Source organism: Sebastes fasciatus, chromosome 1, assembly GCF_043250625.1.
Source record: "Sebastes fasciatus isolate fSebFas1 chromosome 1, fSebFas1.pri, whole genome shotgun sequence".
Lineage (NCBI taxonomy): Eukaryota > Metazoa > Chordata > Actinopteri > Perciformes > Sebastidae > Sebastes > Sebastes fasciatus.
Genome location: NC_133795.1, coordinates 36001921 through 36115818, shown reverse-complemented (window position 1 = coordinate 36115818; position 113898 = coordinate 36001921). Strand labels below are relative to the sequence as shown.

General features: G+C 42.2%; 10 protein-coding genes and 1 long non-coding RNA gene across 21 annotated transcripts; 3 read left to right on the top strand and 8 right to left on the bottom strand.

Moving 5' to 3' along the window:
• Positions 1-2032: 2032 nt before the first annotated feature.
• LOC141777588 (regulator of G-protein signaling 9-binding protein) lies at positions 2033-4899 on the top strand. Its single transcript, XM_074651987.1, has 4 exons — positions 2033-2234; positions 2324-2527; positions 4027-4169; positions 4498-4899. The coding sequence occupies exons 1-4, from the start codon at positions 2033-2035 to the stop codon at positions 4678-4680; spliced, it is 732 nt and encodes a 243-aa protein (XP_074508088.1). The 3' UTR covers positions 4681-4899.
• Positions 4900-6352: 1453 nt separating this feature from the next.
• LOC141774292 (ubiquitin-conjugating enzyme E2 C-like) lies at positions 6353-11151 on the bottom strand. Its single transcript, XM_074646838.1, has 7 exons — positions 11008-11151; positions 10463-10592; positions 9984-10011; positions 9465-9551; positions 9042-9246; positions 7861-7920; positions 6353-6505 (listed from the first exon to the last, which is right to left on the bottom strand). The coding sequence occupies exons 2-7, from the start codon at positions 10567-10569 to the stop codon at positions 6468-6470; spliced, it is 525 nt and encodes a 174-aa protein (XP_074502939.1). The 5' UTR covers positions 10570-10592; positions 11008-11151; the 3' UTR covers positions 6353-6467.
• Positions 11152-12769: 1618 nt separating this feature from the next.
• Positions 12770-15538, top strand: polr2j (RNA polymerase II subunit J). The gene is made up of 3 exons (XM_074646852.1): positions 12770-13020; positions 14661-14769; positions 15370-15538. The coding sequence occupies exons 1-3, from the start codon at positions 12878-12880 to the stop codon at positions 15469-15471; spliced, it is 354 nt and encodes a 117-aa protein (XP_074502953.1). The 5' UTR covers positions 12770-12877; the 3' UTR covers positions 15472-15538.
• A 2-nt stretch (positions 15539-15540) lies between these two features.
• LOC141774279 (deoxynucleotidyltransferase terminal-interacting protein 1-like) lies at positions 15541-22753 on the bottom strand. Of its 2 annotated transcripts, none has more exons than XM_074646818.1 (13): positions 22419-22753; positions 21675-21745; positions 20937-21033; positions 20305-20403; positions 20005-20064; positions 19874-19930; positions 19150-19211; positions 19018-19060; positions 17515-17573; positions 17293-17353; positions 16098-16169; positions 15880-15935; positions 15541-15773 (listed from the first exon to the last, which is right to left on the bottom strand). In XM_074646818.1, the coding sequence occupies exons 1-13, from the start codon at positions 22491-22493 to the stop codon at positions 15662-15664; spliced, it is 924 nt and encodes a 307-aa protein (XP_074502919.1). In that variant the 5' UTR covers positions 22494-22753; the 3' UTR covers positions 15541-15661. The 2 variants fall into 2 exon arrangements, with proteins under 2 accessions (XP_074502919.1, XP_074502927.1); XM_074646826.1 differs by having other exon boundaries at positions 20937-21530; positions 21578-21745; positions 22419-22747.
• A 914-nt stretch (positions 22754-23667) lies between these two features.
• On the bottom strand, positions 23668-42708 carry pcif1 (phosphorylated CTD interacting factor 1). Of its 3 annotated transcripts, none has more exons than XM_074646790.1 (17): positions 42568-42708; positions 38358-38519; positions 38061-38185; positions 37527-37652; positions 37262-37395; positions 36995-37149; positions 35877-36024; positions 35656-35739; positions 35021-35120; positions 32740-32899; positions 31748-31917; positions 30323-30409; positions 30032-30216; positions 28973-29066; positions 28525-28700; positions 26765-28354; positions 23668-26508 (listed from the first exon to the last, which is right to left on the bottom strand). In XM_074646790.1, exons 2-16 carry the CDS (start codon positions 38485-38487, stop codon positions 27964-27966), a joined length of 2265 nt encoding a protein of 754 aa, XP_074502891.1. In that variant the 5' UTR covers positions 38488-38519; positions 42568-42708; the 3' UTR covers positions 23668-26508; positions 26765-27963. The 3 variants fall into 3 exon arrangements, with proteins under 3 accessions (XP_074502891.1, XP_074502899.1, XP_074502907.1); XM_074646798.1 differs by having other exon boundaries at positions 38358-38515; positions 42568-42703; XM_074646806.1 differs by lacking the exon at positions 42568-42708 and adding an exon at positions 38681-38797 and having other exon boundaries at positions 38358-38515.
• A 2379-nt stretch (positions 42709-45087) lies between these two features.
• On the bottom strand, positions 45088-58056 carry LOC141774241 (haloacid dehalogenase-like hydrolase domain-containing 5). Its single transcript, XM_074646751.1, has 10 exons — positions 57366-58056; positions 54392-55739; positions 51498-51689; positions 50605-50717; positions 50289-50382; positions 50176-50209; positions 49524-49698; positions 48907-49083; positions 46979-47156; positions 45088-46727 (listed from the first exon to the last, which is right to left on the bottom strand). Exons 2-10 carry the CDS (start codon positions 54488-54490, stop codon positions 46530-46532), a joined length of 1260 nt encoding a protein of 419 aa, XP_074502852.1. The 5' UTR covers positions 54491-55739; positions 57366-58056; the 3' UTR covers positions 45088-46529.
• A 123-nt stretch (positions 58057-58179) lies between these two features.
• isy1 (ISY1 splicing factor homolog) lies at positions 58180-67322 on the bottom strand. Its single transcript, XM_074646764.1, has 11 exons — positions 67179-67322; positions 66260-66282; positions 64446-64497; positions 64248-64313; positions 63813-63855; positions 62873-62985; positions 60251-60368; positions 60032-60154; positions 59690-59811; positions 59306-59395; positions 58180-58378 (listed from the first exon to the last, which is right to left on the bottom strand). The coding sequence occupies exons 1-11, from the start codon at positions 67179-67181 to the stop codon at positions 58271-58273; spliced, it is 861 nt and encodes a 286-aa protein (XP_074502865.1). The 5' UTR covers positions 67182-67322; the 3' UTR covers positions 58180-58270.
• Positions 67323-70868: 3546 nt separating this feature from the next.
• cnbpb (CCHC-type zinc finger, nucleic acid binding protein b) lies at positions 70869-79784 on the bottom strand. Of its 2 annotated transcripts, none has more exons than XM_074646733.1 (5): positions 79638-79784; positions 76440-76556; positions 75759-75824; positions 74502-74700; positions 70869-71795 (listed from the first exon to the last, which is right to left on the bottom strand). In XM_074646733.1, exons 2-5 carry the CDS (start codon positions 76540-76542, stop codon positions 71678-71680), a joined length of 486 nt encoding a protein of 161 aa, XP_074502834.1. In that variant the 5' UTR covers positions 76543-76556; positions 79638-79784; the 3' UTR covers positions 70869-71677. The 2 variants fall into 2 exon arrangements, with proteins under 2 accessions (XP_074502834.1, XP_074502843.1); XM_074646742.1 differs by having other exon boundaries at positions 70869-71283.
• A 5479-nt stretch (positions 79785-85263) lies between these two features.
• LOC141774214 (pyruvate dehydrogenase [acetyl-transferring]-phosphatase 1, mitochondrial-like) lies at positions 85264-94347 on the top strand. 5 transcript variants are annotated; one of them, XR_012595268.1, is made up of 7 exons: positions 85264-85453; positions 86707-86982; positions 87511-87951; positions 88107-88207; positions 88613-89181; positions 90276-90608; positions 93388-94347. XR_012595268.1 is itself a non-coding variant. In XM_074646690.1 (7 exons), exons 3-7 carry the CDS (start codon positions 86817-86819, stop codon positions 90548-90550), a joined length of 1395 nt encoding a protein of 464 aa, XP_074502791.1. In that variant the 5' UTR covers positions 85323-85453; positions 86707-86737; positions 86774-86816; the 3' UTR covers positions 90551-90610. The 5 variants fall into 5 exon arrangements, 4 of the variants coding, with proteins under 4 accessions (XP_074502761.1, XP_074502791.1, XP_074502773.1 ...); XM_074646690.1 differs by lacking the exon at positions 93388-94347 and having other exon boundaries at positions 85323-85453; positions 86707-86737; positions 86774-86825; positions 90276-90610; XM_074646672.1 differs by lacking the exon at positions 93388-94347 and having other exon boundaries at positions 85323-85453; positions 86707-86737; positions 86774-86982; positions 90276-90610.
• LOC141777582 (uncharacterized) lies at positions 91488-92291 on the bottom strand. The gene is made up of 3 exons (XR_012595928.1): positions 92183-92291; positions 91909-92009; positions 91488-91761 (listed from the first exon to the last, which is right to left on the bottom strand). It is a non-coding gene; the product is annotated as an uncharacterized LOC141777582 (long non-coding RNA).
• A 1530-nt stretch (positions 94348-95877) lies between the features above and the next one.
• On the bottom strand, positions 95878-110436 carry LOC141774222 (RNA-binding protein 39-like). Of its 3 annotated transcripts, none has more exons than XM_074646717.1 (16): positions 110297-110428; positions 108063-108125; positions 105278-105342; positions 104832-105128; positions 103833-104009; positions 102114-102176; positions 101906-102023; positions 100148-100300; positions 99735-99881; positions 99554-99619; positions 99044-99242; positions 98857-98943; positions 98189-98294; positions 96715-96820; positions 96410-96488; positions 95878-96325 (listed from the first exon to the last, which is right to left on the bottom strand). In XM_074646717.1, the coding sequence occupies exons 7-16, from the start codon at positions 101966-101968 to the stop codon at positions 96222-96224; spliced, it is 1110 nt and encodes a 369-aa protein (XP_074502818.1). In that variant the 5' UTR covers positions 101969-102023; positions 102114-102176; positions 103833-104009; positions 104832-105128; positions 105278-105342; positions 108063-108125; positions 110297-110428; the 3' UTR covers positions 95878-96221. The 3 variants fall into 3 exon arrangements, with proteins under 3 accessions (XP_074502818.1, XP_074502809.1, XP_074502803.1); XM_074646708.1 differs by having other exon boundaries at positions 104832-104881; XM_074646702.1 differs by lacking the exon at positions 105278-105342 and having other exon boundaries at positions 104832-104881; positions 110297-110436.
• Positions 110437-113898: the final 3462 nt, after the last annotated feature.

The window sequence follows — 113898 nt, the reverse complement described above, 5'->3', positions numbered from 1 at the left end:
ATCCTAGGCCTTTGGCCTTGTCGGAGGTAAAAATATATATTTTCCTTGTATTAACCGTTGCAGGCACTGCCTGGTAGTAACGTTACTACGGGTAAAATATGTGTGGCACGTTCAGTTTGCCTCTTTAATGTCAGCGCAGGTATGTATGTGTGTGTGTGCCACTTGGTACTTGGTTTAAGGTTCCGAATGGCGGGCCAGGCCCGTTGGCACCGCAAGCGCACACCGACGTCATGTCCATGTGCAAGCGCCGCGCCCCTAGTAGTTTCAGCAGGTCTGTTCCAGCAGCACCTGTGAAACTGAGTCTGAAACTAAAGAATAAATTATTTTCAGTCCAACAACGATCGAGAACAAACCTCTTCATTGTGATGACGGTAACGGGATAGAAAAGACTGGCACAACATCGCCTGACTACCTGGCCAGGTCCTTCTGTCTATAAATAACCCCGTCATGACGCAGTCTACCTGGACAGGTAAAATAAAAGAGTCTCTTGGGAGGACCTCAGCTGGCTGCAATTAAAAACACTGAGGATCCCCTGAGAGGAGAAGAAGAGTGTTTATAGAAACCTGACACACACGCACTCCTCCACTACAGGAGAAGAAGGTTGATGGAGTCGTGATCAGCAGCAGGTAGGACAACACACGATCTAAAGCTTTAAACTTCTACAAACCTGAACTCTCGGATGTCTCGATTACGACCTTGTCTCTGATTTTCATTATTATAACTATATAAATTCTATAATTTATTAATATTTATATCACAGATCAAATTCATTGCTGTCAGCTTCCTTTAAAATGTAATATTAAACCTACCACGTTTTAATAAGTCACTGATTATAAAGAGTTATGACACGGCTGTGTTGAATACTCAATTCTCATTGGTCAATCATGTGAATCTGCGGTCTGTAATTTCTGTATAACATACCGTTGCTATGGGCACAGTTCAGATGTCGGACTCTGGCAGACCGTTTTTGTGTCAATTGTGTTAATTGTGATTTCTTCAGTAAGTAGCCGTGTAATAAGCGGGATAATGTACAGCTAGCGGGTCATTGTTGTGAAAGAAACCCTTTCACTGTCGGGGATTCTTTCACAACAATGGCCGACTCACTGTACATTATCCCTCACTTAATACGTTGTTACTAATGTTTTATTAATGGATAATAAATTAGTAATGAGCCTTTTAATTAGAGCAATTTTTGGGTTGCCAGATTGTAGAAATCGTCCTCCAGCAGAACACTTTAATTTATTAATGAAGGCCTTCTTAAACCTGCAGTAGGCAGGATGTTTTTGGCATCATTGGGCAAAAATTCCATAATAACCTTTCAGCATATTGTAATTCAAGTGTTCTGAGAGATAATTAGACTTCTGCTCCTCCTCATGGCTCTGTTTTCAGGCTTTAAAAAATCTAGCACGTGACGGGAGATTTTGGCCAATCACAGGTCATTTCAGAGAGAGAGAGCGTTCCTATTGGCTGTGCTCCGGCTGATGGACGGTGCTTGGTATTTCCTCAACTGATCTCAACATGGCTGCCGGGTCACAAACTTTCTCATTTTACAGCTAAACAGTACACTATAAGAGAAATAGGCATTACTGTAACAGAATCTTGATTCATATTTGATCAACGCTGCCTAGTTTGACCGTTTGATCAGAGTTCGCGTGTGATTGACAGCTTTCAGATTACTTGTCTCATGCACTACTGTCAGGATATAGTGACCATTTTATAAAAAATACTTTTTTTTATTATATTTGCTCCAGTTCTGCCCACTGCAGCTTTAAGATGTAAATTTCTATTTGGTAAATTTTAAAAAGAGCAGCTTCACACCCAGGTGAGCTTGAAGCTCTGAAACACAGGCAGATGTTTCACAGATGTTTTGTGGACACAACTACTGGATTTTCTTTGGAAAAAAGTATAATATCATCAACAACACCAATCTTGGCTTGATTTCAGTAATAATAACCCTTAAACGATGACAACAGATCCATACACTTGTCCCTAGCTCACCTGCCCTCCTCCCCGGCAGGTGGGTGATAACATAATGAGCCGGTGGCGTCGTTCAGTGGACGAGCTGGCGGCGCGGCGGCGGCAGCAGAGTGAGTGTGAGCGTGCTCAGGAGGCTCTCAGTCGGGTCACTTCCTGTTTCCAGCAGCTGGCGGCGTCACTCGGCAGCTCGGCAGACTGCAGCTTCCTGCGAGAAGAGATGGATGACACGAGAGCACTAGCACACCAAATCTCCAGCGGTACGAAGACCTGTCCACCCAAACACCTGTTCATTCACCTGTGTCTGTCTGTATTTCACCTGTCTGTTTGTCTCTCTGTCTGTCTGCAGGTCTGTCCCGGCGGCTGGTGCGTCTGCTGTCAGATTGTGACTCCGCCCCCTCAGGTGTGGAGGAAAGACAGGCGTCAGAGCGTCTGTGGGTTCTCTTCCTGTCGGCGTTAGACAACTTCCTGTTTGACCTCCGTAAGGCCTGCTATCTGATTGGACGGTTCCCTCTGAGCCAGCGCTACGACAGACGCTCGCTAGTCAACACAGGTCAGTGAAGGCATCAACTTCCTGTGTGTGAAAGCTTTGTGATTGGTTGAGCCAGGTGTCTACCTTATTTCCTCACCTTCCTTCCTTCCTTCCTTCCTTCCTTTCCTTACTTCCCGCTGAATTGCTGCCAGGCTGTCTGAACCCTGGAAATACCTTAATGATCTGGAACTACTTAAAGATCCTGTGAACCTTTCAAGGACATCTGTGTGCTCCTCATGGATTCCTGGAGCTTCCTCAGAAATCCCTATATCCTTCACAAAGACCCTCTATAAGACCTCAATACCTTATCAAGAACTCTCACAGCCTCTTCAAGGTTCTCTGTCACTTCCTCTCTGACATCTACAGCCTCTTCCTTGAACATTTTCACTGATTCTTGGTATCTCTCCTTGGGGATTCATATTTCTGATGGTCCCAAAGAACTTTTGCAAAAAATCCTGGATATCCTTCCTTAAGTAGTTGAATCTCTTCAAGGACCAATAGACGTTCAAGAATAAACTGATGACTACTGGTATTTGTTCAGGAGGGACAACTGAAACATCCTTAAGAATACATCTCCTTTAATGATCCTTTAAACCTCCTTGAGGACCAATAAACATTAATCAAGGACTCACAGAACCCTCTCTGGGATACCATTTCTTCAAGCTACCGCAGAACCTCCTCAAAAGGTCTCTGGTACATTTTCAAGGAATCCTCATACCTTAGAAGGAAAGAAATACATTTAGGATTCTTGCAATCTCCTCGTGGACCACTGGAACCTCTTCAATGGCACCAAAGCCTTCTCAAAATTCCCCTGAAAGCTCCTTGAGAATAACTGGAACTCCCTCAAGGAGTGCTACATTCAAGGACCCCTACAACCTCCATGAGGAGCACTAGAACTTATTCATTCTCTTATTCTCTTATAACTTATTACATTCTCCAGAAATCCTAAAAAAGATTGAACCTCCCCTAAGATCTTTGCTACTACATCAAGAATCCTTGGAAGACCTCTAAAGCCTTCTCATGGAATCATGAGAAAAATCATGGAACCACCATATGAATACCTCTAATATTGTCAATGAGTGCAGTAAATCCTTCAAGAACAACCCCTACATCCTTATTGAGGACCACTTGAACCTCTGCAAGGAGCCCTCAAACCTCCTCAAGAAAAACTGGAACATCCTCAAGGACACCAATGATACCTTTCCCTCAATGAGTCTCAAAGAGCCTCCTTAGTGATACCTAGAACCTCCTCTGGTATACAGTATCTGCAATAAATCCTCAAACATTTGAAGGTTTTGCCTCCTCTAGGATTGTAACATCCTCAAAGACCACTACAACCTCCTTTAGAACCACTGGAACTTCTTTAAGGAGCCGTAAAAACTCCTCCAGGATCCATGAAACAAGAATACTGTATCAGTAGAGTCCAATCTCATTGTCTTAATATCTACTGACAATCTAATATGTTTTACTAACGTCAAACCTGTCACCGGTCTGTCTGTCTGTCTCTTCTGTCTCTCCAGGGTGTATTGATGGTGTGGTGGGCGTGGCAGCTCGAGTGGCTTCAGTCCAGGCACCATGGATCACCTTGGAGGAGGAGCTGAGCCCTGATCTGATCAATCACATCGCAGGACTTGAGGCCATGCTGAGTGAGATGCAGCTGAGGGTGAGACAGGACCAGAGAGAGGGAACACTTCCTGTTTAGAACAGATGGACAAGGTTTCACCTGCAGACCAGACACCGGTCTGGAGGTAGAACCGAGTCTTGTACCTGGGAAATGTCTTGTACCTGGGGGAGTACCTTATACCTAGGGGAGTGTCTTGTACCTGGAGGAGTGTTTGTTTGTACCTGGGGAATGTCTTGTACCTGGAGGGGTACCTTATACCTAGGGGAGTGTCTTGTACCTGGAGGAGTGTTTGTTTGTACCTGGAGGAGTGTTTGTACCTGGGGGAGTCTCTTGCTATGTTTTGTTTAAACTTTACGGTGTTCTGCAGGTTCCTGTCGCGTTCTGGTCGGTAGAGGCGACCCAGCCAGCATGGGCCGAAGCATGTGGTGAACTGTATGAACCAGACGACACCTTGGAGGACCTGATGGAGGTTGAGGTTGTCTCCAACAACAGCAACAACATGGCTGCATGTTGCCAGCCACCGTGCTGTGGACTGGGCTGTGTCGGGTAGAGGGGGGAGGAAGCAGAGTCAAGACTGCAGATCACTGACATCACCTGGATGAAACCCACCTGACAACAGGTTTCTCATACTGTATGTTCATTATTCATTATTTTACTACGACGACTGTGAGTGGAAAAACATTTAGAAATTTCGTTGAAATATTTTGAGTTAAAAGTTAACAAGTATGAGAATAAAGTCATAATTCTATAAGAAAAAGTCATATTGTCGAATGAAGTTGTAATTTTATGATAAAGTAGTTAATAATATGAGATATGAGATGAGTCATATTTCTATGAGAACAATTGTACTATTTAAAGATGAAGTAGGTGTACCTGAAAAGGTCATACCTTATGTCCTCAAATAAAACACGGTAGTCAATTAAACGCCAGGCCTCCGATAATGACCAGGGGTGTGTTCGACAAAAACTATTAAAGGCCGGCTGCAAAATTAAAGCTGTGTAAAAAATAAGTGCGGATAAACTCCTGGTCACCGTCTGGGACAAACTGGATATGGATATCAGAACGTTTTTCAGAGTTTGTGGACTGTCTGTGAACACTGACGGGAATAAAGTAGACCTCATCTTCTACTTCGAGGGGCAACCATGCGCCACCGAACGGGAGGCGCACGCTCGGTTCTGACAGCAGAGCCGGGAGAATCGCCACGAAGCAGCTCAGGAGGAGGAAGATGAAAAGAAGCTGTTTAACAATCAATGAACTTGTAGTTCTTGATAATGTGAAGATGGTGATTTTGATGAGGATTAACCATCCGTGATTGCACTGCATCATCTTTCATTTATCAAGGTAAACTGCGATGTTAACATTTAAGCAATATCCTATTTTTTTTTAGTTCGGATTTTGCTTGTAGCTGAATCTGTTATTAACGGGGCCAACAGGATCGAGGCTTCGTACTAAAACATGACCAATCATACTTATCAAACAGACGGAATTATAAATAAAGGCCTACCTCTAATATAAGCCTGCTGCAGACAAAAGCCTGTTATCTTCTGCAGTAGCAGTAAATAAAAGCACCGATTTTTATTTGAGGAAATACAGTAATTTAATTAATTAGCATTTTTATGAGAAACAGTCTTAATATTAATAAATGCCTACACTTACAACTTAATTCTTACATTACTTCTTTCTCAAGTTACAATTTTATCCTATATATAATATATATATAAATATAATATATATATATATAAATATAATATACATATATAGGATACATATATATATTTCACTCCCCACCCCCAACAATCTGAATACTGACTGTCAAAATAAAAGCACCTGTTATTTATGTGAATAGTGTGCACATTTAGGACATATATCTCAATTAAGTAGTTTAACTTTGTCAGTTTGGTGCTTTATACACCTGGCTATGGCTCTGTAACAGCAGGGATGCCAGCTGGTGAAGCAGTGCATCATGGGAAGGGAAGAGCTACACTAAGACAGCAGTTGATCGTGTGTAAGGCTTGATCGCAGTCTAGCAGTAAATTAAAAATACAAATTATTTTAATTAGACTACATGATGGAGACAAGATTGTTGCCAATCTCAACTAAGGTCCACAGGAACAGCAGTACGTTGTAATGGAACTTTTGACTGTATCACATGGTCTTCATCTGCAGACGGACATCTGAAGGTATACCAACAGCTTCTGTCCAATAAAGAGCCAGTCAGTGTCTGTGTTTTGAATTAAGAACTTTATTCATACAGCAATGTGAACAAACATAAAAATATTGTACAAATACAGAAGACAAGACAGAAGAAGAAGAAGAAGAATAAAATGTGAAGCTGCCTCATTTCTGGAAGGTCGAATGTAGATGAGCTTTAAAGGCTGAAAGAGACAAAATATCTGTTAGAACTGCAACTCCCATCAACCCCTGCTGCCCATCTGATCTGACCTCAGATCTGTTGTACAGTGAACAGTTGCTGCGTTCATGATCCAATTTTTATTTTCACACACACTTGTATGGGCGTTCTGTGACCATATTAAAATGAGAATGGAAAAGCTGTTTGACATTTAATTTCCCAAGATGTAACCCGCTGTACAGTTGCCAATATTCAAATGTTGATTCAACTCTAAAAATTAAAATGCAATCTAAACAATGTAACCTGATTTTCCTTTTATGCAAGCTATATTTAGGTCAAAATTTAAATCTGTCAGTCCTCTCATCAAGGCGGGTCTTCAGTTAGGATGTCACTCCTTCTCTGTAGGCAGGACACCATAGGCTACCTACTAGTCCTGATGTTTTCCCCAGGTCGTCAGGTGAATGAGGAAGTGATATTAATATTAAAGTGATATAAGCATCTGATCGGACTCCAGATCAGCAGATAATCAATATTAAAAGGATGCTTGATCGGTACATCCCTACAAAAAAACTTTACATAGATGAATATACATTATTCTTTATTCAAACAATGGTGCTGTTATTAAAAAAATAAAGCCTTTATCCTTTTCACAATGTTTGCACCTATTAATGTATTAAATATTACACTGAATTCTAAGAAGAATTATCTACACGTTGGCACACATTATGCAGAATAAATAACTGATCACATTCTGAATTCTCTTTAACATAATGTGAAGCATTTAGACGTGATGTCAGTGAACGTTGGTGAACCATGGATATAGAAACAGAACTGGATACAGCGTTGGAGGCGGGACCCCGCTCAAGTCTCTCAGTGGAGCATGAAGCCAAAATGGCTTGACTGCCGAGTGTGAAATAATTGTTCCTTTAACCCTGCCTCCCAGCTTGCTCAGTTTATTATGCCGAGGGAAATCATTGGATTAAGCTTTTATATCCTATAAATTGTAAAAATGCACTTTTTAGCTCGTTTGAGATGATCCAGACCAACGCAGACCTCCGCTAGCTAAGTGTATTGCATGATGGTTAGTAATTTTTTCCGACATGCCCGGGAGGCTCAACTGTGTGAGATGTGAAAATCTCACAGGCCTAAGTCTCGAGTACGAGGCGCCGTAGCTTATCTCCACGAGCTGCAGATATGAAATACTTGATAGGAACCGACTTGCCAGTATATAGATCTTTTATAAGGCAGTGAACGCAGCAGCATCTACACGGGATGTCGGCGAACGCAGCATTTAAACGGGATGTCAACGAACGCAGCAGCATTTGCACATGGTGTCAGTGAATGCAGCATTTAGATGTGATGTCAGCAGCAGCATCTCACCTTCCTGGTCGTCCCAGAGTTCAGCAGCAGCCGTGTTCAGAGGACTCTCGTTGTTCGGTTCTAAAACAAACATTAACATGTTGTTTACTCAAACAAACATCATCAACATTCCCAAAAAAAATAATCATATTTTCATTGAGAAATATAATCTGCACAGTGTGATGAGGTAATGATCGGACAGAGCTTTATTTAAAATGTTATAATCTGAGATCCTGATGGACAGTTTGGTCCAACCATCAAGCAGATTACAAGCGAGTTAAACCTCACAGAGGACTAGTTAGTTACACCTGAGGTTAGTTACTGGTTGGTCACAACTTATTTACATATTAGTTATGAGTTTATTTGCATTTAACGAGCAGAAACCGTTTTACAGGTGCAGAACACAATATGTTGTTTTATTTATAAATATTAATAATTTATAAAAGATTAAAACTGGTTGTTTAAAAAGGGTGCAAAGTGTAATGCCTAGCCACCTGCTCCAAACAACGCTGGACTAAATCCAAATGACCGACACCTTAATCTCGTCCTCCCTGCGGCCAGGAGACCACCCCGCCGGGAGGAGAGCGGTCGGCACTCAGCGGCTTCAGGAGACGGACGCCCAGTCATCGGCTGCAGTAACTCAAATTCAGTCAGCACAAACCTCAGCACCTGAAGTCACAGCGAGCTGGTGGAGCGCTGGGTCTAACCGGTCTAACGGTAGTAACAGAGAGTTTGCTGATCCGGTGAGGAGTCACCCAGGAGCAGACCCCCAGTGCTGAGGTTTGCACTGGCTGAACTGTTAACTGGGGGTACGTCTTCTGGAGCTGCCGCACGCTCTACTCCCAGTGAAGCAGCCTCCTGGTGGCGGGGAGCTTGGCTCTGAATTAACTTCTTAACTCCGTGTCCCACAACTGTCTAGAATTCTACTTTCAATTGTCCCAGATTCAACAACCAATGTCCCAAATTTAAGTTCTTTTTTTCATTGTACATAATAAATATAAATAGGTGGGTGCGTCTCTAGCATTTCATTTACTGAATAAAACTGTGAATTGAATAAAATGTTAATTATAAAAAGAGAAAACAGCTTTTTATCAGGGGGCAATATCTTTGTTGGATGGCCACAGTTGGATTATCACTTATTACAGTTTTACCACTGCTGGTGAGCCAGGAGCTAAACTGGTTAAACTGGGTCAACTGGTTACCTCCTAGTAGGCTCTGGATTGACAACAGGATGGAGCGGACGTCGTAGAGCGCCGACCATTTGTCCTTCAGGATGTCAAGACAGATGAAACCTTGGTCGTCCACGTTGGGGTGAAAACAGCTAGTGACAAACTTCACACGAGGAGCCTGATACGGGTAGCCAGCCGGAAACTCCAGAGACAGCCTGTACCTGAGATCTTCGTACACCTGAGAGACAGACAGTAGAGATACAGACAGGTCAGAGACAACCTGTACCTAAGACCTTCATACACCTGAGAGACAGACAGGTTGGAGAAGACAGGTAAACAGAAGCTTGCAGGGGATTGTTTCCCCTGAGGTCGTCTGATCAGACAGTGTTTATGGTGCAGTTCTGATGTCACCATTAATTATTAACCAATCACTGCTCTCTGTCTGTCTGTACGTACCGTCCCCTGCGCTCCGTCGATGGTCCCGATCCATTTGAAGAGATTATCCGATTCTGGAAACGCTGAGATCCCCTTATCACCCGAAGTCTGCATCATCAACACACACAGAGAGAGGTCACGTGATGTCAACAACGCATCATCAACACAGAGAGAGAGACAGGTCACTTGCTCATTGGACATAATTCTTAACACTCAAATACTGACATATACTGAAATACACACATTGTATGACTATGTGGGCACTACGATGGCTCAACCGTTGCCATGTTGAGAACCGTGCTGAGGCAATAGAAATGCTCCCAATCTCACATTTAGCACCTTTAAATTGTGCTCCAGATGAGCTTGAACAACCCGGGACAATTATGTATGCCATCTACTTTATGTTATATTGTTTTGTGTGCGTGTCGTTATGCTTGCTGCAACACAAATTGCCCACTTGGGACAAATAATAAATTGACGCAGAGAGAAGACACATAATGTCACACCCATATAAAGTATATAAATGAGATATAAACTCACCATCAGAGTCATGAGTTCCTGCTGCAGCCTGCAGACACACAGAAACAATTGTATTGTTATGGGAGTGCACCAACCCTCACCTTTATATCTCACTGTACTTGAGGCTTTATTGACTTTGTCTCAACACAAACAAACTAGTTTTACAGGTTTATATATAAACACAAGTTAACAAACCTGTAAAACTACTTTTTGTTCATGTTGAGACAAATCCCATGCATGACAGGCATTAGTATTATATTACAGTGAGTTAATTACCAATAAATAAAATAAATAAATCAGTGAATTTCAGGCTTCAGAGCTGCTTGAACAAGATAAACATCATGTGTCAATGTTGTCAAACTGAAGGAATACAGTGAGATTCAGGCTTCATAGAGTCACAATATTATTACTTTCCACCAGAGACCTCAGGTCCATCATCAGACCCTGAGCCCTGGATCAGAAGACCCTGAACCCTGAGACCCGTTTACATGCTGTCTCACCGTTTGGACACCGAGCCTCTGGTCGCGCTGCCGCCGCTCTCACTGCCCTTCAGGGCGGCTGTGGAGGAGGCTGCTGCCGCTGCCGGGTCCATGTTCTGGGAGGCCATGAGTACTGATGGTGCTGTTACTGCTGGAGACAGACAGACGGTCGGTCAGAGACAGAGACAGATGGAGGACAAACTGGGAGACAGACACCGACACACAGCTCTCATACAGCGGATAAACTCTCCCTTAAACTACCATTAGCTACATGTTATGTACCGGATATAACATCACTGAACAACATGTACTGGTTAAACTATAAACTACACAGTCTGGTGTTAACGGGGATAACCAGCCGGTGATCCGGTAACCGGCGGTAGTTAACAGCGGTATGTTTAGCTCTGGTTGTGTGTTAGCTTCATGCTAACAGTAGGTAGCTCAGCCTGCTAACGGGACTAGCTCCTCCGTTAGCCGGTTTCTTCTCTAAAGCACAGAGAAACAGACAGTAGAGGTAAACAGGTAACGGTACACACAGAACAAACACCTCCAGGTGAGGACTGTACCTGTGGGACTATGACCCTGTAGTTGGTGTTGGTGTGTTGGAGTGTGTTGTTGGTCCGAGCTGCTGCTGATTCAAATTGAGCTCGCTCCCGCCCCCCCGGTTTAAACCGGCTCTTCCTCACACTCACAGCCAATCAGCGGCCGAGCTTCAAAAACAAACCACCTCCTCTTGACCAATGAGAAGAGCGCGGACGGAGGGAGCAGCGATGTGATTGGTCAGGAGGAACATCCGGAACTACGTTTAATGATGACGTCAGAGTTGAGAGCTGAGAGACACGTTATTTTCAAAACTAAGACCAGTAATCTTCAAAATGTTTACCATGATATTTAATAAGCAAGTGAAGAAAAGGACAGGATTCTTGGCCTCTGAATAGTCGCTTATGCAACATTTCCCAATCCCTTCATCACTTTCTTAAAGGGACTATTTGTAACTTTCCGAAATGCATGTTAACAGCGACACCTGTGGTCGTGAAGTCAACGAAAGTCAGCGTTGGGCTCGCGCTTGCTCGCTCTAAATAGACATGAACGAGCATCGCTCAAAACAGTGAGGCGACACACGTCAGCTAAAACCACAACATCACTCTAAACTAGCTCTGTAACAGGACCCCATTATGGAGGTAAGCCAAAGATGACTGACTGGCAAAAGCATTGGGATGAAGGAAACAAAGGGAGTCATCCATATGAAATAAAGCAAAAAGTGGGAGGACTGATAACAATACGAAAAAACTCTAGAGAACAAACAATCATATCAAGACTGAGGTTATAGGGCAGACAGGGTTAAATAAAACAATGCAGTTAATGAGGAAACATCCATCAGGTCTATGTCAATGTGGCTTATGAGAAAAAACGGTAGAACACATTATTTACCACCGCCAGAGGTATGAAACAAATAGAGAAAAGCTAAAGAAGGAATTAAAGAATTGTGCGGTGGGAGTGTTGAATCTTATGAATTTATTTAGTATTGAGGAAGGAAAATATAAAGCCTTGTTCGAATTTTGAAAAGAAACTGGATTAATGAAGATAATTAATTTTTTCTTCCTTTTTTGGGTCTTTTCTTTTCTACTAGTTCAGGGGTCGGCAACCTGCGGCTCCGGAGCCACATGTGGCTCTTTAGCTCCTCTCCACTGGCTCCCTGGGGATTTATAAAAATGGAAAGGAATAACTGTTTTTTTGTGTACATTTTCATTTTTATGTATCATTGTTATAGGTCCATGGTACAACGGAGTATTAGGGCCACATTCAGGAAAAAAAAAAAATCTGAGATTTCGAGAATAAAATCATTTTACGAAATTAAAGTCAGAGGTTTACGAGAAAAGAAAGTCGTAATATTATGAGAATAATGTCATAAGTTTATGAGAATAAAGTAATAATATTATAAAGTAGTAATTTTACGTGCTATTTTCTTTTTTTCTCATAAAGTTATGACTTTATTCTGTAATATTCCAACTTTTTTTCTCATTATAATATGATGACTTTATTCTGTAAATCTCTGATTTGTTTTCCCTCAATGTGGCTCTAATACTCCGTAGTACATTTGGCCCTCACTGCATTAGACTTATATACTATATACCTAGACTATAAACTGTGTTACCTTCATCACAATGATCAAATGTTTTGCCGCTCCAGACAGAATTTTTGTTGTTCTTTTTGCCTAAAATGTCTCTTTTGATAGTAAAGGTTGCTGACCCCTAAACTAGCTCAAGGGAGGATATAACTCCAGCACAGTAGGAGGCGGTAATGCGCCTTTAACGGCAGATACCACCCGCCATTAAACACAACGAAGAAGAAGAAGAAGAAGCCGGAAGTCTTGTTGTTTTGAACCAGCAGCGTGTTTCCGGTTGCTCTCGGTGCTCTCTCTCTCTCAGACAGAAGATGAACGCTCCTCCCGCCTTCGAGTCGTTCCTGCTGTTTGAAGGAGAGAAGAAGATCAGCATCAGCAAAGACACCAAAGTGCCCAACGCCTGTTTGTTCACGCTGAACAAGGAGGACCACACGCTGGGCAACATCATCCGAGCGTAAGAGGCTAGCTCTCTGAGCTAACACCATGCTAACACCATGCTAACAGGCTATCAGGCTACACACCGGAGGCTAACAGCTCTCATCAACATCAGCAGAGGCTCACTAAACTAACGCCCTGCAGAAGCTGTGCGAGTCAACCAGACGGACATTATACTAAACAACCAGTTAAAGGGAGAGTTGTGATTGTTCCAGTGGGGCTGTGTGAGGTACTTCCACCATAGTCAGTGTGTCACACGAAAAGAAAAGCAAGACTTGTTTCTGTAGTAAAATCCTGATAAGAGCTTCAGCTTTTTTACAACATGCTGAATGTGCTCCTTAAAAGACAAGTGGTCGTCAATTATGAATCCTAGATATTTAAAAGTAGATACCAACTCAATTGGTTGACCATTTCTCGTTACAATGTTCTCCCATAGTGCTGATCTTGCTATTTTTGAAGTGGTAAAGAACATACATTTTGTTTTGTCTGCATTAAGAACAAGTTGCAGATGACAAAGCTGCTCTTGTACCATATCAAAAGCATGTTGTAGGTATTCAAAGGCCTTAGCAGGAGTGGGTGCAGAACAGTAGATGACAGTGTCATCAGCGTAGAAATGAAAGGCTGAGTTTGGAATATTCTGTCCAAGGTTATTTATGTATATAGTCAATAATAACGGGCCCAGAACTGAACCTTGAGGGACCCCCTTTTTTTACTTGCAATACCTCCGAGGCAGAACCGTCAATCTGAACAGCCGGGGTTCTGCCTGTGAGATAATTTGCAAACCAACCAACTGCTTGTTTAGAAAAACCGATAGCTGAAAGACATCCAATTTAAGTAATGTGATCAACGGTATCAAAGGCCTTAGAAAAGTCAATAAACAAAGACAGACAGCACTGCCTGTTGTTAAATAAATAATTGTGATCTTGATATTGATCAAAACAATTGTGATTATCATTTTGGGCATGATCGTGGGGAAGTCTAATATTTATCATGAACATACTGTATCTATAGACCTGTAATAACTATCTAATAGGAGTAGAATATCAGCATATACCATCACTGAACATTTAGAGTATTTGTGTATTTTACCTCTCTTTATAAAGTAATCGTTATCAGTGGTCAGTTTATTAGGTACACCCAGCCAGAGAGGTGTCTCTGTTATTTAGTCTACCCTTGTTGATATAAATGTGATGGACAGAATAACAGAAACTCTTCAGTGATCGTACAGCTGAACGAACACAAATATTATAACCTTCATGATGTCATCACAGGACGACTGGGTCAGATTGGGGTTCCTAATAAACAGTGCTGAAAGGCTCACAGAATGCTAACAAGATAGCAGGGTTTCTGTCAAACAGTGCTAGCAGGCTACAGGCTCAGTGCAACAGCTCTTATTGTGAAAAGATCAGTCTGAGACATTCAAGGACTATTGGTCATAGATCAGTTAGTTACACCGTTATTACCATAATTACTCCAAACTATATAATCAATACGATTATATCACATAGTTGTGTTTAAAATAGTGTTCAGCGACACCATGGTGTTCACCATAAGAGCTGCTTTTTTAAACCTTCTTTATGTGGTAAAAACTTCAGATCCTGACCAGATGTGTGTGTGTGTGTTTCTTTGTGTGTGTGTGTATTTCTTTGTGTGTGTCAGTCAGCTGCTGAAGGATCCTCAAGTTCTGTTTGCTGGTTATAAAGTTCCTCATCCTCTGGAACACAAGATCGTCATCAGAGTGCAGACCACACCCGACTACAGTCCACAGGTAACGCACACACCCGACTACAGTCCACAGGTAACGCACACACCCAACTACATTCCACAGGTAACGCACACACCCGACTACATTCCACAGGTAACGCACGCGCCCGACTACATTCCACAAGTAACGCACACACCCGATTACAGTCCACAGGTAATACACACATCCGACTACGGTCCACAGGTAGCGTAGGCGCCCGACTACGGTCCACAGGTAGCGTAGGCGCCCGACTACGGTCCACAGGTAACGTAGGCGCCCGACTACGGTCCACAGGTAACACACACATCCGACTACGGTCCACTCTAAACAATGCTTGTGATTCCACCGGAGGCGCTGCAGCGAGTGTCAGAAGCGTCTCTGCTCTGCTCAAAATATACACACAACCCGCCTATTCTATTTTTGAAGGAGCCCTGGCGTGTTGCACAGAGCAGATCGAGCCGGGTAATGTAGAGGCCAGATCAAAGTAAGCGCTCCACCGATTTTGCGCGTCATCAGCTAATATCTCTACTTGTAAATTGTCCTCAACGTGCCATTCTTATAACACATACTCACCTGAGATGAGTCAGATGGGTCCAGCATCTCATCATGCTTTTATTTTGACAGGAAGCGTTTACGAATGCCATCACTGATCTCATCAGCGAGCTCTCTCTGCTGGAGGAACGCTTCAGAGTCGCCATCAAGGACAAACAGGAAGGGATCGAGTAACGCCCTGATGACATCACTTTCTGTTTGATTATTGATTTATTTTTGTAAATAAAATGCGATGACACAACCTGCAGGGTTTGTTTTTATTTCATTTTTTTAGAAAAAAACTGCAGCAACAATAACAAAATGTGATCAGTGGGTGGGTCAGAGGTCATGTGATTAGTCCAGTGTGTGTGTGTGTGTGTGGGGGTCAGAGGTCAGCAGCGTCTCTCTGAGCCTCCATAGCTCTCTGCATTTTCTCCACCATCCACAAAGGAACTGAGAACGGCTTCAACTCGTCCATCTTGACGTCCGGAGAGTCCCTGCACACACAAACATACACACAGAGCTGTTACCACGGTAACCACAGACAGAGTCACATCTGTTGAGCTGGTAACCATGGAGACAGAGGAGTGACGTCAGACTCACTTGTACTCGTCACTGCGAGACAGATCCTGGATGTCCTCCTCGATCAGCAGGTAGGCCTGAACACACACACACACACACACACACACACACACACACACACACACACACAGAGAGAGAGTCAGGTGTAGCAGTGGTGCATTCATGTGCAGTATGACAGTAGGATAGTCTGAGCAGCCTTCAGTGGCTAAATGTTTCTATTAAATGATTTGTCCCCTCACCATCTTCCCTCCTGTTGCTCTCATGTGGTGTCTCTCTGCCAGCCACTGCTTATCCTTCGTATCTGCTGCATACTGACGCACACACACACACAAACACACGTTATTTAAAAGTATAGCACACACACCAGATGTCACACATATTAAGTGTTGATGTGTCTCCAGTCAGACTTTGTTTGACTTCCTTTCAACTGTCTAATTAAAGACCCAAAATATTAAAAACTATAAACAGCAGTTTTGACACGTGAACGCTGAAACGTGACAGTGAAGTATCCCGACGACTGAGGACTTTACTGTCAACTGGAAACATTTCAGAAGGGTCTGTTTTTCAGCACTCAGACAGAAACAGATGTTTGTGACTGTACTTGAACATGATGGCCATCTGTTGTCTCTCACAGAACAGCTGATGTCATTAAAGCGGCAGTAGGCAGAATATGTTTGGCATCATTGGGCAAAATTTCCATAATAACCTTTCAGTATATTGTAATTCAAGTGTTCTGAGAGAAAACTAGACTTCTGCAGCTCATCATGGCTCTGTTTTCAGGCTTTAAAACATCCAGCCCGTGACGAGAGACTTTGACCAATCACAGGTCATTTCAGAGAGAGAGCGTTACTATTGGCTGTTCATTCAGCGGAGCCGGCTGTCAATCACTTGCAAACTCCGATCAAACAGTCTAATTCGGCAGCGCTGATCAAATATGAATCAATATTCTGTTACTGTAATGCCTATTTCTCTCCTCAAATGTTGTCAGAATCATCTTGTTAGTGTACTGTTTAGCTGTAAAATGAGAAAGTTTGCTCCGGCTGGGGGGCGGTGCTTGGTATTACCTCACCTGATCTCAACATGGCTGCCGGGTCACAAACTTTCTCATGTTTACAATGTTTACTGAGGTAATAAATCAAGTGACAAGTAGGCTCATTTTCTCATAGACTTCTATACTTTTTGCAACCAGAGGAGTCGCCCCCTGCTGGCAATTAGAAAGAATGCAAGTTTAAGGAGCTTCAGCATTGGCTTCACTTTTCAGACCCTGGAGGTTGTCGCCTGCTAACAACATGTTTTACTGTGAATACAAATATAATGCCTCATCACATGAATAAAGACATTTGTACACATTCACAGTGAGTTTCAGAGCGTCAATAAACTACAGACATCAGAGAGCTACGGTGAGACACACACACACACTGTTTGTTTGTTTACCTTAAACAGATCAGCGTGTTTGATGTAGATGCGTCCTCTGGTCCCGCCCATCCCCAGCGCCCTGCAGGGACATCACAACAACACATGATGACTCACTTCCTTTTCAGCGTTTTTTCATGAACACAGAGACTGTGTGACCTGACTGGCATGTTGACGTCATGATGTGTACACAACGATTACATGTTGACATGATGTTTACATGTTTACTTGATGTTGACTCACTTGTTAGCTCTGGAGCCGAGAACAAACGTGCTGCTTTCGTTCAGTCTGGCCGGATCCCACTGAAACACACACACACTATTCAGTAGGTCATTACGTCAACGATTACAGAAATACATTGATTTGCATAACGTGCTTCGGGGCGTCTCAAGAGTGGCTGCGCCTGGTCAAAGCATGCATTCCCCCAGAGAACAAACTGCAGCTGAAAACCTCGCCAACAATCCTCTAAAGTGTGGACGTATTGGACAGAGACCCAACACTGTGGTGCTCAGCAAACTGGAAATGGCTTATCGCAGCAGCTCAACTGCTATGCACGAACACCTCTGAAAGCGAAAGCATCCCAGAGCGTCAGCAAGACAGCATCGTAGTCCTGCTTACTTACCTGACCAACGCATGATATAGATTATAAACACGTCGGACGGGTTTCTGTTAACAGTAGTCACTTAACATTGATTTCCTAAATGTTTCTTCTTTGCCCTCACGTTAAAAGTAATTTCTGCACCACTGCTGTTATAGTAACATAATGTTAGTAAACTGAAACTAAATAAAAAAGATATCCTTTAAGAAAAACTAAACTGTAAACTATATGACCTGGGTAAAAATCTAATAAAAATAAAAATGAACAAATTAATTTCACTTTTAGTTTTTTAGCTGTAATAATGTAAAAATGCCATAAATAGCCCAGGCTTTTATTTGCTTCAGTTACTTAACTCAACCGGCCTATATTTGGGACACGCGTCTATATGGGACAGACAAAATAAACAAACGGCCCTACAGGCTAAAGGAATATAAATAACGGACACATATTCAGACTTGATGACCACTTCAAAGGTAAGGAGTCGCCACTTTATATTCCTCTCTCTTGTTTACTGCTGTACCGAATAGTTTGATGTTTAGAAGTTTAATAACGTTGTCCCGGATTAAATAATCAAAACGGCCAAAATGTCCGTTGGGAAATATGCCAAATAAATAAATGATTGAATTAATAGCATATTAAATAGCCTAATATTGTAAGATATGTTGCCAAGACAACTTAAATATTAACTAATATAATACATAAGTTTAAATGTCTCCGCTCCGCTGTGATTCTAATCCAATACACTTTTTGTCAAATTCAGTGAATATCTCCTCACGGTGCGCCAGCAAGCCAGTCTACTTACCCAGCCAGCTGACGGTGTAAATACGGGACGAACAAAGTGGCTCGGACCCAGCCTCTACAATGATGATATGAATATGATTACGTCTATGTTTCTTCAATACATTTTGACTTTTGGACTTCTGACTGAGACGAGGAGCACCGCGCCGCGCTCGCTGTGACTGTGTGCGTGCTTGAGAGAGAGACAGAGAGAAGAGGAGATGGACTGAGTGCAGTGTTTCGGTAAAGTATTAATACAAATGTGAATATCAAACGTTATGAATGAAGTTTGGAACAGGGTGACTCTATATCGATGTAGATACACCTGAGTGAATGTCAGTTTGTGTGAACTGCTCCTTCAACTGACTCACCTTTGGTCCTTCTCTCTTGATGGGTTCAGCCTTGGGCTTCACTCTGAGGACAGAACAGTCACAGGTTGGTCAGGTGTTGGAATCTACCTGAATACTGATAATGATGTCACTTGTTTGCTGTCAGATACTCACTGAGTGGAGAAGGTGTGAGGTCGATCGGAGGAGTTCGCCGCCGCACCTGGACGAGTCCTTCTCTGTAGACACACAATGATCGCAGTTAATGATGCAGCTAATCACCTGTCACAACGCTTTCCCAGTCTCAGCGACCACCCAAAGCACTTCACAACACGAGCCAACATTCCTCCATTCACACACACTCGTGCATCCAGCAAACACTGGAGGCAGAGGCTGCCGTACAAGGTGCCACCTGCTCATCAGGAGCGACACTCACTCACACTCGGGAACAGTTTGGGGTTCAGTATCTTGCCCACAGGCAGAGGCCAGGGATCAAACCACTGACCACTGACCGCTCCATCTCCTGTCACACCTGTTTTTCACCTGTCACACCTTTTACACACCTGTCTGTCACCTGTTATACACCTGGTATACATGTTACACACCTGTTATACACCTGTCACACATGTTACACACTTGTATGTCACCTGTCACACATGTTACACACCTGTCTGTCACCTGTTATACACCTGTCACACATGTTACACACTTGTATGTCACCTGTCACACCTGTCTGTGTGATGATTAAACTCTGACATTAAGTAACTTTAATAATATGAAAGGAGAAACGCTGTAAACACAGGTTTTACTGGGCTGTCACCAAAGTTTTACAAAGTGATTTCACCTGAACCTCATCACCTGACTGCTGAGCAAACACCTGAGAGGTAAGAGGTGACCGTACCTTCTTGGGGACGGGGCTTCCTCTCTGGGTGTAGTCTTCATCAGCAGGTCTGGACCTCTAAAAAGGACAAAGAACCAGATCAGAACTGGACCAGGTACATGTTCTTGATGCTCTCATTGGTCAGTTCCTACCTTGATGGCAGCCTCTGACCCCGCCCTCTTCGCCTCCACCTCTGGAAACAGCTGCTTCGCCTGGTGATGACATCAGAGGAAACCATGGTAACCACACAGAGAAACACACAGATGAGGTCAAAGTTCATGAGGTCAGAACCCTATAGGATCTGCAGCCAATCATATGACACCTGGTGTGATGTCACAGTGACAGCTGATTTCAGCCAATCGCTGGCTTTCTGTTTATGAGCGTTCATGTTGGTGATGAGACAGATACACAGGTAAGTACAGGTGGTCACATGACCAGCAGGGTGATCTCACATTTTCCAGGATGTTCCTGCAGGCCTCTCTGATCAGCAGATCGGTCTGAACGTCGTCTCCAACGTTCACCTTCACGTTCTCCGCCGCTTTCTCAAAGTACTGGAACAAAAACAGCAACATGAGAACATCATTGACACATCTGCACACACATGTTCCAACTGGTTCCAACCGGTTCCCACCTGCTCCCAACTTCTCACACCTAGTTACAAACCAGAGTTGGGCAAATGGATGAATACATCAGCTATTGGCGATTGGCTGAGGACATCGCCTGTTGTTTTTTTGGTCAATTTTTTTCATTTGATTTGCTAATTTAATGATCTGCCTCTGAAGAACGAGAGCTGCTCAGCTGCTCTGCAGGCAGAGAGGGAGACAGCGGGGGAAACAGCGCTTAGAGCCGGCATATTTTCACATCTAATCTCTGTGAAATAAAGGTTTATTTTACATCGTTGGAAAGACTAACCAAGACGGTTTTGGTGAGATTTATTTTGCTTCTGTCAAGTTTGAATAAAGTGTGTTTTCCGATGCTCTGCCGCTAGAACACCTGCACAAATATATCAGCAATCTCCGGTTGTTTGGCTGACAGTTGCCGGTTAAAAAATTTATATTTGAACCAATGAAGAGAGACCTCTGACCTTATTGTACTTCTTGAACACAGCCATGATGTCATCGTTGAAGCTGGGCTGAAGCACAGCCCTCAACAGGTCCATGGACACCTGAGGATCAGTGTAGCTACACACACACACACACACACACACACACACACACACACACATAATCTATTTGAGTGGGCCACCCAGGTATATTAAAGGTCGCCCAAGTTGGCGACCCATTTTAGCAATTTTTATTTTCATTCTTTAATCTGTCCGAGAGAACAACGCCATCCGCGATCAATTAACTAGTGGACAATCTCCCGTCGCTCTACCCCTCCCGTGCCTGTTGGTTCTGCTACTGCAAGCAGGGTCTACTGACAATCACACATGCTCTGCAGAGAGACACGGAGAGAGACGTTCTCTGGTATTACGTTAGAAGACACGGTAGAGGCGGCGAGCAAGCAGAGCTCTCCGTGTAATTCTTCCCAGTCAAAATGAACATTTCAGATGTCCACAACGTCTTTCTCCCTATGAAAAATTACATCACTTTTTCAACTGATGTGTATTGGACTTTAAATTTCAGATATCCAGAATGAACATTCTGAATATCTGCAACAGAATTATTGCTATACTCTACTGCGTTTCTTTACTGAACTCTACTGCATTTCTTTACTGAACTCTACTGCGTTTCTTTACTGAACTCTACTGCATTTCTTTACTGAACTCTACTGCATTTCAGGACCAGTACTACCCAGTATAAACCATAACACCACTACTGACCTGACTGTCATGTGTGAGCGTCGTCCTCTTCTGTGAATCTGTCTGTGTTTGATCATCAAGTTCCATGGCTTCTATACACACACACACACACACACACACACACACACACATCAATTAATTAATTAAGGACATATTAATTTTACATCAGAGGAGAGAAACATTTTATAATAACATTACTGAAGAAAAACATTTAAAACTGTAAAACTGTTAATGTTACTCTAACATGATGTCTACAAAGAGTTTCAGTTTATTTTCTTCAATAACAAAATAAAACTAATATAATATAATATAACATGATATATGATGTAATGTAACATAATATGATGCGTTAATGTAATATAATATAATATATGATATGATGTAATATAATATATGATATAATATGATATGATGTAATATGATATATTATATGATATAATATAATATGATATATGTAATATAAATTTATATTATATAATACAATATAATATAACATGATATGATGTAATGTAATATAATATAATATAATATGATATGATATAATAAAATATTATATAATATTATATGATATAATATAATATATGATATCATATAATATAATATAACATAACATTATATAATATAATATGATATAATATAATATGATATATCATATTATATAATATAATATGATGTAATATAATATAATATAATATAATATAATGAGTTCTGGTTCAGACAGCTCTCTAATCTAACATGCTAGCCCCGGTTAGAGGTGGTCCGTACCGGGCTCTGCTCCGGCTGCTCGTGTCCGTCCTGCTGCAGCCAGTCCCGGCCTCCCTCACTGCGGTGGGCTCCCATGGTACAAACGGTCCGGTCCGGTTCAGACGAGCTAACTGTGCTAGGCTAGGCTAACCGCAGGTAAAGCTGTGTTTAATCTATATTCACTAATATATCACAAAGTCCAGTTACCGGTTCGTTACCGAGAGTCACCGTGCTGACGGTTAACGTGAAGTTACCGAGAGGCTGAGAGTTGTTTACTGATAAACTGATCAACTGATGATCGATACTCAACAGAACAGATCTTTGTTTCACTCCGTCTCTTCCGCTTGTGTGAAGCTAGCATGCTAACATGCTAACAACAACACCAACCACCTTCCGGTCAGCACTTCACAATAAAAGCACCATCTCCACAAATCCAGAAGAAACGGTTTATTTAGTATTTATTTATTACGTTATTATTACTATTGTTGTTATTATTATTTTAAGGAGCGTGGCTAACATTAAATACTTCGAGCTCATGATATGTGGAGATATGAATCTCAATTACAACAATAAGTTTGCTTGAAATGATGATTTTAGTCTTTTACATGGTCATTTCTAAAAGAAAATGAGATCAAATTCAATTATGTGATGAAGTTCTGCTAATTATGATATGCATAACCAATAAATACAAACCCTTTATCTAATAACTACGTTATATTTATCTTATTAGATATATAACTATTAGATATGGAGAAAAGAGGTACAGATCAGTACTGTTTTCTACTGTCCTGATTTTTCAGTTATCAGATAATGTATAGAATATTTTTTATTCCATAAATACCTTTATTCTGCAGTTATTGCAGATCTAAAAAATTAAGGGAAAATAAAGTCCTCTTGAAATAGTGAGATTGGAAGTCGTTATTACAAAATGTTTTCTCAAATTGTGAGATATTTTGCCATTTTAATAGCGTTCTGGTATTCTTGCAGTGATACAGGAGAAAAACCTTAGATATACTTCCATAGACACATCAGATAATGACATCTGGTCACAAAATCTGATTTGATCTGACTTGCATAGTTTAGATTTATTTAATGAATATTTTAATTATTCCTCTTGTGTGTTAATTATCTGACCGGGTTAATTGTAAAGTGTATTTATTTTTTAACTTTTCATGGTTGGACACTTCCTGTGTCCTGTGTTGTATGGACAGTACAACATGTGTAAATATCCCATCATCAGAGCGTGAGAAAGACGAGTTGGACTGGTGAGTAACTGGGTTGGATATATTTTTACTGGGAGAGTGAAGCTGCATTTTGTCTGCAGGCAGGATGAAGGACAGACTGTATTTACATTCTCCAGCTGTGAGAACCACAAACATGGCCGGGTCTTCACCGCCCGGCCGCATCGCCACGTGACATCACAATGATGGTTATTTCATATTTAACCCAGACTCGAGAGGTTTCACTGAATCGGAGGGAAACCAAACAACTCGCAGGTTTGAATCAAGACAAAACTACTGGAGGCGTCATGTTGTAATTAGGACTTCTGTTTTATAACTTTATAATTATGAGACACTATCTCTTAATTAAAGCTTAAAGATCTTGAAATAAAAAAAATCTTGCAGTTAAGCATAATTGAGATCTCTCGTTATTATATTATCACATAGTAACTGCAAGATATTCTCGTAAGTATAATTATTTATCTTTTATTTACAAGATCTTTATTTAGTAACCATGAGATAGCCCGACGGATGTCATAAATACAAGAAAACTTTCATGAAATATTTTCTCAAAATAAAGAAATAAAGTTCAATTAATTATGATAAAAAAAATAATTACTTAGTTACATGGCCTTTGTCTAATAATTACGAGATCTTTGTTGTAATTTATGTTCCAAGTATTGGACATGGATCTCAAGTACAAGAGAAGATGTAATTGCAAAACAACTATCCAAAAATATACAACAGTTCTCTTGTGATTAAAGTTTTATCGTAATTATCAGTTTATCTCATAATTACAAGAACATAATTCCGTATTTATTCTATTCGAATCATAAAAAAAAAAAGTTTTCTTGAAATTATGAAATGCAGACGTTGTAATGACCAGAAAACTAATCAAATGTTCCTGTAATTACAAGAGACCTTCTTAATCACAATTTGTTTGTTTTTTTATCTCATAATCACAAGAACTTTTTATAAGATACAGATCCCAGAATTAGGAAAAATAACTCTTAATTACAATAAAACATCTCCAATTTGTTTTCTTTGGTGACTGTAATGTAGTTTCACAGGAATACCAAAGTGTTACTCGCTTTCTAGAAATATTAAAGGGACATTCCAACATTAGCGTAGCTTAGCACAAAGACTGGAAGCAGGGGGGGGGGGGGACTGCTAGCTTAGCAGGAAAAATAATCTTCCAACAACTCAAGATTTGCAGTAAACACAATATCCCTAAATGTTGGACTGCTCCTTTAAACAAAACGTTTACACTTTTTTAGTGTGATTTCCCGTGACGCGGCGACAAAGATATGGCGACGCCACGCGGCCCGAAGACTCGGCCTGAAAAACACATTCAGGATTACGACATCATTTAGAGTCCAAAAGGTTTCATGCACAACAAAAAAACCAAAATAACCCAAAAACAAACAGTTACTGAAAAGAGAACAGCTGAGAATTATAAAAATAATGTGGAGGAGTATTCTGCTGGTTAGACTTCAGCATTACCGATGCATACACACTTCTACTTTTACATACAAGATATAGATTTTCTTAATAACACTTTGGTTTAGTTTAAAACAAACTATCATAAGCTGTATAATACAGAAAACAGATCTCCATCTCTTTTTAAAAAAATGTTAAATTAAATTAAATAAAAAAAGAACAATTAAATTTGTTTTTTCAATCAATTTAACAGCAGATGAGGAAAATAACATCAACAGACTTCATATCAGTTTAACTGTACAGTATCTACACAGCTGGGGCAGAAACTGTTGCCACACGAAGACAGACGCCCGATAGGACGACTCATCAGCCAATCAGAACAGACAGTCGGCTGCTGGTGTTGAGCATGAATGTATAAGAACTGGATACGGCGCCGCCGCTCAGCCTCGCTTCCGATTTTGCTCAGTGGCCACTCGTGGTATTGCAGCGAAAAATCCCCCTGCAGCCCAAAAAGCATTTTCCCCATAGGCCACCATTGTAAATGAGACAGTTAACAGGACATCTTGAACTGCAAAGGTCAATTATGACTATTATGATTTTATGATCCATGAAGATTTTATATTTGTAAAACTTTCCTCGATATAAAAATCTGTGACGTCATCACAATGTAAAGTCTAGCGGGAACAGCGAGAGAAACTACTACTGCATTCAGCGGGCCGCATGCCCCGGAAGTAAACCTGCAAGCTAGAAACTTTTTTGCCGTATGTACCAGGTGAGCATTTCTAATTGGACTGAATAGGCGCCACCTTGGAGTCCGGTATCCAGTTCTTATTATACATCCATGGTGTCGAGTTACCAAGTGTGAGGAGTCGCTGGTTCCTTGAGTATTCTTCGTTATTTAACAATTCCTTTTTAAGATCTGTTTGTAAACACTAAATCAAACCAGGGCCCCGTTTCAGAAAGCAGGTTTAACAAACTCTGAGTTCACTAATCCTGAGGTTCCAGAGTCAGTTCAATCAAATCGGAGTAGGTTGAACCTGAACATAAAAAGCCATCATCAATGGAGCTCTGATACTACGATTCACCATGGCAACAGGTAAAAATGAGGCGGAGATGTTAATACAGGTATATGCTGACTGTGCACAGTAATCTTTAAAGAAAGTAAGCGCGGGGAGAAGTGTCAATAACACAATTTTTATTCAGTGTTGTCCATTAATTTGTTTACCAGAATGACATTTCCTTAATGGATGATGAAGTGTTAAATAAATAAATCTGATTGTGTATTCGGCTGTAGCCTACATTACATGTGTCCGGTTCTGTAAGAGGGAGGCGACAGAGAGAAACTCAGGGTTTGTTGGGGAAAACTTGCCAGAGAGCAGGTTAGGTTCACAGAGTCAGTTACCATGGTAACTGACCCAGAGTTCTTCCTGGAACTGAAATTCAGAGTTTACCTCATCTCAGGGTTAACCAATTCAGAGTTTACCTCATCTCAGGGTTAACCAATTCAGAGTTTACCTCATCTCAGGGTTAACCAATTCAGACTTTACCTCATCTCAGGGTTAACCAATTCAGAGTTTACCTCATCTCAGGGTTAACCAATTCAGAGTTTATCTCATCTCAGGGTTAACCAATTCAGAGTTTACCTCATCTCAGGGTTAACCAATTCAGAGTTTATCTCATCTCAGGGTTAACCAATTCAGAGTTTACCTCATCTCAGGGTTAACCAATTCAGAGGTTTCACTCAACACGCTTTCCGAAACAGGGCTCTGACAAAAAGTTCATGCTCTACAATATTAGAGTATTAAACTGAAACAAATTCATTTGGACTAAATAGTCAGTTTTTAGAAAAAACGTCTTATTACAAGAAAAATGCTGAGAAAAAAAATACATAATATTTCATACTTTTTAAAAAAAAAGTTTACATGACAAGAAAAATATTTTTGAGAAAAAGTTATGCTACAAGAACAAAAGTCGTATAAGGAGAAAAAGGTTGCTTTATGTGGTAAACGGGGTTCTGTCGATGAGAACGGAACAGGAACCCTGAATTAACTTCTCACACTTCACAACTCTATTTAACACGGAGGACCGTCTCCAACAGCTCCACCTGGTGCCAAACGCACCTGGTCCAACCTGTCACATCTCTGATCAAACTTCCTGTTCAATAAAGACACCACAGGAAGTCTGATGGGACCTCTGAGGAGTCGTCTATCATTGCTGACCAGTCTGAGACCCAGTCTGAGCCCCAGTTCTGACTCCGCCTCCTTACACAAGCAAATATGACCTCACTGCGAACGCTCCACCACCTCCTGCCCACTGAGTTTCCCACAATGCACTGCGGGCTGAGAAGGTTCTTCCTGTGAAGGACGCGCACCTATTGGCCAGGTTGTCCCGAGGAGACGGGGCCTGAAGATTCTGTCCGACTCAATAAAGAAAGACGAGTCCAATAGAAACGATAGCTGCCTTGTCAACCAATCACCAAGCCCTGTCGGTGTGGGGACCAATCAGAAGTCCTCCAGTGACATCAAAGATGACATCACAGGTGAGTGAAAAGGTTTTTTATTGCTGGAGCTCAACTACATCTTCTTATTGACTGCTTGTTGCTGAGCAACGGGAGCAGCCACACCTGGACGTGAATCAGTTGCAGGTGAAAAAAAAAGCTCCAAACGCTGTGATGTCAGAGCTCCGACCAATCAGAAGAGCTGATGTGAGGGGAGACGGTGAAAGCCAACAGAAAGGAATAACTCTGGTCCCGCCCCCTGCTGGCGGCGGCAGAACGGTATTGTGGGTATGTGGACAGATGCTACAGGTGCTGGTGAGGGACAATCTGAACAGACGAGACGACGATCAAAAACAGATAAACTTTACACAGGCGAAGGGGCGTGGTCACACTACAATCCCCGCCCCTTTTACACGGCGGCCGTCTTGTCATGAGGACTGCTGCTGCTACTACTGCTACTACTACTACTACTACTGTTGTTGTTGTTGTTGGTGGTGTTGTTGTTGTTGGTGTTGTTGTTATCGTCATGGCCACCAGGTGACGTCACGGCACTCTGCGTCCTTTCAGCGGCCTTGGGGGCAGAGTCTTTGTCTCCAGGGGCAATAGGGGCAATAGGAGCAATAGGAGCAATAGGGGCGGGGCCAGGAGAGGACAGGGAGGCAGGTCGGGCGGGGGATGGGCGGTATGCTGCACTTAGCTCGGCCAGACGTTCTGGAGTCGGCCCCCACTTCGCAAAACCAGCGTCGTTCTGAAGGAAGATTACTGCAGTACCGTGTACCGCCCGGTAGTACATCTCATCTCTGAAAATACACAGAGTTTAATGTAGTAAATCTACTCCCTGCAGGGACCAACATAGGTACTACTGCGTAGGAAAATATAGTGCAGTATCATTGCAGTGCTGTACTCTGGAGTTGAGTTTAGTTATCAGTACAGTACAGTGTATCAGTGTAGTACAGTGCAGTGTTAGTACCTCTTGCAGAGGTGCTGACTCCCGGAGCGATACTCGTGTTCGTAGGCCGAGACGCTCAGCTGGTGACGGAGGAATCGACTTCCCTCCATGCGGGTCAGAGCCGGAGTCACAGGGTCACGCCACTCAGGGACGAAGACGATGAAAGACAGAGGCTCAGAGGACTTTTCCAACAGCGCCTGATGGACAGAGACAGACTGCAATATGTTGACCTGTATCTACAAGACCCAGTACAGCCCAGTTCAGAACCGTACAGCCTGGTTTAAGACCCAGTACCAAACCAGTACGGACCAGTATGACGCAAGCTGATCCAGACTAGGGTAGCCTGGTTCATACTGGTACTGATAAAAGCAGCAACACACTGGCTCAGATCAGTATAAGCAGGTACAGACTGGTTCAAACCAGTGCGGACCAGTATGGTACAATCTAATATACAATCTAATGGACGGACCTCAAAGTGTGTCACCATGGCCTCCATCAGCTCTTCACAGAACGGAGGGTTGGCTTCAAACGAGCCGCTGACTGGACAGAAAGACAGGAACGGCCTGAAAACACACACATATAATGGGTTAATAATACTGTAATAAGACTGTAAAACTACTGTAATACTGTTACGGAGAAGGAGGTTGTGCTTCAACAATGGGATTTACAGTGGAGTGTTAAAACCAAAGTCCTATAGAGTGCTGCAGGAATGAGTCCTAAAACCCGGAAATGAGTTAGCATTTTATTACTTCCGGTTCCCTCGTCTGGAAGTCAATGGTTTTAAAGTTAGATGCCTGAGATAAGGTCTGTGGTTAACACAAGCTGAATAGATTTTAATGCTTGGTTCTACGATATAAAATACGTCAGTAAATATTCCATTAGTGAATTCTGAAGCTTATATATGACGGTTGCTAACAAGTGGCTAAATGAGACTACTAAACGTCATCACGCCGACTCGTCTGCCTTTACAGCCTCGTTGTTAATTCTCGCGCTCATGCAACCATGGTGTAGTTTGTTTATAGCCTAACGTATGCTTTTTACTTCTGGCATTTGCATTCACGCTTCAAAAATCATAAAAGTGGTGTTCATTTGGTGGTGTTATCTTGCTGAACGAAAAGTGTAAGTGTCATGAACTTGCTTTTGCCACAGAGCTTGTTTTCTGCAATAATCCAAAACCCAATGGAAAAATCCAATTGGCCTTTTTTCAAGGGAACCAGGGCGATGCTAACTCCCTGGTTGGCCTACAAATATTGTGAACCAAATAAACAAATGAAATGTGAGTATTTAGTCCTCCCTGACTTAAAAGTCTGGGATGTGCTAACTTTTCAAATTTTTTTTTTTAGAATATACTGCTGTAATACTATTAAATACCAACATATACCACCAACATATGATTCTGATGCATACGACAGTAACAGACTTTTTTTTAATAGTCTGTACTAGCTGTCTGTGTGTATCCCAGCTGTTGAACCTCACGGGTAAAAACAGACAGACAGACAGTGTGTAGCGGTGTTAACACCTGTCTCACCCTCTGGATCCGAAGAAGCCGTCGGTGTCGGGGAAGGCAGAGCCGAACTGTTTGAAGTAGCAGTTGAGCGGCGAGGCGAAACACTCGAAGGAAACTCCAAACTGTCGGATCAACGCCTCGAATACAGACACCGGCAGCGCCCCCTGCAGACCCGTCCCCTCGTTAGCGCCGCTGCCAAACATCACCTGGACACACACACACCTCGTTAACTCACCAATCAATGAGTCGTTACCAAGCACAGATGAGGTGAGATCAGGTGAACCCTGATTGGTTAACAGAGAGTCAGCTGACCTGGTATCTCTTGAGGAGGCACCAGACTCTGGACAGGAACCTCTCAAAGCGAGGATCGTCTATACAGCTGTACCTGTACAACAACTCCTGGACAACACAGACAGGCAGAGAGTCAGACATACACACACACACAGACAATCAGTCCTCTTGCAGATGTGCTGGCGCCCACAGCAATATTCATGTTTGTGCGGACACAGACACAGACAGACAGAGACACACACAATCTTCCACAAAAGGCAGACAGATTTACATTTTACTGAAAGAATGTCGCCCTCCGCTGGTTGACTTCAGCTACTTACTGTGTTTTTCACTGCTAAAATTGCTAATATAGGATTATTAGTAATTGTTGGAACTACCGCAACTTCTTCAATACAGAGCAGGGCCTTTATTTTTAATTATTTTACACATCCTCCATGTTTACCGGTTTGTGATTGGTCAAACTCACCGCCGTGTGAACTCCCGACGGCTTGACCCTTTTCCTAAAATCACATTTAAGCTTCTGTCAATTGACCCTTCGCTAAGTCTCGCCCCTTTAACAGACAGGCTGATCACCGGCCAGCTCTGACCAGGGTCCATCAACTATACAACTCTGCTTCATAGACATACAATCGTTTAAGATTCTCAACATTTTCAGGCCGGTTTTGTGGATTTTGAGCTAGTCATAGATGTTTTTGTTAAAGAGTAAAATCCTTTTTGTTTAACCAGAAACAGCAGCTATATCGCTCTCGCCAAATACACCAGACTCCATTGACAGAAAGAGTAATTTTATCGCGTCGTAAAAACACACTTAATTCAAACTCAACAGAAACTAAATAAAAGTCACCAAAACTACCTTTGTTCATCTTTCCCCCTTTTTCAACAATCACCAGCTCTGGTTTGGTGGATTCCCTTAATTCACCGCATTAGGTGTGAAAATATCGTGAGAAGAGCGAGAGGGAGGTCAGACATCAGAGAAGCAGCGGGGGAAAACAGCTGTAGAGCCAGAATATTTTCACATCTTCGGTTGTTGTAACATTGGAAAGACTTACCAAGACACGGTTGGTGAGTTCTGTCGACTTTGAAGTGTGTTTTACGGTCGTGGTAAAATTACTGTTTTTGTCGATGGAGTCTGGTGTATTTGGCGAGAGCGATATAGCTGCTGTTTCTGGTTGAACAAAAAAACAGTGTGGGCTCCATGCTAGCTCCGACAGCATGACGGAGTAGCAGCTGCTAACAACAAAGGGGTGGGGCTTAGCAAGGGGTCAATTGAACTCAACACTTCTTGCGGAGAAGTTTCACATTAAAAGCCACGACAGAGTGTCTAGTAGTTTCCTGTGCTCATCAGCCACCTGCTGTTACACCTGAATGTGTACCGTCTATGTTGTCGTAGTAACATCAGTATCAGTAGTCTCTCTCAGTACTCAGAGTACTGCCATCAGTACTGACCAGTTTGCTGAAGTGACCTCTGTTGACTTTGACCATCTCTCCTCTGAAGCGTAGACATGCCACGTCATTCTCAAAGTGCAGCTCGACTCGAGGGAGGGGCGGCGAGGGGATCGCCAGACGCACAGGGTAACAGTAGACCAACCGGGACTGCTGGGGGGACGCACACGCCTCTGAACACACACACAAACAACACATTAATAACCAACACAGGAAACAAAGCTACCTGCAGGCAGGGCTCAGGTGTGTACGTGTGAGTACCTGTGGGTATGGCAGGTAATTTACTAAAAGTCCCACATGAATATCTCTGCATACTGGGGTCCCTAAACAGTCTTGAATTACATAAATTGGGTCTCACTGTAGAGCTGAGACTCTTGTGGATCCAATGAGCCCAACTGTATTCATGTGTGATGATGATGATGTTCCCATACCAGCCATTTCATAGTAGTGAGACCATTTTTTAAAAACTTGATCTTGGTTTGTTTTTTAATTAGTATGGCTGAATGTATAGTCAACATGCATCAATATTATTATTAGTTATTCTCAGATGGATAGCGGGAGCTTATGTATCGGTGCTGTCCCCGGTACTGAAACGGAGCGCAGGAGATCGATAGACAGACAGACAGACAGTGAACACTTTTATTCCTATCTAGGAAAGCCATCCATCCTCTGAATGCTCTAGGTCTCTAGTTAGTGGCTGTAAAGTTTCATGAGGCTGTGATTATCCTAGAGGTCACCACAGGTCATTTTATACAGGGAGGTCAGGTTTCAAATGGTCTCATTACAATGAAATGTCTCCTATGGGGACTTGCATCATCACACATGAATACAGTTGGGCTCATTGGATCCACAAGAGACTCAACTTTACAATGAGACCCAATTTATGTAATTCAAAGACTGTTTATTTACCCCAGTCTGTGCCAAAATCTTGTCCTGCTGCCTACAGATTCTACATGTAAATGCATAATCTGTTTATAGAGATTTTGTGTGTGTACCTGTGGGGGGGTCCTGCAGCAGACTCAGGTGTGTCTGTCTCATCCGGCGGCTGTACTCTGCAGACAGCTGGTAGATCTTGGAGCAGATTCCCTCCACAGAGTCTTTGGCGACGGCGGTGACGTGAGGACCACACTGCTGTCTCAGGTGCTCCAGACGGTCCTACACAAACACACACACACACACACAGTAACTACATTACATCCTGGCACAATGAACATGTCTTCAGCTTGTGAATAAACAATCATCCGTTCAGCTCGGGCTGTGGTGGCAGCAGACTGAGCCAGGTAGCCCAGACATCCGTCAGCTTTTCCTGGAGGACCCCGAGGTGTTCCAAGGCCTGATATGTAATCACACCTCTCACTCTAATTTAACAAGGACAGAATGGCTCACAGTGACGGCCCCGGTGCCCCACACTGCCACAGTACGTCTCGAGAGACGAGTCATGTCATTTAAATCAAATCACTGGTTCACAAACATACATCCACTGTCTAAAAGGAGGAAGCAAAATGCCATTTATGAACTAGGTTTATATCTTATAAGGCCGGGAACACAACGTCAATGCCCAAGCACATCAACATTGCGCATTAGTTAAAACCAAATGTTTTCTGTAGCGCACCGTTCTTATTAAACCTCCTTGACAACATAAACGCACACAGCCTACTATCAGTGCCCGGTCCGTTCCGCACGTACATACACACACACACACACACAGACACACACACAAGCCGGCCTGTGACCTCACGACAGCCGCAGCAGAAACGGGAAAATGATTCCCAAGTCAATGAGGCAAACTTTCTAGTATTAACGTTACCGGTTAGCTAACGTTAGACTGTTCGAGGTTGACGGTAAAGTTACAGTTAACGCTCGCTAATGAGTCAGCAGCCGACGTTTGCATTTACAGTGTGTGAGCTGATGATAACGTTACGTTAACTACGAGGAGTCAAAACTCTGCAACAGCTCAAATCCTGTTATTAATGTTAACCACTTATTTACTCCTCTTCGCCTCCTATAAGTATTATGGCTGTAATGAGATCTCTCCATCACATTTTGTCTGTGGCAACATGCTGCTCCTCTTCCCAGGACAGGAGCATCTTGTCCAGTAGCTCTTCCAACTTTAAGATGCACAGCTAGCAGAGCCGGTCCTAGCTTTTTGGGGGCCCATATGCAAAATCATATATATAATATATATATATATATATATATATATATATATATATATATATATATATATATTATATATATATATATTATATATATATATATATATATATATATATATATATATATTTTTTTTTTTTTTTTTTTTTTAAATGACTTAAAAAAATAATAATTGGGGATCAATTATAAATGAATGAACAAAAATAAACCACTTTTGATGTTCAATATATGTTAAAGGTTACTTTGAATAATTAACTAATGATAAGATTTAAAATTTGGGACGGTCCACATTCATTTTGGGACAGCTTGGGTGATGGTGAAAAAAGTTAGTTTAGAGCCCTGATCAGGACATAATCCACATCAGTCCTCTTGAATCTGAGATTCAACAATCAGCCAGAGTCTCTTTTCAGCAGCTTGACATCATCTTTCCGAGGGACGCTGAGCAGTGGGATACCCTGATAGTTGGAGCTCATTCTCCAGTCCCCCCTATTAAATATGGGAACAACCAACCCGATCTGCCAGTCCTAAGGTACTGTCTCCGACCTCCACTAGACATTTAAGAGGTGTCTCAACCGAGACATCCCCAAAATGTCCATGATCTCTGTAAACTAACACCAGAGTTTGTGTGACCAAAGCAGCTGCAGTGCTTCCGATATTGATTTGCTGCTTCAGGAGTCCTCTAGTCCGACCAACCTGAAAAGACTCCTTCACAGCTGCTGTCCACCAGCAGGTTCTTTGGTTGCTGCCACAACAGGCACCAACAACCCTCTGGCCACAACTCATAACAGCTGCTTCCCCAATGGAAAATCTGAACATGACCCCCTCAGACTCCATGAACCCATCCTTTCAACATTGCAGACATTTCTTACAGAGGTGGGAGTTCGCTGATACGGGTCACAGCCAGCCCAGCTCAGCCTTGCTACATACATTCGGGTTTACCGGGTCTGCCCAACAGCCTGCGCCACCACAGATCTGATCTTTGACCTAAGGTGCTCTGGAACCAGGTACATTCATGAACCACCTTGCACACAAACACGGTGTTCGTCATGAAACAGCCAGACTAGACATCTTAAGAAGAATTTACAAAGTAAAAACCAGAAGAGGTCAAGGGTCAGCGGTTACCATGTAGTCCTCCTTGCTGGCGGAGTGATCTCGGCGCAGCCAGCTCATGGTGTCTTCAGCGTTCCACTTCACCACCTTCCTGCTCTCTGGACTCGCATTCCTGTACAGGTCAGAGGTCAAAGGTTAAAGGTTCTCTATAGAGCTGCAAAGATGAATCGATTAGGAGAAGACTTGGGAGAAACACTGATCAACTTGTTTCACCATTTTCTGACATTTTTTAGACCAAACAACTAATTGAGTAATCAAGAAAATAATCAACAGATTAAACGACAATGAAAATAATCGTTATTTGCAGCTCTATTTCTCTATACAACATTCAGAGCATTAACCTCTTAAAAATCTGCCGACCCATCCGGCCTCTGTTCTGTCTTTCAGAGATCGTAGCAGGCTCAGTTTTAAAGCTAGAAGCTGAAGATACCGGCATCATATGAAATTAGAAACCTAAGAAATCCATTGGTATCAACCATGTCATACTAGCTTGACAAGACGGGGGCTAAATAACGCTCTAGGAATGCACCAATGCCGATTGGTCGGATATTAGGCCATTACTGATTCAGATAGCTGGATTAGGTATTGGTGACAATTAAACTTGGGGTACCGAAGTCGGTACTTTTAAAAGGTCTGTTGTGACCTACCTGGAGTCAATCATCTTCTTGGCAGCTTCAGCGTATTTAAACAGCAGCTTCCGGGCCTCCTCTTTGTACTTGATACGCGACAACCTTAGACACACACACAGATATTAATACATTACCAATATAAAAATATATAATCAAAACCGGTAAGGAGAGACTTTTTCAATACAGACACTTTAGTGTGCAGTTTGTAGTAACTGACTGACAGACAGACAAACAGGTACCTGATGGGAATGTCGTTCATGACCTCTCTGAACATGGACGGGGAGATGACGGGGTCGCAGTCACTCGGCAGTAAGGGGTCGTGACCTTTATCGATTACTTTCCTCTCCAGTAGCCAACGGTTGAACGACTCCCGGGGCGGATCAATACCTGAACCACAGACAGACAGACAGACCGTCAGTCAGTCAGACACAGACAGACTTACAATTCGCTTCCATGCAGTACATTGACTTTCAGAAGGTATCATTACCCTAGAGCAGCCACTCTCAACCACTGGGCCAGGGCCCATTGGTGAGCCCCAGAGCGCCATCCAGTGGGCCGCAGAGGTACTGCCCAGGGTTAGTATAGTAAACTAAAACTGACACTGAACTGTTGGAACACCGATACTAAATAAAAACTTTATCCTTTCAGAAAAACAAAAACTAAACTGATAAATAGAAGGCTTGAAATAGACCTGGTGATCTGTATTGGCTGATACTGCTTCCAGCAATCAGTGATCCTTATCGGAGCACCCTTATGGTACATGTCCACAAGGGCGTTTTTTATCCCGAGGGATCGCCTTGCTTCCCGAGCATTGGACGCTTGATGGGCTGCCTCTAGACACAAGGCACTAGGCACCTGATTGGACGAACGCGTACCCTCATGGGCTGCTGCTCCCAGCTTTCAAACTGGAACCAACATTGCAACTTGTTTTGAAACTTTCTTCTCCGACATTACGAAAATAGTTCTCCAAAATGTGTTTCTGAAAACATTTTATGCAAGAAGTGAGCCATGCAGTTTCTGAATCTGTCTTTATTTTGGATCAACAAGGGTTAGTCTAAAAGTTTCTATGGAGTTTCAAGAGGCGGCGAGTCGTGCCGAACGCCCATGATTTGCATCAAGTAGCCTAGACATCAACTTTATGCAAATGAGGAGCAGCCAACGTGACGCCCTGCCTTTCGAATCACGCTACCACGTTACCAGAATGCACTGCATGGCTGCTTACATGGAAAATGAATGGGAAGCGTGGAGCGGATGGAGGCTATGGACATGTACCCTTACTCTCAGCGATGACCCGACCATCTAAGAGCTACGTAAAGCTGTTTGTTGATCAACAGTGAATCATCAGGTGTGAGGGTACCTTCTCTCTGGTGGCACAGTTCGTGGTAGTGTTGCCTAAGTTTGGTGACCAGCTGAGCTCTCTGCAGCTCCATCTCAGGGTGGGGGGGCAGGTGGTTGGTGGGGGGATGCTCTCTGATCACAGCATTGGTCTGGGTGTCCAGGTCCCAGTAGATACTGAAAACAACAACAATAAACAACTTCAACAACATAAACATTAAACCTAAAAAATGCTATCAACAGAGAAGCTAAAGATGCTAAAGGGGAGGGGCATGGCCTCAGCACTCACACTGCTGGTCTGTATGGAGCAGGGGCGGGGCTTGGGGTTGTGGGCGTGGCTGGTTGGGCCGGTTTGTCCTCAGGGGCAGAGTTCCAGGGTTTGACCCCGGGGGTGCTGGGAGAGATGGGCGTGGTGGGCTCAACCTGGAAACAACAGGTCAGATTATCAAGTAAATTTGAGTATGCAGTTTCCTACAATCCACTGCACACCATTGACTACTTTAAATATCAGCTTTAATGTCGTAAACTGATCCATGACCATTTATTTTTTTTACCTTAACTCGTTTGATGCTGTTGGGCCCCGCCCCCTGCTCCTCAGAGCTCCTCCTCTTCCTCTGACCGTTACCTAGGTTACTCTCTCCACCCTCTGCTGGGGCTGCATTCAGACCTAACGGATCAGACTTCATACAGACAGACAGACAGACAGTCTCAGTTCCAAAGTACATACTAACTGTATACATTATGTACTACATATTAACTTTTAGCAGCTCCTGTTTGCAGTGTAGCAGGGAGGTACAGACAGCTATCACTGGATAACTTTGACACTGAAGAAAACTAAAAAACATGATGATTCTCAGGCAAGGTCTGTAGCGTCTTTTTTCTATGATTTCTAAGTGGATTTATTCACATTCATTGGTGATGGAGAGACTAAAATGTGCAAGAGTATGACCCAAACTATAACAGTCTGTGAAGTATCTTAATCAGCTCCACCTGCTGACAAACTACAATAACTAACTTCCTTGCTGTTGTTAAAGCACCTGCATGCACATGTCCTTTCAGACATTAAAAGAACCAGTGACATTACTCACGATGACATCATGCTGACCCAGAACTGGGACCTCCCACAGGCTCTGGTTGGTGAATCTGTTGAAATAATACGGTCGGTTCTCCCTCCGAGACCAGCACTTAGACCATCCAGCCTGGACCAGTTCATCTGTCAGAGAGACAGAGAGAGAGAGAGACAGGTCAGAGAGACAGACAGGTGTACCTGTGATCTCAGACAGGTAGAGAGACAGACAGGTGTACCTTGGAGTTCAGACAGGCAGGTAGAGAGACAGACAGGTGTACCTGTGAGCTCAGACAGTTAGAGAGACAGACAGTTGTACCTGGGAGCTCAGGAGGTGGTTTGGAGGTGGTGGACGGAGATAGGGGCGGTCCCTGAGAGGAGGCGGAGCCAGAGGGAGACGGCATCATGGTCGCCTCCCCCTTCACCGGTCCCTGGCTGTCATTGGACATCTCAGCTGCTCGTCAGAATGACATCGACCTGCCTGGACAGGAAGACACACTTTAACTTTCAAAATAAAACAGGGGTGAGATCACAGAAATAAAATAGGAGCGAAGGGTAAATTAACTGCTTGCTTTGGTAATTTGACTAGTACAAAAGAAAATGGCGATTGTTGTTAGTTGTTATGTTGACAACAGAACCCACGTCAGTGGTGTGGTCGCAGCTTGCGGAGAAGAGAGCAGCTGGCTGGCTAGTTAGCTTGGTAGCTATTACCCAAGCGGAGGCACCGTTTAGACCCGGCGCTGCTGCTGGTCACAAGCTGGCTGTTTGGCTCATTTTCCATAATGCTTCACAATGCTTCAACCAAGCCCCCAGGAAGTGCACCGGTAGTTGATCCCAAAATCGTAGCGGCCAAACGGCGGTATAACAACTTCCATGTCAGTCACGTGATGCAATTAGGCGCAAAAATACTTTTTCCCATAAACTTATATTGGGAAAGAGACGTCTGTAACTCAGCGGATAATTTTTTTGAGGTGAATGAACTTCCCAGTACGAACACTCTAATAGTCCTTATTTAAATCATTAGGTCCTAAAAGTTGTAAAACGCACTAATATCCAAATCCAGAGTTATTTCCCTTCCTCCGTTCATGTGAATGAGACCCAGACCGTAACGACAGGGCAAGCCTTGACAACGGCGTGACGTTTGGACCCCATGACCGAGTCATGTGACTGAGCGGACGCTACTGCGCATGTTCCATGGGCTCAATGGATGCGGAAGGTCGTCGGAAGATCCGGGTATTTTTCCAGACGAAAGTCGAGCCATTTTGGCATCATGCGCCACTGAGCAACTTCCATAGAAATGAACGGAGCCCCGCCTCCAATGGCAATAGTAATGTGCTTTCCTCCACCATGTATGGATTAAGCATTAAATTGTTCAATTTGATGTGCCTCGTGACCATCGCCTGCCGCTGCGATATTCGCCTGAAAGCTTACTAAAGTTGAACTCCATGCCAGTCTGAAGATGGGATTTGCCTTGCATAGAATGGAAGCGAACGGGAGGCAAATGTTAATTTTGCGCCTGTGTGACCTTGCCTTAGTTGTTGCAGTTTTTGTTGAAACTGAGGAACAACTGACTTGCTGAGGATTGAATTTTAGATTGTGTCATAAAAGTGAAATAAATACACAACTTTCCTTGATGGGAAATACGCTACTCTCTAAACCAATGTGAGTTTGAAACGGTTAAACCCTGATTCACATTCTGTTATAACTAATAATTAGTCTGCTGATCACTTTTGGGATTCATTGACTAATGATTTTGTCTATAAAATGACACATTGAAGAAACTGGGACATTTTTGACTTTGTATCTTGAAAAATGACAAATGAGTTTATAAACAGTAGTGTCTTTTTCCTCTTTATAAAAATTTATTATCACAGAAAAAGTTTATTGTTGTAACCAACCAATGTGTCATGTTAAACTATTTTTAATGAGAAACGTTACACTGATGGTGCGTAGTGAGCATTTGAAGAAGTGATATGTTATAAAATTCTTCAAATCAATAAGAAACTATTTTGATTAAACGACAAACACCATCTTGTTCCAGTTTTTCCAATGATTTTCTGTTTTGGAGTAAACTGAATCTATTTGACTTTGAAAAACTGACTGTTTTATGACACTTTATAGACCGAACGATTAATCGATTAATCAGGATCAATAGCTAGCCTACAAATTAATCTAAATATACCCTACAGATTATAAGGAATATTCAGATTAATCGATTAATGAAGAAATATACAATAGTAACGGACAGTGCATGATGTCAGTAAAGGACAGTGTATCATTGAAATAACGGACAATGTATGACTAGTAACGGACAATGTATGACTAGTAACGGACGGTGTATGACTGTAGTAACGGACGGTGTATGACTAGTAACGGACGGTGTATGACTGTAGTAACAGACGGTGTATGACTAGTAACGGACGGTGTAAGAGTAGTAACGGCGGTGTATGACTGTAGTAACGGACGGTGTGTGACTGGTAACGGAGGTTGTGTGACTAGTAACGGACAGTGTGTGACTAATAACGGACAATGTATGACTAGTAACGGACAATGTATGACTAGTAACGGACAATGTATGACTGTAGTAATGGACGGTGTATAACTGTAGTATGGACGTTGTATGACTTTAGTAACGGACGGTGTGTGACTAGTAACGGACGGTGTATGACTGTAGTAATGGACGGTGTATGACTGTAGTAACGGACGGTGTATGACTAGTACCAAACGGTGTATAACTGTAGTAACGGACGGTGTATGACTAGTAACGGACGGTGTAAGAGTAGTAACGGCGGTGTATGACTGTAGTAACGGACGGTGTGTGACTGGTAACGGAGGTTGTGTGACTAGTAACGGACAGTGTGTGACTAATAACGGACAATGTATGACTAGTAACGGACAATGTATGACTAGTAACGGACAATGTATGACTGTAGTAATGGACGGTGTATAACTGTAGTATGGACGTTGTATGACTTTAGTAACGGACGGTGTGTGACTAGTAACGGACGGTGTATGACTGTAGTAATGGACGGTGTATGACTGTAGTAACGGACGGTGTATGACTAGTACCAAACGGTGTATAACTGTAGTAACGGACGGTGTATGACTGTAGTAACGGACGGTGTATGACTGAAGTAACGGACGGTGTGTGACTAGTAACGGACGGTGTATGACTGAAGTAACGGACGGTGTGTGACTAGTAACGGACGGTGTATGACTGTAGTAACAGACGGTGTATGACTGTAGTAACGGACAGTGTATGACTAGTAACGGACGGTGTATAACTAGTAACGGACCGTCGATGACTGTAGTAACGGACGGTGTATAACTGTAATAACGGACAGTGTATGACTGTAGTAACGGACGGTGTATGACTAGTAACGGACGGTGTATAACTGTAATAACGGACGGTGTATGACTGTAGTAACAGACGGTGTATGACTGTAGTAACGGACGGTGTATGACTAGTAACGGACGGTGTATAACTTTAGTTACGCAGTGTATGACCGTAGTAACGGACGTTGTATGACTAGTAACGGACGGTGTATAACTTTAGTTACGCAGTGTATGACCGTAGTAACGGACGTTGTATGACTAGTAACGGACGGTGTATAACTGTAATAACGGACAGTGTATGACTGTAGTAACGGACAGTGTATGACTAGTAACGGACGGTGTATAACTTTAGTTACGCAGTGTATGACCGTAGTAACGGACGTTGTATGACTAGTAACAGACGGTGTATAACTGTAGTAACGCTCGGTGTGTGTGTAGTAACGGACGGTGTGTGACTAGTAACAGAAGGCGCTGTAGCTTAACGTTACAGACGATAACAGATTGACATGAACAGACTCACGGACCGTCTGAATGTGGCGGCAAACGGACCAATATAGGTTTTAATCTGATCAAAAATGAATCAATAAGGTAATAATAAGGGAACAGCGTATTAGTGTATTGACTGGTGAAATGAGAGCGCTGGGAGGTGAATAGATTAAATAAAGCCTGATGTTTTCCTTCTCTACGCAGGAACGAGCGCTATGGTTACACGCATGCGCCTGGACGGCTCTCCAAACAAACACGGAGGAGGAGAGGAGGGGGTGAGGAGGAGGTGAGGGAGAGAGGGAGAGAGGGGGGGAGGACAACACAAAGCTGCGGCTGCTCCTCTGGAGCCCGAGCTGAACACACGGACACAGCGGCTCTCTATCTCGGTCCACAGCGGGGCCGAACCGGGCTAAAGTGATCTAAAAACACCGAGGAGACAACGGGACGCCTTTAGGTCCCGCCATTAACGGCCATTTTGCGTCACCCGCTCGCTCTCCGCTCAAAGCGACAGCTGCTGTTTAGGCGCCACTTCAGACAAGATGGCGGACACGCCCCTGCCACAGCGCTGCGCGTCCTGCACAGCCTTTCTGCTCTTCACTACAAACTGAGCCGCTCCGCGCACCGGGAGTCCGGCTCATCTGAAGGACGGAACCTTCCGCCGCATGTCGGTGCCGTCGGAGCGGCTCTGCGGGGCCTCGTACCCTTACCTTGGCCGGTTAAGTCACGGAGAGTCGCGGGTTCTGTCCGCTGGTTTCGGGTCCTCCGCTCCGCTCCCTCCCCGCCTGCTCAGACATCTTTACAGGGGCCCGGAGTGAGCCACTGCGCATGCGCGGCTGCTGTCCCACTTCCTGTTCCGAAACGTCTGCGTCGTGCCGCCATGTTGGGCAGGTCACTCCTCCCATGGATGGAGACTCCTCCTCCTCACAGCTTCTACATGTGTTTAAAGATAAACTGTTCTTCTTTGATGGAAAATCAAAATATACATTCATAATAAATTTAAAGGGACTATTTGTAACTTTCAGAAATGCTTCTTAACAGCGACACCTGTGGCCGTGAAATCAACGAAAGTCAGCATCGAGCTTGCGCTTGCTCGCTCTCAATATACCTGAACGAGCATCTCTCAACACAGTGAGGCGACACACGTCAGCTAAAACCACAATATCACTCTATATTTCAGCTGCTTGGCAGTAATGTTAGCTGACCAGACGAAGGTCTCTCCATGAACATGATTTAGATCTGATCCTAGTGTTGGCTTTTCCTGCCTAAGTGCAGGCTGAAGCAGCGGCGCTCTGCAGCGTGTCTCCCTGCTCTCTCCGCCCGCAGCCGGAGAGAGCAGGGAGACACCGGCACCCGGTCGGTAACGAGAGGGTAACGTTACTAGCTAAGGAGCTCCGTCACTTCACAAGACACGGGAAACCTCTGTTGGTCTGGAGGAGCTGCAGCATTTTCTTTCTGCACAAACGTCCACTGTACGTTCACTAGATATTCTCAGAGCTAAACTAACTGTTCTGCAGTGTGGAGTGAGCGCGCGTTCACGTCTAGAGGTGGAGCGAGCTGAGAACGCGCGCGCTCTCTGAGCGAAGTCAGGCAGGCAGAGTTGGAGAGGCAGCGGCCACACGCGAACAAGCATATGTGAGCGCGCATGTGTGACGACCCGCTACATTTATGCGCGTACAAAGTTACAAATAGTCCCTTTAAATACAATTTATTTTAAAGGGACAGTTTGTAACTTTTTAAGCGTATAATTGTAGCGGGTCGGCACACGTGCGTTCGCATATGCACGCTCGCGTGTGGCCGGAGCCTCGTCTCCACTGCCTGCTCTCCTTCACTCAGACAGCACGCGCGTTCTCGCTGTCTCGCTCCACCTCTAGACGTGAACGCGCGCTCACTACACACTGCAGAAGAGTTAGTTTAGCTCTGAGAATATCTAGTGAATGCACAGTGGACGTTTGTGCAGAAATAAATGCTGCAGCTCCTCCAGACCAACAGGTTTCCCGTGTCTTGTGAAGTGACGGGGCTCCTCAACGAGTTACGTTATCGTCTCGTTACTGACCGGGTGCCGGTGCCGGTGCCGGTGCCGGTGTCTTCGGCTGCGGTCGGGAGGCGATAACGTAACTCGTTGAGGAGCCCCGCTGCTGAATCCTGCACTGAGCAGGAAAAGCCAACACTAGAATCAGCATTGATTCATGGAGAGACCTTCGTCTGGTCAGCTAACATTACTGCCAAGCAGCTGAAATATAAAGTGATATTGTGGTTTTAGCTGACGTCTGTCGCCTCACTGTTTTGAGCGATGCTCGTTCATGTCTATGTAGAGCGAGCAAGCGCGAGCCCGACGCTGACTTTCGTTGATTTCAAGGCCACAGGTGTCGCTGTTAAGCAGCATTTCTGAATCTTACAAATAGTCCCTTTAAATCTCAACACAATTATATGAAGGTGTAATTTGTACGTGTATATACACAAATCCGGGGAAGTACCGGAAATGAAAAGAGTCGCCATCACTGCGGTGGTGTCTCCCTACAATATGTGCACGTTTGAATCCAAGCTGTCCTAAGAAGTGTACACTTTTCTAGTTTTACCTTTACTTTCTAGGTTCCCAGACTTTTCCATGCGGCCTCCAAATAGCAGCTTTTGGCCGGGGGCCTCCTTTTGCAAGAGGTCTTTAAAAACCCAATGACAATACTATTGCAAATGTTAATTTTTTTTTTTTTAAATAAAAATTCAGAATATTTTTCCTTACTTTTATTAACGCATTAATAATAACATTTTGTATTTCAAATCATTAATCATTCCATTAGATTCACTACTTCTGTTTTCCATTACAAGCATTTTTTGTCAGTGTAGTTTTACAACATTCAACAATATTAAGTGTGTGTGTATGTTTGTGTCTGCTCGTCGGGTATTTTCCTTTTAAAAAAATATGTCCATTTTTATGAATTAGCAGCTAGACGCTAGCAACTGAGCTAGCTAGTTACATTTCAGGGGCAGCTTCGTGGCAGGCACAGACCATTACACGTCAACACTGACAGCTTATGAAGTGATAAATGATGTTTCAGAAACATGGGCAATGCAAACAAGATTCCAATATGTTATATATTTTCATAAATTATATTATATAATACTAATAACAATGATATAATATATATATATATATATATATATATATATATGTATATATATATATATATGTATATATATATATATATATATATATATATGGTTTACCATGGTCATCTGACTAGTTCAAAAGAAAATGCCCCTCAGCACTGTGCATTGACCATAGAAATAGAATGAGTTAGCCCGTTACAATGGTCACAGTTCTTTGCAATGGCAACGGTACACACAAAAATGTCTGCTGCTCTGACTATCCTGCTATGCTGATCTGAATGGGAATGTCCATTCTACTCACATTCTATTTCTATTTATTGAACAAAATGATGAAAAATCATGATGTCCTAAAAGTTGTAAAATTCACTAATAGCTGAATCCACAGTTATTTTCCTCAGCATAATAAACACACAGCTTCCTGCTAGCTGTATGCGGCTGTAATAATGGATGTATTGGCTGTAATTCATCACTTTTATTATCTTCTAATACACCCATGGGCTGTATGCTGTAAGCCTGTACCGTGGTGGATGTATTAACGTCTCTGTTCCCAAACAACCGGCTATCGGCCAGTAGCTAGTAGTGCTAGTAGCATGACATCAACAGAATTTAATGTAGTTGTAGGCTTTTTATTAACACGTAGGACACTTTATGCTCCTCTGGGAAGCAGAGGAGCAAAAGAGTTAAATAAATAAGTAAGTAAGTAAGTAAATAGTTATAATAGTATGCATATTTATAATATTTGTATTGCTTACACAGGTCATTTCGGTAGAGACATTAAAATTATGACAATAGAATATAAATCATTTTGTTTAACTTTTGTATGGCTGTTTGTAGGCGGACGTTTAACTAGCGTCATTATGGTAGTCAACTTGATTACAGTCCAAAATGGCGGAGGCGTAGGTCTGCTACTGGCCGCTGGTGTTGCAATGGAACATATAATTGACTTTCACGTCTTAGCAATATGTTCTTTGGACCAGCTAACAACCCTACAGAAAATGATATGTGCCTTAAAGGTACAGTGTTTAGGACTTGACAACATCTAGTGGTGTGGTTGCAGATGCAACCTACTGAGAACCCCTCTGCTCACTCCTCCCTTTCCAAGACTGCTGTAACCTGAGCCTCTAGGTGCAAAACCATAGTAACGCTGTTCACCTCGCTCAGGGGCCATCCTTACCATAATAACACTACTTTAGGAGCAACAGATGTCAGACACTACTGCAGTTTCAAAAGCGTGTTGGAGAATTACGCTGGCTTTCAGGTAATGTTAAAATGCAAAAGGCTCTCGCTAGAGCTACTCTGGCACTGTAGAAACATGGTGGAGCAACATGGCGGACTCCAGAGGACCCGCTACCTATGTAGATATTAAGGGCTATTCTAAGCTAACGCAAACACAAACATTTCTTAGTTTCAGGTTTATACAGTAATGAAAACACAGTTATGAAATATTATATTCCATTTCTGCTAATAGATCCCCGAAATGTTACACACTGTTCCTTTAAGATGTCTTCAAAGGTCACGTGACCCTCATCCTGCAGGTAGTAGCGGCCCATCCAGAGGTCAGAGGTCAGGTGTTGGAGGCGACAGAGGTCTCCTGCTGCAGCAGTAGGTCGACTGCAGCCTCCACGTCCTCCACCACGTGATTCGGCTCCACCAGGTCTGGCTCGAGCACCAGATCTCTGTGACCGTGGAACACCATCTCTGTGATGGCATTGCTCCGGTCGCTAGGCAACGGGGAGCCAGGGTTATAGACACCTGTGCACACCTGTAGACAGGTAGAGCAACTCTGTGTTAATGACAGACTTTAATACAACATGTTATTATCAGAGGGTCACTGGGAACTCAGCAAACTACGACTGTATTTCTGACCCGTCAGACTTAGTTTTAGTGATCACTGTGATGTCACTGTGATGTCACCGTGTAACCAGATCTCAGATATTAACTTGGAGAGTACAAAGTTATTATTACTGATGACTAAATAAATAAGACCAGAGTTGAAAACATCCTTTAACCTACCAGTATGGAGCGACACTGAGCAGCAGCAGACACCAGCTCCTCCTCCGGCACAGCCATCGTCACCGTACTCCCCGTTCCCTGGGCAACAAGCTTGGAGGTGGTCGTCATGGCAGCATGCTGCTGACCCAGGTAGCGGTTGTACAGGTTAGCACCGTAGATATCCGTCATCAGGTTGTCACTAGGCAACAAGAGGAGGTTTGTTACCCAATGTAGTAGATGGCATTAGGTCACCTGACGGCGTAGACGATGTTGTGGAAGGTTTGGCTACCCAATGGCGTAAATGGTGTTATGGGCGGTTTAGTTATTCAACGGCGTAGATGATGTTTTGGACAGTTTGGTTACCCAACAGCATAGATGTTGTTATGGACGGTTTGGCTACCCAATGGCGTAGATGGTGTTATGGATGGTTTGGCTACCCTATGGCGTAGATGGTGTTATGGACGGTTTAGTTACCCGACGGCGTAAATGGTGTTATAGAAAATTTTGTTACCCAATGTTGTAGATGGTGTTATGGACGGTTTGGCTATTCAATGGTGTAGATGGTGTTATGGACGGTTTGGTTACCCAATGACATAGATGGTGTTATGGACGGTATGGTTACCCAATGTTGTAGATGGTGTTATGGACGGTTTGGCTATTCAATGGTGTAGATGGTGTTATGGACGGTTTGGTTACCCAATGGCATAGATGGTGTTATGGACGGTATGGTTACCCAATGGCGTAGATGGTCGATGGACGGTTTGGCTACCCTATAGCGTAGATGGTGTTATGGTCGGTTTGGCTACCCTATGGCATAGATGGTGTTATGGACAGTTTGGCTACCCTATGGCGTAGATGGTGTTATGGACAGTTTGGCTACCCTATGGCGTAGATGGTGTTATGGACAGTTTGGCTACCCTATGGCGTAGATGGTGTTATGGACGGTTTGGCTACCCAATGGCGTAGATGGTGTTATGGACAGTTTGGCTACCAAATGGCGTAGATGGTCGATGGACGGTTTGGCTACCCTATAGCGTAGATGGTGTTATGGTCGGTTTGGCTACCCTATGGCATAGATGGTGTTATGGACAGTTTGGCTACCCTATGGCGTAGATGGTGTTATGGTCGGTTTGGCTACCCTATGGCATAGATGGTGTTATGGACAGTTTGGCTACCCAATGGCATAGATGGTGTTATGGACGGTATGGTTACCCAATGGCGTAGATGGTCGATGGACGGTTTGGCTACCCTATAGCGTAGATGGTGTTATGGTCGGTTTGGCTACCCTATGGCATAGATGGTGTTATGGACAGTTTGGCTACCCAATGGCATAGATGGTGTTATGGACGGTATGGTTACCCAATGGCGTAGATGGTCGATGGACGGTTTGGCTACCCTATAGCGTAGATGGTGTTATGGTCGGTTTGGCTACCCTATGGCATAGATGGTGTTATGGACAGTTTGGCTACCCTATGGCGTAGATGGTGTTATGGTCGGTTTGGCTACCCTATGGCATAGATGGTGTTATGGACAGTTTGGCTACCCAATGGCATAGATGGTGTTATGGACGGTATGGTTACCCAATGGCGTAGATGGTCGATGGACGGTTTGGCTACCCTATAGCGTAGATGGTGTTATGGTCGGTTTGGCTACCCTATGGCATAGATGGTGTTATGGACAGTTTGGCTACCCTATGGCGTAGATGGTGTTATGGACAGTTTGGCTACCCTATGGCGTAGATGGTGTTATGGACGGTTTGGCTACCCAATGGCGTAGATGGTGTTATGGACAGTTTGGCTACCCTATGGCGTAGATGGTGTTATGGACAGTTTGGCTACCCTATGGCGTAGATGGTGTTATGGACGGTTTGGCTACCCAATGGCGTAGATGGTGTTATGGACAGTTTGGCTACCAAATGGTGTAGATGGTGTTATGGACGGTTTAGTTACCCTACGGCATAGATAGTGGTTAGCTTGTGGTCTTGGTTCTGCAGTCTCAGCAGGTGCTCGGCATACTGGTATGTCAGCAGACTGGGTTTTCCCAGCAGCGCCTGGTACTGAAGCTCTCGACCCGTCAGCTTCCTGTAGACGGACTCCAGACACAGCATGAACATCCCGTGACCAAACCTATGGCAACACAGCAGGGTCAAAACTCATCAACATGAACATGATTTACCGGTATTGTGGATAACCGTGATATTTTAAAATGAAATATTGATATCACGTTAATAATACACATATGATAATATTGTGTAAATAATCCAGCAACTCTTAAATTATTTTATATATACAGTTTAGGTTATAGACTCTCTCTCCACCTCCCTACACTCGTATTTTGAGTAATTCATTTGTCAAGAAAGTGACGAAACGTACAATAAACAAAGTTAAAGATGAATTTAACCGAAAGCATCATTTTATATTTTTTCAAATTTTTTATAGATAATATCATTATTATAAATTCTTTTGGCCCCAATAATGGTGTCGTGAAACTCTGATATTGTGACAGCCCTAGCCTGGCGATATGGGAGCTAACAGGTTAAACAGACTTCCTGTTGTGTGTTGGTTACCGTGGTGAAGGGGCCTCGGCCATCCACATCAGGTCCATGTTACAGGCAAGAACCGGCAGCTGGGCCGGCACCTGAGGATCATACATGCCACCTGGACTCCCATTGGTCAGGAGCACGTCAATCAGTAGCTGCAGGTTGGTCTCCCATCTTATTGGCTCTCCGAACAGGATGATCGCTAGGGCAACACAAGAAGACAGTGAGGAATAGTCAACAAAATAAGAGCCAGGAAACATAAATTGATAGATAGGGCTGTGTTTTTTTATTCTTCTGTTTATTGAGTTCAATTTAGATTACTTTTATTTTATTTTTATTTTAAAGCCCATTTATATGTTTTTAAAATTATATTATTATTTATTTTATTTGCTTGTGTTTCTATCGTGTCGAAATATCTTTTCAGGTCTCATGTAAATAAAAAAAGTCCATTCCCTCCATTAAACCTTTATTTAAACTTTGTGAAAACACTCTGACAAAGATCTCTGTTTGACTTTACTTAGACAAAGGTGAACTGTGACAGCATCACTGTATGAATGAAGAGCGGAAACAAGTAATACCAAGATAAGAATATGAAATAAATAAATATAAAGTGAATACAAACTACAGAATATTAAAGTAAAACCATAAACAGTGTATTATATATTTGATGTGTAGTTACCTTCTATTTTAGGAAGAGTCTTCAGAAGAGACGACTGAAACAGAGAAAATACTGTTAGATTACGGAGCTGTTGTCAGAGACCTGAAGTCACCCATCACAGGTACAGTACTCACAGATAGCTTGGGTCTCCTGTTGTGGTCAACCATGTCCAGCAGGGGGAAATGTTCTCTGAGCTGCTCGACGCTCACGACCTTCTGGAAACCCAAACTGACAACACGGTCAAGGCTTCAAACGTGAATCTTTCAGACGTTTTACACCTGCTGTGGTTCACTGTATAAAACTTGTAAAACTATATATATATAGTTTTTATATATATATATGACTGAACATGATTTCAATTATTGAAACTCTAAATACTACAATTCCCATGAGCCTCAGGTGCTGTTGCCATGGAGAAGAAGCCAGTCAAAGGTCAGATGTGAAGGATACGTGTTGGCGATGTCTGTCACCGGTCCCTGTCCAGACACCAGCACACATTTATCATGAAAACTCTTCAACATTCGCAAAGGACTGTGGGAAAGAACCACCTGCTCCGGGGCGATCTACAGACAGAGAGACAGAGAGAGAGAGAGAGAGAGAGAGAGAGAGAGAGAGAGAGAGAGAGAGAGAGAGAGAGAGAGAGAGAGAGAGAGAGAGAGAGAGAGAGAGAGAGAGAGAGAGAGAGAGAGAGAGAGAGAGAGAGAGAGAGAGAGAGAGTCACATGACGCCCTTGCCAAAGTGCCGCCCTTAGCCAATTACCTAGTTAACCTATATGGACGCGCCGGCCCTGCCCGTCATCATCACCTGCGTCCCGTCAACGTCAACTACGTCCTGTGAACGTCAGCTGCGTCCTGTCAATATCGTCACCTACGCTCATCACTTTGTTCTCACCTATGTCCCGTCGACGTCACATATGTCCAGTTGTCGTCACCTACGTCCTTTCAACATCGTCCCGTCTACGATACGTATGTCCTTTCAATATGATCACCTACGCTCATCACCTACGTCCTGCCATCATCACCTACATGAGCTGCATCTCCCGATACTTGACACTGATTGGTTTGTAGACGGGCTGTCCTGTCCTCTCGTATCCTCTTTCTCTAATCTTTTTGGTTTGGATCAAATTGGAGAGTCAGAAGGTTAGGACCAAACGAGGTGTGAAAGGGTCCTAAACCGCACGATCATATCACTTTAAATCACACAGAGATTTAAAACAATACTATAATCTGAACACAAACAAGCAGACATGAAAATAAAATAAATTAAAATCTCTCTCTCTCTCTCTCTCTCTCTCTCGTCACACCATCTCTGTGACAGGTCTGTTCTACACCTATCTGTCCTACCTGGACCTCCAACAGGTGAGACAGCTGCTGGGCCTTGTGCTGTCTTTGACAGCTTCCTGCATTTGTGACGAAGATGACAGGAAACAGGAAGTTGTTGTTTCGGTCCACAAGCTTCCGGAAAGCTCGACGAGCTGCCGGAATCAACGAGCCGCCGCGAAGCAGGACGCCGTCCACGTCGAAGAGGACGCCCGCCTGTTGGAGACAAGACGGGTCATAGAGACAGACAGGTCAGGTCATATATGTACATATATACATATTGGTATATACATATACTAATAAATAAATAAATATGTATATATATATATATATACACACACACACACATATACTGTATACATATATACTGGAAAAACAAAGTTTGGAAACTTGTGTTTGGTGGATTATTTCTCTGTTGTTACAATGCTAATTGGCATTGTATTTCACATCGTTGGAAAGCCTGTTTATTTACCTTCGCAATGATGTCCAACTTGTAAGGATCATGCATTTGTGGGACGAGCAGCACAGCTGATTATGTGGGTAGCGCCCAAGAAAAATTTGCCAAAATGCTCTGCCAATGGTAAAAAGTGTATTCTCATAAGGCTACCAGGAAGCCTGCAATGACTGCCCTTCACCGTCAGGCCCGTTTGCGCTGGTGTCGACAACACAGACAATGGAACCTGAACATGTGGGGGAATGTCATGTTCAGTGATGAGTCCCGGTTCTGTCTACCAAAGTTGGATGGCAGAGTCAAAGTATGGAGACGACACGGAGAACGCTATGCTGATCGTTGCACCGATGGAGTAACAGCTTTTGGTGGGGGCAGTGTCATGGTGTGGGGCGGCATCTCCCTCACTGGCAAAACAAGGCTTGTCATCATTGAAGGCCATCTCAATGCAGTGAGATATCGGGATGAGATTCTGCAGCCAGTGGCGATCCCATACCTCCACAATCTGGGACCTAACTTCATCCTCCAAGAAACAATGCTCGCCCCCACAGAGCCAGGGTTATCACAGACTACCTCCACAATGTGGGAGTAGAGAGAATGGAACGGCCTGCCAAGAGTCCACACCTCAACCCAATTCAACACTTGTGGGATCAGCTTGGGCGTGCTGTACGTGTTAGTGACCGACACAACCTCGTTGGCTGACCTGCAACGAATCCTGGTTGAGGAATGGAACGCCATCCCACAGCAACATGTGACCAGGTTGGTGACCAGCATGAGGAGGAGGTGACAGGCTGTTGTGGCTGCGTATGGATCTTCCACCGCTACTGAGGCTTCTGACATATTGTATTAAATGAATAAAGCGTAAAATTGCCAATATGCCTTGTTTGTTCCTTGTTACTGATAGAGAGTTCAATCATCCAATCCACCAAACAACTCAAAACAAGAGTCAACACCAACAGGAGAATACACTGTTTACCATTGACGGAGCATTTTGGCAAATTTTTCTTGGGCGCTACCCACATAATCAGCTGTGCTGCTCATCCCACAAATCCATGATCCTTACAGGTTGGACATCATTGCGAAGGTAAATAAACAGGCTTTCCAACAATGTAAAATACAATGACCATTAGCATAGTAACAACAGAGAAATAATCCACCAAACACAAGTTTCCAAATTTTTTTTTCTCCAGTTTATATACACACATACATATACACTCACCGGCCACTTTATTAGGTACAAGGTGTACCTAATAAAGTGGCCGGTGCTAGTACCGGGTGGTCTTCTGCTGCTGTAGCCCATCTACTTCAAGGTTGGACGTGTTGTGCGTTCAGAGATGGTGTTCTGCATGCCTTGGTTGTAACGAGTGGTTATTTGAGTTACTGTTGCCTTTCTATCATCTCGAACCACTCTGCCCATTCTCCTCTGACATCAACAAGGCATTTTCTTCCACACAACTGCCGCTCACTGGATATGTTCTCTTGTTTGGACCATTCTCTGTAAACCCTAGAGATGGTTGTGCGTGAAAATCCCAGTAGATCAGCAGTTTTTGAAATACTCAGACCAGCCCGTCTGGCACCAACAACTATGCCACGTTCAAAGTCACTTAAATCCCCTTTCTTCCCCATTCTGATGCTCGGTTTGAACTTCAGCAAGTCGTCTTCACCACGTCTAGATGCCTAAATGCATTGAGTTGCTGCCATGTGATTGGCTGATTAGCTATTTGTGTTATCAAGCAATTGAACAGGTGTGCCTAATAAAGTGGCCGGTGAGTGTATACACACATACATATATATGCATATATTAAAATATACAGTATATGCATATATTAATGTATATGTAAATATACAGTATATACTAATATATACACACACATACACACATATACAGTATGTAATATATAGTATATATATATATAATATATATATATATATATACACTAATATATAGTATATATGTATATACTATATATATATATAAATATACAGTATATTTACACACATATACTAATATATATTTATATATACAGATACAGTATATATACACATATATACATATACTAATATATTCTTAAAGTAATTAACTTCCATTGTAAATTAGATGAACTTTGAGACCGAAATATTTCCAGTCGTCAATTTCTTTTAGGATATCACATTTACATTTCAGTCTAATATTTTCACATGTATTTGTAATAACTGCTGTAGGTGTTTTTTATAAATATAATTTCTATTTATCCCACTATTAATTATAGTAAATATTATATTACAGTCAAGTTTGGAAGTTCTTTAAAACTTCGTCAAACAAGTTTAAAGGTGATGATGAGCAGCTGAACTGTCACTCAGGAGGACACGTGACCAAGCCTGAACCCTAAAACTTAATGGGGATGATAAGCAGGTCCTCACAAGGGAGGTGAGTCCCTTTAATGTCAGTCTTTCCCCACAAAACACAAAACACCAACACACACACACTGACCTGACGGCTGGTCGACATGGATCTGACCGTCTGCTGCAGGAAACCTCGACACCACATGACGCCTGTCTGTCTGTCAGAGACGAGCTGTCTGCTGCTCATTTATACTGACAGAGCCGTGACATCCTCAGGGGGAGGGGACACACACACACTCACAAACACACACACACACGCACAGGCACACTCACAAACACACACACACACACACAAACACTCACAAACACACACACTGATTAAATGCGGCTGACGGCAGTTTCCCCCTCACATGACATCACATGCAGCGTTCAGCCATTAATCAGCCAATCACATGCTGCAGAATGCTGCAACCAATCAACCAATCAGCTGGCAGACTGAAACCACATTATGAGACAGACAGAGGCACTCTGAGGAAGCTCAAAACTGAAGAGGACAGACGGACAGACAGAAATAGGAGAGACAGAGGACCTGGTATTAACATGCGTCCTGGGTGATCCGATCACAAGTGGACAGCTCTTGCGATTGGATCCACGGGGTCTCACTGTGCTCCTCATGTGAATAAATGGCTTCTGTGTTCTACTGTATTCTGTCGGTACAACTGTATTTTATTAAAATACTGTATATCTTATCTACAGGCTATAGGACTAGGCAGAGGAAGTGCATTATTAACATACTGTCGGTAATGTGTCAGTGTTTTTGTTGCGGTGCTCTGCACAGATTTGCCGTTGCCTGGTCTGGTCTGAAGGTCCCCGAGGGCCGCCGGTAGACAATAATCTTATGTTTTTAGGTTCATAAAATTAACCTAAATTCACGAATTTGAAGGATAGGCTATTACTACTGCCGTCTCCCGCCGGTTAAAAACCACAACGCATTTGGTCTTCGCAAACGGAAATGATGTAGGCTACGTGTTTATTTGCATATAGAGCGTGAACTCATCAGAGGCCTGTACTAGGAAGCCGGTTCAACATACCCAGGGTATCTTCTCCTTATCTGGTTTAACTAACCCTAACAACCGAGATCACGCTAAGCGGTCCTACGACGCTGGTTATCGACTCGGTAAGTCAACCCAGGGTTTCTCAGTCTGGCTGTGAGCGCGTTCACATGAACGGGGCGGTGTTTGCAGCATCTGACCAATCACAGACACGGACAAGTCCACAGACTTGCAGACGGACAGGCAGAGCGGCACATTTTACAAAGAGTAAACTATATTAGACAAATACGAAGAAATTAAACACATAATCCAGGCTAAAAGTAACACAGTTGAAGCTGCCAAATGCAGGAAGAACAGCTGGAAAAATAAAAAAATCCTGACGTGTGAATGCGTAAATTAACAGATTTATTAATTTAACGGAACACTCAAAAGTCAGATACTCGTCTAGATACAGACATAGGCAAAGTTGTTGGTACCCTTCCGTTAAAGAGAGAAAAACCCACAATGGTCACTGAAATAACTTGAAACTGACAAAAGTAATAATAAATAAAAATTTACTGAAAATGAACTAATGAAAATCAGATATTGTTTTTGAATTGTGGTTCAACAGAATCATTTTAAAAAACAAACTAATGAAACTGACCTGGACAAAAAATGATGGTACCCCTAGAAAAGATGTAAAATAATGTGACCATAGGGACATGTTAAACTAAGGTGTGTCCTGTAAATAGCATCACAGGTGTCTTCAAACTTGTAATCAGTCAGTCTGCCTATTTAAAGGGTGAAAAGTAGTCACTGTGCTGTTTGGCATCATGGTGTGTACCACACTGAACATGGACCACAGAAAGCTAAGGAGAGAGTTGTCTCAGGAGATTAGAAAGAACATTATAGACCTTCATGTTAAAGGTAAAGGCTATAAGACCATCTCCAAGCAGCTTGATGTTCCTGTGACTACAGCTGCTCATATTATTCAGAAGTTTAAGGTCCATGGGACTGTAGCCAACCTCCCTGGACGTGGCCGCAAGGGGAAAATTGATGACATATTGAAGAGACGGATAATACGAATGGTAACCAAAGAGCCCAGAACAACTTCCAAAGAGATTAGAGGTGAACTCCAAGGTCAAGGTACATCAGTGTCAGATCGCACCATCCGTCACTGTTTGAGCCAAAGTGGACTTAATGGAAGATAACCGAGGAGGACACCAAATCATAAAAAAACGAGACTGGAATTTTCCAAAATGCATATTGACAAGCCACAAAGCTTCTGGGAGAATGTCCTTTGGACAGATGAGACAAAACTGGAGCTTTTTGGCAAGTCACATCAGCTCTATGTTCACAGACGAAGAGATGAAGCATCCAAAGAAAAGAACACTGTACCTAATGTGAAACATGGAGGAGGCTCGGTTATGTTATGGGGCTGCTTTGTTGCATCTGGCACAGGGTGTCTTGAATCTGTGCAGGGTACAATGAAATCTCAAGACTATCAAGGCATTCTGGAGCGAAATGTGCTGCCCAGTGTCAGAAAGCTTGGTCTCAGTTGCAGGTCATGGGTCCTCAAACAGGATAATGACCCAAAACACACAGCTAAAAACACCCAAGAATGGCTAAGAACAAAACATTGGACTATTCTGAAGTGGCCTTCTATGAGCCCTGATCTAAATCCTATTGAACATCTGTGGAAGGAGCTGAAACATGCAGTCTGGAGAAGGCACCCTTCAAACCTGAGACAGCTGGAGCAGTTTGCTCACGAGGAGTGGGCCAACATACCTGTCGACAGGTGCAAAAGTCTCATTGAGAGTTACAGAAATCACTTGATTGCAGTGATTGCCTCAAAAGGTTGTGCAACAAAATATTAAGTTAAGGGTACCATCATTTTTGTCTAGGCCAGTTTCATTAGTTTGTTTTTTTAAATGATTCTGCTGAACCATAATTCAAAAACAATATCTGATTTTCATTAGTTAATTTTCAGTGAATTTTTATTTATTATTACTTTTGTCAGTTTCAAGTTATTTCAGTGACCATTGTGGGTTTTTCTCTCTTTAACGGAAGGGTACCAACGATTTTGCCTACGTCTGTATAAATAGCTTTTAAATGTATAACGGATGACTGGATTACACCTAATCATGCCCAGTAATAACATTGTGGCATGTATGACTATTTGTTCCTTCTTACAGCTGCGTCCCCCCTCTCAGGCGGTGTGGAACAGACTCAAGAGGAAGTTAAAAAATAAGTATGAAAATATAATTCAAAGCAGTAAACAACCACATCATACAGCCAGCTGTCCTTCCTGCATCTGTCAATTTAATCTGTATTGTTTTTAGTCTGGATTATGACTTAAACTTCTTCATATGTGTGTAATATTACCATACGATCCGCGCACTCAGCTCTCCGGAGCAGGTTATGTGTTCAGCATCAGTTACCATGGTGATCTACCCCGGTAAGAAGTGAACCAGCTTCGTAGGACTGAAAACCCAGAGTTAACCCTGAAGTTACCTCGATAACGCCATATCCTGCTTCGTAGTACAGGTCTCTAGTGTCTCCAGGTGTTGGGGAGCTCTAATGCATGTTTTAAAAGGTTATTACAGCCGTTAGTGTCTTTTATTCAAACAGAATATCAGAAGGATTTCTTTAAAACCATCAGCTCGAGGTGGTCTTTGTGAGTCTCTGTGGTGGTTTTGAGTTTCTTTGTGGTGGTTTTGAGTCTCTGTGGTGGTTTTGAGTTTCTTTGTGGTGGTTTTGAGTCTCTGTGGTGGTTTTGAGACTCTTTGAGGTGATTTGAAGTTTCTTTGTGGTGGTTTTAAATCTTCAGGGCTTCTGAAGACCTGCAGATTCTCTGTTCTCTTAAAATCTGTAGAACCAACAAAACACGACGAGAACAAATAACTGAGCTGAACAATGTTTTAATAAGAAACAGGCCGAGTATAAAAATGAGCCGATATTTACATCAACAGACAGACAGGTTACAGACAGACGGGTTACAGTCCCAGCAGAGTTCTTGCCGCTTGACTCTGAGCCTGAAGAGTCTCGCTGGCGTAACGCTGCAACAACTCCATCTTCTTCCTCCTGACCAGAGCCTCCTCCACCTGAGAGACAGACAGGTCAGACAGAGAGACAGACCAGTCAGACAGAGAGACAGACCAGTCAGACAGAGAGACAGACCAGTCAGACAGAGAGACAGACCAGTCAGACAGAGAGACAGACAGGTCAGACAGAGTGTTGTGAGGACATTTTTTCCGGTCCTTACTACTTCAAAGGACTATCTGAATGTTCAGACTTGTTTTTAAGGGTCAGGTTCAGGGTCCTGGGTCAGGGTCAGGGTCAGGTTAAAAGAGAGGCGGTCTACACCTATAGGTGTAGCTTATGGTGCATGGGGACGTAGTCACACGTGTATACTTCAGCTAACTTCGTCATGTCCGTCTCTAGCTCTCCCTTTGAATGCATTTAACATAAATGTCAGTATATGGGTGCTCTACAGTTGTAGCGTCGGCCCATTTGACCACGGAGATGAGAGTGACGGCCGGCTCGACCGCACGTTACCGCGATACGATAACGTTTCCTGTCCTTGACAGAGTTAGCGTGCAGCTTTAGCCGTGATTTATAGCTCTGCTTTTAATATGTGAAACCCAAAGTGTTTCCATACTTTACTGGATGTGTAGTGTTTACCACGCTGGATTTAACATTTGAGGGTGCGGGTTGTATCCACGCTGACCCTCCAACGTTTTATACTTTCTCGGCTGGGCTCACTGTGGTTTGTTTTGCTTTTGACAGATACGGAACGGATATGACGTCACATTACTCAGACTACAATAATAAAAAAAGTTAACTTCCTTCTACCTCCACATAGACTCAAATGAAGCAAATTGATCAATTCTGGAATTAAAACATCCATTTCAAAATCATTAAAAAAAAAAATAAAAAAATCCCGATACATGATGAATTGATTTTTTCCCCCATCCCAAACATGTACAGAAAGACAGACGTGTGTGTGTGTGTGTGTGTGTGTCTCTCACCTCTTTCTGTGAAGGAACAGGTACGTGTGCGATGAAGGTGACACCCCCCTCCTCTCCCTCCTGCTCCTCCCGGCTCTCCTCATCATCAGGCTGCACACACACACAAAACAAACACCTCACTGACAGGAAGTTCCACGTGTTGCCCTGCCCACCACCTCCACCGCCTGTAGACCGTCTCAATATAATAATATTATTCAATCCATTAGTTCATTAGTTTAGTCAATCAGCGATTGAGACGCTGCATATGACAGGAAGAGCGGTTTACAGGACGTGAGGTTGAGTTCAGGGACATCAGATCTGAGTCGGTTCATGGAGACTGAAGAGGTGATGCTGAAAGACTTCTGCTGTTCTACAAAACTCCTGGAATGTAAAGGGACAGTTCACCTCTTCCTTGTGGATGGTATAGATGCTCTTCTCCTCCTCCTCCTCCTCTTCCTCCTGTTGTTTGTCTCCTGACAGACGAGCGTCCTTCTCTGCTTTCCACCTCTGCGCCGCCTCCAACACAGCTACACACAATACACTGATTGAATACATAAAATAATCTGAACGCATACTTAATGCAATAAAAATAATAATCTGACAATATACGTAATAATGTGACAACATATGTAATGGAATAATCTGATTGTATACGTAATAAAATAATCTGATTGTATAAATAATAAAATAATCTGATTGTATAAATAATAAAATAATCTGACGGTGTACATAATAAAATAATCAAACCTTGTTTCTCGTACTGCGTCTCCAGAGGAAGCAGCACTCCGTCGTCTTCGTCTCTGTAACCGTAATACTCTGCATCCACTTCCTTCATCAACTCCGCCCTCGTCTTCCTCAGCGCCGGGGCAGCTGGGAGTCACATAATGAGAGAGAACCGATCAGACGATGGAACAGTGACGGATGGTTTGATAGAAATCAGGCAGTAAAGACGGTTTATTTACGTACGCTCCTTCTCAAACAGCTCTCTGACTCCGGGCAGGTCTCTGGCTGCTCCAAAGTATTTGTATCCTCGATTTCCTGGAACCTCCTTCCCCTCATGATCCAACATCCTCGGACCGACTCGCTGAAACACACAAACACGTCATCACACTATACCTCAAAAACACGTCATCACACTATACCTCAAAAACACGTCATCACACTATACCTCAAAAACACGTCATCACTCTATACCTCACAAACACGTCATCACACTATACCTCACAAACACGTCATCACACTATACTTCACAAACACGTCATCACACTATACCTCACAAACACGTCATCACTCTATACTTCACAAACACGTCATCACTCTATACCTCACAAACACGTCATCACTCTATACTTCACAAACACGTCATCACACTATACCTCACAAACACGTCATCACACTATACCTCACAAACACGTCATCACTCTATACCTCACAAACACGTCATCACTCTATACTTCACAAACACGTCATCACACTATACCTCACAAACACGTCATCACACTATACCTCACAAACACGTCATCACTCTATACCTCACAAACACGTCATCACTCTATACCTCACAAACACGTCATCACTCTATACCTCACAAACACGTCATCACTCTATACCTCACAAACACGTCATCACACTATACCTCACAAACACGTCATCACTCTATACCTCACAAACACGTCATCACTCTATACCTCACAAACACGTCATCACTCTATACCTCACAAACACGTCATCACACTATACCTCACAAACACGTCATCACACTATACCTCACAAACACGTCATCACTCTATACCTCACAAACACGTCATCACTCTATACCTCACAAACACGTCATCACTCTATACCTCACAAACACGTCATCACTCTATACCTCACAAACACGTCATCACTCTATACCTCACAAACACGTCATCACACTATACCTCACAAACACGTCATCACTCTATACCTCACAAACACGTCATCACTCTATACCTCACAAACACGTCATCACACTATACCTCACAAACACGTCATCACTCTATACCTCACAAACACGTCATCACTCTATACTTCACAAACACGTCATCACACTATACCTCACAAACACGTCATCACACTATACCTCACAAACACGTCATCACTCTATACCTCACAAACACGTCATCACTCTATACCTCACAAACACGTCATCACTCTATACCTCACAAACACGTCATCACTCTATACCTCACAAACACGTCATCACACTATACCTCACAAACACGTCATCACTCTATACCTCACAAACACGTCATCACTCTATACCTCACAAACACGTCATCACTCTATACCTCACAAACACGTCATCACACTATACCTCACAAACACGTCATCACACTATACCTCACAAACACGTCATCACTCTATACCTCACAAACACGTCATCACTCTATACCTCACAAACACGTCATCACTCTATACCTCACAAACACGTCATCACTCTATACCTCACAAACACGTCATCACTCTATACCTCACAAACACGTCATCACACTATACCTCACAAACACGTCATCACTCTATACCTCACAAACACGTCATCACTCTATACCTCACAAACACGTCATCACACTATACCTCACAAACACGTCATCACTCTATACCTCACAAACACGTCATCACTCTATACTTCACAAACACGTCATCACACTATACCTCACAAACACGTCATCACTCTATACCTCACAAACACGTCATCACTCTATACTTCACAAACACGTCATCACACTATACTTCACAAACACGTCATCACACTATACCTCACAAACACGTCATCACTCTATACCTCACAAACACGTCATCACTCTATACCTCACAAACACGTCATCACACTATACCTCACAAACACGTCATCACTCTATACCTCACAAACACGTCATCACACTATACCTCACAAACACGTCATCACTCTATACCTCACAAACACGTCATCACACTATACCTCACAAACACGTCATCACTCTATACCTCACAAACACGTCATCACTCTATACCTCACAAACACGTCATCACACTATACCTCACAAACACGTCATCACTCTATACCTCACAAACACGTCATCACACTATACCTCACAAACACGTCATCACACTATACCTCACAAACACGTCATCACTCTATACCTCACAAACACGTCATCACACTATACCTCACAAACACGTCATCACACTATACCTCACAAACACGTCATCACTCTATACTTCACAAACACGTCATCACACTATACCTCACAAACACGTCATCACTCTATACCTCACAAACACGTCATCACACTATACTTCACAAACACGTCATCACACTATACCTCACAAACACGTCATCACTCTATACCTCACAAACACGTCATCACTCTATACCTCACAAACACGTCATCACTCTATACCTCACAAACACGTCATCACACTATACCTCACAAACACGTCATCACTCTATACCTCACAAACACGTCATCACACTATACTTCACAAACACGTCATCACACTATACCTCACAAACACGTCATCACTCTATACCTCACAAACACGTCATCACTCTATACCTCACAAACACGTCATCATTCTATTTACCGCATAGTCCGGTCCTCCCAGTTCTTTAATCCGGACCTCCCAGTGACCCTTCTCTCTCAGCAGCTTGTTGATCTCATCGTTCAGGTCCCGAATCTTGAACTCCCCGAGACCAGCTGCAGACAGACAGGTCAGAGAGAGAGAGACAGACAGGTCAGAGAGAGAGAGAGAGACAGACAGGTCAGAGAGAGAGAGAGACAGACAGGTCAGAGAGAGTCAGACGGGTCAGAGAGAGAGAGAGACAGTCAGATGTGTTTCTAAACTGATCTGAGATCCTTCACAGAGTTTCAGTTTATTAATGTGATTTAAAGAGGCACTAAACCCCAGCGTTTTCTACCTTAACCATGTGTATGCTCGTGATTAGCATAAGCGATTTACAGGCTAATTGAAAGGGTAACAGCTACTCTTCACTAATACCCTTCTCTCAACAGCCTGCAGTGTCAGGACGGAAGACGTTGGTTTTATAGGAGGGGCGGGGAGGAAGGGGGTTGGTTGGTGACGAAAGATGACGCCATATACGTCACCTGTCTCCAGATCAGCTAATAGCAAAATTCAATTGCAATAACCGGGTTTCAACCAGTATAGGGCATTCACTATACATATTTATTACACAGCTTTGCTGAATACTCGATTCTGATTGGTCAATCACGGCGTTCTACGGTCTGTTATTTCAGTATAACAGACCGTTGCTATGGGTGCAATTCTGATGTCGGACTTGGGCGGACCGTTTTTGTGTCAAATTATTGATTTCTTAAGTAAGTAGCCGTGTAATTAGTGCGATAATGTACAGCTAGCGGGTCATTGTTGTGAAATAAACCCTGATGCAGGACCGTCGTCGGGTCGCCGCATTGCCCTGTCGTGGTTGATTTCACAACAATGACCGGCTTGCTGTACATTATCCCTTACTTATAACACAATATGTAGAAGGGTGACTCATACTCACCATTCTGGATCTGAGCCACCTTCTTTGAGATCTCACTGATGATCTGGAACACACACACACACGCACACGCACACGCACACACACACACACACACACACACACATTAGATATTCTGCTTCATGTTCAGTGCGGCTGACAGTTTGCGATGAAACATGAAACAATTGAGTTAGAAATGATCTGGTTCTTAGATGAAAAGCTACAAGAAGCCTGTGGACATAAAGACCGAAGGAGAGAAGTCAACTACAACTCACAGGGTGCATTTCTCTGACAGACAGACAATCCCATGGCAAAAGCAACAGATGGTCATGGGAAATGTAGTAGTATCTATTTGTCATAATCAAAAACCTAAACCTGTATGATTGGCTGACAGAACAACTACAGGTGATACTACAGGAAGTGGAGCTAATACTTGAGTTAGTACCACGGAGTGTGTACCTGTCGCCTCCATTTCTCAGCTTTAGGAAGTTCACTGCACTCCGACGCCAGAAAAGGTCTCCTCTCCTGCAGACAGGTGAAGACAGGTGAACATCATCATACAGGTTGAACATCAGCCACAGTGAGGCTACAGTGATGGCTTGATTTACAGAAGAAACTAGAATAATTCATGTTGTAGAACACAGAGTATAAACTGACCTTGACTTTTCCCTCCTCCAGCTGAGCCTGTCTGAACCGAGCCAGAGCCGTCCTGAGAGACACAGCAGAGGAACAGTTAAAGCCAGTAGAACCACAGCAGAACATGACGGTCCATTAGAACCAGTAGAAGTCAGTGAATTTTTGTTTTTATTTTGTTTTTGTTTGTCATTTTATTTAGCTAATTCAATGGTCTGCCTCCGAAGAACGAGAGCCACTCTGCTGCTCAGCAGGCAGAGAGAGAGAGAAAAAGGGAGGAAGAGGGAAACGGCATATTTTCACATCTAACTCTGTGAAGTCAGGGTTTATTTCAACCAAGAGCTTCTTCTTGGCTATTTACGCTGAAAGCCACAGTGTTGTGCAGAGCGCTCTCTACTGGAAAAACTAGTTAATAATAATATTAACGAGCTATCAAAACATTGTTACTGAATTATGTTAGTTTAAAAAGAGTGTTTGTATCAGCGCAAATCGGAGAACATGTTCGCCAATACCGATATACTGTATCCGTGAAAGGCCAATATCGGTCGATAAAACTGTCTGACCCTTATTTCTATTTGATTGAATTCAGGGGGCTGTGATCGATATGAGACGATATCATATGCTTATTTAACACAATCGGTTACATTTATATCAACTCACACAAAAAAAAAATCTGCTTGGACGGAAATGGTGACACAGACGTGCCATGGGAATTTCAAAATAAAGGCGTATCTTAAAAGGTCCCATATTTTAAAAAGTGAGATTTTCATGTCTTTTATATTATAAAGCAGGTTTAAGTCCTATTTAAATACTGGGAAAGTATCAAAACACTCAATCCATGGAGAAATACACACAGCCCGTATTCAAAAACTGTGCGTTTGAAACAAGCCGTCAGGATTTTCTGTCCATTTGTGATGTCACAAATCTACAATATTTAGACCATTTCACGGTTTTAAACGTAAACATACTAAATGTTTCCCAGTTTATCTCCTGTTGCAGTGTATGTGAATGACATCAGCTGACAGGATGTAAACATGGACCCAAGCTGTTTCCTAGCAACGCAATTCCGTTGCCATTCCGTTGAAATGCGCTAAAACGGAGTGCTTAAGACAGAGCGTGAATACAGGTATATTCAGTCAGACAGTATGAAAACAATAATGTGTTTTTTGAACATTAAAGTATGTAAACATGTTCTAGTAGAAACCCAAAATACAAACATGAACCTGAAAATGAGCACGATACGTCCCCTTTAAAGCTGTTATGTATCGATGTTTTCACTTTGCATCGATGATATTGGATCGTTGGTCACTGAATCGATATTAAGGGTGTAAGAAAATATCGATACACTCGAGTATTGAAAAATTATGTTTTGAGATACTGTATCAATTCTCAAAAACACTATTGATTTTTAATCAATAGTTTACATGCAAAGATTTGTGGCCGAAAGTGGCTCAGATTGCACAAAAAGTAGTGAATGATGTTGGATGTTACAGGGACTGTGTTCTGTTCTGAATGCATAAAAAAGTAAACTTTTTTTTTTTTTTACTCAAATTTTATACATACAGTGTCTGTTCTTTATATTATGACAGTTTTCCTAAAATTAGATCTTAAAAAAATTGCAATATATCGCCTTGCTCACAGTATAATGATACGCATCGTATCGCCAGATTCTTGGCAATACACAGCCCTAATCAATATATCGATCCAGATCGATATATCATTACACCCCTACAGCGTACACCGACTACACACAGAGGACGGACAGAATATACACACAGAGTACACAGAGCACAGACAAAGTATATACAGAGTACACAGAGTACACAGTCAGTACTTACATGGCCTTCTCAGCGTTTCTCGCCTGTAGAAAAAGACAGATGTTATAATAACACTGCTGATGATCAATGAATCAGGTACGCAACATCAAACATTCAGACAACATTATTAAATCAATATTATGAAATCATTATAATTCAAATTACATCTTTATAGGTTTTATTTTTGTAAAAAGGTGGATGTCTGAAATATATGAAAACGTAAACAAAAAAATAAAATAATGATGAAGACTGGCATCTTCAGCAGTTCAACCACATATATAGTATTGTTAATATAATAAGACTTCACATTATTTTTACATGATGTGAATCTTAAGTTCGAATAAAAGGTTTGATTTGATAAAATGACTAAAATGATTACTTTAAAACAGGAGGCTGAACTGAGGCCAGGACAGGTGCAACCAGCCCACACCAGACTCCATTCACAAATCTATCACTTCAGATCTGGGACTGTCTGAATGAACAACATACAAAAGGTCTTAGGAGAGCTCATCACTCAGCCCTCCCAGGGTTGTTCTGCTGGCTGTAAGCTCAGAGCAACATTGTGTTTGATATTAACTATTACCTTTGTACATAATGTGGATCTATAACCTGAAAGAGTGTTTTGTTTAACACAAGCTTAATACAGCTGCAGCCATCTCACACCAGACTCCATTCACAAATCTGCTACTTAAAGGACCTGAGCTCTGCCTGGCTGACAGAAGACTTTCATCACTGAGTTTGACTACTATTATTAGTTAATTATGTTATTTAAGTGTTTCGGCGAGGCTCAAAGCTTTATGTTGTCCATCGTTACTGAGCCGTTAGCCGCCAGGTGGAGTTAACCAGGTGTGGTTACCAGGTGACCAGGTTATCATGGTAACTAGCTGTGTGTGAGTGTGAAGAGATCCTGTCAGAGTCAGACTGCAGGTCTGCTGCTCACCATCTCTGCTGCTGTTGCTGTTTATGAGCTGATGAAGAATCCGTGTGAGGAAGAATAACTGAAGGAATCTCTAACGATTCACACACGCCGACACAAACAGGAAGTACACCAGCAGCGTCCTCTCCTGTTTCCGGTTCCGGGAAGTCTTTATCGCTGCACTACTGCAAGAGATTAACTACTGCTACTGCCACCTACTGGAGGAGAGGAGCCTCTACCAGCAGCCTACACCACAACAACATACAATACAATCATACAAAATCAAACTACATTCAATTAAAATAATATATAAAATAAACAAATAAAATAAACAAATATAAAATAAAAGTAAAAAAATATCTAAAATACACAAAATACATTTAAATATTCCCATTCAACATTTATTTCTTTGTACTATTTGTATTTGTTATATATATAAACAGCTCTGGAAAAAATTAAGAGACCACTTCAAAATTATCAGCTTCCCTGGTTTTACTATTTATTGGTATGTGTTTGAGTGAGATGAAATTTGTTGTTATATTCTATAAACTACTTACAACATTTCTCCCAAATTTCAAATAAAAATATTGTCATTCAGAGCATTTATTTGCAGAAAATGACAACTGGTGACCATCCATCTTCCTCTTGATCACATTCCAGAGGTTTTCAATGGGATTCAAGTCTGGAGATTGGTCTGGCCATGACAGGGTCCTGATCTGGAGGTCTTTCATCCACACCTTCACTGACCTGGCTGTGTGGCATGGAGAATTGTACTGCTGGAAAAAACACTCCTCAGAGTTGGGGAACATTGTCAGAGCACAAAAGAAGCAAAGAAGAGCCAGGCTGAGGTTTGTACTTGGCTTGTGACAGAAAGACAAATCTGCCCGATTCCAGCCTTGCTGAAGCACCCCCAGATCATCACCAATCCTCCACCAAATTTCACAGTAGGTGCGAGACACTGAGGCTTGTAGACCTCTCCAGGTCTCCGTCTAACCATTAGACGATCAGGTGTTGGGCAAAGCTGAAAATTGGACTCATCAGAGAAGATAACCTTACTCCAGTCCTCTATGGTCCAATCCTTATGGTCTTTTGCAAACCTCAGCCTGGCTCTTCTTTGCTTCTTTGGTGCTCTGACAATGTTTCCCAACTCTGAGGAGTGTTTTTTCCAGCAGAACAATGCTCCATGCCACACAGCCAGGTCAGTGAAGGTGTGGATGAAGGACCACCAGATCAGGACCCTGTCATGGCCAGCACAATCTCCAGACCTGAATCCCATTGAAAACCTCTGGAATGTGATCAAGAGGAAGATGGATGGTCACAAGCCCTCAAACAAAGCCCAGCTGCTTGATTTTTTGCGCATGGAGTGGCATAAAGTCACCCAACAGCAATGTGAAAGACTGGTGGAGAGCATGCCAAGACGCATGAAAGCTGTGATTGTTAAAACATTAGTATTTTGTTGTTTAAAAATTAATATGAACTTGTTTTCTTTGCATTATTCGAGATCTGAAAACACTGCATCTTTTTTGTTATTTTGACCAGTTGTCATTTTCTGCAAATAAATGCTCTAAATGACAATATTTTTATTTGAAATTTGGGAGAAAATGTTGTCAGTAGTTTATAGAATAAAACAAAAATTAAAATTTTACTCAAACACATACCAATAAATAGTAAAACCAGAGAAACTGATAATTTTGAAGTGGTCTCTTAATTTATTCCAGAGCTGTATATACGCATATATACATATATAAATATATATGTATATATACATAGATGTTTATTTATATACATCTCTGTATATACATATATACAGAGATATATATATATACACATACATATATATATATATACAGTATGTCTTTGAAGAAGGTATATATGTCTATTTATATCTTACTGTAATTTATTCTGTGTGTAACATTAGAGTAGCTTAAAGGTTCCATATTAAAAAAAAGTGAGATTTTCATGTTTTTTTATTATAAAGCAGGCTTAAGTCCTATATAAATACTGTGAAAGTATCGAAACGCTCAATCCACGGGGAAATACACACAGCCCGTATTCAGAAACTCTGCATTTGAAACAAGCTGTCAGGATTGCTGCCCATTTGTGATGTCACAAATATACAATATTTAGACCCTTGACAGTTTTAAACGTAAACATTCTAAATGTGTCCCAGTTTATTCCTGTTGCAGTGTATGTGAATGTTATCAGCTGACAAGAAGTACACATGAACCCAAGCTGTTGCCTAGCAACGCATTTCTGTTGCAAATATGTTGCAATTCTGTTGCAATTCTGTTGCAATTCTGTCAAAATGCGCTAAAACGGAGCGTTTCAGACAGACGGTAAATACAGGTATATTCAAGCAGACAGTATTAGGAAAATACGTTTTTTTTTAACATTACAGCATATAAGCATGTTCTAGTAGAAACACAAAATACAAGTAAGAACCTGAAAATGAGCACGATATGGGACCTTTAAAACTGAAGTCAAATTCCTTCTACGCATTCACAGAAATCTGATTCTAATTCTAAATGTAAATAAACACAATAAATTGAAATTTAATAAACTATACAATACAATAAAATAAAATATGAAAATATTCTGTCATCTTCTGCATAATTTGACATGACATGTGAAGTCGACAACTTTTGAAGGTTCTTGAATCATGTAAAGCTCAAACACACATTTTCCTCCATTTACTACAGTTCCATGGCAACTGAGCAAACTCCATGAGGACCATGTGAAATGGTTGAAAGCCCAAGAACAGCTATAAGGTGAGAGTGTGTTATTTTGTTAACATGGAGTTCCCCAACGCTCAACCCTCGGGCCTCTATATGTAGGCTATTGTATATTATGTTTTGATGCTTTTATCAGGCCAAATTATACGAAACGATCACTTATAATCATGCAGAAGACAGGGTGTTTTTAAGGCAATGTGTAAACGCTTTATTTTACGGATATGTCATTTTTTTGGCTAATTTCTTAAGAATATTCCCAGAAATAATTATTTAATTTGTCACTAATCAAAGGGGAATAGACACAGTGTTCGTTTGATACACATCCAATAAATTCATTAATCCCTATCAATTGGAGGTGTAACCTGAAGAGTCATTCAGTCAGAGCACATGAACATGGAAAAGTGAGTATACAATTTAACATACATGTGGAATAAAGTTTTATTTATAAAAATGTAATAGTTAATGAATATTCACCTGTGTTTAAAGGAAATCCATGTTTTTCTCTAATTAGAACCAAATCATTATGACAGCTCATTTCCTCCAGGAAAAGAAAAAAACACACATGTAAAGTTCGACATAATGAAAGTATAAATACTCAGTCAAAATTTAAATTTATTAACTCAAAGTTTTCACTTACTGTCATTATTTTAAATGACTATCTCATAACAAATTTTGACCTTTCATCATTCTAATGCCATAATTTTTTCTTACCGCAAGTATTTTGTATTTTAATCATGCATAACTCGTTTTTTTCTATTAAATCCTATTTATATTTGTCATTTATATTGCCTTTTATATCTTGTCTTAATGCTTTTGGGGTATTATGTAAAGCATGTTGTTGAAAGTTAAACAGTAATGAGCCTCCATACATAAATAGTTCTTTTCAGGAAACATCTTGGTAATTATTCATAAATGACAGATGTGTTAAACAGAACCTTAATTAACTTTTCTTGTGAAAAAAAACTGATCAGACAGGAGTGTGTCTCGTTTTCGTACTCTTCTTCTTCCTCCATGTTTTTATTGTCAGGTTAAACTTACAGTTTGCAGTACAACCAAATGACATTTTTACAGTAGCTCTGAGTGATATATTATACAAAAATAACATTTGGATTTTTTTTGTGAAAACATTCTCTCTCCAGACTTAAAATTCTTGTTGATGTTTTTTTTTTTTTTTTTTTAAATATTAGTTTTCGTCTCCATCGGTGAGTCGCTCCGTCTGGTCCAAACAGCAACAAAACGCACCTTTAATTTATGAATTATTAATGTTCCTTTTGTTGTCTGCTGTGACCTGCTCTGATTGGCTCGTTCATTCCCCCGTGTGGCAATGATGTGGCCAGACCTGCGAGGTGATTGGCTGATTGATGGAGGCAGGGCCAATCACGTTTCTTTCAGACAAACTGGGTTTTGTCCAGAAAAAGAAAATAAAGTTAATCACCGTGTTGGAAGAAAGAAACTTCCCACTTTAGGACAGAGGGGGAGCGGGGGCTTAACTTTTTTTCCCAATCACTCTACTCTCTTAGCCAATCGGCTGGGCTGGGCAGAAAGGATTCTTAAACAAAGCTTTGTACATCATGACACCGCTACCAAACTAAAAACACAAATTCATTTTTTTCTTTTAGAAATGCAAAAAAAATGTTTTGTGTGTGTGTCCGCCCCTTCTCCTTCCTCCGTCTGCTCTGACTGGCTGATGTGAGGCTGACTGACAGGCCTCTGGCCCAATGAGAAGAGGAGGACCACAGGAAATTAATAAAGAAAAAGAAAGAAGAGATAAAAGAGGGTGAGGGGTGGCAGTTAGGCGGTGGCCTCGATGGTGCACTCCTTCGCCAGGTGACCCGACTTTCCACAGTTATAGCAGTTCAACTCCGATGCCTTGCTGCAGTGCACCGCAACATGGCCGATCTCCCCACACCTGAAGCAAACACATGCACTGCTGCAGTAACACTGGTTTCACTTGGAAACCAGCAAGTACAACACATACTGAAGAGCCTCAAAACTAAACTGAACCGTACCTGTCTGCTTTATTTACCTCCACTGCAGTTAATTTACCTGCAGTATTAGTTTACCTGTAGCATTAGATTACCTGGTGTATTAGTTCACCTTTAACTGTTAGTTTACCTGTAGCTTTTAGTTTACCTGTAGCTTTTATTTTACCTGTAGTATTAGCTTACCTGTAGTTGTTACTTTACCTGTAGTATTAGTTTAGCTGTTCCTTTTATTTACCTGTCGCTTTTAGTTTACCTGTAGCATTAGTTTACCTCTAGCATTAGTTTACCTGTAGTTCTTAGTTTACCTGTAGCTTTTAGTTAACCTGTAGCATTAGTTTACCTATAGTTCTTAGTTTACCTGTAGCTTTTAGTTAACCTGTAGCATTAGTTTACCTGTAGTTCTTAGTTTACCTGTAGCTTTTAGTTAACCTGTAGCTTTTAGTTAACCTGTAGCATTAGTTTACCTGTAGCTTTTAGTTTACCTGTATTAGTTTACCTGTAGTATTAGCTTACCTGTAGTATTAGTTTATCTGTTCCTTTTAGTTTACCTGTCTCTTTTAGTTTACCTGTAGCATTAGTTTACCTGTAGCTTTTAGTTAACCTGTAGCATTAGTTTACCTGTAGCTGTTAGTTTACCTGTAGCTTTTAGTTTACCTGTATTAGTTTACCTGTAGTATTAGCTTACCTGTAGTATTAGTTTAGCTGTTCCTTTTAGTTTACCTGTCTCTTTTAGTTTACCTGTAGCATTAGTTTAACTGTAGTTCTTAGTTTACTTGTAGCTTTTAGTTTACCTCTACTTCTTAGTTTAATTGTAGCATTACTTTACCAATAGCTCTAAGTTCATCTGTAGCTGTTAGTTTACCTGTAGCTGTTAGCTTACCTGTAGTTGTTAGTTTACCTGTAGTATTAGTTTACCTGTAGCATTAGTTTACCTGTAGTTGTCAGTTTACCTGTAGTTGCCAGTTTACCTGTAGCTGTTAGTTTACCTTTACTTCTTAGTTCTCTTGTAGCATTACTTTACCTGTAGCTCTTAGTTCATCTGTAGCTGTTAGTTTACCAGTAGCAGTTAGTTTACCCGTAGCTGTTAGTTTACCTATAGTGTTAATTTACCTGTAGCTGTTAGCTTACCTATAGCATTAGCTTACCTGTAGCTGTTAGTATACTTGTAGCTGTTAGTCTACCTTTAGCATTACTTTACCTGTAGCTGTTAGTTTACCTGTAGCTGTTAGTTTACCTGTAACACTAGTTTACCTGTAGTCAGGGTTTTTCCTGCATAGAGAATTAAACCATTAGTTGAGATTTCGGTATCGCTACACTAGATCGTTTAATTGTAGGATAAGGAAACTGCTGGTTGTTGCCTTGATCCAGTGTCACTTTGAATATGCATGCTCGACCTGGTTTAGTGGTTTATCGCAAAAGCTGAAAAGCAGAAAGCAGGTCATACAAAATAACAGTTATAATAGAATGTCCCCCCAAAAACCCATGTGAGAACCCTGGAGTTTAAGCAGGTAAGCCCACTACCAGCTGCGCTGAGAGTAAATCAGTTGAAACTGTATGTATGATATCATCAAAAGAATGGCCCCAGGTTACTTGATGTGTCATATAGAGATGGTACATCATTACCTGTAGCGTTAGTTTACCTGTAGCTGTTGGTTTACCTGAAGCGTTGGTTTACCTGAAGCGTTGGTTTACCTGGAGCTGTTAGTTTACCTGTAGCGTTAGTTTACCTGTAGCTGTTAGTTTACCTGGAGCGTTAGTTTACCTGTAGCGTTAGTTTACCTGTAGCGTTAGTTGACCTGTAGCGTTAGTTGACCTGTAGCTGTTACTTGACCTATAGCTGTTACTTGACCTGGAGCGTTAGTTTACCTGGAGTGTTAGTTTACTTGTAGCGTTACTTTACCTGTAGCGTTACTTTACCTGTAGCGTTAGTTTACCTGTAGCGTTACTTTACCTGTAGCGTTAGTTTACCTGTAGCGTTAGTTTACCTGTAGCGTTACTTTACCTGTAGCTGTTACTTGACCTATAGCATTAGTTTACCTGTAGCGTTAGTTTACCTGTAGCGTTACTTTACCTGTAGCGTTACTTTACCTGTATCATTAGTTTACCTGTAGCGTTACTTTACCTGTAGCGTTACTTTACCTGTATCATTAGTTTACCTGTAGCGTTAGTTTACCTGTAGCGTTAGTTTACCTGTAGCGTTACTTTACCTGTAGCTGTTACTTGACCTATAGCGTTAGTTTACCTGTAGCGTTAGTTTACCTGGAGTGTTAGTTTACTTGTAGCGTTAGTTGACCTGTGGCGTTACTTTACCTGTAGCGTTACTTTACCTGTATCATTAGTTTACCTGTAGCTGTTACTTGACCTGTAGCTGTTACTTGACCTGTAGCGTTAGTTTACCTGTAGCTGTTACTTGACCTGTAGCGTTAGTTTACCTGTAGCTGTTACTTGACCTGTAGCTGTTACTTGACCTGTAGCGTTAGTTTACCTGTAGCGTTACTTTACCTGTAGTGTTATTTACCTGTTTTAGTTATAGCGTTAGTTGACCTGTAGCATTAGTTTACCTGTAGTATTAGTTTACCTGTAGTATTAGTTTATATGTAGCGTCAATTTACTTGTAGCTGTTGGTTTACCTATAGCATTTGACCTTGTCGCAGCATTTCTGAATGTGTCCAAAGCCGCCGCAGGAGTAGCACTTCTGCTCGTTGGCGTGGTTGCAGTCCCGGGCCATGTGGCCGCACTTCCCACAGTTGTAGCACAGCTGCTCTCGCTCCTTCTTCGGCTCCTTGCAGTCTCTGGAGATGTGACCTGCTCTTTGGCAGTTATAACAGGCTGCAGGGACGATAGCAGTCTGGTTCACCAATTTCAACACGGTTCAGTTTGTTTCTACGTCCTCCTCTCTGGTCCTCTAACATCACTTCATACAGCTATATATACATATCACAAATTATTTACTAAGAATTTTCAGACTACATTCAGACCTGGGCTCAAACCTCCTTTAGTCCAGGACTGAGTCGTCCAACAACCTTAGACCAGGACTAACTAAACCCAGAACTACAGCAGGGTTATTTCTGACAGTTCAGGGTTATTCACAAAATGTCATTGACCTGCAGCTACTAACACGTTCATCCCAGGTTAGTAAAGTAGTAGTCATTGGTTAGTAATTGGTTAATCATGGGTTAGTACAGTGTTAGTCATGGGTTAGTACAGTGTTAGTTAATTGTTATTAAAGTGCTAGTAAATGTTAGTTATGTGTTTGTAAAGTGTTGTTCATGGGGTTAGTACAGTGTTAATCATGGGTTATTAAAGTGCTAGTAAATGTTAGTCATATACCCCTTTCACACCAATGACCAGGGTTGTACCAGGGTTATTTGACCCTGGTTCAACCCTCCTCTTGTCCTTTCAAACCAAGCCAGTCAACCCGGGTTGAACCCTGGTCAGGACAATTCAGATACGACCTGGGTCACACCCGGGAGCAATGCAACCAATTAGCTCAGGTGTGAGGCCAGGAGCTCCCGCACCTTAAAGTCTCGCCACACATCTATGTTGTTCTCGTTCATCCGAAAACATTCCTGCTGCCATCCCACTGTTTGTTTATGAGCTACGGCCACCAGCGATAGTTGCGTCACGGACCGTGCAAGCGAATAGGTTTGCCCCTTTTGTTAGCGACCCTGGTCCGTGCAATTCACATCAAAATCGACCCTGGTCTGACCCACCTCTCGACCTGGGTCGCAAAGGCGAGTTGATCAACGCGGGTTAACCCTTTCATACACACAATCAACCCTGGTTCAACCCTGGATGAGTCCTCGGTGTGAAAGGGGTAATGGGTTAGTTAAGTGTTAGTCCTGTTTAACACTATACACAGTGTGTGTACGTATGTGTGTCCTCACCGTCCTCAGTCTTCTCACAGTCTCTGGCGACATGTCCGGGTTCCCCACATCGATAACAGAACAGATCTGAAACACACACACACACACACACACACACACACACACACACACACACACACACACACACACACACACACACACACACACACACACACACACACACACACACACACACACACACACACACTGTTTACAGGTGTGTCTGTAAATTTTATTAACAAAGGCGTGAACTGAATCAAATGATTCAACACAGAAATCAGTTTGAGCACAAACAGATTGAAAATAAATGCATTCATTCATCTGCTCAGAGGCAGAAAGTAACTAAGTACATACTGTATACTTCACTTCTTAAACTAAAATACCTTATACCTATTTAAAAAGACTTTTATTCTCAGGGGCCCATACTTATTGTTGTTGTTGGTGGAACATCTGCACCATCATAATAACATAACATAATGTGATGTAATATAATATAATATAACATAGACCTTTAGAAACTTGACAACATAAACATTCTAAAAGGGCCCCTTTGTATTTTCCTGTTCCAATGGTTGTTAATGCAGTAGCTGACAGGAAGTAAACTTGGACCAAAGCTGTTAACCTAGCAACAGAATAGCAATGAAAAGGTCTATAATATATAATGTAATATAATATAATATATTCTAAATAATAGCAGCTCACCTTTGCCTCTGCCACGACCTTTCGCTCGTCCTCGCCCAGCGCTTGGACAGTTTTTCACCCAGTGACCACTGCGGCCACAGCCGAAACACTCATTACAGCTCATCACCACGGCAACGGCTGGAGAGGTAGAGAGACAGAGAGAGAGAGAGACAGACGGAGAGAGAGACAGGCAGAGACAATGTTAATGTCTCCTCTGTCTTCTGTGGATCACTTCACTCTTTACATGAACATGCTGTTTAAAATATTCACTTGAAAACTCTGAACGTGTCCTCTGTGTAGACGTCTAGAGGACATGACACACATCTGATGAGTTCAGGTGCTCAGGTGTTTTCTGCTGTGTCTATTTTTACCGACCAGCTGAGAGACAAACTGAACTGGATTATATTCTGTGGGTCCACAACAGACTCTCTGATCCACTGAGGACCTGACAGCAGAGGAGGGTTTCATGATAAATCAAACATTTCTGTTGATCAGTTGATCACTTTATAAAATAATATCTTGAGCTTTTAAAGGTTCTCTAAACAGGATTCAGAGCATTAATAAAGCAGTAATCAACTGTTAGCTATGTAAAGATATAGAGGAGTTATATCTACCTGAGTAGAGAATGAAGTTTCCCTCGCTCTGTGTGTGTGTGTTGTTATCTGAGCTTCTCCATGCTTTGTTGACATAGCCGGGCCGGCCACGCATGCCTTTTAGTTTATGTTCGTGCATGTGAGCGTGCCCCACTGGCTCGCTTACGGCCGCCGCTCTGCGCTAGGGATGTCACGAGAACCGATACTTTGGTACCAAGTCGATGCCAAAATTCTAAAAAAGTGACGGTACTCTTTTTCTACAGTACCGAAGGTACCGTATGATGCCTGTAATGGTCGTTGGTAGGGATGTGACAGTGAGGAACATTTTCCCACCAGTTAATAAACTTGTGACAACACCGGTGTCACCGATTACACCGGACATTTTACAAGAAAAGATGACGGTCAACATGTGCAGAGCGTTGACTATGATCTTTACTGTCGGGTGGCGTTGTGTCTGGCCTCTCTGGTAGAGCTTTTGCTGCGGGGGTCTACCTGGCGCCGCTGCTCCGTGCACACTGGCTGTGATGACTCCATCTGCCTCGCGACGATTACTTCATTAACGTTATGGTTCCCTTATAGCGTTGGGATTAAACGTGAAATATTGCCAAATAAGTGCGTTTGCTTTTCGCTTCCACAACAAATCCTCTGCTCTTACTCCTACTCCTCTGAGCTGACGGACCAGATGTGTTCACGGTCAGTATGTAGTGTCCGTCGTCTGACTATCGATTGATAACACGCCGCTGATACGCCAAAATGAACAAAATGGGTCAATTATTTTTATTTATTACTTAAAGGCTACATGCCTCTGTTTTTTTAAATGTTCAAATGTTTTTAATAAAAGAGTGCGTGTTGAATTACAGTACAGGGGATTTATTGTTTTTTTTTTTACTGTGGTATTGAATTTGGTATCGAGAATTGTGGAAATTCACTGGTATTGGTATCGACTACTAGATTTCTGGTACCGTGACATCCCTACTCTGCACTGCTCTCATACGGGGGTGTCAGCTGATAACGTCGTCCTGACTAATGGCGTTGAGTGTATTGCCCACCAACCAACTCCCCCTCAGGTAAACACTGTTAGCTCGGTCAGCAGAGCCGTGCGGAGGCAATAGAAATGCTCCCAATCTCACCTTGAGCACCGTTAACCTTTATTTACAGCAGCAGTGTGATAACCTCTGATGAGTTCATGTGTTTTCTGTTTGTATTAAGGTGACTGTTGGTTAAAGGTGCTAAATGCCAGAATGGGAGCATTTCTATTGCCTCCGCACAGATATCAACATGGTGACGGCTGCAGTGGCTCACAGTTAACAGTGCTAGCAGCTTTAAAGGGACTGTTTGTAACTTCTTACACGTATAAATCATTGCGGGTTGGTGTCCAATGCGTGTGGCTACGCTGTTCAGACAAGACTCCAACACAAACTACACGGAAGCACCAAAACCGCAAAGTTATATCTAGTGAAGCCCGTCTGTTAAACAGTGTTGGCCGCGGTCGGAGGACACGGGGGAGACTGTAGCTTTGGTCTCCAGGGCCGGAGTCTCTGCTGTACTCTGCTCCTCTGCCTGCCTGCTTGCCTTCATTCACAGCTCACTCCACTCTCACGTGCATGCGCACACACTACACACTGCAAAAGAGTTAGTAGCTCTGAGAATATCTAGTAAATGTACAGTGGATGTTTGTGCAGAAATAAATGCTGCAGCTCCTCCAGGCCAACAGAGGTTTCCCGTGTCTTGTGAAGTGACGGGGCTCCGCAGCGGAGGCAGGAAAAGCCAACACTAGGATCAGCAGTGATTCATGGAGAGACCTTCGTCTGGTCAGCTAACATTACTGCCAAGCAGCTGAAATATAGAGTGATATTGTGGTTTTAGCTGACGTGTGTCGCCTCACTGTTTTGAGCGATGCTTGTTCATGTCTATTTAGAGCGAGCAAGCGCGAAACCCAATGCTGACTTTCGTTGATTTAACGGCCACAGGTGTCGCTGTTAACAAGCATTTCTGATTCTTACAAACAGTCCCTTTAAATGTGCAAACAACGGCAACATGCAAAACCATGCACTAAAAGGCACGTCAACAAATCACAGTAAAACTCAGATTACTAGACACAGAGGGAGAGAGACTTCATCCTCTGCTCAGGTAGACATTACTCCTCTATATCTTTACATGGACACTAGTTGTTTGCTGCTATACCAATGCTCTGATTATTGTATAGAGCACCTTTAATGTTTGCTGGAGTTAGTATGATTCACTACCAGCAGCCTTCAGAGGCAGCACCGCCCCCCCGGGCTGCCCCGGCCTAACGCCGCTAACAGGCGGCTCTGAGCGGCTAGCAGCTAGAGGCTCCTCTCCGGGGTGAGCTCCGTTTCACGCTCGATAGGGCGGTCCCTCCTCCGGCTCAGCTCTGAGGGTTCCCCCGTTGTGTGTGTGGAGACTCGGCCCATAAACAGGCCTGTCAGCTAGCCTACTATCAGGTTAGCAGAGGCTCCACAGCGGGTAACCAGCGGGACTCTGTCCTCTCCTCGGAGTCTCCTCTCCGGGTGAGTCAGCGGGACGCCGCGGCAGCGCAGCCCGGAGGTGGAGAGCCTGCTGCGGGGAGGACCGAGGGGATTGGTCGGCTGGAGCTCAAACTCACCTCAAACACCAAACACCCGAAACTGTTTGTTTTCTCTCCTCTGCGCCACACGCGGTCTGCGCACCACGGACACGCACACACACACACACACACACACACACACACACACACACACACGCACGCACGCATAAACACGAAATTCACACACACGCGTCTTGCTGCATTCAGGTGCTGCGGGAAATGTCAAACACATTATTATTATCAACCCTCCTGATGAGTTCTCTCTGGAAACTGTACTTCATTAAATGTGACTGTCATGAGGTGGCATGACTTGGTCCACACAGCAGGACATCTGAACACACAATACATTTGTACGATTTTCATTAAATTGTAAGTGTTTTTTCTCAGTAAATGAGTCATTAGAAATGAATGGGTGAAACTATATTGAGTGTTTTAACACTTAATTCCTTTCAGTCCTCCAAACGGACTCAGAGTGATGAGTCAGTATTTATACATGCATATTATGTGAACCCTCCAGAAGCACTCAGACCTCCTGTGAAACGGTGTGAACTCAAAGCGCTCCAGCTTCGCCTTTTCCTTCTACTGTTGTATTTATTGTATTTTATCCCTCTATTGTTGCCGTAGACGCATCACACACGCGCTAGTGCACTGTGACGCTCGGGTTGTTTTTCTCTTTTCTTTATTTCACAAACTGATCAAACAGGTTCAGCTACACAGAGAGCTACACCTCTGTAAGAAAACCAACATAACAGAATAACATATGCCAGAGGATGAACATCATACAAGTACAAAGCCAGGGGAAATGAACATTTAGATAACATATATTAAAGGAGGTGCATAAAGTTACCTTCTTAATAGCTTTTTAGTTTTCGGAGGAGAGAATCAATGCTGTAATGCTGAATGCTGAAAATATCACCGTATGACCCTGTAAGATGGCAAATATCTCAGTTGTAGGTCCATAACTGCACAAGCAAAAAATAACCCATCAAGTTCATCTCAAATAAAACAATGTTTAAATCATAAGTTTATGAAGGAAGGAAAAAATATATCGAATTGTCCAGATACATGTATTTTCACATTCAACATCAATAATGAAAAATTGAAATCACACTGGACCGAGTTGGATAATAGACCTAAAAACGTCAGGACCAACTCAACAGCTAGCAATTAATAATCTAAAGCAGGATCATTTAAAGGAATATCATTAAGTAAACGCTGCAGTTAAAAATACTATTGACATTTGGTATAAAGCACATCAGCATATTGGGGATACCCCGCCGATTTCTCGCTTCTCCCCCATATGGGGCAATGTATACTTTAAGACAGGAAGGGCAGATGGTGGTTTCAGAATTTGGGCAGAAAATGGTTTGCAGAAAATAGATGATCTTTATATGGATGGTAACCTTCTTACATTTGATCAGCTGTGTCAGACATATTACATCCCTAAAAAACACTTTAATAAATATTTACAGCTGAAGCATTTTATATTATCAAAAAATAAGTTCATAATATCTGAACCACCGCTATCACATCTTGAAAACCTGAAACTTCTGAATTTGAATTGGAGAAGTCAGATTTCTTTATTTTACGCAGCTTTGATGTCATATGATAAGGAGTCTACGATTGACAGGCTGGAGGCATGGAGACTGGATATTCAAGAGGACATACAATAGTCTGATTGGGAACTTGCATATTTAAAGGCCCAAAAACAATCAATCAATACGAGAATGAAACTATTACAATACAAATGGTTAATGAGAACTTACATTACCCCGGCCAAACTGAACCAATGGTCCCCTGGCGTCCCAGACAGTTGTACTAAATGTTTAGAAGGAAGGGGTACTCTGTTTCACTGTGTATGGGACTGTCCGAAGTTAAAAAATACTGGGAAACAATTGTTCAGAATATATCTGAGATGGAGTGAAGGTGTCTCACCAAGCAAAGATATTAGGCATATATCCAGATAACTTTATCGTTAGCTCAAAACAGTTAATTTGAATTAACTTTGGACTCCTGCAGGCCAGGAGAATGATAGCTTTGTCTTGGAGAAAAATGGATTTACCTCCGATACATGTATGGGTGAGGGAGATGGCATCTTGTGTTGTACTGGAGAGACTTACATACATAACCAGAGGAAAAGCAGCAGAATTTGAAAATATTTGGAAACCTTTGTTGGAGTTTCTTGGACGTCAGAGGGCACAGTCACATTGAAACTGCTGAGTGCTGTTGTCGAAATTGTTTTTTGTTTTTTTTATCTCATCTTTTATTTTCTTTGTTTTCTTTGTTGGATAAGTGATACATTTCTTTGAAATTCTGACCAAACATTTCATTGTATAATTTAATTATTAATATTGTTAGTCTGTCTGTATGTGTATTTATGTATATATGTCTATGTAAATTCAATAAAAATATTGTTTAAAAAAAAGTAAACGCTGCAGGTTATTTGTAAAAAGCAAACAAAAAACATGTTATAAAACTTTCATTCAGATTTACATCCATAAATTCACATTTTAGTTAAGTCCACCGGGCTGTTAAATATCTACCTCTAATGTATTGTTTGGTTTCATGTTCAAATATAAAAAATGAAGGTTTAGATTTACTAAATCTGGATTTATGTATATGAAATTTGAATAATCAGATTAATAATATAATTCTCTTTGATTTTACCTTTCTGGAAACAAAACAAAACATTCTCCAGACATAGAATAAAATCAGGGTGAATATTATCAATAATGAATCTCCTCAAGTCCTTCCACAGCCTGTTGCCATGGTCACAGTGCCAGAATAGATGAAGTGTTTCTGGGAGTACATCATAGAATAGTTTACATTGATGTCCTGTTTAAACTTAACAAGATAATGTCTTGCTGGATAATACCTGTGAAGGATTTTAAAGAATACTTCTTATTTTGTTTGTCAAAAGATACTTTAGGGTAGAGTCCAGATGTTCTTCCACCTGAGGTCTTTCACAAGGTTGTTCCAGTAATTGACAACATAAGGCACACAAACAATATCATTCTGAAATAAATGACATATACCTTTGTTATTATTTTTAGTAGAAAAGAAACATATCCTGCCCATGGGAGTGTCCCCTGGATTAGGAATCTGTGGTACAAATCCCTGTTCAGTTGTACCTTTTAATAACATAATGACTCCAGATGGGACAGCGTCCATGACAACAGCGTCCATGACAACAGTGTCCATGACAACAGCGTACTCCTTTGGAGTTACATATACTATATTTAGTGAGAAATTCTGTATAACTCAGCAAAATCCCATTATCATTAAACAACTGTCACCAAAATAATATTTGTGAACAATTTCTCATAAAATAATGACTTATCTTATATAATATATTTCTATTGTTCCAAATAAAGTGTTTGAGAGGCGAGAAGCTGTGCTTATAAATGAAGGACCAAGCAAGTAACATCTGTTGATGAAAATGTGACAGTTTTAGGGGGATCTTATCAATCTTATAATTGCAGACTAAAATAAATTTGAGGCCACCTAATTTGGAGAATAAGTAATGGGGTATAAAGTTCCAAATTGATGTGGGGTTATTTAGAAATTGTTTAATCCAATTGACTTTGAGTGTATTGTTAAGGGTGGTGAAGTCAAGCAAGTTAAGTCCTCCTGATTCATATGTATTCATAGTAACAGATTTCCTAACATAGTGAGTTCTATTTTTCCAGATGGAGTTGTAGAGCATGCTATCGATTGTCTTAGGTGTCATTATTGGCATAAAGTGAAATGGCTGCATAAGTGAGACGTGAAATACCCTTTACCTTAGTTAAACTCTTCCTTTCATAGATACGTCCCTCTGTAACCAATGATTCAGCTTTTTCTCAGTTTTATCCATTATTGGATCAAAGTTTATGTTACATCTGGAATCTTTGTTCTGACAATTTAACAATTTTAATACCTAAATGTGACCGTTCCTTTTATGGGTATATTACAGATATGGGATATTTCACAGTTTAAGGGCAAGCAATTCACATTCAGCGAGGTTCAACCAGAGCCCAGAGGCCTTAGAAAATGTCTGTATGGCATTCATTGCAATAGAAACCTGAGAGGCGTTCCTTAAAAAAAAGGGTTGTGTCGTCAGCTAGCTGACTAATGCTCCGAAAAAAACACGGAACAATGGCAGCTCACGCTGCTTTATTTCTACATTCATTCAGTCCATATTAAAGTCTGTATCTAAGTTCATTAATTAGCAGAAGTTCATGTCAGAATTTAAAGATATTAGTTTGTTACTCAGGACTGTATCAAGTTACAGCTTTTATGCACAGTCAGTAATTTCTTTGAACAGCAGTTTTTGCCCTCTTATTCTAATCTATCACAGCATCAAGTCCCCCTCAGCTCAGAATAAAACCTCTGCTTGTCCTTTTGCGACGTTCATTTAATAACACTGTGACTGAGACAGCTGTCAATTAGAGCAGTTCCACTAAAATGTTTACACATTGAAAAAAAGACTTAATAATCTAGGCCTAAATTAGATCATTGTTACCTTGATTGAAAGTATTAATGCTGGACCATTGAACTTCTAGCTGGGATGCACATTAAACACCAGGATCCAAGAGCCAGTTAACCATTTATTCAGAGAGGATAATGGGTGCAGGTTGAAGGATGGATAAGGGATGAAGATATGGATGTTGATGATTTTTTTGCACAATAAACAAATTAAATCAATATATTACCATGCTTTCCACAATTAGTAATAAAAAAATAAGAGGTACATAGTCATCTTATGTTATTAATGCATCAGCTTCTTAAGGGTGAAATACTTTAACATTCTCCATCCGGAAACCTAATTATAACAAACATAAGTTAATACAATTTAACAAAATATACAAACACTTCCTTCTCAAAATTAACAGATTGCCTTACTTACTCAATCGGACTTTAGCTCACAGGTAAGTGGCCTATATTACACCACTCCAGAACAGTACCAGGATCTATCAAGAATACACATTAAATTAAGAGAGAATATGTTGAAGTAACTCAAAATATAAACCATATGTTGTCTAAAACAAATGATCAAAATCACTGTGAACAACTTACTGGGTTGGCAGCATGGTCTCAAACAAACAGATTTGTGCAAACAATTTGCTGGTGTGTCAGCATGGTCTCAGTCAAAAAGTGACCTGAACCAAACACACCCAGCCTTCATGTAGCCTCCCCTTCTCTAGACTCCTCCCCTGGTGATTGAGGGGACTCTGCTCCCTCTACTTGGTTTCACAGGATTGACTGCAGGCTTGAGATTTTGAACACACATAATGTGTAATCTCAGTTTATATACTAAAAATCAGTATGAAGCTTAGATACTGTAGATTGTGTGTTAATATTTCTGAGTGAGCAGGATGGTGGTGCAGCTGCAGAATGAGTTTATTTTTAAATAGGCTGTGTATAGTCTGAATGTGTTTTAACAGCATTTCAGTGACAGTTAAAATTTACTACATTTGTTAAAGTAGCTGAAATAAAACCATTAAAAAAATAAACAAAATGCAAAAATTAAATTAAAACTTCAACTTCTTCAACTATAGTGTGAACAGGAAGAGGACTGAGGCCCCGTTAGAGCTGAAGTGGACCAGAAACAGGCTTCACGGCCTGCAGCAGGACGTTTATGGGTTACTGATTACTGGGTGAGATATGAAAGCTGCCAAAGGTCACACACAGAAACAAAGACGACGACCGACAGAAAGTACAAACATCCTTCAACAGCACACCTGTGCAGCTGCATGAAAAGGCCTCTGTGAAAAGAACCGATCTGCTTCAGGAAACAAGAACCAGACTCCTTCAACTGAACTGAGGATGAAGATGAAGAGTTAACCAGGAATCAGACGCTCAACACACACACAGTGAGTTTCAGCTTCACTGATCTTCTGTTCAGCAACATCGACGAGGATTCAAAACATTATAACAAATCTGTTTCCATCAGCTTTATTTCTCTTTGTCAGTGCGATATCTTTCACTCGGGCGTTGAAAAGTGGATGTAAATGTTCCAGAGAAGCAGAATAGTTTAAGGAGTCAGGGACAAGTGAAGACGGTGCAGGTTTTGGTAAAATAGATCAATGAACAGACTGAAGAAAATCAAATGCAGCATTTACAGGTAACAGACAGGTAAACACACTCCCAGGTGAGTGTTGAACAGCCGCTGTGTGACTGTGATGTAAGATCATCAGCAGCAGGTGGAGGTGAGTCCGTCAGCTCAGAGCAGAGCTAAACTAAACAGTCTGCTGGTTCTCCTGCTTACGCTCCCTCTGGTTCTCCTCCAGGTTCGGTTTGCAGAGAGGCTTCTTGCCTTGATCAGCAAAAATTGCCTTTTTTTCAGAGATTCCAGTATTTGATTTTTTAATAAATCTGCAAAACTTTCTAAAACCATGTTTTCACTTTGTCATTGTGGGTTATTGAGTGTAGATTGACGAGCAAAAATGAAAATTTTATCCATTTAAAATGACATCTACAACACAAAGTGTGCAGAAAGTGAAGGGGTCTGAATACATTCTGAAGCCACTGGATTTTAACCCTCTGAGACCCACAATAGATCCGTTTCTGTCTTTTTTAGGGCAGTCCAGGGGGTCTTTAGGGGGAGAGAGCAGGTCAACAGTAGATGTCACATAAAAGTGGTGTACATCATCTGAAAGCTGAGAACCTATAATAAATTGTAAAAGTGTATAAGTATTCAGAACATTATGAAAGAAGTACATGACGGCCATTCCCAATAACACATTTGTACTGCGTGTAAACAACTGCATGGTTTTTGCCCCAAACTGCATGTGATTATCATAAAGTGGGCATGTCTGTAAAGGGGAGAGTCGTGGGCACCCTTTACATTCACATATCTCAAGGTCAGAGGTCAGAGGACCCCTTTGAAAATGGCCATGCCAGTTTTTCCTCGCCAAAATTTAGTGTAACTTTGTAGCGTTATTTAGCCTCCTTCATGACGAGTTGATATGACATGGTTGGTACCAATGGATTCCTTGGGTTTTTTAGTTTCATATGATACCAGTATCTTCACTCTAGCTTTAAAACTGAGCCCAAAATAAACTCTATGTAGCTAGTTTTGTAATAGTTGTTGGGATGGTTTCACTGTCGGTTGGTTCTCCTCCAGGTTTCACTCCGTTGGTTCTCCTGCTGGTTCTCCTGCTGGTTCTTCTTCTGGTTCTCCTGCTGGTTCTTCTGACGAGCGGCCATGCTGGGAAGAACAGGAAGCTTCAGTGGATGTTGCAGGTTTGAGCTCCGGCAGTGCCGTCACTCCTTCTCCTCCCCTCCCCCTCCCCCTGAGCTCCCCAGACTCCATTACCGAGCAGGCAGTGAGATCAGGAAGTACAGGATGGGGCAGGAGGCGGGGCAGATGAGCTCAGATCAGATCAACCGCATGTTAAAGGTGAGAAAGTGAATCTGTACTTCAAGGTGTCAATCAATCAACCAGTCAAACTACTGATCCAGCGCGTTGCTTTGTTACGGCCGTTGGCGTTCGATACCGCCGTACGAGGCACCCTCTAGCACCTATATGAGATGCACCAGGCTTTCCATCAATTACTTCATAAAGCCATCTGCAACAACGGTAAACACTAAGAGATGTGCGCCGGGAGTGTGGTGATGTAGTTTGGTGGGAGGTTGATGGGTCCAACAAACACAAGGCGTTCATCCAGGAGACCGCTGTTCGTGTCCTGTGTGTTAAGTTTCACTTTTACGTTACAATCATCTGTTCATTGTGTACCCTGTTCACAACTGTCGGTTTCATTTTCACTGTACAAAAGTTTTAAGCCCAACCATGTTGTTTTTTCCTAAACCTAACTCAGTGTTTTTTTTCCCTAAACCTAAAGTGACGCCACGGGGTGCGACAAAGCGGCGGTATGTGACGAGTTGGGATGAGAACGTGTTGACTGATCTGTCTGTCTTCTTTTACCAGGCCAACGAATACAGCCACACCCTCCCCAGAGGCCCTGCCTCCCATGGTGTCCTGGGTTTCCATAGCAACATGTTGTCATCCAACCATCCCAGCGAGGACCGCCGGAGCAGCGCCACCTGCCTACCGGGCCGCGGCGGCGTGCTGTTTGGCGTGTTTGACGGCCACGCGGGTTCGGCGTGCGCTCATGCTGTCAGCCAGAGGCTCTTGTACTACATTGCCGTGGCAACGCTCCCATTAAGGACGCTGGCGGAGCTCGAACGGGCGGTGGAGGAGGAACGGGCCGTACCGCCCCTGCTGGAGTGGCACAAACACCCGCAAGACCACAGCTGCCTCGACGGCGGAGCGAGCTCCTTCCACAGCCTCCGAAACTACTGGCAGGAGAGGCTGGACAACGAAGATGAAGAGTTGGAGGAGGAGGAGGGGGAGGAGAAGGAGGAGGAGGTAGGGGAGGAGGAGGAGGTAGGGGTGGACTGGTGTCAACATTTTCAAACCGGTTTGATGTTAACAGATTGATCCTTCAGTTCCTCTGACAGGAAGTGAACAAAGCTTTCACATGTCGTGATGTCATTATCTGTCTCCTCTCTGATTGGCTGCAGGATGGCGGCAGGGTGACATCAGCGCTGGTCAACGCTTTCTGTCGCCTTGACTACGACCTGTCTGTGGAAGCCCAGGTCCACCTGTCCATGTCTTCACCCAGGTCCTCTTCCTGTAGTCACACTCCTTCTGTTCTGCTCTTAACTCCTTCACTGGGACAGATAAGACAGATAATACGAGTCCTCAACAGTTTGAGTTAATCAAAACAAGTGCGGCCCTTTTCCACTACAGGAACTTACTGACCTGTAATCTGGTCTTCACAGAACCTGAACCTGTAAGAAACTCGTCCTCAAAGTGGGGGCAGAATAGAGGAAAACAAAAGCAGAGACGATGGATACACCTGAAGTTACAGGTGTTAGGTTCCTGTAGTGGAAGAGGACGACAGATCTCAGCCCAGATGAATTATGTTCATATCGGACAATTCTGTGTTCAATTTCCTGGCTGCTGGATCCACTGTTTTCATTGATTGCTTCCAGCGTTAGTCACTAGGTTAATCCTCTGTCCACAGATGGTTGTCTGTCCCTGGGGAGGCGTGGTCTCTGTCCTCCCCCCTCCGGGTGGCACTCTCTGGCAGCACGGCTTGCATCGCCCATATCTCCAAGGGCGTCCTGCACGTGGCCAACCTGGGCGACAGCCGGGCCGTTCTGGGTGTCAAGGAGCCAGACGGGAGCTGGTCAGCAGTCAGCCTCACCAACGACCACAACGCACAGAACCCAGACGAGCTGCAAAGGATTCTGGGGGAACACCCGCTGTCAGAGCGGAAGACGGTGGTCCGCCACGAACGCCTGCTGGGTCTGCTGCTGCCCTTCAGGGCGTTCGGTGACGTCCGCTTCAAATGGAGCGCAGAGATGCTGAGTCGAGTCTACGAAACGCGACCGGACGTCCTGTCTATGGTCAGCGAGGCAGTCCGGACGCAGCCGCCACACTACCTGACCCCGCCCTACCTGAGTGCCCAGCCGGAGGTCACCCAACACCGCATCCGACCTGCTGACAAGTTCCTGGTCCTGGCGACTGACGGACTCTGGGAACTGATGCACCGACAGACGGTCATCCAGTTGGTGGGGGAACAGCTGACAGGTAAGAGAACTAAGATCCTCACTAAATCGCAGTAGAAAGTTTTATTAGATTGTGTTCCAATTTGTGGGATAATACAGAGGCCTGACCGCTGAGACTTTAGACCACCTGAAGAAGTATCGCAGTATCGCAGAGCAGGACCATATCCTGATGTATTTGTTAGGAGGAAATTCTACCCAGACATGGAAGTGAAGCAAGTTGAAGGCTGTGGTTGAACAATCTTTTTTGCTTACTTGGACTCCCCATTGGAAGCGCAATGTGAGTGAGACGTGAGCGGCGTGCAAGTGTTCTGTCATCCGATCCACACCGACTTCAGCCGCCTGTCGGCAGCTGCTCCTGGGCAGCTGAGTGGACTGTGACTGGCTAACCTGCTTTCACCAGACTGGCTGACTGATATTTACTGAACCAAAATAGTTTTCATGTTGTCTCCATGGGAAGAAATCAGCAGTGTTTGTATTCATGGATTTTATTTCCCCAGCCCCTTAGCCAGTGAGGGGAATCTGCCTCTAGTGAAACAGACGAGCTCACAGACAGACTGAGAGCCTTGATCAATCCATGTTGATACAGTAAATAAGTCCAAAACACATATACAGCTGGATTTCTGTGTGATTAAACAGCTGTTTATGCAGATTAGGCTTCACTAAACTTGACAAAACAAACTTGGGGTTACGACCAAGCTGAGCGCGTCACTGATCCCAATTTGTTTGTTGAAGCAGTTGAAGTGTACATGATGATAGCAGTTGAAGTGTAAATGATGAAATCAGATGAAGTGTTAATGATGAAAGCAGTTGAAGTGTAAAAGATGAAAGTAGTTGAAGTGTAAATGATGAAAGCAGTTGAAGTGAAAATACTGAAAGCAGTTGAAGTGTTAATTATGAAAGTAGTTGAAGTGTAAATGATGAAAGCAGTTGAAGTGTAAATACTGAAAGCAGTTGAAGTGTTAATGATGAGAGCAGTTGAAGTGTAAATGACAACAGCAGTTGAAGTGTAAATGATGACAGCAGTTGAGTTGTAAATGATGAAAGCAGTTGAAGTGTAAATAATGACAGCAGTTGAAGTGTCAGTGTAAACAGTGGAAGCAATTTGTTGTTGTACAGGCCTACAGCAGCAGAGACCAATAATTCCCGGCGCAGGCATGACGCTTGGTGGCCTGCACCGCCTCCTGCTGGAAAGGAAGGGGCGGGTTCTGTCAGTGCTTGAGGACCAGAACGCGGCCACCCACCTGCTCCGCCACGCCCTGGGGGATGATGGGTACGGAGCGGTGGCACCAAACCGCCTGGCCAAGATGCTGAGCCTGCCAGCACAGTTGGCCAGGAGGTACCGCGATGACATCACCATCACTGTCATCCACCTGAACGAGCCCGACCTTTAAATCAGGACACCTGCAGTTTACATACCCGGTAAACAGGCAGGTGACAAATTAGCAACTTGTGCTTTTTTTTTTTTTTTTTTTTTTTTAAAGTTATTTTTTTGGGGACATTTTCCATTTTATTGACAGGACAGTGGATAGAGTCTTGAAAGGGGGGAGAGAGAGAGTGGATGCGGAAAGGGCCACAGGCCGGATTCGAACCCGGGCCGCCGCGGTCAGGACCAAGCCTTAATACATGGACGCCCGCTCTACCAACTCCGCGAAAGCTGGGGAACGATAGTCTGGATGGGCGGGGGAAGAAGGTGGAAAAAGGGGGAGAAAGGGGGGAGAGGAAAAGAGGAGGAAAAGAGAGGAAAAGAAAGAAAAAGAGAGAAAGAGAGAAGAAAACACAACTCTGTAGCTCTTATTTTCACCCTCATGGTGTTTTGAAGTCTTTATACACCATAGTATTTTTGTTAAAGAATAAAAACATTATTTTTTGTGCTTTTCGGGGGGAACAGTACATGTCCACTTGAGAGGCAGTTCGAATCTCGTCTCTGGCAGGGTCGAAGTTTATAATATGCAGTAAAAAATAGTTTGTGTTGCTCGTGTAAACTTGAATTGACTCAAGATATAATTTTAATGCAAGACTTGTGCACTGCAACTAACACATTAATATTGAAAATCGTTCAGGTTTCCTTACACAGTCATATAACTGGTAGATTACTACAGATAACAAATATACAAAACATTATCATCATCCATGATGATGTTTTGCATTATTATTATTGCATACATCCTCCTTATGACTGATTAATGAACTGTTAGGCAAGATAGGTCAAAATGTTAGTAGAATAAATCATAATGTACTGGAGAATAGTTGAGCAATATTGGGATGGACTTGCTGTGTGTAATTAATTAAAAAAATAACCATAGGAATACACATGAATTGAGACAGTAATGATATTAAAGCTTTAACTTTATTGTCTTTGGGCCTGGAACACGTGAAACAACAAGAACAAATCATTTGAAGAAGATAATACTATTCTTAATGTTTGTCATTGGGTCTGATTCCCTGCAACATCAGACAGAATGATTTACAGCACACAGATTCACCAGAAACTCCTTCAGCTCAGACTCCAGCGGGGCCTCCGGCAGTGACCAGCCCACTGTAGATTGCTGGGCCCTCTGTCAACGTCCAGCAGGTTTTGCTACAGGGCCACAATTGTGCTTCCCTTATAAAGAAACATGAAAAGAACAACAGAGACTGAATATTTATTCACACAACAGGCTTATGTGAGTAATTAATGAAATGAAAACAACAACATTGTCTTATTCTTTTTGGACTATGCATGGTATTCCAAATTACAGATATTACTAACCTGCTGGTTGCTGAGAGTCATGGAGCTCTGTGTCCTCAGTTCTACCAGGTGCTCTGCAAGGCTGTCAACCCGATCCATACCTGGCACACCATGCCCGTCCCCTAAACATACAATTTATCATCAGTAAGCAAATAAACAGGATAAACTGCTGTGAAATTACACTACATGTAACATATAATGTCTTAATGTCCGTATGCTGTCTGTTGTATGTTAAATAGATTCGACCCAACTGTTACTATTGCTTTATTGTGAGGTTTATGTAAACATTACTTACCAACTGTATTTCTGCCACCTGAGACACCAGGTGAGGATTCAGACTGAACTGCAGGCTGAGCTTCTGGGGCAGAGGATGCAGGATGACTGACAGCCTGGAGAAGTCTAAACAGACATTGAAATCAAACTTATATGTAGAAACAATTTCACACATATGATAATTATGTTTCTTTTACCTTGAAAAACCTTGCAAACTACAGTCATGTTTATATAACTTTAGTATGAACATTTAATGTAACGTTTATGATCATATAATCATGAACATTAATATAACAGCAGTTATCTTACAGTTACCTGTCTGAGCTAAAAACAGTGATTGTGATAGTAAACTGTTTCACAACGTTAAGAAGCTAAACAGTAGCAGTCATACTGTATATGTATATATAGCTTTAGTATTAACATAACGTTTATGATCATATAATCATTAATATAACACCACAGTTATCTTACAGTTACCTGTCTGAGCTAAAAGAAGTGACTGTGGTAGTCTTAGTTTAACAACGCTGAGGAGCTCATACAGTAGGAGTAACGTTACCTCTATGTAACTGTAACTGTAACGTAGCCTCAGCATAATGATCAGAGCTCTGAACAGATGATAAAGTGATTGGTAACTAATTCACCAGGTTTAACATAATTAAAGCCAGGTTAGCTAAGACAGAGTAACATTACAAACCCATTCATGGATTTCACAGCGACTCTTAATCAGCCCACATTAAAAAACGCCAGAAAGCTAAAACACGTTTAATCCGTATTGTCTAAGAGAACCCAATATCAATGTTACGTAATGTTAATAATGACATTTACCTGTCTGTAGCTGAATATAATGTTAATAATGACATTTACCTGTCTGTAACTGAATATAATGTTAATAATGACATTTACCTGTCTTTAACTGAATATAATGTTAATAATGACATTTACCTGTCTGTAGCTGAATATAATGTTAATAATGGCATTTACCTGTCTGTAGCTGAATATAATGTTAATAATGACATTTACCTGTCTGTAGCTGAATAGGCGGTGAATAGTTTAAAAGTCCCTCCTCCGCATCGCGTCCGCTGGGACGGCTGTGATTGGCTATTCAAAAATGGATGACGTGGCGGAGATCAGCCACACGATTCGTTGCCTGAAAATGGAATCCAGAGCTCCGATTGGCTGTATCCGCGGTGAAAATGGATGACGTCGGCAGTGAAACCGCGAACCCAGGCGCCGCAACTTGTGCTTTTACTCTGAACTTTGTTACGTGTTCGCCTGTCTTCTCTTTGTAGTTTGACTTTGACTACAAGTAGCCTACAGGTCGGATTTAACAGGATTCAACAATTCCTGTGACTTCCTGTAAATTCTTTGAAGGCGGCTGGAAACGGCTGGAAACTGTCCGACTTGACCGCAGCTTTTTGACACCTCCCCCTGCTGCTGACGCCAGATCTCGTCTACTTTCCTGGCGAATCGCCGTTCATCTCGAACAAGTTAAATGTTTTTTTAGAGAAACAAGACATCTGATCACAGCTGGATCAGCTGTCAGTCAGCTTTAACAGCTGTAGAGACCTCTGATGGAGTTGGTCTCTGCACACATGTTCACTGATCTAATACTAATAAAGACACACAGTGGTAGAGTATTCTCAGTGGCAGAGCAGCAGTGTTTTCTCCCTGTAGCCTGTTACCTGTTTAACAAACACCTGCACATGAATAACAGCTGCAGTCTGTATTTCTACTGTGGACTGAGTCCTGCTTAGAGGACCAGGAACCATCTCTACCGTCACAATGCCTTTATATTAGTTTTGATTGTGAATACCGTATTTAATAACCCAGAATATGATTATGGTGTCTTTTGAAAACTGGACATTATGTATTAAGCTGAATGTTTCAGGGAAAATTAAAATGATGTAACTCATATCAAACCCGACACTCAGGAATTATCAGCCTCACGTGACTGAATGGAAATGAGGATAAATGATGTAAAACGTGTTTGTTGCTGACACTCTCCTTCTCTCTGACTTTAATTGTATCCTCAAAAGTAAAGGGTAAATAACAGATCATGCAAAAAATAAAATAAATGAAGAAAGTTGTTTGTGGTCAGTCTGTTGTTCAGACCTACAAATGAACATGTTTTTTAACAAGATGGTGAATCAGAAAACAAAGAATAAAACTTGGGAGTGAAACACTTGAGTTTAATCTGTTGTCCGTCTTCACTCCGGTATGAAACTCCAGTGATGTTGACGTGTATCAGATCAGTCCGATCAGCTGCAGCGTCCAATCAGTAACTGATATCCAACAAGGGGGCGTGTCGGTCAGTAAAAGACTTCTGTGAAGGCTGCTCTCGTGTATCCTCGCTCATGGCTCCTCAGAGATCCCTCCTCCGTGCAGAAATAAGCTTTGAAATGATATTCAAGTTGGCGCACCAGAACGACTTCCAGTTCAATCGAGGATCGAGGAAAAGGGAAATGTCAAATAAGAGACTTTGGATGCACCTACTGATATCAGTTTCACATCATTATCATAGATCATTTAGTTGTACATATTTTGCAGTACAACGTTATTATGGTCAGTTTGAGAATTTATCAAGTCAGGTAAATGTCATTTGAAAATCTGCTCCTAAAGTAGTGTTATTATGGTAAGGATGGCCTCTGAAAGAGGTCAACAGCGTTACCACGGTTTTGCACTCGCTGGCTCACGTTACCGCAGTCTTGGAAAGGAAGGAGTGAGCGGAGGGGCTCGGTTGGTTACAAACTGCAACCAAACCACTAGATGACGTCAAATCCTACACACTGTCCCTTTAAGGCAAATATTATTAATAAGCAACTTTTTAGGTTATGGTTTTGCGAGCTTATCCAGGTGATGAGACAACCCAATGTGAGCCTCAGACACACAACACTGTGTGACGCAGGACGTTTTTAGGGAGTCCCAAGTTCAGATTTTAAACATTAAATTTGTCTGAATCTCTCTGAGGCTACTTAAAAGGGACTATTTGTAAGATTCAGAATTGCTTGTTAACAGCGACACCTGTGGCCTTGAAATCAACGAAAGTCAGCGTCGAGCTTGCTCGCTCTAAATAGACATGAACGAACGTCGTTCAAAACAGTGAGGCGACACACGTCATCTATACCACAATATCACTCTATATTTCAGCTGCTTGGCAGTAATGTTAGCTGACCAGACGAAGGTCTCTCCATGAACATGATTTAGATCTGATCCTAGTGTTGGCTTTTCCTGACTCAGCGCAGGCTGAGGGAGCGGGGACTCAACGAGTTACGTTATCGCCTCCCGACCGCAGCCAGCAGCCGAAGACACCGGCATCCGGTCGGTAACGAGATGACAACGTAACTCGTTGAGGAGCTCCGTCACTTCACAAGACACGGAAAACCTCTGTTGGTCTGGAGGAGCTGCAGCATTTATTTCTGCACAAACGTCCACTCTACATTCACTAGATATTCTCAGAGCTAAACTAACTCTTCTGCAGTGTGTAGTGAGCGCGCGTTCACGTCTAGAGGTGGAGCGAGTACGCGAGAAGTCTCAGTGAAGGCAAGCAAGCAAGAGGAGACGAGGCTCCGGCCACTCGCGAGCGCGCATATGCGAACGTGCATGTGTCCCGACCCGCTACATTTATACGCTTAAAAAGTTCACAGGTGTTGTGTGATAGCCAATCAGAATGCAGTATTCTCAGTGAACATAATGTAAAAAGGACACAGCAGCTGTCAGTGACTTCAAAATAAAATTTAATAAACATTTTACAAAATCAAATTCTTGATTAGAAAACACTTAAATACCAAACGGCTTCAAACCAACCAATCAGCTGACATCATCTTCATCATCAGCCGGCCTCCTCACAGCTCACAGAGCTCAATCTTTGGACGATACTCAAAACGGACCACGCCCAGAAATGCTAATGAGAATGAACAGGAAGTAACCAGGAAGGAAAGAAAAACAGCGTCCCTCGTCTCAGACCTGATGAACACAAGTGAAACTGACTCGTCCGTATCGACCACTAGGAGGAGGATATAAAAGAGTCCGATGTCCAATCAGAGGGCAGTGTTGTTGGTGAGTCACCGTCGCGGGGGCGGGGCCAGCGGCTGTGTGGCAACAGCAGAATCTGGGAACAGGTTGTGGTAGGTGGGCAGAGGGACGTACGCCGCAGTGATCATTTTACCTGAAACAAAGGGTGAGCCATCACAGCTACTCTCTGATTGGTTCACAGCACAGAGCACAGGTGTCATGTGACAGGATGTCTTACCAGCAAAGTATCTTCCGTGTAGAGCGTTGACAGTGGCCATGGCGGTGGGTATCGACGGACACTTTGCGTAAATGTTTCCCTGAAAACAAGCAGAGGTCAAAGGTCACACCTTAGAGGTTAAAGTATGACACACACAGGATCCCAAAGATACAGGTAAGAAACAGAACTGAGGAAACTACATAGAAATAAACTTCTTTTATATCTATGGGTAACTAGTTATCAGCGTTTCTTTACTAAATTCTACTGCCTTCCTTTACCAACAGTGAGATCAGAGGACTAACAGTGAGGTCAGAGGTCATGTGTACCTCAGCCGAGTTCTTGTCGATGTAGATGTGAACGACTCCTCCGTGTTTGTTACACTCCTCTATGACATCATGCTGGATATCCATCTCCCAACCAGGAACCACCTCACTGAAACACAGAGGTTGTTTGTCAAAGTCATGGAAGGATCCTTCAACGGGGGAATTTCAAGGATGCTACGTCATCGGATCCCGCTGAAGGATTGTTCCAATGTTGAGGATCCTTTGAATTCTACCGGGGACAGAGTCCTTCATTCACAGGATTTGTCTTTTTGATCTCCTAAAAACACCCACGATCCTATGAGCACCATGCATTTCCTCTCCACCAAAATATGCGGGTAAACTTTCACTTATTTCACCTTAGCAGTCCGCCAAAATCTGTGTCTGAACAAATATGAGGCGAGAAAACTGGCAATCCAGTTGCTGAATCTCCACTCATATTACATCTACAAGGCCTAATTTACAAGTTTGTTCCGACTTTCGTTGTTCAGCGACAGACTCGTTTAGCGAGCTAACCCAGTAACGTTAGCACAAGCACAAAGAGGCCAGCAACGGCAGAGAGACAGCAGCGAAAAACAGCATGTAGAGTTGGTAGCTTTTCACATCTAATGCGGTGAATAAATGGAGGGTTTATTTTGACCAAACCAAAGTGAAAAGGTTGTTGGAACAGTGGAAAGACTAACCAAGACGGGTTTGAGGAGATTTATTTTGTTTCCGTCGTTTGAAAAGTGTTTTACAATATGCAACGGTAAAATTGCTGTGTTTTTCTATGGAGTCTGGTCCCTTTGAGGAGGGCATAACAGCTGTTTCTTTTTACATCTAAAGCGGTGAATTAAGGGTTTATTTTGACCGAACCAGAGTTGGTGATTGTTGAAACGGTGGGAAGACCAAGACGGTTTTGGTGAGTTTTATTTTGTTTCTGTCGGCTTTGAATTAAGTGCGTTTTACAATCGGCAAGGTAAAGTTACTGTGTATTTCAAAGGAGTCTGGAAGCTTTGAGGAGAGCATATTGGATGTTATGTACGTTAATAAATTATAATAACAAATCCCTGTTGATTTTATTTATTTTTAATAGGCCTACATGTTTTTAATCTGTTTATATTGTTTTGAGGAATGCAAAAATCAATATTACTACTAGAAATTGTAATTTACTGAATTGTTCGAGATAAAGTTAAAAAAAACAAAACAAGCATGTCCATTTCTTCCACATCTTTGAATCCAGATGCGATGCAGAGTTTAATTAATAGTTAACAGAGTTTAAATGTATTGATTATAGGCTCATTTATGATTTGCAGCTCAGTATATACCATAGACTGTGTATGAAGATGGAAAATAGTATATCATATTGACATAATATAGTATATCAAATACAATATAAGGTGAAATGCAGGCGGAGAGACAGACTGGTGTGTGTGCCTCTTAGGGTTGACCATGTTGGACAGGTGTAGAGACAGACAAGTGTGTGTGTGTGTGTGTGTACCTGTTGGGGTTGAACATGTTGGACAGTTGGAAGCAGTGTGTGGCTAGCGGCTGAGAGGGAAGACACTGAGCAGCAGAGTTCATGTTGCGAGACGGATTCATGGCAGCTGAAACACACATTTAAAACTTGATTTAAATCTAATTACATTGCACACATACAGGACTCACACATTAACACCTACGGACTGTTACTGCAGTACTGCTGCTGTATTATCTATATTTATCTGTAACACATCACTTAAAAGGTGCTAAATTCAAAATCCAGGGCATATATAGTGCCTGCACACAGCTCTCAACATGGCGACGACTGAGCCAGTGGCTCGCAGCTAACAGTGCAGCATAAACAGCTGTCAATCATGACGTCTCACCCCCTTTTTATAGCATCATATAACTAATTAAAACCAAACTGATCAGCAAAATTAACACTTGAACAAACATCAGCGTGATAAGAACTACCTAAAATGACAGAAACCATCTTTGGGAAAAATGTATTTGATGTGTATTTTGACGTTTTAGTTTGGCCCATGTTCCATCTGCTAACATGGAGGAGGTGGGATTTATGACCTATACTGCAGCCAGCCACCATGGAGTGATCCAGATGTTTTGGCTTCACTTTTGTGGAGCTGTCATGTCATCCATCTTTATATACAGTCTATGGTGTGTGTGTACCTGAAACAGCAGCCATGGCTCCGATAGCGATTGCTCCACTCATCTGCAGAGCCTGCTGAGCGGCAGGAGGGATCTGTAGACCTGTACCTGCTCAGAGATCAAACACACACACACAAACATGACCAGATTGCAGGTGAAGGTTACGGGTGGATGTTGCAGGTGGATGTTTGTAAAGGTGGTGTCTCACCCTCAGCTAGTCGGGCCATCAGCTGCAGGCGCCCGGTAGTCCCAAGGTCGATGCCGGTGCGTTCGAGCTCGTCGCTGTCGAGGAACGAGGAGGAGGCGTCGCCCCGCTCCGTCACGTTACCCACCTTCATGGGTCGACCTGCCAGCTCGAAGCCGTTCAGCTGCTCCAGAGCGTTCTTAGCACACTCTGCATCTGCAAACTGACAGGTCAAATACAAATGTATTTGTATAGCACCATATCATACAAATTTGACAAAAAAGCAGCAAAAATGTGAAAACGGATACATCCATATCTACATTAATACACATAAAAATACATATACTGTACATACAGTTAGTTAGTCATTTCAGTCTGACGGCTGATTTAGACACTTTAAAACACTGACAGACTCCTTTGAAGACATCACGCAGGACTCTGAGATGGACACTCAACATTTTTTTGTATAGACTGAAAGATGAATATAAGAAGATCAATAATTGATAGCGACGCTGATGAAGATAAAGAACTCACGGTGATGAAGCCGTAGCCTTTAGACTGTCCTGTGTCACTGTCCATCATCAGCTGGATGCTTTCAATCTGTGAAGACAGCAAACATAAACCACCTGTCTCACACAAAGACTTTACCTGTGTGTGTTTGTGTGCGTGTGTGTGTGCGCGTGGGTGCGTGTGTGTGTTTGTGTGCATGTCTGACCCGTCCAAATGGTTCAAAGATTCCTCTCAGCATCTCCTCGGTGATGTTGAAGTGCAGAGAGCCGACGTACAGCCTCATCGGTCCTGCTGTTCCCTTCTGCAGGTTGTTGGCTGCTGCTGCTGCTGCGGCTGCTCGGTTCTTCTCTGCCTGCACACACACACACACACTTAACTTAAACTTTATTTTTATCGTCATATACATACAGGTACATACATGAAATTTGACCTCTGAATTTAACCCATCCTAAGCATTTAGGAGCAGTGGGCTGCTAAAACACCCGGGGAGAAATTTGGGGTTCAGTGTCTCGCTCTAGGACACTTGGACATGTGGACAGAAGGAGCCGGGGATCGAACTGCCAATCCTTGTGAGATCTGCTCCATTTAACCAGCATGGAGGTATTTCTGTGTGTGTACCTGTGAGGCCTGTACGATGATGGGAACTCCCAGCAGCCTTTGTCCCGTCAGGCCGATGGCCAGAGGAACTGAATTAGTCTCCGTAAACTCGATGTAGGCGATGCCCTTCGACTTTCGGGAGTTCCTGTCAGAAATCATCCTCACATCCCGAACCTGAAGAGCAGAAAAAGTGAAAACTTTGAAATGGTTGCACCCTCACACTGTGAGTCCAATTGACTTAGAATTTGAAACACATATCAATGTCCTCTCTAAAAAAGCCTCGAGCAATAAAAGCCACCCTGATGGATGTTTTTGCTAATTTACATAATGTGAAAAACAGTAACGTGACATCTAATTTGGGGATTTTGACTGAAACAACACAAAATTTGGTAAACTTTTTGTTTTGCACCAGGGAAACACAATGTTGTTCCTCTACTACCACACTGTATATACTGTAGATGGATGACAATAAAGTCTCTCTGATCTTATGTTATTTACACCTCAGATCACATGTTAATACCAGGTCTAAATGGGAGAACCAGTGAGAGGCTTTTACTGTGAACAGTGTCCCGAAATTAACTTTTTGACTCACCGGCCAAAGTGAATGGGAGATAAAATCCACCGGCCAAGCATATTTCTTACTGGCCAAAATAATTATTTGCCTTTCGGTGTCACATTTACATTTGTTTCAGTACATTTCATTGAGATAATACAGTATTATGTTGAATACAATCTTAGAGAAGAGACCAGAGCAAAACTTAAAGCAAATTAATTTAAATATATTAATAGTTAATCAATTGAAGCCTTAATACTGCGCTTGGGAGGTATCTATTTCGTATACCTTAAAGCAAATTAATTTAAATATATTAATAGTTAATCAATTGAAGCCTTAATACTGCGCTTGGGAGGTATCTATTTCGTATACCTTCCTGACATTTAACTGGATAAAAGCTACTAGAGGAGGGACCAAATCATTGTTTTGCAAGTCACAAGTAAGTCTCAAGTCTGTGCACTGAAGTCCCAAGTCAAGTCCCAACTCAGGTCTTGAGTCCTAAACAAGCCATATGCACCAAATGTAACGTAATTTTAACAGCAGAGTAACTGGATCCAACTGGTGCTCAGTAACGTAACGTTCGTTCTTCATGGTTTTCTCCTGAAACGTGATTGTTTGAACCAATCCAGCAGCATCCAAAGTGGATCTGGTAATGTTAAGTGTAAGATAATCAAACGCAAGTCCCAATAACATTCACCGGAAATAAAGAGTCCAGAGTTCAATAAAAAAAACACACCACTTTTCAGAGATTTAGCAATAAGCAACAAAAGATAGAAATTCAGTTTGTTCAGTTCCGATCAGTTAGATCCTCTTCCCAAACAAATCAATAAAGGATCTCTGATCAGTTTGTTCAGTTCAATTATTTCCACACGAGTGAATCCTCTTCCTGAACAAATTAATAAAGGATCTCTCAAAAAGTAAACAAACCCAACATCTCCGACGCTGTTGTATGCCACGTGTGTGTGTGTGTGTGTGTGTGTCAAACTCCGTCACAGAGAGCAGAGGACAGAAGCAGCGCGCCCGTAACGTTAAATGACACCAAAACATGGTAGACTCTCAGTGTAACCGAGTTTAGTTTTTATAACATGACTAACATGATTTTGGTACAAATGTTTACCCGCCGGTGTGGTGGACAGCCTTCCGAGAGTTACTCGCCAAAAGGAAAATGTACCCGCATTTGGCGCTTGTTAATTTCGGACCTCGACTGTGAGGGCAGCAATGTTTACCTTCCCCACAGCAGAGAAGAAATCCTCCAGGTCTCGAGGTCGTATCCTGGCTGCCAGCTGCATACAGAACACCGTCCGGGCATCCCGCTCCTCTGGAGTCAGGTTATCTATGGGCTGCCTGCACACATACAAACAAACCAACAAAGCACTTAGTCTCACACTTCTGCATGCTTTGCCGTTGCTCATGAGCATATAGTCATAAACTCACCTGAGTGGACTCTTCTCCTTCCTGACGGGACTTTTACTCTTTGACCGCCGGCGACTGGAAACACTAACAGAGACACAGTCAGAGTTCTGTAAATATATACATGTAATACATTTGAAGCTTCGGACGTCTGTCGTCATATTTTATGACGTCATCAACCTTAAAAAATGTATGGGGCTGTTAGATTGCTGCTAGACCGTCCTGTTGACACATGTGCGTGCCTCCCTTTGTGTGCGGCAAGCAAGAGAGCAAACAGTTTTTTTGATCACAGTGATAGTGTTGATCTTGAAACGCCAACAAATATGGATTGAAGCAGAATATTTCATTAGATAAAAACATGTTATGAATTTTGGAAATACTTAAATCTATCTTTTTTCAATAAATTTGGACTTTTGGACTTTACATAGTATAATACTAATCATATTAATGTAGCCCTGATCATTATCTGCAACTGTGTAGAAATACCGGGTTTAAACACAATGAATAGACATGCAAAAAAAAATAATCTGCGGAGTATTCGAATATTGATTCAGAATTCAAATGTCAACATTATAAATGAAGCTTCAAAGCTTCGAACTATTCGGTGCAGCCCTAATACAAACTCAACTCTTCCTCCATGTTTACCCGTTCGTCTTCATAAATTCTGTACGATGTTTCCACAGCACTGATTCAACGGTACAACAACAGTTGTGTCATGTTTTCCCAGATCAATGTTAAAACACTTCCTCCAGAGTCGTCACATTAAAAGTCTTGCGGCCTTCTTTGTGTAAGTAGGCTTTTAATGTGAAAAAACATGTTGGTGACGGTAGCTTGAAACCACAATTTCTGTTAAGACACAAAGTGTTCTCAGCAGAGTGGAAAGTCTCACAATATACTGAAGTGATCATGTGACTGCAGGTGTGTGTCCACCTAGTCCTGCTGTAGAGGTCGACCTATAGTGGATTTTAAAGACTGATATAATAATGATAGTTTGGAGCAGGAAAAAGCTGATAGCCGATTACTCGGCCAATAAACCCCCCTAACTAACTGACATCTAAGTCAAAGTAATAAATAACTAAATTAATAAATCTGGAACTGAACATCAAAATCAAAGTAATAAATAACTAATATATAGATCGGAAACTGAAGATAAAACTTTTATAAACCATTAATGTTTGTGCATATTGCCGGTGTAAGGATGATCCTAAGGTGTGCGATTTCATTTCAGAGAATGGATAGTGGCTGGATTATTTGGAAAAGAGAACGCCAAATTGGTAAATTCAGCTGAATGATTTATTTTCCTCCCCGTCTGCCTGTCTTGTATCGTGGGCAAAGAGCCGATAGTGTTGCATTATATATTCAAGCGATAACCTTTGTGGGGAGAAATAAACTGAAAACTGGTCTGATATAAGGTGAATACCACTTGTCTGCTTGTTGTCTGCTCAGCTGTTCACCGGGACTGTAAAGTTTGTAACGCTATCGGCAGAATAATGTGTTGTTTTTTTTCACGGCGTGGGGAATTGCTTTCTGAAAAAAAAAAAAAAAGGATCTCAAACTATCTAAATAATAAATATCTAAAACGTAATTTAAAGTCTGTCGTGCTTGTGCATTTATGGCTGGAGTCCCCATGTGACTGGTGGAGGCAGCGCAGCCATCGGCCACCATCTGAGCCCAGTTACACCGATAACGATAGTTTGAAAAACGTCCCATCGGCGCAACCTCTATCCTGCTGGAGTTACTCACTGCTGGTGGTGGTCTCTGTAGCGGCCCCCCCTCTCTCTGCTGCTGCGGCGCTCTCTGCTGCTGTGACGCTCTCTGCTGCGACTTCTTTTCTTGTCTCTGCTGCGGCTGCGTTTACGCTCTCGACTCCGGCTGCGCTTCCTTTCACGGCTGCGCTTCCTGTCGCGGCTGCGCTTCTTCCTGTCAGACACACGGCAGGCAATCAGAGTACAGCGAGGCTAATTGTTTTCCTCGTACTACATGAGGAAAAATGCACACACGCCTGCAGCTCACACCGAGCACACAAGCGCGCTGCAACACACACAGAGCGAACCGGGACTAGACAATTAATAATAATTCATTTATTATTAATAGGGATGGTACATTTCTACTGCGGATTATAGTACTGCTATTTTTAGCAGCCTTTAACAAACACCATTTCCCATAATCCCACATGGGATATATAACATTCATTCATTATCCGTATTTGCTCATTTTATTCAGGGTCGCAGAGGGGCTGGAGCCGAACCCAGCTGACACTGGGTGGAGGCGGAGTACACCCTGGACAGGTTAGACTAGCCAGACTATCACAGGGCTGACACATACTGTAGAGACAGGCAACCATTCACGCTCACATTCACACCTACGGGACATTTAGAATCAACAATTAACCTGCATGTCTTTGGACTGTGGGGGGAAGCCAGAGAACCCGGAGAAAACCCACGCTAACACGGGGAGAACATGCAAACTCCACACAGAAGGGCCCCAAGCCGGGTTTGAACTTGCGACCCTTTTTTCTGCGAGGCGACAGTGCTGACCACTGCACCACCGTGCAGCCCCGATATATAACATGTATATATAAGATATGCAGTATATACACACAAATAAAAGTGGACAGACACACACACACACACACACACACACACACACACACAACATACCATGTGCATATGCACGGTAGTACTCAGCTCTGCATGCACCAATTGTTAATATTGTTACAGGTAGACAGACAGGTGTGTTTACCTCTTGGGGCGCTCCTCCTGTCCGTTGGGGCTCTGGTTCCTGGACTCCTCCTAAGGTCAACAGAGAACAGCATGAGGAGGCAGAAGCAACATTTGGGGGGTGGGGGGTGGGGGGCTGGGGGTCAGTGGTCAGTCTGGGTCAGTCAGTCAGTCCCGGGCTGCAGCCCGGGCTCTGTGTGTGTGTGGGAGGGGGGCTGGAGCTCCGGCAGCAGACAGACTCCAGAGTCCAGCTCTTCTTCAGCTGGCTGGATGCTGTGCTGGTTTTGGGTTCTGGGTTCTGAGACTCCTCTGAAGGGCCCTGAAGCAGACAGGAGTCTTAGTCACTCAACTCAGCCCAAAACCCTCCACACTAAAGCCAGACCAGACCAGGCCAGACCAGGTGACAAGTTTACAGTTACCAATGGAACCACAGTCATGTTACCATGGGGACCACAGTACAGTTACTACCTTCATGTTTGTGACAGATCACACTGGCAGTCAGGGGAGTAGAGGTGAGAAATCGTTAGGCAAGTCTACAAAGAGAGATAGACGGGCATTTATTCATGAAGGAATGCCATCATCATCATCATCATTATCATCATCAGCCCGACTCTACTGCTCAGAGACTCAACACTAGAGTTGGGCCGGTGTAAAAAATGTCAAACCGGTTATTAGGCCAAACATCAGTATACAAAATGTAACCAATAAATGTTAGCTCCATTCTCTTTATACATCCATGATCAGCTCCATCGAAGGCATTTAACATAAATGTCAGTATATGGGTGCTCTAAAGTTGTAGCGTTGGCCCATTTGACCACGGAGATGAGAGCGATACCGATAGACGTTACCGCAATACGATAATGTTTCCTGTCCATGACAGAGTTAGCATGCAGCTTTAGCCGTGATGTCTAGCTCTGCTTTTCCTGGCAATGTGTGAAACCCAAAGTCTTCCCATACTTTACTGGTGTGTAGTGTTTACCACTTTGGATTTAAAATGTGAGGGTGCAGGTCGCATCCACGCAGACCCTCCGACGTTTTATACTTTCTCATATCGGCTCACTGCGGTTTGTTTTGTTTGATGGATACGGAACGGATATGACGTCATGTTACTCAGACTACAACAATAAAAGCGGTCATTTTCTTCTACCTCCACATAGACTCAAATGAAACAAACATATCGATCCTGGCATTAAAAAATCTATTTCAAAATCGTAAAAGAAATTGCGATACATGAATGAATTGATTTCCCCCCCCACCACTAGCAGTGACTGCAGTGTAGTGTTTACAAGTTACCTCGTCTGTGTTTTTGGGCTCACCTCTTTCATCAGCTTCAAATCCCAAATTAGCGCAGTTTTCTTTAAGACCAACTGTTCCATGTCTCATCGCCCCAAAAAAACACATGAACTTTCTAGTAAACAAACACAGCGTGTGCCGTGCCTCCTCCCACCTCTACTGAAATTGAATCTCCTTCATGTTGCCGGCCTCAGCTCGGCAGTAAATGATCACAGTCTGTAAGACACTAGTTCAGGGTCTGAAACCAACTTTTTTTATCTGCTTATCAGAAATTTTATCTGCCACTTTTGAAATCTCTGCGCTAAATGAAGGAATAACACTTTAGATCTGATGTCATTCAATGTTCCGATATATTTTACACAAAAAACGATATATACATGGTAAATTACAGTTTTCGAATTTCACCGTAGCTTCCGGGGGCGCCCTATTTTTTGGGGTAGGGAGGGTACTGCACACAGTACTGTACTTTGTTATTGTCATCTATTGTGGTTGTTTGCATAAAAACGCACAATTCAAATGATTATTATTTAAATATTTGCTTTGATTAAGAAAATCTTGGCAAGCTGCTTAGAGCTAGTGTTAGGAAGTTAAACAGGTCATAAGTCCCTCTTGAAGATCTATTTTATATTGCTGTGAAAACATCTCCTTCAAACAACTGGATTTATTAAAGTTTCTTGCCAAAAACACATCATGAACACATCATGATAACGTTGTAATTTACCATCGCCCTATAGTCATTTTTCCTGAGCAGCGGTTGAACGCCTCATAATAATAACTCAATGGCACCTCCATTAATGTTAGTAGCTCTGATATTTAGCCACTAGGACTGTGCTGCCCACCGGCTGCTAACAGGTATCGTTACTAACTCTCCTCCTGCTGATTTCAACGCAGGTTTGTTGTTCATAGTGTAGCTTTATCAGGGGGAAAAAAAGGGTGCGCTCCTCAGGTTTAGTAGCACCAAGGTGTTGTGTGCTTTTTATTCTCTCCGCCATGGCTCCGGCCCTAAACAAACTGAAACATGATACAGCGTGTAACTGTGGGAAAGCATCAATACATAGGAATCGATAGTCACAGAAGCATGAAATACCAAGGAATTTCTGAGATTTGTGGTATTTAAACAATATTTCACATCAAATTTGCACATATTACATACAACTTTGCTCATGCCCAGCTCTTCCTTGTCTTCATTGTTTTTAAATCTGAATTGCAACAAGAGGCCTGTACTAAGAAGCAGAATTTGTGGTTAGTGAGGTAACTTCGGGGTTTTCGTCCTACAATGATGGTTCACTTCTTACCGGGGTAGATCCTAACTTATGCTGCACACCTAACCTGCTCCGGAGCAGGTTATGTTCCAGATAAGAGATCAACTCGTATAAAAGCCCCGCCTACTGACCAATCAGAGCTCGGTGCACGGATCATATGATAATATTACACAAATACAAAGAAGTTACAATCATAATCCAGGCTAAAAGCAACACAGTTTAAACTGACAGATGCAGGAAGGACAGCTGGCTATATGCTGTGGGTGTTTACCGCTTTGAATTATGTTTTAATATTTATTTTTTTACTTGCTCTCAAGTCTGTTTCACACCGCCGGAGACGGGGATGCAGCTGAGAGAAGGCTGAAATAGTCACACACGCCACAACTTTGTGTCGTTGACGAAGTCGGAAGGCCATCCTGTTGCAGACTACGGAGCCTCCGTGTTATCATAAAATATAGGCGCAACGTAACGATTGTCTATACGAACTAAAACAAAAGCTGTCTGTATGTAGTCTAACTGTTTAGGTTAGTTTGCCACGTATCCTCAAATTCTTGTAAACTTATCTGCTGGCTGAGACAACAAGCAGGAGGAGACAGGAGGAATGAGGACCACGTTCAGATGTGGTTCTATGTGAGCTGTGAGGAGCAGTAGAGTCCGGCTGAGAGTCTTAGAACCACAGAGGACAGACTGAGTCTCACCTTCATATACGGAGCATCCAGCATCGCCTCAATGTCCAGGTCGTCTGCCATTCTGCTGCTGTTCTGCACACACACAAACACACACATTATATAAACATGTAGCATAAATAATAAATAGGACAGACAAGAGTTGATAAAGAAAAATAAAGATTTAGTGACACCTTAACTCAAATCTAAAATCAACGGTCACCATAATAACACACACGAAGGAGTTACAACCAATCAAAATAGTTTGATTTGATCATAAGGACCAAGGCTATTGATCTGTTTATTGCCAATAAGAGACCAATTGGTTCGTTTTAGAGCCTTACTTAAACAGGGGGCTAGACGCCGGCGTTCAGCTTGGACTGACAGGGTTAATAACCACAGAGGCAAATGGATCAGCTGAATTTCCCTCTGGGGATCAATAAAGACTCAATATCATCATTTTATATTATCTCATATTATATTATATATATCATCTCCTCGCTTTTAGAGACCGAGTGGTTTCTGCTGTGTCATCAATGTTCTGTATTTTGATTGGACAGCAGCAGGACGCATTAACCACCTGCCCAACACACTACACACTGCTGCCGTCCACCGTCTTCTAGATTTAAACAGAATAAAAGTTTTGTTAGCATCATGTTTCTAACTTAATGGAACCGTAATTGATTTAGTTGTGACGAGACGAATGCACATAAAGAAAACTCAATAAATGATGTGACATTAACACACAGCAGCACTCCGGTGTGTTTTAGAGTTAAATCCTAAATATTGTCATGAAGAGCAAATATTGATAAGTATCTGATCAATAATCTGATGTACACGTGGTCAGTGTCAGAGGTTAGAACAGACAGTCCGGTCAGTACTTTTCTGAAGTACTTGTACATTTATCTGACAGTTAAAAAGTATGATGAATGAATAAATAAGATGCATTTATATTGATAAAACTATATGAGTTCTTGTCCAACATTAAAATGCTGCTTATAATACTTCAATTAAGTAAATAATACTTCCATACAAATAGCTTCATATATTCTGAGTACTTTGATACCCAGAATACTTTGACTAAAGTAAATACTACTACAATATAAATAGTTTCATATATTCTGAATACTTTGATTCTCATGATACTTTGACTAAAGTAAATACTACTACAATATAAATAGTTTCATATATTCTGAATACTTTGATTCTCATGATACTTTGACTAAAGTAAATACTACTACAATATAAATAGTTTCATATATTCTGAATACTTTGATTCTCATGATACTTTGACTAAAGTAAATACTACAATACAAATAGTTTCATATATTCTGAGTACTTTGATTCTCATGATACTTTGACTAAAGTAAATAATACTTCGACATAAATAGTTTCATATATTCTGAGTACTTTGATACTCATAATACTTAAATTAAGTAAATACTACTTCAATACAAATAGTTTCATATATTCTGAGTACTTTGATACCCAGAATACTGACTAAAGTAAATACTACTTCGACACAAATAGTTTCATATATTCTGAGTACTTTGATACTCATGATACTGTAGCGACTGTTAAGTTACAAGTTCTGTTACTGTAGTTAGTCAGGTTTACATGATGTCAGCGAACGCAGCATTGACATTGTTTTGTAAACCTGACTAACTACAGTAACATAACTTGTAACTTAACAGTGGACCCCACATCACCCAGTCGTTACAATACTTTGACTAAAGCAAAAACTATTTCGACACAAATAGTTTCATAAATTCGGAGTACTTTGATCCTCAGAATACTTTTAGTAAAGTAAATAATACTTGAATAGAACAATACAAATGCGTTTATATGTTCGTGATACTCGTGATGCTTTGACTAGAGGAGAATAACATGACACACAGAGTCACTCAGAGAACAGCTCGGAGGCTACATTAGCTGTTGGCCACGCAGCTAAGAGCTAAACACGCCGCTCAGTGTCCCGCTAACAACCACCGGACGTCACCGTTCAGCTCCCGTTAATGCGTGTCCGGTGGGTCCCTCAGTCCGGTGCTGTGACCTCAGCCGGGTTGATATCAGGTGAACTCTACCTGAGTCCTCCACGGCTAGCAGCTAACAGCTAACGGCTAACGGCTAACTGTTAGCTGTTAGCCGTTAGCAGCTAGCTGTTAGCTCAGGAGTCTGTCGGTGTGGAGCAGCGAGACGGAGCCGAGCAGGTGTTTCCCCGGTATCTACCGGCAGAACACCGGGGCAGCTTGGAGAGAGAGGTTTACCTGAACACACAGCGGCTCTGAGGAGGATCACCAGCAGACCGGATCTCTGTCCGGTTAACGGTCGCTTCTCGGTAGTTGCCCTCGCGACTATACTGCGTGCTCTAAATGGCGCTGAACGGAGCTTCGCTGTTCTCGCGAGATCTTCCTGCCGCGAGATCATAACACAGAATAATGACTAGTATGGAAGTGATGCTGTTTGTAGCTGCATCATGGATATATTAAAGCAGGGCTCAGCAACCTGCTGCTCCGGAGCCACATGCGGCTCTTTAGCCCCTCTCCAGTGGCTCCCTGCGGATCTTTTTTTGTGTACATTTTCATTTTTATTAATCATTCTTGTAGGTCTATGGTACGACGTAGTGATGGCGAGATGAAGCCTCATGAAGCTTTGAAGCTTTCCAGCAAATTGGTTCGGAAAAGGGTTCATTGCTCGAGGCTTCATGTGCTCACGAAACCACCTGGTGGTCAAAGAGTGTAAAACAGACAAATATGATCTTAACCATGTGATAAGATAAGATATTCCTTTATTAGTCCCGCAGTGGGGACATTTGCAGTGTACAGCAGCAAAGGGGATATATAGTGCAAGAAACAAGATGCATCAGCTAACACAGTAAAAAAGAGCTAAACAAAGTGTAACAAAATATGAACCAAGTATAAAGATTGGAAGTATAAAAATAGGAGTCTATACAGTATTGGCAATAAACAGACCATTAACAAAATTGCACAAGTGGAAAATGATATTGCACAGTGAGAATTAAATGAAAATCCACCTGAAAATATCAGGTTATTGTCAGTTTGTCAGTTTTTGGTGTGTAAGTGTAAGTGCTCTACTGGGATCAGTGCTGGTTGTGGTCTACTGGGAACACAGATCTGTGATATACTGTATTTTGCGCCAGTAAAGGCTTTTGGGAATGACTATAAACAATGAAAAAAAATCTATTACCATGTAATCAATTTATATATATATATATATATATATATATATATATATATCATATTTAATAAAAATGTCTATTTAGTAAGTATATTATGAGTATATAAGATACATGTATAATAAACTGTAATTGTTTTGTGAGTAATTCATCTTATTTGTGCAAACCAATCCTAAGTTAATAATTGTATTGTAGTGGAGTGTAATATAATATAATAATTGCAGGAGGGTTAATATTAGTGTTCTGTGTCACTTCTGGAAAGCGGCATTGGTTGAACCAGTGAAGATCTGAAACACTTCATGAACCAGTGGGCGGTACGGCCGGGCAGCGAGGCTTCGGATGTCATCAATGACGTCATTGGTCTAAAACGATACAAGCCTCGATACACGCATCGCGGAAAACTTCCTGGATTACTCGACACACGCTCCGAAGCCTCGGCACAGCACGTAACATCACTAGTACGACGATACGAAAGAGTATCAGGGCCACATTGAGGAAGGAAAATAAATCTGAGATTTAGAGAATAAAATCATAATATTACCAGAATAAAATCACAATATTACGAGAATAAAGTCAGAGGTTTACGAGAAAAAGAGTCGTAGTATTATGAGAATAAAGTCATAATATTATAAAGTAATAATTTTACGTGCTATTTTCTTATTTTCTCATAAAGCTAGGACTTTATACTGATATGAGTTTTTTTTCTCGTAAAGTAATGACTTTATTCTCCAAATTTTATGACTTTTTTCTCGTAAAGTTATGACTTTATTCTTGTAATATGACTTTTTTTCTCGTAAAGTTATGACTTTATTCTCGTAACATTACGACTTTTTTTCTCGTAAAGTTATGACTTTATTCTCGTAATATTACGACTTTTTTTCTTGTAATATTATGACTTATTCTGGAAATCTCAGATGTTTTTTCCCTCAATGTGGCCCTAATACTCCATAGTACATTTGCTCTTTGGCCCTCACTGCATTAGACTTACAGTGCCGTGAGAAAGTATTTGCCCCCTTCCTGATTTCTTATTTTTTTGCATATTTGTCACACTTAAATGTTTCAGATCATCAAACAAATTTTAATATTAGACAAAGATAACCCAAGTAAACACAAAATGCAGTTTTTAAATGATGATTTCAATTATTAGGGGAAAAAAGATATCCAAACTTACCTGGCCCTATGTGAAAAAGTAATTGCCCCCTAAACCTAATAACTGGTTGCGCCACCCTTGGCGGCAATAACTGAAATCAAGCGTTTGCGATAACTGACAATGAGTCTTTCACATCGCTGTGGAGGAATTTTGGCCCACTCGTCTTTGCAGAATTGTTTTAATTCAGCCACACTGGAGGGTTTTCGAGCATGAACGGCCTGTTTAAGGTCATGCCACAGCATCTCAATCGGATTTAAATCCAGACTTTGACTAGGCCAGTCCAAAACCTTCATTTTGTTTTTTTTAAGCCATTCAGAGGTGGACTTGCTGGTGGGTTTCGGATCATTGTCCTGCTGCATAACCCAAGTGCGCTTGAGCTTGAGGTCACAAACTGATGGCCGCACATTCTCCTTCATGATTTTCTGGTAGAGAGCAGAATTCATGGTTCCATCAATTATGGCAAGTCGTTCAGGTCCTGAAACAGCAAAGCAGCCCCAGACCATCACACTACCACCACCATGTTTGACTGTTGGTATGATGTTCTTTTATGAAATGCTGTGTTAGTTTTACGCCAGATGTAACGAGACGCACATCTTCCAAAAAGTTAAACTTTTGTCTAATCAGTCCACAGAATATTTCCCCAAAAGTCTTGGGGATCATCAAGATGGTTTTTGGCAAAAGTGAGACGAGCCTTTGTTTTCTTTTTGGTCAGCAGTGGTTTTCGCCTTGGAACTCTCCCATGGATGCCATTTTTGCCCAGTCTCTTTCTTATTGTTGAATCGTGAACACTGACCTTAATTGAGGCAAGTGAGGCCTGCAGTTCTTTAGATGTTGTTCTGGGTTCTTTTGTGACCTCCTGGATTAGTCGTCGATGCGCTCTTGGAGTAATTTTGGTAGGCCGGCTACTCCTGGGAAGGTTCACCACTGTTCCAAGCTTTCTCCATTTGTGGATAATGGCTCTCACTGTGGTTTGCTGGAGTCCCAAAGCCTTAGAAATGGCTTTGTAACCCTTTCCAGACTGATAGATGTCAATGACTTTGTTTCTCATCTGTTCTTGAATTTCTTTCGATTGCGGCATGATGTGCTGCTTTTTGAGATCTTTTAGCCTACTTCACTTTGACAGACAGGTTCTATTTAAGTGGTTTCTTGATTGAACAGTGATTGGCTAGTGAAATTTAACTCAGCTTTCCAAAAAATGTGGTTGATCACAGTTAATTCATGATTTAACAAGGGGGGGCAATTACTTTTTCACATAGGGCCAGATAGGTTTGGATAGCTTTTCCCCCTTAATAAATGAAATCATTATTTAAAAACTGCATTTTGTGTTTACTTGGGTTATCTTTGTCTTACATTAAAATTTGTTTAATGATCTGAAACATTTAAGTGGGACAAATATGCAAAAAAATAAGAAATCAGGAAGGGGGCAAATACTTTTTCACGGCACTGTATATACTAAATACTTAAGACTATAAACTGTGTTACCTTCATCACAATGATCAAATTTTTTGCAGCTCCAGACAGAT

What these genes read in the sequence shown, in the direction of transcription:
- isy1 (XM_074646764.1), bottom strand. An exon ending in AGAAACGCTGAGAAGGCCAT is followed by an intron (nt 64,498 to 66,259) that starts GTAAGTACTGAC and finishes TGTGTCTCTCAG; the next exon opens with GACGGCTCTGGCTCGGTTCA. An exon ending in AGAGCTGTTTGAGAAGGAGC is followed by an intron (nt 60,155 to 60,250) that starts GTACGTAAATAA and finishes TGTGACTCCCAG; the next exon opens with CTGCCCCGGCGCTGAGGAAG.
- polr2j (XM_074646852.1), top strand. Translation starts at nt 12,878, where the DNA reads ATGAACGCTCCTCCCGCCTTCGAGTCGTTCCTGCTGTTTGAAGGAGAG. An exon ending in CTGGGCAACATCATCCGAGC is followed by an intron (nt 13,021 to 14,660) that starts GTAAGAGGCTAG and finishes TGTGTGTGTCAG; the next exon opens with TCAGCTGCTGAAGGATCCTC. An exon ending in CACCCGACTACAGTCCACAG is followed by an intron (nt 14,770 to 15,369) that starts GTAACGCACACA and finishes TTATTTTGACAG; the next exon opens with GAAGCGTTTACGAATGCCAT.
- LOC141774292 (XM_074646838.1), bottom strand. Translation starts at nt 10,569, where the DNA reads ATGGCCTCCCAGAACATGGACCCGGCAGCGGCAGCAGCCTCCTCCACA. An exon ending in TCGACGGAGCGCAGGGGACG is followed by an intron (nt 9,247 to 9,464) that starts GTACGTACAGAC and finishes TCTGTCTCTCAG; the next exon opens with GTGTACGAAGATCTCAGGTA. An exon ending in AATCCAGAGCCTACTAGGAG is followed by an intron (nt 7,921 to 9,041) that starts GTAACCAGTTGA and finishes TGTTTGTTTTAG; the next exon opens with AACCGAACAACGAGAGTCCT.
- pcif1 (XM_074646790.1), bottom strand. Translation starts at nt 38,487, where the DNA reads ATGTCCAATGACAGCCAGGGACCGGTGAAGGGGGAGGCGACCATGATG. An exon ending in GCTCCATACAGACCAGCAGT is followed by an intron (nt 37,150 to 37,261) that starts GTGAGTGCTGAG and finishes TGTTGTTTTCAG; the next exon opens with TATCTACTGGGACCTGGACA. An exon ending in CCAGCAAGGAGGACTACATG is followed by an intron (nt 32,900 to 35,020) that starts GTAACCGCTGAC and finishes GTGTTTGTGTAG; the next exon opens with GACCGTCTGGAGCACCTGAG.
- LOC141774241 (XM_074646751.1), bottom strand. Translation starts at nt 54,490, where the DNA reads ATGAGCAGCAGACAGCTCGTCTCTGACAGACAGACAGGCGTCATGTGG. An exon ending in GTGACAGACATCGCCAACAC is followed by an intron (nt 50,383 to 50,604) that starts GTATCCTTCACA and finishes CCGTGTTGTCAG; the next exon opens with TTTGGGTTTCCAGAAGGTCG. An exon ending in GCCGAGGCCCCTTCACCACG is followed by an intron (nt 49,084 to 49,523) that starts GTAACCAACACA and finishes GTGTTGCCATAG; the next exon opens with GTTTGGTCACGGGATGTTCA.
- LOC141774222 (XM_074646702.1), bottom strand. Translation starts at nt 108,113, where the DNA reads ATGGCAGACGACCTGGACATTGAGGCGATGCTGGATGCTCCGTATATG. An exon ending in AGCCATGGCTGCTGTTTCAG is followed by an intron (nt 98,295 to 98,856) that starts GTACACACACAC and finishes TGTGTGTTTCAG; the next exon opens with CTGCCATGAATCCGTCTCGC. An exon ending in ACACGGAAGATACTTTGCTG is followed by an intron (nt 96,326 to 96,409) that starts GTAAGACATCCT and finishes CCTTTGTTTCAG; the next exon opens with GTAAAATGATCACTGCGGCG.
- LOC141777588 (XM_074651987.1), top strand. Translation starts at nt 2,033, where the DNA reads ATGAGCCGGTGGCGTCGTTCAGTGGACGAGCTGGCGGCGCGGCGGCGG. An exon ending in ACGCTCGCTAGTCAACACAG is followed by an intron (nt 2,528 to 4,026) that starts GTCAGTGAAGGC and finishes CTGTCTCTCCAG; the next exon opens with GGTGTATTGATGGTGTGGTG. An exon ending in TGAGTGAGATGCAGCTGAGG is followed by an intron (nt 4,170 to 4,497) that starts GTGAGACAGGAC and finishes GGTGTTCTGCAG; the next exon opens with GTTCCTGTCGCGTTCTGGTC.
- LOC141774279 (XM_074646818.1), bottom strand. Translation starts at nt 22,493, where the DNA reads ATGGGAGCCCACCGCAGTGAGGGAGGCCGGGACTGGCTGCAGCAGGAC. An exon ending in AACACGCTGATCTGTTTAAG is followed by an intron (nt 16,170 to 17,292) that starts GTAAACAAACAA and finishes TGTGTGCGTCAG; the next exon opens with TATGCAGCAGATACGAAGGA. An exon ending in TCTCGCAGTGACGAGTACAA is followed by an intron (nt 15,774 to 15,879) that starts GTGAGTCTGACG and finishes TTGTGTGTGCAG; the next exon opens with GGACTCTCCGGACGTCAAGA.
- cnbpb (XM_074646733.1), bottom strand. Translation starts at nt 76,542, where the DNA reads ATGAGCTGTAATGAGTGTTTCGGCTGTGGCCGCAGTGGTCACTGGGTG. An exon ending in AGGTCGTGGCAGAGGCAAAG is followed by an intron (nt 75,825 to 76,439) that starts GTGAGCTGCTAT and finishes TGTGTGTTTCAG; the next exon opens with ATCTGTTCTGTTATCGATGT. An exon ending in GACAAGGTCAAATGCTATAG is followed by an intron (nt 71,796 to 74,501) that starts GTAAACCAACAG and finishes TGTTTGCTTCAG; the next exon opens with GTGTGGGGAGATCGGCCATG.
- LOC141774214 (XM_074646660.1), top strand. Translation starts at nt 86,788, where the DNA reads ATGCTGGGAAGAACAGGAAGCTTCAGTGGATGTTGCAGGTTTGAGCTC. An exon ending in GGGAGGAGAAGGAGGAGGAG is followed by an intron (nt 87,952 to 88,106) that starts GTAGGGGAGGAG and finishes GATTGGCTGCAG; the next exon opens with GATGGCGGCAGGGTGACATC. An exon ending in CTGTCCATGTCTTCACCCAG is followed by an intron (nt 88,208 to 88,612) that starts GTCCTCTTCCTG and finishes CTCTGTCCACAG; the next exon opens with ATGGTTGTCTGTCCCTGGGG.